This window comes from Sorex araneus, chromosome X, assembly GCF_027595985.1.
Source record: "Sorex araneus isolate mSorAra2 chromosome X, mSorAra2.pri, whole genome shotgun sequence".
Taxonomy (NCBI): Eukaryota; Metazoa; Chordata; class Mammalia; order Eulipotyphla; family Soricidae; genus Sorex; species Sorex araneus.
The window spans coordinates 213,828,111-213,972,289 of NC_073313.1; the positions used below are offsets into that span (position 1 = coordinate 213,828,111).

A 144,179-nucleotide genomic window follows, 5' to 3' on the forward strand; every position below is an offset into this window, starting at 1 on the left:
CCTGCCCCAATACGGTTACTATAAACCTTGCCCAGTGTCCCTACAAACTAAATTCTGGTGTAAAGGGACCAATCCCACAAGGCACTGTAGGCCTACTCTTAGGGAAAGCAGTTTGACTATTAAGGGAACACTGCGGCTTTAAGCCCACCACCTCTCCATATTCAGTGGATATATGGCATGTTAAACCAAAGACAAAAAAGGAGGTATTCTCCCCACTTGAATGTATTGGGGAAACTCCTTGTAGGAGAAAAGTCTATCCATATATATATGTACATATATGTGTGTATATATATGTGTGTATATATATATATATATATATACATATATACACACATTGCTTTTTGGGTCACATCCTGGCTCTGCACTCAGGAATCACTCCTGGCAGTGCTCAAGGGACTATATGGGATGCTGGGAATTGAACCCGGGTCAGTAGCGTGCAAGGCAAACGCCCTACCCGCTGAGCTATCACTCCAGCCCCTATGCTTATATTTTAACAGGTAGCAGACCCACAACAAAAATTTGGGTTCTGCTACATCTTGTCAGAAGTTGAATTGATTCACCAAATTTAACCCTCAAACCGTCGGAAACTACTTAACCCTCTAAACTCCAGTCAGCCAAACCAATTTCAGCTAGAAGTCACAAGAAATTCTGAGAAGTCAGAATCAGAGAAACTGCAAGTTTTCTAGCTTCTTTACAAGACTGCCTGACAATTTGTTAGACTTCTGATTGAAGTTCTCCAGACTCAATGATGTGACCACTACCGTTGCTGTTGCCAGAACAGCTCTTTCAAACCTCATTGAGATGTATGATGTCAAAACGTCGAAAAGTGACTCTCAGCATCCCTGGACAGTGCAGGATAATGGACGATTTATTACAAGCACTGCTCTGTGTCCAGGGTTGGACTGAATCTTAGTACAACTAATAAGACTGCATTGTGATTTGGAATTGTTCCCCTAATTCAAATGTTTGTGTTTTTATAAAAAAGAAAAGGGGGAGATGTAAGATGACACTAGGTTTGTCCTTTCAGCCTTGCCACAGGGACTTAGCTTTACTGGGTTACACCCACCACAGTGCTCCTGAGTCACTCCCATTCCTTTATCTGTCAACTCTTCTCTGCACCCTCCTTCCCAACCAGTTAATCACCTTTCCCCTAATCAGATTCTGTTAGCTTGTAAGATCAGATCCTTCTAAGGACTCTGTATTGTAAATTAGTGTCTTTTGCATAGTTTACCTTAAAGCAATGTCCTTTCTGTATGGACACAGGAAGACAGTTAATGTTATGCTCTTATAACTTAAAAGTTGATTGATTCCGAATAATATTTATTCCAGGGCATCTGCTTTCTCAACTCAGTTGCCCTTAGTTCCCAGCACTCCAAAAGCAGGGTCCCCGATGAGGGACGGAATGGACCCAAGGCAAGCTGTGAGCTATCCTGGCATCAAGATAGGCCAGGCCAAAGTGCCACAATACTCAACTATAAGTTGAGGGCATGATCATGAACAAATGCTGTCATGATCCAAAAGTAACGATGAGATTAGGACCCTGCTGGGGTTAGGAAGATTAACCTGGCCTGAGGACTGTGGTCTGGAATATATAGCGAGATGTCCTCAGGAAGAACCAAACTTTAAATTTATATCTCTTACTGTGCTCATACAGAATGAGAGTGCTAGAAATATTTGAAGTAGGTTTACTACAACTATTTAAGTGGATTACTAGCTGAGGAAAGAAGAAAGCGACACACCCTTGTTTGGATCCCATCCTTGAGTGGATCTTCTAGTAATCTGGAGTAATCTCCTTAGATGAGATTTTGTTAATCTGGAGGAGTGGTTTTACCCCTTTGTTGATTTGTTAATGTTCAACCCACCTCTGTGTCACCACCCAATGTGATTGATATATAAACTAAGACTGTAGGAGAAGAGAGAAAACACAGAAGCGGGAGAGAAGACACAGAAGCAGAGCACAAGGCGAAAGGGAATCAGGGAGTCATCAGAGCCAGAAGCATAGGAAAGAAAGAGCACAAAGCAAGGCAGAGAGTCAAGAAGTAAGGGTCAAAGTCAGAGAGACAGAATCAGAAGTGAGAACGAGAGAAGCAGAAGGGGAATGGAGATTGGAATAAACTGCAATTGATACCGACCATCCTTCACTTGCCTATCGACATCAACCTCCCTGGGGTGGGAGAAGTGGCATGAGACTACGGAACACAGGTGGTAGGAGAGATAGAGTGCTGCTGCCCTTTTGTGAAAAACACACCGTTCATTGTACTATTGGCCTTCAACGCTTTAATAGTGTAAATACTGTCATAGATGGGATGAAACAAAACAATCATGAGTCAATGGGCCTCAATTTTCTTTCAAGTTTTTGCTACACATTGGGGAAAAAATAAAGCTAATATTTACTTAGTGACTGCTTTGTGGTAACTCATTACTTCAGACCTTTGACCACATTATTTCAAATTCATTACTATAACTTTGTAGTTGCACATAATAAATATTTTAACTGGTACTCAAACATTTCCCTCAAATCCTAAATATGCTACAGTTGCACTATAAGTTAACAGGTTTGTGACCTAAAACTACTTATTTTTTCTGGACTTTATTCCCCTTTTCCATAAATTGAGAAGACATCACCAACTTTCTTACAGCATTGTTCTGTAAAAAATTATTATTCATTCATTCACATGAGAGCAGAGAACGAAGTCAAGAAATGGGGTAGGGGATAACTAATTACAACAAAGTCAAAAGGTACAAAGTCTAAGAGAAGTGAAAAAGTTCCTAGCAGTACTAAAACAGATGAACTGGATGGTTAGAAATCCGAGTGCGATGCTTAAGGGGATGGTTTCAGAAGTGGTGTAGATTTTGAAATAAAAAAAAGAAAAAGGAAATGACTGTGGGAGTAGGTAGCAAGAGAAGAACCAAATTGGAAGTAAGGAGAGATCTTCAAAGGAGTTGAGAAACTCAGAAACAGTACAATCAATGGACAACAATTAATTTGTGTACACAAGACAATTCTTACAAAATATTCTGAAAAAGGCAAGAAATCAGAAACATCAAATACAGGCAACATGTAAACTGTAAAAAGCAAAAAATCTGAGTGGTAGGCACTGCACATGAACATATATTTGATGTCAGAGCTGAGAGGCAGACAGTGCATGTGAATACATATTGATGTCACAGAAACGCAGTGGGAGCAGAAGGCTCCAGCTCCACCCCAAGCTCCTATTCAGCATGCCCTGATATGACTCAATCAAAATGTCTCTGCTACCAGGTAGTTAGAAGTTCTGTAAGTGCTTTTGTTGCACTGTAGCACTGTCATCCTGTTGTTCATCGATTTGCTCTAGCGGGCACCAGTAACATTTCCATTGTGAGACTTGTTACTGTTTTTGGCATATCAAATGCTCCACGAGTAGCTTGCCATGTTCTGCTGTGCAGGTGGGATACTCTTGGTAGCTTGCCGGGCTCTCCGAGAGGGACGGAGGAATCGAACCTGGGTCGGCTGCGTGCAAGGCAAATGCCCTACCCACTTTTGTAGAAATAAAAATTTAAAAAACAAAAAAATCTAAACTAAATAATACATGAAAGGTTAACAAAACTTTCTAGGCGATATTTACTACACATAGACATTCAGGTCTTAGCAGGTTCTTCCACAGCAGTCCACAAGGATCAAGTCCTTATTTCTACAAATACTGCGGCAAATGCTGTGGTGTCCGAGATCTTACCTGGCATCCCAATAAAAAACACAAAACAGGTTTTCTTCCCTTCTATTAAGTGCTGTTTCTTATATCTTTCTATTCTTCATACATTTATCACTACAGAATGTATTATATACCTAATGATTTATTATGTTTCAGTGCTCTCCCTTCCAACCTTAAATTGAGGTTAAAATGTCTTCAATGGTTTATCTCTAGTTCCTACTCAGACCTGGGAATATAGAAGCTTAATAGGTACTCACACTTAATAAAAGTCTTTACATTTTCTTTTCTATTTAAGAACTATATAAATATAGCTCTTAATTATTAACTATGTAAACAATTCAATAGCTACACTTTAAAAACATACATCTTTCAATACAATGGGTAGGACATTTGCCTTGCATGAAGGCAGCTGGGTTCAATCCCTGGCCCCCATATGGTTCCCAAGTCTATCAGGAGTGATCCCTGAGCACAGAGCCAGTACTAAGACCTTGCATTGCTAGGTGTGGCCCAATACCAAAACCAACAAACATATAACAACAACAACAACAAAAAAAAAAAAAACAAAGAAGGAAATCCTAAAATAAGTTTAGGATTTAAATTGTTCCCTTTTCTTACATTCAGAAAATAAATTAAAGATTATAACCTGTCTGGAGCGATAGCACAGCAGTAGCGCGTTTGCCTTGCATGCGGCTGACCCGTGTTCTATTCCTCCGCTCCTCTTGAAGAGCCTGGCAAGCTACCGAGAGTATCGTGCCCACATGGCAGAGCCTGGCAAGCTAGTGGTGTACCTGTGGTGTATTCGACATGCCAAAAACAGTAACAATAAGTCTCACAATGAAACGTTACTGGTGCCCGTTTGAGCATATCGATGAGCAATGATATGACTGTGACTGTGAAAACCTGTCTAGTCTACAAAATGTCAAAGGAAGTTCTTATAACACTTATCTCCTTGTAACCATCACATTAGAAAACTACACATTTTTCTAATATTGAATTAAGTTTTTAGGGTGGCAGTTGGATTGCAGAAGAGGAAAAGAGGTTAATAATATATGGGTTTTCTAGTTACTTCAAGATTCCAAATAAAAATAGGAAAAAAAAAGTGAGTAAGCAAATACCTAAAAGACAACCCTTGACAGGAGCAGTCCTGATATTCTTGAATCCAAACATCAGCTACCATCTACTTTATGTAACATTAAAATAAGCAAGCACAAATAGTCTTAGATAGGTTTAAATAATCTGTCAGCACATAATATTTCACATAAGATGCTAAGGACACCACTAAAAAACTTTTAGAAACAATGAATCAATAAAGTAGCAGGATTGTGTTATAAAAGTAACACAAAAAAATCTGTTGCACTAATGATATATTTTTTAAAACCCTAAAACATAGTGTCTAAAACCATAAATTACCATAAGGAATTTACAACAGAGGTATAAGACATACATTAAAAACTCTAAGTCACTATTAAAATATACAAAAAATGAAAAAAAAAATCACGTTCACAGATTGGAAGAATTAACATAGCCAGTATTACCATACAACCCAAATAATTGTACAAATTCAATGCAATTTCTATCCAAATTCGAATGGCATTCATTGAGGACTTATAACAAACACTACTACAATGGAATCATTAAATTTTTTTGCTTTTTGGGTCACACCCAGCGATGCACAGGCAGGGGTTACTCCTGGCTCTGCACTCAGGAATTACCCCTGGTGGTGCTCAGGGGACCATATGGGATGCTGGGAATCGAACCCGGGTCGGCTACATGCAAGGCAAATGCCCTACCCGCTGTCCTATCGCTCCAGCCCTCTAAATTTCTTGATAGCCAAAGCAACGCTAAGAAAAAATATTAAATATAAAATATTTCCTGATGTAAAACTATAGTAATAAAAAAAAGAGTGCTGAAGTAGAATAAGAACAGATTTAAAAAAAATAGGACATTATTAGGAGCTTGTAAGTAAACCTCAGGCATGTGGACATCAATCTATAACACAAAAGGTCCATTAAGTGGAGGAGGGAAGCCTTTCCAACAAATAGTTTGGTAAAACTGGATAGTCACATGCAACCACCCCCCCCCCAATTGGATTCCTAACACCATAAAAGTTTGATTCAAAATGAATCAACATCCTTGATATTTGGCCAGAATCTATAAAACACATTGATAGAAACAGATTAATCCGAATATTGACCTAAGAGGTGTCTTCAATAATCTGACACAACTGGAAAAAAAACTTAAAGAAAGAAAAAATATAAACAGTGTACATCAAACCAGTTTGCCTGATGCAAGAATCTAAGACTAAAATAAAAACGATACTCTACTGAAATGGGAGAAAACAGTTACATACCATACAGATGGTAAGTGGCTAACTCCAAGAAACATAAAGCACACACAAAGCTCTACAATTAAAAAAAAAATGAGGAGGTGAAGAGACACATCCTCAGTACTTGTGGATTGCCAACAGGCAGTGTTCAACCTCACCAGTTAATAGGGAAATGCAAATCAAGATGACAATGATCTCACATGCTGAGAATGACCTGGAGATAGACAAAGACCAGAAACAGACCAGGGAGATACTACAGAGCTGACCCTAGGTGGATGTCAGGCACCGCACAGGATCCCCCAAGCCCACCAGGGTGAACCTTGAGCACAGAGCCAGGAGTAAATCCTGAGTACCACTGGATGTGGCCCCAACCTCTCCTCCCTACACCAGCCAAAAAAAAGGGGAATAGAAATAACCAGTATTGTTAGGAAAGAAATGTAAAAAAAGAAAACTGCCTCATTTACTGTTGGTGAAAATGCTATATGATTTGGCCTCGTGGGAAATAGCAGAAACTTCCCAAAGAAATAAAAATAAAACTCCCTAATGACCAGTGATTGGGCTGGAGCGATAGCACAGCGGTAGGGCGTTTGCCTTTCACGCAGCCGACCCGTGTTCGATTTCCTCCACCCTTCTCGGAGTGCCTGGCAAGCTACCCGTGGCGTACTGGATGTACCAAAAACAGTAACAAATAAATCTCACAATCCAGAGACGTTACTGGTGCCTGCTCGAACAAATTGATGAGCAACGGGATGACAGTTGACAGTGATGACCAGTGATTACATGTCTTGACATCCATCTGTGAACACAAAGTATCAACTTGAAAAGACACCGGTTTTGTATTTACTGCAGCACTAAATGACAACACCCGAATGCCATTGGTAGATAAGTGGATAAAGGAGTTGCAGTATATATACAATGGAATAGTGCTTAGCTCTACGATGATTCTTGTTCTTCGCTACAAAGTGGAAGAAGGTACAGAGGGTATTGTGCTAAGCAAAGTAAGTAGAGAGAGGACAAATACCCCATGTTATCTCACTCATGTATGGTATATAAAGAAACAAAGCAATCGAATGACAGTATTCAATGATTTTAACAAATCCTTGGATTTTGACTGAGGAAATGAGGTTAGTCCTTGTGGGGGATGGAGCAAGAAGCAATGAAGTAGAAGGGACATAAAATAGTGATATAGGATCTTCAGCACTACAGTGGTAACTGAGGTACAATAACTTTGTTCACCAAAAGAAGCATTTACCATCATCAAGACCATTTTACCTCAACTGCAATAAAAATTGTCAGTCTATGGGGGACAAAATCTGTCAGAAACCTAAAATTTCAAAGACATATTTTATTCCCAAAGTAATAAATAATATGGTCACATATTACAATTGGAAACCCTTAAAATTATTTCAAAATTGGAATTATTTCACAGGCTTTTTACATTTTCTATGACCATTTGTTTTCCAATGGCCTATTAATTCAAATGAAAAATTAAATACACATTAACTAGCCAACAGTAATAGAACTTTAAGGCTGAATAAAAAAATAAGGGAAAGAATTCCAATTAAATGTTATCTACCATGCCAGAGAGAAGAAATGTCATGAATGAGAGATGTACTAGTTATAAATCAAATAGCTGTGAAGCTGTCTGAAAACTAACAAACACCTACCCATCTTCACCAACACCACATTAGAAAAAAGTTACTTATTTTATTAAATATATGATATGAAACTTGAAATAATTTGTCTACTTTAAAAAAGGGTGACTAGAAAATGAATCATAGCATACAAATAACAAAGCAGAAATGTTACACTTGAAATGGTCTCTCTATTTTGGTCTCCAGTTATAAATAAAATGGTACTAGTAATTCAATCTAATAAACTATTCAACACATTATCATCAGAAAAAATCACTTCGTCAATGAAAAAAATCACTGATTCAATGAGCATTTGATATTTTATTATCAAAATATAAGCAAGAATTACATCCCTCTCTGGTGAAAACTTTTCAAATAAGTTGAAGCGGAGGGCCTTGAGATGTATCGGTTATAAAAGGTGTTGAAACAAAAACAGTTTTTAAATGTACAAATACAAACCAGTACTTTATACAACAATTCTCTATAAAGTTCATCAATGTGAAAAATAATTTGTTTCAACTACATATAAGGCATGGTCAATTTCTGTCATTTTGTACAACTATTTTTTCTGCTTTGTTGGAGACTTTTCTCTTCCTCGGTCCTGATTTTTCTTTGATTCTCTAGAATGTTCAAAATATCTGCTAGATTTTTCCCACCGCTTCTCAGCACCATTCTGATACCGATCTTCATCACTTCTGGAATCTGAATGTTTTCTATTCTTTTCTTTTGACTTTGACCTCTCTCTTCTTCTAAAATTTTCACTGTCCTTATTTCGGTGTCTGTGCTCATTTTCAGAAAAGGAATTTCTTCTTTCTCCTCTCTTCCTTCTGGAGTCACCATGCTTACGTTCCAAATCTGTATACATTTCTTGGTCTCCATCATTCATAACTCTACTATAACTATTTCGTTCAGAAGGTACACCTCTGCTCTCTGAAGTGTATGTGGATATGGAATCTCTTGAGTGTGGATCTCTTGAATTTTTATCTCTATGCTTTTCTGATCTTCTTTCCCGCTCAGTCCTGGTTTCTTGGTGCCTGTGGTCTGGTCTTCTGTCATCATATTTCCTATCATTGGCCTGTTGTCTCCGCATCAATTTATCTACTTCTTTCTTTCTGGTTTTCCCTTGTGCCTTCTTTCTTTTATCTTTATCTGGTATGTGTAAGAAGAAATAAAGTTAGTTTTAATTCTAATATTAATTTTATAATTAATATTGATACTTTGTAGTTCAAACCACATACACTGAAAGTAAAGTCATCAAATAAATGGAAAGTGATGACAAAATGCTTAATTTTACAGAATACACAGTATAGTAAACATTAGCTATCTAAGTTCTGTTTTATTTATTTATTTATTTTATTTATTTATGCATGCTTTTGGGGGTCACATCTGGCAATGCTCAGGGGTTACTCCTGGCTCTGCACTCAGGAATTATTCCTGGCGGTGCTTGGGGAACCATATGAGATGCTTGGGGATTGAACTCAGGTTGGCTGAGTGCACGGCAAACACCCTGCCTGCTGTGCTATCTCTCCAGCCCCCTAAATTCTGTGTTAAAATAAACTTCAGCAAACATTGTGAGGACTGGTGCTGGGGGGTGGGGGGCGCTTCTCAGGCAGTGCTCAGGGTACTCCCAAAGCTAGCACAGCAATTTTTGGGCAACTGGGTTAAGGCCAAAAGATGCAGTGCTGCTAGGCCCTGTGGTGACGGGGATTACGGGTACTAGGGGCACTCCAACGCTATACCCAGGGCTGCTCAGGGGCATATGCGATGCCATTCATAGAACAGGGGTCAGCTGCATACAAAGCCCTGTGTCATCTTTCTTGCCCATTTTTTTTTTTTTGATCAAGTGTCTAAGATGGTCTATTTCACTTATAAATTTTATTCAGCTCCAAAAGTTTTAGCGTTTGGGCACTATGTCACATGAAATACATCCTATGTGACATGTAAGCAAAATATAAGGACCATCTTTGCCAGCAATATTGCTACTAAACGTGGGGGATGACTGGGTTACCTCATATCAACATGAAATAAAAGTTTTTTTGTGTGTGTGCTACCAGAGAACCACTCTGCACCAACTAGTGAGGGAAACTGTTTTGTTTCTTTCCCAGAGACACTGCTCTATCCAGTGTCCCTTTCGTTGAGAAAGAGGTCAGACAGACACTGGATGGGGCAGTGGACCAAGGCTTATTCTCCAGCACCACATGTGGCTCCCTGAGCCCCCAAGAGTGATCCCTGAGTTCAGAAGAGGAGTAAGCCCTGAGCACGGCCAGGTGTGCCCCCAAAGCAAAAACCAAAAACTAAACAAAAATTCTGGTGTAAATGTTTGTGATGAAAACCTTCACTCTAGGGAGGAAATAATTTACTTTTTTCTTTTGATAGAAATAGATGTTTTTCGAAGTGGATATGGTCTGGAAGATTGTTCTGGTCAAAAGATGAGAGGAGAGTGTGGGCTAGATAAGTTAGAGTACACACAGAGGTCCTTCATAGTTACTGAACACACAGGCAGACATCTAGAAGTAGTCAAGTAGATGTGAAAGCCAGAGAGAAGTTTGCTTCTGATCAAACTAGGACATTTTTGGTTTGTTTGTTTCAAGAATCAACCAAAATTAAACTCATTCCTACTTCTTTTCTTTCAGAAATTAAACAGGTCAGTGGTCAGTGTGACTCAACAACAAAATGTAAAAATTAGTAGATAATTCTAAAGATTTACCCCAAAAATGAAATATTCTGAAATATTTCTTTAGGTTTTTTTTACTTTTTGGGTCACACCCGGCAATGCACAGGGGTTAACTCCTAGCTCATGCATTCAGGAATTACTCCTGGCGGTGCTCCAGGGCCATATGGGATGCTGGGATTCGAACCCGGGTCAGCCGAGTGCAAGGCAAACGCCCTACCTGCTGTGCTATTGCTCTAGCACCATCCTGAAATATTTTTTTACATTTTTTAGCTCCATTGGTTTTTCTGTTTTGATCACTCTGGTCTTGCCAGAATTAGTACTAAGTGGGGTAAAGCCTGGAGTATCCTTACTGACACCAGGGCAAATTCTAAAAGATCCCAGAGGGTCTGCTGTGGGTGCAGTTTCACTTCTAGGCATCAACCCCAATGGCCAAAACACTATTCAGAAAAGACACTTGCTGTCTAATATTCATTGCAGCACTATTCACAACAACCAAAATCTGTAAACAACACAAGTATCCAAGAACAGATGATTAGATGAAGAAACTCTGGTTTCTTTACACAGAGACACAATGCAAATCTAAGAAAAGATGAAATAATGCAATTTACTGCTACACGTATCTGGAGAGTATCACACTGAGTGTAGTTAGAAAAAAGAGGAACAAAGACAGAATGATCTCTCTCTTATGTGGGATATGAAGAATCACAGTAAGGGATTAATAAACACCCAAAGGCAATAGAAACCAAGAACTGAGTGTCAGTAAGAAGCTTCCCATGTGGTAGGCTGGGGGGACACCAGGATAAAAGTGTAGGAAAGCAACACTCTGGAGGAGGGTATGGTGCTGAAATGTTTTATGTATGAAACTCTACCATTAACAGCTAGGAGGGAAGGAGAGAAGGAGGGAGGGAGGGAGGGAGGGAGGAAGGAAGGAAGGAAGGAAGGAAGGAAGGAAGGAAGGAAGGAAGGAAGGAAGGAAGGAAGGAAGGAAGGAAGGAAGGATTGCTCTGCAGAGTGGGGCAAAGTGGAGTTTCTTGTAGGGTATGTTCACACTGCTGTGATAAAAGAGGTAAATTCCAAACTCAGGCTAATTGACAGTTCTGAAAAACTCAAAGAAAAATGGTATACACAAGGAATTTGGAGAGGAAACAGTAAAAAGCTCTTTGTGTTCGAGTGCAGCCTATGGAAAACCTATGAGGAGGCATTTAGAAAGGGGAGTTTGTGAACATATATTCCTAACCAACTCTGTTACACAGCAAGTACCTTTGCACAATATCAATTGAGAGCTTTAAATATACCCACTGACAGGTTTCCTTGAGTGCATTATTCACCATCACCACAGAAAATGATAGAGATCAATTCCCCAGTGAGGTGACAAATCAATCACACTAACAGTAGACAGATGACCCCTACAGAATTTTAAGAGAAGCCTGCTCTTCCCTAGAGCAGCTTGCCCTGGGAAGACAAGACCGAGGCCCTAGAGTGAGAGTTTTGAATCCAGTGGTTCAGTATCTCATCAGGACCAGGGATGATTAACTGACTGGGTTCCAACATAGGTAATTACTACAGATCACATCCTGATTCAGAATTCCTGGTAAGAGAGAGCTGGGAGGAAAAGGCCTGAGATGCACGGGGCTATGAGAGAACAGAACTACATGGGGTGATGGTGACTTCATAATCACAGGCTTGATGAGTGCCAAGAGGCTTGGTTTCTGAGAAATGCTTGTAAAAAACTCTCCAACAATTTAATTTCACCACTGTAATGACAAATATTCAGTAAACTAATAAAATTAAGTAACATATTTTAAGCAAAAAAAAAAAACCCAAAACCAAATAGTGACTGTATTTGTACTGTTTAAAAGTTGGGGCAAATAAATATGATAATACAGGTGACTAAAAAGTCAGTCAAATTCTTTTGCACACAGAAAAAAATGTGGTACAGATCTACCCGCACTCATCCTACCTCAACACAGATTTCACTATATCAACCATTATTTCTTCTGCCAAATGTCTGCCCCTCTCAGTTAGTTGGTTTTCCATTAAAGACTTATTTCTCTGATTCCTATCAAGCAGCTCAACTGAACTGTAGCTACCCAAATAGAAACCATCTGGTTTTGTGCTACATCAACATTTCTTGGACCCAAATCTATACTACTTAGTGCTTCCGTGAGATTAAAACTTGAGACTTATTATGAAATCTCCTATCTTTGGTGCTTTCTTTGAAATTTTCTAATGGTGGGAAGTTCATACTGTTTCTATGCTATTAATACTTTATTAATAAGATTTTAAGTTCTGTATTAAAATCGTATGACGAGGAAAATTAATTTTGAATCAGCAAGCTTCCTTATTACAGCAATTCATGCTGTGTGATCATCTGTTCTCAAAACAGACACCGTGAAAAAACAAATTCTTCAGAATTGAAAGTAAAAGTGTACAATCTGAGTATATTTCAATTCAAGGATAAGACATCCTATGAGCAAATAGAATTGAACTCTAATAATATAAAACATTGAGAGATCCATAGTTCTTGGTGTGGGGGGACAAGTTTGGGGGTTGGGGCTGTACCTGGCATACTTAAGGCATAATCCTGGCTCTGCACTAAGGGATAACTCCTGGAGGGGCTTAGGGGACTATAAAGGGTGCTGGGCATCGAACCTGGGTCAGCTGAGTGCAAGGCAAGCACCTTAACCCCTCTCTGGCTCAAAATCATAATTCTTTTTTTTTTTCTTTTTGGGTCACACCTGGCGATGCACAGGGGTCACTCCTGGCTCATGCACTCAGGAATCACCCCTGGCGGTGCTCAGGGGACCATATGGGATGCTGGGATTCGAACCCGGGTCGGCCGTGTGCAAGGCAAACGCCCTACCCGCTGTGCCCCTCAAAATCATAATTCTTGGTGCCACATAAAAATATAACAAGCCAGTGACAAAATAATATCAAGACTAGCCTTCTGACCTAAGGCTGTGCAAGAAATGATATGCATTTTGGATAATAGGACTACTTCTCATCCAGAGTAAGATATTCTGATGGAAGAAAAGCATAGCTGAACTTGGGGGTCACTAAAATACCTTTTCAGATTAAAAAAAAAAAAACTGTATTATAGAGTATAGCACCTCTATTTGTAAGACAAGGACCACAGAAAATTAATGCTTCCAATGAAAGCAACTGGAAAAGCTAAATAAAATTTTAATAAGGAACAAGGGAGTCACCTTGGAAGAACTGTCAAAGTTTTGAATGATGAATTAGTGACAGTTTGGACCTTAAGCAAACCAGTAAGATAAGCATCCAGTCCACATTTATACAAAATTAAGTGTTTGAATAAAATAAGTATGTTTTGTAAGATATAATTCAGTCATAAAAATGTAGAGGACAATCACCATTTGGCAGATACCACAGTAATAAAATTCAGACAAATTCCAAAGATTTTAAAACTTGCGAATGAAATAGGAGAACGAAATTTGCAAAGTATCAAATTATTTCTCTACTTAGTATTAACTTACCAAAAAAAAAACCTCCAAATAACAAGAATAACTAGTTACCATGAAAGAATTCAGTAGCACCATAATTTTCAAAAATCAGTATTAAGATCTCTTACTATTACCCAAGTCGAAACAAAGAGCCACAAGGCATGGCCAATAGTTGGAAGCTTGCCACAAGTTGTGGGCAGAGGGCAGTTAGGAAAGAGAAGGGACTACTGTAACAATAATAGTTGGAAATGATCATTCTAGACAGGAACTGAGTGCTTCAAGTAGGTAAAAGGATACACACACACACACACACACACACACACACACACACACACACACACAACCTTTCAGCACCTTCATGACAAAACTTAAGACCCGAAAGGGAAGAGAGGGAGAGAGAGAGCATGAGACAGAGAGAAGAAAAGTGCCGCCATAGAGGCAGACTGGGGTTGGGGAATGGAAGGAGGGAAACTGGGGTCATTGGTGGTGGGAAATGTACACTGGTGAAGGTACGGATTTTGGAACATTGTATGAACAAACCCAATCATCAACAAGCTTGTAGATGTGTATCTCATGGTGATTTAATAAAAAGCACAATAAAATAAATTAAATCTCTCCTACAAAAAATTCATCTTAATGTGTTCTCCTTAAATCATGTGTTCTAGTCATGGCACACTAACAGAACACAAATATTCTACTATATTCTTGAAAAAAACAATTCTAATCATGAGGGAAAAAAAAAATCACATGGGGTGGGAGCAATAATGGGATCATTGGTGGTGGAAAATGGGCACTGGTGGAGGGAAGGGTACTCGATCATTGTACACTGAAACACAGGCATGCAAGTCTGTAAGTCTCCAACTGTACCTCATGGTGTTTCACTAATAAAAAATTTTTTAAAAAAAATCACACTAATCTGCAAATTGACGTATATTCTAAAAAATGAGTGATGAAACTACTTTAAAATTGTCACTGAAAACAAGGATCTCTTGAAAGGAGTAACTATCACAGGTTCTAGAAAACCAGGGAGACATACAGCTATATGAAAACAAAATATTGGAATAAGAGAAAAAAAATTGAGTGGAGAAACTGAATTTAAGATAGAACCTGTTGTTTGGCCAGTAATAGTGCTCAAGTGTTAAATTTCTGGTTTGGTTAGTCAACTATGATTGTAATTTGCTAACATGCTAACATTAGGGGGGAGGTGGGTGAGGGTTATATGGGAATTTCTCTGTACTATTTGAAGTTTTTTATAAGTAAAAACTTAAAAATAAAAAGCCCTCTCCCTCAAAAAAAATAGAGACATCAGAGAGCTGGCAAAAATTAAAAAAAAAATAAAAGGGTCTAAGTATTAGTACAGTAGACAGAGCACTTGCCTTTCACACAGCCAACCTAGATTAGATCCCTGGAACCCCATATGGTCTACCAAGGCCACTAGGAGTGATCTCTGAGTCTAGAACCAGGAATAACCCCTGAATACCTCCAGGTGTGCCCCCCTCCCCAAAAAACAAAACAAAACAAAACAAACCATAAAAAAAGAGGATGAGATAGGCTGAAATTAAAGAGAAGCTGAAATGGTAGCAGTAAGCAGTCCACAGTGGCACTACATGATGCTTTCTCAGAGCACACGCGGAGTCAGGGCTGCCGCTGGGGACAGAGAGCAGGCAATTCCTGAAGCCTCACGGGGGATAGAGACACAGAATAGGATTAGTTACTTGCAATACACCGATGGAATATATAAGGAACTCATACAAATTAGACAACTTAAAAAAGTCCATTGATAACTGAGTAATCTTTAAAAAAAGAAATTCTTCAAACTGCCTATATCATGTTGCTCAACTTTCATCAGTGATAAAGGAAATGCAAATTAACACTGGAATGCAATGCTACTACACAACCACCAGAGTGTTCAACAGATGGTCAAGCTGAAGTGCAAGGATGGGATTTACTAAGCTGTCCAATATGGCTGATAGTGGCATAAACTGGGCAAATTACTTCTTTGGCAGGGAGTGTGCACATCCAGCTGTGCTAAGGGCTTACTCCTAACCTGAATTCAGGGATCACTCATGATGATACTAATGGGACATATGTGGTGCCAAGGAAGTCAGTGGCAAGTGCCTTAACTTGTTTTCTCTGGCCAATGGAAAAGCTATTTGCAGTATCTAATATGTATACCCTAAAATTCAAGTATTTCACCTCTAGGTACTAGAAATGCACACACTGCCCCCCACCCCTTTTATATTTACTAGAGTATTTATGGAAACACTATATTCTGAATTTCCAATGAATGGAAAGGATCTTAACTATATTATAGTATAATCATATGATAGAAAACTATACAGTAATGAGAATGAGTTATAAATTCAACAATATGAATGAAATCTTGGAAACACAATGTTAAAAGAAGCCAGACATAAAAAAGTTCACACTACATAAATCTAGATTTAAAACGTCCCTGAAAGGTCAACATAGCGCTCTGAATATAGTTAACACAGTAATAAATCACTGAACTCTGAAACAAGTGATTCAAATGATTGTCTTGCTGGTTAGAATAGCACACAGTTAACTTTGAATGAGTTCCATACCTGAGGCTGAGCTCTGACTGCTGCTGGACGAAGACTCGCTGTCCTCGCTGGACGACTCTGAGCTGCTGTCGCTGCTGTCCGAGTCGGAGGCAGACGAGTCAGACTCAGAAGAGGAGGATGCAGAAGAGGATGATGAGGAGGACTGACTTGGTTCAACATCCACTTTCTGGGCCACGATGACCTTGGGTGTATTTTTGAGGTGCTCACGCAATTCGTCCCTGATTACAAAGACAGTGTTAGACTGCACTCTGAAAGGACTGCACTTTGAAAGCAACTAAGATAAAAATCCACAAGGTCAAAAGTAAAATTCTGAGACTAATTCTTACGTTAATCCTCCAAGACCTATAGACGTGAAGAAATTGATGGCAAATCGAGTATTCCTTGGATTATCTCGGGGTAATAATCCTTCAAAGAAAGGCTGCAGGGTCCTAAAAATGAACAAAAATGGAACAAAAGAACAAAGACTGACTAAAGACAAAACTCAAAGTCCCAGTTCTCTTTTCAGTTTTACTATGTGTTGGGTTAGTAAGTGAAATATAACCAAGTAAGCCATTTACTGTTACGCTACACACTGTCTAAATAAAACAATTAAGGTAAAGTCATAATTTACCAAATCTTATTTTCACAATTAATAAAGTACGTTTGTTTTTTTAAAAGTGGGGCACACCCAGTGGTGCTCAGGGCTTACTCTTGGTGAGAATCAAGGGACCATAAGCTATGTCAGAGATACAACTAGGGTAGGTTGTGTTCAGACAAGTACCCAACCAATGGTGCTTTTCCAAGAGAAAGGATTGGAGAGAAATGATCATATATACAGAATAATTAGACAGAACATACATGAATATTATACACGTTATAAAAAACACATGGGGCACAAAGAGGAAAAAAGTAAAAACACTTTTATTGTGTATAAACCAAAATATGTATGCAATGCCTTATGTCAGGCACTAAGGGAGGCGTAGAGAAGAATAAATTCAAGAGAGATCAAGGCTAAAGACTGCATAAAAAGATCCTTTCTCTGGAGGGGCACAAACAGCTCATTAACATTTGGACATATGGTTTTCAGTGTCAGACTTGAAGAATTTTTTTTTTTTAAAAAAACCCTTTTGTTAAAAAGGGGAGGAATAAAAAGAGATGATTAAGAATTGGTTTGCTAGCAAGAGTACAGTGGGTAGATGTTTGTCTTGCTGACCTGGGTCTGATCCCAGGCAATCAAGATGGTCCCCTGAACCCACCAGCTGTGATCCCTGAGTGCAAAGCCAGGAGTAAGTCCTGCGTACCGTCAGGTGTGGACCAAAACCCAAAAACTAAAACAAACCAACAAACAAAATAAGTTCACTTGAACTAAGAGTGGGGTGGGACTCTCGGCATTGCTAACAGGTGAAGAAGCAAGAGCAAGCTGGGCAATGCTGGTGTGACAACAGCGCAACTTGCTGGAGAGGAAGAAAATGAGCTCTGTGAAGACAAATGAAGTAGGACAGGAAGTCAAGGGAAGTGGATAAAGAACCAGAGAGAGTAAGGATCCCAGGACTCTGACACTGGAGAGGCAGGCTGAGGAAAAGACCACGGTAAGAGAAGAAACTGAACAAGCGGGCAAGTGTATGAGTGAGGTGGGTAAGGGTGGGGCATGCAGACTGAGAAGTATTACTAGATTTAGCAGGGTGGTCACAAAGAACACTGAAATGAGTTTAATAGCGTGAATGTAGGGAGTGCAAGTGGCAATGAGCAATCTAAACAAGTAGGAAATAAAGAAAGCTGTGATAGGGAGAATATTGGAATCTGGAAAACTCTAGCAGGTATGCAAAAATAATTTTGTGGATCCCAACTGCTTTTAAAAAGATAAAAATTACGCATTTTTTTTCTGCTTCAACTAAACTTAAAAAATTATATGTTGCCCTGTGACACAGAATATGAAATTCAGAGTAGAAACTAATGGTTACTTTAGGTGTAACTAAAATCCTTGGAGATTATTATTCTTGTTTTTATAATCAAGAGTGAACATTTTACTATTAAAGTGGGGGAAAACCTGAGGATACTGTGAATAAAGTATGCTTAATGATACACTTACTCATCCTTTAATCTTGCATTAAGTTTAGGAAGACCCATATATTCACATAGTTCCTGGAAAAATATTTTAACAAAAATTCTACTAGATGATGTAGTGGTTTCTTCACTGAGCTTTATACATTCAAGAACCTAAAAATTAAAATAAAAAAATTATTTTGGTGCTCATAAGGATAAAGTGACTAATATTTATAACTAAATTTATATTTATAATATTTATAACTAAATTTATAAATATTTATAATATTTATATTTATTACTTTTAAGTTTCTGCTAGAATTATTTATCCTTAGCTTTAATTATAATCATCTCTATATCCCTTGTGTTAATTTTCAAAATGTTAAGATTCTACAGAAATAGATCCCATTCTCTTTTTTTGAGTATGGCTTTTGTAGTAGGGGGAATATACTATATTGATCAAATCTTCACTGACGATTACTGGCTCACAAACCACACTCACCAAAAAATGGGTATATGAAGATCTGTGGCAAATGTTATTTATATCAGGCTATGATTTGTGTAACACATACATGATAAGGATAACTGAAAGAGTGATGATGACTTATTCGAACACTAAAACTGAAGCTCATGGAAAGATATTTTAGCACAAATAAAAGTAGGCCCGGAGAGACAGGACAGCAGGTAGGGTATTTGCTTTGCATACAGCCGACCCGAGTTCAATCCCTAGCATCCCATATGGTCCCACGAAACAAGGATATGGTGCTGCTCAGCACCCAAAGTTTTGCTTGGATCCTGTGGTACCAAGGACCACCAAGGCCATTCCTCTAGCTTGGAGGCTTCCATTGTCACACCCAGCAATACTCAGGAGCCTGCAGGACAACACCCAGCCTTGCGCTGGAGGCCATGTGGTATTTGGGATCAAAACCAGGTCTGGTAAATGCTAGGTTGTGTGATAACCATGGGACCATCTCCCAGGCCAGGGATCATACATTATTGGATGCTTTATATCTCTCAGTTAATATACACATAGTTGACTAAACAAATGAGTGTTAAATGAGCAGTAGTTATAGAACTAAGAGCCAGCACAAAGAATCATTTCATACTCCAATCCTGACTATATTCCTTCATCAAGAATATCTTCTATTAATCTAACGATTAATCTCCTGCCGCATGCCAGGCTGTCTTCACTGGGGCGCCCCCGGGGGGTGGTGTTGAGTCTCCCTCCCCACCCTAAGCAGAGCCCCGGCAGCTGTAAACCTCCAGAACCCAGCCACAGCCATGCTCAAGGCCACACTCCACACACTCGGATGAGCCTCATCCATGAAGGAACAGACGGAGAAACCCAAGTATGCGGGACTATGGCTGAGATCTCCAAGCTGCTTGCATCTCACCCAGATGCCCAGTTTTCCAGTAGTTTGGCAGTCACACCCACAAACTGTGTCTGCCCCCCACCCCCTCCATGTAATCTCATCAATGGCCAAGATCCAGAGACTATAAAACAAAGCTCCTGGAAGAGAGTGACGCAATTTTTCCTGGAGCATGAGGTCGTACCTCTTTATTTTAATTTATTCATTTACTTATTTTTTCCCCTGCATGGCAGAGCCTGGCAAGCCACCTGTGATGTATCTGACATGCCAACAACAGTAACAACAATGCGCTCTTAGTGTTCCTGGAGCAAGCAGACACCATTGGGCTTCGCTAGCACGCCACAGGGACAAATGAGGATGTTAGTGGTGCCCGTTTGAGCAAATTGATGAACAATGGGATGACAAAGATACAGTGATACAGTGAATATAACGATGGTTTGAAGTTCTTCCCTACTATTTACCCAACTTCAGTATTTGCTAAAAAGAGTATTCTTGCTAAGATACGGAATTCTCTCATGGTCTAACTGGTGTTATTTCCTCAGAAAGTGGACAAACCTCAAAAACTTACGTGCTATCAAAATATTGGAGTCTGGGGATATGAATGTGCACATATCTATGTACGTATGTGGAGAAGATGAAAATCCACAATATTTCTCAGCAAACAATCCTAGATATCACTACCGAAAACAGTGTGAAGTTAGGTATTTTATCATCCAGGGTATTTCTAATTCCAGTATTGACTTAGCTTTTAAATCTCATGGTATGAAACACAAAGATAGTTGTAAAAATTTGCTACACAACTCATTTATATTTATGTTTCCTACACAGGAAAAGTCTATGCTTTGTTGAATACCTCCTTGAAAATAATAAAAATTAAAAAGCATATATAAATAATAATCCATCTACTTACACTCCATGGAAGTGAATCAGTGTATAAAAGGTGAGCAAACATCTTAGCAACATTTCTCAATTTGTTTGTTTCCAAGCGATGGATAGTATCATATTGTTCTTTGAATATACCTTCGAAGGATTCCATGTATTCCTTTTTTAGCATGCAAAATCGCTAATAAAAAAATATTAATGTCAATACTATTAAAATTAAATGTTAATATTACAAGATTATTAATTCCTCCCAAGTTTATTGTATCAAAAGTAAAAATTTGTATGTTACTTTATCTTTTTGTGCAGTATGATTTATAGTTCAGTAAAGTTACTACCCCTATCAGAGATCTATATACTAAAACATGACATGTAGTTGGAAATAGACACATGCATTTATATATATATATATGCACACACACATATATAGTTATAACTACTTTGTGAGCAGTTTGAATTTTAAAAAGTATTCTAGCAGCTGATAAATGTACATGACTTCTGAAACTATAATTTTCTTAAGACAGCAACTCACTGTATTCATTAGGAAATTGTTTTGAAGATGTGGAATTCCTAAAGTACTGGAATAAGATTTAAATTTAAAAAATGGTACTACAAAAATAAGGCAAAGGAGAAAAAACCAGACTGTGAGAAATCCATGACAGAAAACAATAATTTGCTCTTAGCAAAGTATATTGGAATGCACCACAAAATAGAAACATTAATTCATATTATTAATGCTAAGAACTTTTCAGTAATTCTATTAAATTCCAGCAGTAAAAATAAAACTGGAACTCACCCCAGCTAATAAGCCAAAAAACTTCTCATATGTTCTTTGTTGAGCACAACAATCAAGTATCATGTTGCAGAGTTCTTTCTAGTTGGGGGGAAAAAAATCACATTAGTGATTCACAACAATAAATCCATACAGTATATTTTACCAGAATAACAGACTGTGTGCATCCACAAGAGTTTAAAAAGGCAAGACTTCTAAATTTTATAAAGTTTAGTTATTAAGACAAAATCTAAAGTTCAATGCATGTTAAGCCCACAGATTTTTAAAAGCATCTGATATGACTTCCAGCTTCCATGGTAATTTATACTATTTAGCTTAGCTTTATAAACGTCTTAATTCTTCTTTTTCTTTCTTTAGTTTTTTTGGGTCATACCTGGCAATGCTCAGGGGTTACTTCTGTCTCTGTACTTAGGAATAACTCCTGGTGGTGCTCGGGGAAACAGATGGGATGCTGGGGATCGAGCCTGGGTTGGCTGTGTGCAAGGCAACCTGGGTTGGCTGTATGTGTGCCCACTATAACTATTGCTCTGGCCCTCAAGTTCTAATTCTTAAAAATATGAAGAACTTCAAGAAAGCCTACGACATGGGGAAAAAAGCATGCTGAGATGCTAAGAAGTGAGTGTAAGTGTATTGTGATGGCATTATACAAATACTTCTAAATATAGACTCACCAACACAGTATCTAACAATTCAGTTGGTAGTCTCCCAACTGTGAAGCTTAACTACACAGTTGAGTTGGTATAGAGAAGGCATACGCAGTAAGTGTTCACGGAGGCACAAGTAGGCACAGAATCATTACAAGTTACACAATCCTCTGGTTGGTACAGAATAAAACTCAAATACCTCTGCAGCTAAATTTTCTATCACTAAAATAATATAGATCCATCTTGGATGGATTTGTAGCTATTGATGAAATCATTCCATAGCTGCTGAAATAATATATGGTCTAGTAAGTTATTTACATGCATGCCTTGAAAAAAATCTCTGCAGAATTAACACAAGTTTGAATAAATTTAGTATCAGGAAATGCTATTTGTCACAGACAATTCATAATTAACAAATATTATTGAATTCTGAAATTATCCTAATGAAGCCAACAGTGATTACAGAAGTCACATAGATTAAACTTGTAAAACATGGAGAAATCAAGAGACAAAATGAAAAAAAAGTAGAAATTCATTTATAGATCACTGCTAAGGAGTTGGTTAAAAGTATTTCTCTACACAGTATCTCTACTGAAAAGTTTAAAATTAAGTGAATCCAACTACAGTAACTGTATAATTTGCTCTCTACAAACAGGAAACAAACCTATAAAAGTAATAGCCCCTTCATTAATTTTTATTTTTTATACTTTCACTTAGCAATTCTGAAACTTTTTCACACAGAAAAACTCTAGATTCAAGTGATGTGTACATTGTCAATATTTTAGAAAACTGGTACAATATATAATTTGCACACACATCTATGTATAAGGGTGAGAAATGGATCAGAGAAGCACGGAACTGTGCTATCCAACATAGTAACCATAGTCACTAGAGGTTGCTGAAATTTAAATTATTTTAAACCACAAAGTTTTAGTTCTGAAGTTGCACTCTAGATTTAAAGCATTTAAAAATTATATAACTAGGGCCTACTTTACTGATTATTATAGAAAATATTTCTCTCATAAAGAGCTCTATCAGTGTACTTCTGAATGAAGGCAGATAATCCTAATCCACTAATAAAACAATCTATTCAAAGGCTTCATTTTACAATAAAGTGTTTACTTATTTTTTTTGGTGGGGGAGGCACACTTGGCTGTGCTCAGAGTGTACTTCTGGCTCTGTGCTCAGGTGTTGCTCCTTGCATTGTCTGGGACCATACTTGGAACCAGGAGCTGAAAACCTAGGTCAACTGCATGCAAGGCAATTGCCCGGCCTGCTGTTCTGTATTTCCAGCCCCCAAAAGTTTATTTTTAAGTCACTATACTGCTAGATTATTATTATTTTTAAATGTTTTTAAATTGGGTACAAATTACTTCAATTAAATATTTATATATACATAAGTTCTGTAAAGATGGATTCTTCAAAATTTAATACAGTACTAAAAATAAATGAAGATTTTGAGTTCTTCCATGTTAATCTGGTACATTTAAATACATTTCAACTTTTTCTACCAACATTGTATTTTGCAGTAACATAAGATTTAACCGGGTTTTAAACACTATGGCATGGTAATATGTTGATAGCATTGCTAATAAAGTCAGAACTACTTTCATCCACTGATGAAATGCAATTACAAAAGTTCTTCCCTGTGGCTTATAATAATTAAATATTTTAACAGTTTAATTAAATATTATGGATACTTTAGGAGAATCTTTTGAGTGCATGAAAATAAATGTACAAAGACATTCTTCCAATGTTATCAAAATATATTGAGGTTAGTTCCAGAACAACTACCTTCTGGTTAATAGTAATAAAATTTATAGTAATTATATTCCTCAAATAACAGCTTATCATACAGCAATTACAGTGTCAGAATTTTAAAGTTTAATTTGCTAATTTATTTTCTTCCAGTGATGCCACATCATGTGCACCAAGAGTACAAGCTGGTACATTACTATTACCAATAAACTGACTTTATTAAGACTGGAAAAACAATGTTTTTAAAATTTGAAAAGAACAATTTCTTTGCAAAATTCCATAACATAGTATTGCAATAATATATCTGTGTTCTAAAACAAAAGCTGGAACGTTTTGTTAAAAGGCAGAATAAATAATTAAGGTTTAGAGGTGATATAATTTGCTGCAACAGTTACCTAGAATGAACAAGCAACTATACACACAGCAGTGAATGAGCATGGCTATAATGCAATAAAATTTTATTTACAAAAGAGAGCTGTTAAGACTATGCCACAGCTTGCTGATTGTTGTAACAGATGGTATTTCAAGTCTTGAGACAGGACTTACTCTACTGAAGACTTTCTTAGTGGCTAGAAATTCAGCAGATATTAGAGCTGATAAATTTATTATTTTTTTTTAAATTGAATCACTGTTACTTATGATTTTGTTTCAGGAGTTCAATGTTCCAACACCAATCCCTTTCCCATTTTCGTTGGCATGGCAGTTTACCATACTGTCACTGACATGCAACCACGCATGTTACTTTACCTCCTATCAGCTCCCGGTCCTCACCCAGAGTTCCCACTTCCCTCGAACACTGTCAGAGTAGCCCCTTATCCCCCTCACCCTGCAAGGCAAACTTTCCCCTGAGAACCAGTTCTCCTGCTCTTTGTTTCTATTGCTTTGGGGCATAGCTATTCCTCTACTATTTCTTTATACTCCACATATGAGTGAAATCATTCTGTATTCCCTGATTCATTTCAGGAGCTGATGAATTTAAATTCAAGTATCTGCTTTATACTATTACAAATAAAACACTGTGTGAGGAAAAAGGAAAAACACCACCAAATCATAGGTTCCTGGTCCAAGGATATCTATATAGGCAAGACAGTTTTATATATAGGCTGGAGCGATAGCACAGCGGTAAGGTGTTCACCTTTAACAAGGCTGACTCGCGTTTGATTCCTCTGCCCCTCTCGGAGAGCCTGGCAAGCTATCGAGAGTATCGCGCCCACACGGCAGAGCCTGGCAAGCTATCCGTGACATATCGGATATGCCAAAAACAGTAACAATCGATGAGCAATGGGATGACAGTGACAGTGATATATACACATATAACACACACACATATGTACGTATATATGTATGTGTGTGAAGACACATATATTATGTATATACACACACATATATATGCCTGAAGACATATAGAAAAAAACTCTCAATATATTTAGCTGCATTATATTTCGAAAAGTGCACTGAGTTTTAAGACTGAGTCCCACTAGTGGGTACAAACACACACACACACACACACACACACACACACACACTTTAAGAAGAAAAAATAGTATAATATATCTATATTACAGATATGTACTATAATATAAAAAAATAAAGTATATATATATATATATAGACACACTTTATATGCACTACTGTCATCACTGTCATCCTGCTGCTCATCGAATTGCTCGAGTGGGCACCAGTAACATCTCCATTGTGAGACTTGTTGTTACTGTTTTTGGTAACTTGCCAGGCTCTGCCGTGCAGGTGAGATACTCTAGGTAGCTTGTCAGGCTCTCGGAGAGGGGTGGAGGAATCGAACCTGGGTCAGTCACATGCAAGGTAAACGCCCTACCCGCTGTACTATATGAAGTATAAAGTTTATGTATTTTATAGATACTTGAACCCCTGATACTTCACGATCATGGTTCTTGACATACAGTTTCTAACAAACACATTTTTAGTCAATGAACTAACTAATGGGAAAAAAAGATTGTTTTTTTCAGCCAACAAAAGCAACAGGTACGATGGTCCTTATAGTTTTTACCAACAGAAGTGTTTTAATCATAAAGTAGATGAGTTAAGTAATTTAAAAATAACTCTAGGTGTTTAATCCACAATTTGATCTATAGGTAACCAGTCTGAAATTTATGTAAAGTGCACAAGCATCTCATGAGAACTTTTTTCCCTTCCCAAATTCCATTCAAATAACCAATTTAATTTACTGGAATAAATGGAATGAGTTTTGAGTTATTTAAAAATGGGTCTTCAGAATAATTTTAACTACTGCTTCAACTTACAAAACCTACCAAAAACATTTTTATTATCATAATACAGATTTCATGAAAGAAAGAAATGTATTAGCTTACTGTCTGGCTTTCAGGAAACTCCATTTTCAGTAATTTGTGAGCGCATTCTTCAAAATCTAAACTGCGGAGATAAAATGGTCACAATAGTTATATTACAATCTTGCTACATGGTTAAAACTGTAGAACTTTTATAATTCAACAAAGAAATACTGGTATTTAAACACATGAAACCTTGAACTAGGCTAAATGAAAAAAGGCAGACACGAAAGACCCACATAGTATTTCATTTATATAGAATATATTAGATGAAACAAACCATTAGCACAGAAAATGCACTATAATATTTGTTATTCTGCCACATATTTCTACTTTGCTCTGATCTAAGGAATGAGGAAGAGGCAGGAATACTCCAGAACCCCAGAATGTCGCTAGTGTTTATTCATCACTTTGAATAGTTATTTAGGTTCATGCCCAGAATTTGCAAAGAGAATAGCTAAACACTGCCTAGAAATCTGGGAGGAAATATTTTCTTTGCCTTTCACATGAAGGCAAAATATAATTTTCATGCAAACTTTGGTAGAAAGAAAATTGTATTATAGTTTCATCTTTTATTTCTTTCTTTGTAATCAGTTGTGAATATCAGGTTGACTCTTTTACATACTGCTATTAGTATGAATTTGGAACAATTAGAGGAAGCTTTAAAATAATTAGTCTAATGAATTCTTAGTTTTTATTTGTCCTGTGGTAATCTTGGAATCACACAGAAGATTTTAAAAATTAAAATACTGATGCAAGTGACAGCCACTATTATATAACTGCTGCTATGTGTTGATATTTTCAGTTCCTAAATGCCTTGTAAAAATATGTATGGAAAACTTTACTATGCTTTAAAGTTTATTCACCAATATTGAAATAACATAAAAATAGTGATAAAAGTTTATGGAACTTGATTTGGAGGTCCATAAACTAGAATTATGAAATCCAAAAAAGGTTAATAACAAAGATCACTGTAAATAAATACCTTCTATTTTTATTAAAATAGCTAATGAACAGTACTTGGTATTAGATAATTTTAGTGAGATACGCATAAACACTGGTGGCAGTTTAAACTGATAGACTTTGATAAGCCTTTTGATAAACATGAGTCAAGAACTTAATACTTATTTCACTTGATCTATTTCCATTATTTCTTCTTAAAAAATTCATATTGCAGGGCTGAGGAGATATAGCATAGAGGGCACTTGCCTTGCATACAGCCAACCCAGATTTAATCCTGTTACCCCATCTGGTCCCCCAAATCAGTCGCGGTGATCTCTGAACACAGAGCCTTGGGTAAGCTTGAGCATAGCTGGATGTGGCCCCAAAACAACAAAAAACCCAAAGGAATGAAAAGGAGAAGGAAGGAAGGAAGGAAGGAAGGAAGGAAGGAAGGAAGGAAGGAAGGAAGGAAGGAAGGAAGGAAGGAAGGAAGGAAGGAAGGAAGGAGGAAGGAAGGAGGAAGGAAGGAAGGAAGGAGGAAGGAAGGAGGAAGGAAGGAAGGAAGGAGGAAGGAAGGAAGGAAGGAAGGAAGGAGATGAAAAAGGAAGGAAGGAGGGAAGAAGGGAAAAGGAAGGAGGGAGTGAGGGAAGGAGGGAAGTAAGAAAGGAGGAAAGGGAGTGACAAGGGAAGGAGAGAAAGGAAAATGGATATCAGGTATGGGGGGCTGCAAAGGTAGTACAGTAGGTAGGGAGCCTGTCTTGCATGTGGCTGACTAGGGTTCAATCCCTGGCAAGGCACATGGTCCTTGAGCCCAGCAGGAGTGACCCGAGTCAGGAGTTAAGCCATGAGTACAACTGGGTATGATTCTGTCACCCACTCCTACCCTACCCCCCAACAAAAAAAAAAGGGGGGGGGGAACTGCATATTGACAGAAAATTACATATAAAAAAGTTCAGTTTTTAAAAGAGGGCAGCTGGTGCCAGGAGCATTACTCAAAGTCCTGCAGCACATGCTGTGCACGCTTGAGACCCTGGTTCAGTTACTAACACCACATGGTTCCCTGAGCACAGAGCCAGGAGTTGAATCAAGGCTCTGTGACATGTGGCCCCCAATTAAAAAGGGAAGTCTTACTGGCCATGCAATTAAAATGTTCAGTTTATACCACTGTTGAAATTAGGTTGACTAGGGAAAGTATCATGTGTTATCAATGTGGGCAGGTTACTTGACATTATGTTCAGTGGAAAATAGAAGGTACAGTACTGTACCAGTATTATTAACTGTTTAAAATAGTTAGGCAGACTCTGAAAACAATACATTAACAGCATCAGAGGTTTCCTGGAAACTTAAGAGATTTTTTGGTGGACTGGAGCGACAGCACAGCAGGCAGGGCGTTTGCCTTGCATGTGACCAACCAACCCAGGTTCGATTCCTCCGTCCTTCTCAGAGAGCCTAGCAAGCCACTGAGAGCATCCCAGCCACACAGCAGAGCCTGGCAAGCTACCCATGGTATATTCGATATGCCAAAAACATAACAAGTCTCACAATGGAGACATTACTGGTGCCCCCTGGAGCAAATCAATGAACAACGGGACGACAGTGCCACAGGTTTTAAAATGTTCCCCATGGTCTTATTTTTATAGTACACTGTGCCAGAAATCAAGAATATAAAAGGGGCAGGATGTAGTTTAGCAGTAGAACACTTGCTTGTGTCCACAAGTTTCTGGGTAAAATCCTTGGCACAGAAAAATAAACATAATAATAATAATAATAAAGTCACATAGTATATAAGAGGAATATATAAAAACAGTTCTATCATCTTTGCAACTTCCTTTGGTTTCTTAATTTAACTTAATCTAGGAAGTTTTTTTCAAAAAACAACTTAAGATAACTAAAATGTCAAGTTATCAGGTGAATTTAATTCATTTCAGTAAAACTTCAAACAATCTTAGTGCAGAGTTATCACAAATTTTGCTGGAGCCACAGCACAGCGGGTAGGGCGTTTGCCTTGCACGCGGCCGACCCGGGTTCGAAACCCAGCATCCCATATGGTCCCCTGAGCACCGCCAGGGGTGATTCCTGAGTGCAGAGCCAGGAGTGACCCCTGTGCATCGCCGGGTGTGACCCAAAAAGCAAAAAAAAAAAAAATAAATAAAAAAAAAATAAAACAAGGAAAAGAGACAAGTAACTTCTACCACTAGATATTTCACATAATTGATAAAAGGAAAGCTCACATTTTTCATAATTACTTGGTATTTTTTTCTTTCTATTTCTGGTTTGTTCGGGGCCACACTTGGCTGTTCTCTAGGCTAACTCCTGCTCTGTGCTCAGGGATTACGACTGGCAGGGCTCAGGGGGCCTGCTGGGATGCTGGGGACCCAGGCTGGCTGCTTGCAAGGCAAATGTCCCACCTGCTGTACTAGCTCTCCAGCCCTGTACTTTTTTGTTTGCTTTTTCACTGATTACTAATTCTGTTTTAAAATTATGGAGACCAAGAAAAGCCAAAAAGTATAGTCGAAAGGACATCTGCACTTATATGTTCATCGCAGCACTGTTTACAATAGCCAGAATCTGGAAAAAACCCGAGTGTCCTAGTACAGATAACTGGTTGAAGAAACTCTGGTACATCTATACAATGGAATACTATGCAGCTGTTAGAAAAAATGAGGTCATGACGTTTGCATATAAGTGGATCAGCATGGAAAGTATCATGCTAAGTGAAATGAGTCAGAAAGAGAGAGACAGACATAGAAAGATTGCACTCATCTGTGGAATATAGAATAATAGACTATAAGACTAATGCCCAAGAATAGTAGAAATAAGTACCAGGAGATTGTTTCCATGGCTTAGAGGCTGGTCTCTCATTCTGGGTAACTCAGGGAAGGGACCACCAAGTAAAATGTGGTCGGAGGTCATGTGGGGGAAGGGTGACGCGGGCCGAATACAGATTAGAGACTGAACACAATGGCCACTGAACACCGTTATTGCAAACCACAACACCTAATCAGAGAGAGAGAACGAAAGGGAAGACCCTGCCATAGTGGCAGTGTGGGGTGGGGGGAGACGGGACTGGGGAGGGTGGGAGGGATGTTGGGTTTACTGGTGGTGGAGAATGGGCACTGGTGAAGGGATGGGTTATCGAACTTTGTATGAGGGAAACATGAGCACAAAAACGTATAAATCTGTAACTGTACCCTCACGTTGACTCACTAATTAAAAATAAACTAATAAAAAAAAATAAAATAAAATAAAATTATGGAGACCAGAACAGACAGTCAAGTGGTTTGATAGGACCTAGGTTTGATTCCTCAGCATCACATGATCTTCTGAACATCCTGGAGTTCCCTAAGTGCCTCCCCCGACTCCCCCCAAAAAACAATAAAATGTCAAAGAGAGGAAAATACTAATGTCATATCTTTCTAAAACTATTTTGTACTTTTCTTATATTTTTGAAATTGACCAACTGCCATTTACTTTTTGATCTTAAATACTGTGTAATATTACCCGTTATAAAAAGCTCTTCTAATTTCTTTTTTCATTCTTTTTTTTTTCCAATTTCATTATGTCTATTTTAATTAATGAATTACTCTGCTATGCTTACAAAATCCACTAAGAATCTCAGGAATACAAATGAACTATAAATGCTAAATTCATAATAGTATTTCAATATGTGGTGGTTTTATCCTGTTATTGAAAGAATAAGGATTTGAATATTCTAGAGGGGAGTAGATATACTGAACGAACATTATTCCTGAATTAAGTTCACAGTAAAATTGGTATTTTTTTAGTTGATATTTAAAGTACACTTTTTTCTTAGAAGTAATTTTGGTTGTTTACTATTTTTATGCTTAGTTTTTATGAAATGTGTAAGCCTCAATTTTGAATAAGAGCCTAGATAACTTCTAAAAGTTTAAGCCAAAAAAGTTTTCAGACAGACCGAAAACAAGATGACTCATACTTATGAATCATTATTGCTATTACCTCATAGTAAATGGAAATACACAAAACCTAATAACAAAATTGAAAAAACACTTCCTCTCCAATGTAAAATTAAGTATGGTCACTAGTAAATCAATAGGCTGATCTGTATACAAAACAATAGATGCACGAATCATTTTAACATATTAATAAATCTTCAAAGTCAAACTCATAGTCTTCAATAGAAAGAGATTTTGCTTCTTCAACATCATTGTAGTTCTTACTTAACATTATATAAAATGGCCTTCAAAACGTTTCTAAATCTGGGGCTGGAGCGATAGCATAGCGGGTAGGGCATTTGCCGCACTTGGCCAACCCGGGTTTGATTCCCAGCATCCCATATGGTCCCCTGAGCACTGTCAGGAGTAATTCCTGATTGCAGAGCCAGGTGTAACCCCTGTGCATTGCCAGGTATGACCCAAAAAGGAAAAAAAAAAAAAAAAGCTTCTAAAACTAACTTCTATTTCCATTTCCATTCATCTCTATCTGTAGAACAAATCAGTACCCAAAAGTTGTACTATCAAGTATATCTCTGTTCGGAATCAGTTAAGTTAAATTAGGGGAAAAAAACCAGATAAAATACTATGATAAATTTATAACATAGTTGTTTTCAGGTTTTTGTTAGTAGTATTTAACTTTAAGAAAGATAGTTTCTGGGAGGGGAATAAGGGGGAACTTCAGATAATAGTGGAGAGAAAAAGACACTGGTAAGGGGTGTGGGGCTTGAATGTGTATTCATGAAATCATGTCATTGGCAGTACTGTAAAATTGTAAATCATGGAGACTAAAAAAAATAAAAGAAAAAGAAAAAGGAAAGGACATAACAAAATAAAACATTTATGCAAAATGAACAGACCTACCAAAAGTTATGATTTGTTTTTGAAGAAAAGAACAAATAATGGGGATCTAGGCGCTTAATCTTGAAATAGGTATAAAGGTAGATTTCACAAAGACTTGCTGAAATAGTATTTAGTTTTCTGTCATTTGATTCAAAGAATATCATCTTTTGTCCATAGTTTAGCAAAAAATAAGTTAATTTAGGTCACTTACCTTGACTGAATTGCCAGATAAATTGTACGACGAAATGAGACTAGGTTAATTTCTGTTTTGTCATGAATAGTTACTTTTTGTCCTGAAAATAATTAAACACACAAAATTATAAAATTACAAAATTAGCGTAAAATCCTAAAAATGCATTTTTGTATGTTTTTCAGAAATCTATTTAGAACTACATTTAATAATATTTTCCGCACTATAAATTCCCTCTCAGAGAACCTGGCAAGCTACCAAGAGTATCCTGCCCGCATGAGAGAACCTGGCAAGCTAACCGTGGTGTATTTGATATGCCCAAAACAGTAACAAGTCTCACAACGGAAACGTTACTGGTGCCCACTTGAGCAAATCAATGAACAACGGGATGACAGTGCTATAGTGCTACACTATAAATTATTATTTGTGAATTCAAAGTAACTATTTCAAGTCCCTTGTCATATTTTAAGAGAATTTTAAAAAGTTCCGTTCACTCAAAAAAGTCCAGAAGTTGGGGGCTGAAGTGATAGTACAGCGGGTAGGGCGTTTGCCTTGCACGCGGCTGACCTGGGTTCGAGTCCCAGCATCCCATATAGTCCCCTGAGCACCACCAGGAGTAATTCTGAGTGTATGAGCCAGGAGTAACCTCTGTGTATCACTGGGAGTGACCCAAAAAGCAAAAAAGTCCAGAAGCCGGTCAAGAAAAATATTTTTGTTTCTGTATCATTCGGAATCACAGAAAGATACAGTCACATTTTTGAATGGTAAAACAGTACTTCTAGAGTTATAAATACTATTTTTATAACATGAAAAACTAAGTCTTAAAGGTAGATATTATTTCAGAGAAAATGAACACTTATGAGAGGCAATATGGATCCTGTATAAATGTATTTGTCAGAAGTTTCCTTATCCATGAAAATGCTCCTTACATATATTTAATAATTTTTTAAACAATATTTTCACATAAAACGAAGAAATTCTATTTTTTTTATTTTTTATTTATTTTGCTTTTTGGGTCACACCTGGCGATGCACAGGGGTTACTCCTGGCTCTGCACTCAGGAATTACCCCTGGCCGTGCTCAGGGGACCATATGGGATGCTGGGATTCGAACCCGGGTCGGCCGCATGCAAGGCAAATGCCCTACCCGCTGTGTTATCGCTCCAGCCCCCAAAACAAAGAAATTCTAAAGTAAAAATATTACACATAGAAGGCTGGAGCGATAGAACAGCAGGTAGGGTGTTTGCCTTGCACGTGGCCAACCCGGGTTCGATTCCTCTGCCCCTCTCAGAGAGCCTGGCAAGCTACAAAAGTATCTCGCCCGCACAGCAGAGCTTGGCAAGCCTCTCTTGGCCTATTCAATATGCCAAAAAACAGTAACAACAAGTCTCACAATGGAGACATTACTGGTGCCCACTCGAGCAAATCAATGAGCAACGGACAGTGACAGTGATACAGACTAAAATTTATTTTTACAAGATTTATTACAGAAGGGGAAACATACGTTAAGACAGTTCTAGACTACACTATGTCCTAAAAGAGATATACTCAGATATCAGTTTTCTGGTAATATATAATACATGGTAAGTAAAGATTAGTCAATATGTGTTGATGTCTTAATTGGATCTTTACTTAAAAAAGTTCTAAGTTTATTTTCCTGTGAAATAACAAATCAAAGGCGAAAGAGGAAGAACATCATGCCTTCTTTTGTACAAATATAGCTTTTGGCTTCCCTACTCTATTTTGCCAAAGTGAATAGCAAATATCTAGTCATTCTCATCTGTCACATTCATGCCAGGGTTACATAAATCACAGCTCTCAACATGAATGTACCTTTTTAATAGTTTATAATCAAAGGCATAAAACATCAAATTAAAATATGCTAAAGCAAATATGCTTCTGCTTAATATTTTAACAGCAAAGTTGCCAAGGGTGGCAATACTGACATTTTGGGCTAAATACTATTTTGTTGTGTGGGGCAATCCTGTGATTTGTAGGATGTTGAACAGTATTCAGCTTTCACATACGAACAACCATTTCAACAAGCCACAGAATCAGGGGTTGAGAAGACAGGTTCAATGCTAGGCACTACATAAGGTCCTGAGTATCACCAGGTGTGGTCCTGAAGACCCCAAAGCACCGTGCGGGTGGCCCAGGTGGTTCCTGGCATCACAGAGCCCGAGTGGCACCACGTGCACTGGTCCAAGAACTGAACTGCCAGTCTGGCTTACCATGCCCCCTGCCTAAAACACAACAAACCACAGACTGAGAACCACTGTTTAAAAGGATTGCTATAGGGCTGGGGCGACAGTACAGCAAGTAGGGTGCTTGCCTTTCATGCTGCCAACCCAGGTGATTTCGCCCTGCACACCATATGGTCCCCTGAGCATGCCAGGAGCGATCCCTTGGTGAAGAGCCAGGATTAAGTCCTGAGCACCCCTGGGCGCTGCCCCCCTCAAAAAAAGAAAAACCACTTAAAAAAGGAAAGAAAGAAAGGAGGAGGGGAGGGAGGAGGGAAGAGGAGGTGAGGGAAAGGAAAGGAAAAAAATCACAACGGGCTGGAGTACAGTGGGTGGGGCACCTGCCTCGTATGTGGCCGACCTGGGTTCGACAGCTGGCACCACAAATGGTGTGGTGTGACCCCTCAATGCAGAGCCAGGAATAAGCCCTTAACACTGACAGTGGGCCCCCATACCAAAAACAAACAAAAGATCATAATAAATTTTAATTTTAGACTAGGTCACGGTGTTATCTGAATAATCTGCATCATTACCTTCTTCGTCTTCACCCTCTTCCTCCTCCTCTTCCTCTTCCTCCTCTTCACTACTTTCAGCATCTTGGTCTGTGTTTGAGTCACTATCTCCTTCATCAAGAATTTCTGCAAGGACACATTATAGTTTAGATAAAATAATGAGCAACTGATACTTATAAGATAATTTTTAGTTTGCTTATATACATAGCTGCATGACAGTCTAAGAGTCAGTAAAGATTAATATATTATTGAGTTACTGTCTAGGTGGTCAGATAACAATATAAGTGATTCACTCACAGTAATACGTTACCATTTCTCTGCCAAAAATAAGAATAAGAAGAACAGAAAAAAAGTTGACCATGATTTTCCAAAAGAGCAAGAATACTGAAAATCAAATTAAGAATGGTAACTAGATTACTCATAAAGGATTTATCAGGAAGAAGACAGTTAATTTAAAAAAAAGGTGGGGAGCAAGAGAAAATAACTTAAACTAAAAATGTTTTCAGAAAAACAGAGAAGGAAAAAAATGACATAATTTAATGCTGACTTTAATGAGATTTTTATGGAAAAAAAATGACTGCTAAATAATATACAAAGATTTCCATTCATACAACAGAAACAGAAATTTAAATCTTCACGAAAATAAGACTAACACTTCACTGGATAATCACTTAAAATAAAACTCACATTTAGAACTGGATAAAAAAATATAAATATGAAACCACTTAAGACCAATCACCATGTTAACAGTAAACCAATGAAAAAAATGTTAAAATTGTATCATGCTTAAAGTTTGCTTGATGCCTGATAAAACCTGGTGAATAACTATTTATTTATTATAATATTCATTTTTGCATTTAAATTATAATCATAATACAAAATTTTCATTTTGAGAAAAATTTTATTTTATATATATTTACCTAAGCAGTAAAAAGAACTTTTTATTATGAGAATCAATTTTACAAAATGGAAACCTATCCTTTAGCAATTATCTAACATAGAAGTCTCAAGAATTTTATTTGTGGGAGATTGTGTCCCTAACAAAAACGCAACCCCAAGGTTAGGATAGTCCGCAGGGCAAAACAGCATAGGTCTCAGAATATGACCAGGCAGTAATAGTGCCCTTGAAAGAAAAGAATTAAACCTTTCAGGATCTTCTAGATAAAAGGGAACATAGACAAAAACAGAACAGGAAACTGTTAGACTTTACACTTCAAGGGTGCCTGCTGATTGGCTATGTGAAATATTCCAGCCTCCTCTCTTAAAAGTACCAATTGATTTTGATATGGACTGGAGCAATAGCACAGTGGGTAGGGCATTTGCCTTTCACGCGGCCGACCGAGGTTCAATTCCTCCGTCCCTCTCGGAGAGCCCAGAAAGCTACTGAGAGTATCCTGCCTGCATGGCAGAGCCTGGCAAGCTACCAGTAGTGTATTCGATATGCCAAAAACAGTTAACAAGTCTCACAATGGAGATGTTACTGGTGCCCACTTGAGCAAATAGATGAACACTGGGAGGACAGTGCTACAGTGCTACTGCTGTTAAAGTCTCTGTCAACGTAAACAAATATTCATGTTGGGCCCCGGGGCAGGGGAGCAATGCTATAAAGAATAATGGCCAGCTGTGAGCTCACTTAGGACTGCCCAGGTACACTAAGGCTTGGACAGTCTGTGTATATTTGTCACCTTATGTATTTGTCTCATTCTTCTGACACCGATGTTGCTGATGGTGCCAATTCAATTGGTTTTAGATAATTACTAACAAATGTGACTTCAAAATACAATCTTAAAAGTGTCTAAGGTTTACTACCACATAACATGAGGAGAACTGAGTATTCAATAGTAGGAAGAGAGACTTGCTGGCATTTTTCCAAGTACCCTACGGCCCAAACACAAATACAACTGGGTTACTCTAAGGTGTTAATTACTAAACCAGTGTCCACATCCTGCTGTGGCCATCTTATTAAACGCCAACTCTACAAAAACAAACATTTTTTATGTAAGAATGAAGGTCAAATGAAGTCGTTAATCATTTGCATCATCCTCTACTCACCTTTTCACTTCAGTATCTATTTATTAAGATAGGCAATGACAAGTGGATTCCTTCAATAAAGCAGTAGTTTCTACAAATTCCCTGGGAGATCACTGAGACCCATCAGGTGATCCCCTAAAATTAAAACTATTTTCACAATAGTACCAGGATCTCATCTGCCTTTTCTAAAAGGTTTAAAAGTTGTTTACTAAAGATGGTTTAAAAGTTGTATGTATAAAAAGTGTTGCATTTTGAGCACAAGTCAAAGTATCAAACTACATTAGCAGCATGGAGGTATTCTTTATTGCCACTTATCTGGCATAAAATATACCATTTCAACTTCTGAATGCCCTTGATACAGAAGAAATAAATGATCTAACTTTATTAAATCTCAGCTCTGTCAAAAACTGTCAAATTATTTTTCTTGAAGTGACAAACTTTGTTTATATTTGAGAAAATTTCTGCAAAATGTTTCATGCCTTTTGTTTATCAGCTATTTATCCAAATAAAAACAGCTAATTCATACTACAAAACAACCACACACATACTTTTCTTGAAATAATCATCAGCACGTATACCTCTTTCACAGAAGCGTTTTATATAAAATTTGCATTTTGGACTCATTATTAAAGGCTCAGATTTAATAAAGTTACTAATTTTTTTCTTTCTGACATTTCTGATACAATGTAAAATTAGAATTTTCAACAGGAAATTAGAATTTGGAAAAAATGTATGTATTTTTCCAAATACTGCTGGAGCAATAACAGCGAGTAGGGCGTTTGCTTTGCACAGGGCCAACCCAGGTTCAATTCCTCTGCCCCTCTTGGAGAGCCCAGCAAGCTACCAAGAGTATCCCGCCTGCAAGGCAGAGCCTGGCAAGCTACCTGGGGCATATTCGATATGCCAAAAACAGTAATAAGTCTCGAAATGGAGACCTTACTGGTGCCTGTGCGAGCAAATCGATGAACATCAGGACAACAACAACAATAACTGTATATATCCTAGCTTTGAACAGTTTTCCAATACAGAAATTTTTCTGACAAGTGATAATAATATGATTTCTTGTATTATATAAGTGGTACTATATACATGTCCCTGATACTATATAAATTAGCAGAACATCAATTTTGCTAACATTAATGTGCTAATACATAGAAAACATATAAAACTAGGTGAATTAGTATTTTTTGAGTGATCAATTTGCCACTACAAAATCACACATGGGTAAATAATTCATACAAAGTGATAGGTCAACTGATTTTAATGTAATAAATCATGAAAATTCACAGCTATTACTTTAGATTGCTCACTGTAATTTTTTTTAGGAATTACAATGATACATCGCCATAATTTTGAGGTGTATGTATATATATATATGTACATATATACATATATACACACACAATAATTATAAGATTACTGACAAAATTCTCTCTTCCAGCTAAGGGCAAAATTTCATTCATGTATTTAAATAAAAGCAGCCTGCTACAACAGATTGATACCAGAAATAAATAAAAATTCAACCCTTCCTTTTAAAGCTTGATTAAGTAGTATAAAACATAAAAATGCCATTTATACAAAAAGTCACCTTTAATAGTTATTTTAAAAACTGTGTATATATTAACATATACTAGATTTGTTTTTACTCTGGAATTATTTAATATATTTATATTCTTGGCTTTAATAAAGAAAATGTTAACAGAAATTATCCATATGGATAAAAATTCCTTGGAGTGCTCTATAAAAGAGTTGTGTGACTAAATAAAGAGTTTAAGCAGATATTGAATAAAACAGTTACTTTCCTGGCACTGACATCTGCCAACACTCAAAAGAAACGGATGGGAAATTTCAGTTTAAATTTAAAAAGTCATACCAGGTATTGTAATAATTCCACAAAACCATTTGGATCTCTTATTTTTTTTTACCTTTTTGAGTCTTGGGTTACACCCAGTGATGCTCAGGGGTTACTCCTTGCTCTGCACTCAGGAATTACTCCTGGCGTTGCATGGGGGACCATATGGAATGCCGGGGAATTGAACCCGTGTGAGGCACGCCCTAACCGCTGTACTACTGCTCCGGCCCCACCATTTGGATCTTTTATAAAAACTACAAAGAAGCTCATTACAAATGGAAATGGATCTTCATGTTTGAAAACTAGTAATTCTGGTTATTGCACTGAAACACCCTTAGGAACTACAGAGGGAAACATACTTATTGTACCAGATTTTAAGGTAAACAAATAGGAATAAAAAGTTTATGATATATTATTTTCTACTTCACCATTCTGCAACTCTGAATGATTAAAGTATAGGATTTAGAAAATGACTGATTTCTAGTTCTCTGTTCTCTCTTTTGAATATGTTGGTACTCCTAAGTAGTAGTCTTTAGGCAAAATCAAAACAAAAGAAAACTAAGTTATAATTGTACAAGTAAAAAAATTTAGAAAATGATAAACACATAAAAAATAAATTATGATTGTAGAAATATTTTTTAAATTTTATCTGTATACAAAAAAGTACCTACAATCCTTACAGCAAACAAATAACTTGTTCGAGGTCACTTAGTAAGAAATGGAAAGGACAAAATACTAAAATCTGTTCAAAGTTAGTGTATATAATACATTAGTGATACGTGAAAGATAATCAATTTATCAATTTATTAAGCACAGCATACGGTATTCAGAAGGGCATCAAAACCTGCCTTCAAGAAAATATAGCATTTAAATTAATATTAAATTGGGTGGCAACTTAAATAGCAATTTTTAGCAGCAGTGAAGCTAAATAAAAGCCACTAGAAATAAATGATCACTTCTTAACAGGACGAGACTTAAAGGTTGCATAATTTAAGCAGAAGAAAGGAATAATTAAATCATAATTTATAATGAAGTAGTACCATGAGTAAACACTAGATACAAAAAAGATAATTCACAAAGCAACAGTGAAGAGGATGGCTCCATAAGAACAGAGATCTCATTAGGTATGACTCAGTGATCTATACATCTCTATTAGTGAAATACAAATATATAAATTGTTCTACTTATTCAAGATAAATTTCTTTTAAAAATTCCACATACCCTTCTTAATGGCTTTGTATTTTTCTTCATTCTCCATAAAACTGGGATCCATCTTGAAAACATCTGTAAAAAAGAAAAATTAAAGTTCGCAATTAGGGGCTGGTTAAGGCCTTAGCCTTGTATATAGACAATCTGGACTTGTTCATCAGCAGCCTATATGATCCCCTTAGCCCACCAGGAGTGATCCCTGTGTGCAAAGCCAGGAATAAGCCCGTGTGCACTTACAGGTGTGGCCCAAAACCAAAAAAAATTGTTTTTTAAAAAAATCTTTTTCCAAACAGAGCACCAACAGCTGCTAACTTCAACATTCCAAAATTGCCACCATGCCCCTGGCCAGACTCCACTTTCTCAGGACTAGACCTAAAGCAGAAATTGAGCTGTTGTAAATTTCAGGTATGCAGGTTTTGTGACTGAAATCTCCAGGATTTCTTGGGAGTCAGGATGGGCTATCTCCCCTAACTTCCCTGTACTTCTAAAAGTCCCAGCAGTCACAGTCACACCCTAAAGCTACCAGCACATTAAAATTTTAACTCTAGCTATGCCATTCCCTTAGAAATTCTGGACTCCATGGGACAAAAGTGCCATATGACATCTCAATCTCTAGAACACTGATAATCCAGTAGTAGCATAGCAGATTGGATGGGATGTAACATAAAAGGCAACCAATCTCAATTAACAAAACATAAACATATAAGGCTTAATCTCTCATACAAGGACTTAATGATTTCATGGTGAGACACAACAGTTTACACTAATTTTCTTCTAAGGAAACAGTTTTTGATCATTCTGTTAGCAAATTATTGATAACAAGCAACGTAAAATAAACTACTGAGGGCCTGTTATGGGAGACTTGTTAAGGAGTGGTTGGGAAAATTGGACACAATGGTGGAGAAAGGTATAATGGTGTTGGGATTGGAATTGGATTATAACTTTGTAAACCACAACATTTATATAAAGTGTAAGGGAAAAATTTACATATGCAGGCCTTACTATTCCATGTAAACTCTAAAATATATGAACAGAACTACTTTAAAAGTTTTATTAATGACAGGTGAGACAGGATTATTACAATAATGAGACCCGAGTATAAAATACAATTCAATATAATATATTTTAGATTCCAGAGTTGAAAACATATATGTAAATGAGAATATGCATTTTATATTATATTAAATGGTTTTAATTTTCTTATTTACATAGGCCAATCATATACAATCACAAATTGGTTCTTACTGATTTATTTTCCAATCATAAATCAGTAAGAATTTATGATTTATGATAATCATACATTATGAATATGATTTATGACTTATGATCATTCTACTAGCTGTGTCTAAAGTTTTGTTGGAATAAGCAATATAAAGTGAATTTATTATGAGCCTAAGAGGGGGAGGTTGGGACTGGGAGGGAAACTGGGGATACTGGTGGAGGGAAGGTCACCCTGGGGGTGTTGGAACTCTAAATGCTTGAAGCAACGGTATGATTAAAAAAAAAAAACTCTGTAAATCATGATGTCTTTAATTAAACTTGATAAAAAAAATCTGTTTTAATTTTCTGTATTTACATTTGATCGTATCCTATTTCCCACCCCTATCCTCTGACTTACTAAGAACATCCTCTGGATTATAGTCATCCTCCAGAGGGAGCATGTGGGTGAACTGATCATCCTCTTCTACTAAATCAAGTCCTTCGAGGATAACTGGATGGTCCTTGAATCCATCCTTCCGTACAGCAAACATCACTTCAATCATATATTGAACTCTCTTGTCAATTTCAGATTCATGGAGAATATTTCGAAGGCGTTCAAATATAGCTTTAAGTTAAACAGAAAAAAGACAATAAGCAATAATACCAGAACACAGCAATGAGAGCTCAACATCAAACCGATGATGCTTGTTGATGAATCAACTTACCATTGATTCCCCTTGGTGACACCTGTGTTAATTTGAGGCCACATTCTTTGAGAAAACCAATAGCTACTTCAACACTATCATCTGTTGGTCTTTCCAAGAGCAAAGTGAGCATCTCTAAGCATAAAACTTCATGTGCCTTAAACAGAAAGAAGGCATAAAGAGACAATATTTTATCTAATAGAGTTAATTTTTAAATTTTAGTCATATTGTACATGTCTTTACACACAGAGAAACAGTACAAATGACATGTGACTTTTCTTCTACTTTCAGTATATATCTGTTAAGGATTTCCAGATGATCATACAAAAAATTTTAATTATATTAAATAGAACGACCAAAGTTATTATCAAAAAAATATTCTTCCTATTCATTACAGATGAGAAAGATACTTTATTTGTAGGAAATGCCAACTTAGTGTCAAAATACAAATTAAAAACTATACTAATTTGTGTTCTGAGGTACTTTTATAATCACTATATGAATAGCGATGGCTCCTTCTTTGCTGGTTTGGGCCATATCCAGTGGTATTCAGGGGCTAATTCTGAGAACGCTCTGCTGAGGGGAACAGGCAGTGCCAGGGATCAAATTTTAGACCCCTGTATGCAAAGAATGTGCTCAATCCACTAAGCTATCTTTCTGGTTTGTTGACAGGATTCTTTATATAGCATCTTCTCATCATCACAACTTGATAACCATTTTCCAATAAATTTATCAGAAACTATTAAATAAGTCTCCAATCAAATAAAAAATATTTTCAGGAAGTTCCTGATGCATAATGACAGTTTAAAAATTTCTATTTTTCATCATTAAATTATACTAACCATGGTCAAAAATAAACAATACCAGGTTTATTAATTAACTCTAACCAGGTAGAGTTAATTTCTGAGAAGCTTTATTTTGAAAAAATTAATGGATTGAGAAATATGTACAAAACACTATACGCCTACCTTTACCGAGATGGACAGATGGAAAGTGTCTAATTCTCAACTCAGAATAATATTCTTTTACACTGAACACATCAAACATCCACTTACTTTTTATTTTGGATGGAAGATCAGCCTTTGATTAGTGAGAAGAAAATATCGCCCTTTGTCATAGTTGAGATGATCTTACTATTTACCTTTTTTATTATTTTGCAACAATGCCAAAAATTTCCAATGTAAGTATAATATATATACAAAAACCACTGACGCATCTGTGCTGTTTACAGAAATGTAAAACTACATTTTCATGGACCTGGCAAGTCCATAATATGCAATATTACTCAGTTAAAATTAAAAATTTTTAAGGGTAAGCATTAGAATGAATTCCATGTAGAAAAGAATAAATCATTTAATGTTAAAGTAATGAATTCAAAATTCTTCTTCATATATCTGTTACTGTCACTGTCATCCCAGTGTTCATTGAGTTGCGCTAGTGGGAGCCAGTAACGTCTCCATTCTTTCTAGCCCTGAGATCTTAGCAGCCTCTCTTTACTTCTTCATACATAACTATAGTCATGATAGTGTGTATGTAAAGGAAAACTTTGTTAAAAAGAAACTCACCATCTTAGTTTAAGCAGGAGTTAAATCTAAAATGCAAATACAGGGGCTGGAGAGATAGCACAGCGGGTAGGGCGTTTGCCTTGCACGCGGCCGACCCGGGTTCAAATCCCAGCATCCCATATGGTCCCCTGAGCACGGCCAGGGGTAATTCCTGAGTGCAGAGCCAGGAGTAACCCCTGTGCATCGCCAGGTGTGACCCAAAAAGCAAAAAAAAAAAAAAAAAAAAAAAAATGCAAATACATTAACACAAAATAAACACCACAGGGGGCCAGAGCAATAGCACAGCAGGTAGGGCGTTTGCCTTATATGTGGCCAACTTGGGTTCGATCCCGGCATCCCATATGGTCCCCTGAGCACTGCCAGGAGAAATTCCTGAGTACAGAGCCAGGAGTAAGCCCTGAGCATCGCCGGGTATGACCCAAAAAGAAAACAAACAAATAAACAAACAAACAAACAAACAAACACCAAAAAAAGAATGAAAAATACATTTGCATCTGAAGCTCAGTGACTTAATACTTTATATTTTATAAACTGATTCAACAGATATGATTCTAAATCATTTTTTAGATGTGGGAAAGAAATTTTTCAAAACTTATGTAATTTTTAAATTTTGATCAAAATTCTATGATTTACGGTACTACTAATAGTTTACCAAACATATTTTGAACACCACACCCATCACCAGCGTAACTACCTGTAACTACCTCTCTCCTCCAAGGTACACCCCTCTCACTGAGTTGATGCATCAACTCAATCGTTTGCATCAGTTCTATTGTGTTGCCTTTGACCTGTTGTTGCTACCTTACTGTGTATCTTTAAGACTATGAGAAACAGATTTTAGCTGAATATCATATATTATTAGATTCTTGTGAACAAATGATATACAGAAAAACAGTGAAAGATATAAAAACTATTGTTTTATAAAAACAATTACATTCCTTGGGCTTAGACCTCGACCTGACACCATGCACAAAAGTCAGATCAAAATGGAATAAAGACCTCAATATCAGACCACAAACCATAAGGCACATTGAAGACAAGGTTGGCAAAACCCTCCACGATATTGAAGATAAAGGTATCTTCAAAGATGACATGCAACTGGCCAACCAAGTGAAAACAGAGATCAACAAATGGGACTACATTAAACTAAAAAGCTTCTGCACCTCAAAAGATACAATGACCAGAATACAAAGACAATCTACAGAATGGGAAAGGATATTTACACAATACTCATCAGATAAGGGGTTGATATCAATGGTATATAAAGCACTGGTTGAACTCTACAAGAAGAAAACATCCAACCCCATCAGAAAATCGGGTGAAGAAATGAATAGAAACTTTCCCAAGAAAGAGATACCAATGGCCAAAAGGCACATGAAAAAGTGTTCTACATCACTAATCATCAGGGAGATGCAGATCAAAACAACCATGAGATACCACCTCACACCACAGAGACTAGCACACATCCAAAAGAACAAAAGCAACCACTGCTGGAGAGGATGTGGGGAGTAAGGGACCCTTCTACACTGCTGGTGGGAATGCCAACTGGTTCAGCCCTTTTGGAAAACAATATGGACGATTCTCAAAAAATTAGAAATTGAGCTCCCATTTGATCCAGCAATACCACTGCTGGGAATATATCCCAGAGAAGCAAAAAAGTATAGTTGAAATGACATCTGCACTTATATGTTCATCGCAGCACTGTTTACAATAGCCAGAATCTGGAAAAAACCTGAATGCCCTAGAACAGACGACTGGTTGAAGAAACTTTGGTACATCTATACAATGGAATAGTACGTAGCTGTTAGAAAAAATGAGGTCATGAACTTTGCATATAAGTGGATCAGCATGGAGAGTATCATGCTAAGTGAAATGAGTCAGAAAGAGAGAGACAGACATAGAAAGATTGCACTCATCTGTGGAATATAGAATAACAGAGCAGGAGACTAACACCCAAGAATAGTAGAAATAAGTACCAGGAGGCTGATTCCATGGCTTGGAAGCTGGCCTCACATTCTGGGGAGAAGGCAACTCAGATAGAGAAGGGAACACCAAGTAAAATGTGGTTGGAAGCCATACGAGGGAAGGGTGATGCGTGCTGAATGTAAACTAGAGATTGAACACAATGGCCACTCAACATCTTTACTGCAAACCACAACACCTAATTAGAGAGAGAGAACAAAAGGGAATACCCTGCCACAGTGACAGGGTGGGGTGGGGGAGAGATGGGATTGGGGAGGGTTGGAGGGATACAAATAAAATAAAATAAGAAAATTTTTTTTATTTAAAAAATAAACTAAAAAAATTAAAAAAAATAATTACATTCTTTGTAGGAATAATTTGCTGTTAAGTAATCACGTACAGTCAGATCAATAAGATTAAAAAAAAATCTTGTTCTGGTTTCACTTTAATATTCAAAACTGTACTCTATTGCTTAAAAGTGCTAAATATTATTCAGGACTCTCCTAAAGGATAATAAATAAAAACAGGCATATCACTGAAATAGCATCAAGATATCAAATCACTTCATTTTGAAGATAATTACTTACCACATTCTGGTTAATAAGATGTGCCACAAATTTTGAAGCAGTCAGACAAAGTTGCTGAAAAATTATGGTAGGAAAAAAGTTTAATTTTTAACAAAAGAAAAAAACAATTTTCATTTATCTACAGAATAGGTTACTTACAAAATATTTTAAAATATGCAACAAGGAAAATTTTTACAGTCTAAGTTACAAAATAAAGGACATGTCATTGTTAGCTAGTTTTAATTCTACACCTTACACACGTAACTTTTGTGGTTCATATTATTTAACTGCACAAAATATTCTTATGATATAGTTTTTAAAATATATCCTATGGGTATAGCAACAATCCTCTTCATTTATTATTGACACAGATTCTTAGCCTATCCCTATGTGACAGTCTACTCAAGGTCATCCGGTGTACCTTATCATTTCTTCGATAGCCTTTTCGAAAGTTAAGAATTAATCTCTTGAGGATTAATTCTCCGATTTGTGGAAATTTGGAATTTATAATTGCAACCAATGCTGCATAAACATGGGTGAAGATTGGAGAAGCACTCTGGGCTTGCAAAACAGATCTGGACAGAAGGCCCCTGTTGAAAAAGGAAAAATAAAAAACCAAGCAGAAACATTTAAAATCTGTTTTTGGATACTATAAAATCCAGCAATATTTGTCCTCTGTAATAATCACAAAAGCTAAATTAAGATTAACTTTATACCACATAATCTAGGGTATAGCCTCTTAAAACTACAGGTCACAACTTGACATAGGATTATATAACTGAAAGTTGGGGTCACTAAAAATGTTCAAAAATATTGCTTTAGGCACATATGCTGCCCGAGCCCATGTGCTGCTTGCACTCACGTGGCCGAGTACATGTGGTGCCCGAGCACATGTGACGCCCGCATCTCCCCTCTTTTTTTTTAATTTAACAAATTTAATATATTTTTGTTTATATTATATTTATTTATCTATTTATTTATTTATTTTTTAATTAGTGAATCACCGTGAGGGAACAGTTACAGATTTATAAATTTTCGTGCTCGTGTTTCCCTCATACAATGTTCTCGAACCCATCCCTTCACCAGTGCCCATTCTCCACCACCAATAAACCCAGCATTCCTCCCACCCCCCAATCACATCTCCCCCCACCCCACCCTGCCTCTGTGGCAGGGTATTCCCTTTTGTTCTCTCTCTCCAATTGGGTGTTGTGGTTTGCAATAGGGGTGTTGAGTCGCCATCCTGTTAAGTCTCTAGTCTACATTCAGCACGCATCACCCTTCCCCCGAGTGGCCTCCAACCACATTTTACTTGGTGTTCCCTTCTCTATCTGAGCTGCCTTTTCCCCAGAATGTGAGGCCAGCTTCCAAGCCATGGAATCAACCATCTGGTACTTATTTCTACTACTCTTGGGTGTTAGTCTCCTACTCTGTTATTTTATATTCCATAGATGAGTGCAAGCTTTCTATGTCTGTCTCTCTCTTTCTGACTCATTTCATTTAGCATGATACTTTCCATGTTGATCCACTTATATGCAAAGTTCATGACTTTATTTTTTCTAACAGCTGCATAGTATTCCATTGTATAGATGTATCAAAGTTTCTTTAACCAGTCATCTGTTTTAGGGCACTCGGGTATTTTCCAGATTCTGGCCATTGTAAACAGCCGCATCTTTCCTTTTGAGATGTGTACTTTCATGCTTCCTGTGTTTAATGCTGGTGTTGTGTGCAGGGGGTCTCTCTGCCCTTGGAGAAGCCCATGTTCTCTCTTGAGCGCGTTACTCTCCACTCTCTCCCACTTTCCCTCCCTCTTTCCCTTCAAAACTTCCAATAAAATCTCTTTTACTTCAAAAATATATATATATTGCTTTAAAATAGATTTATGAGTTGTTAGTAAATGATTCATGCATCTCATTTATATAACAATATCCAAGACCACATGAAAATTTCTTGGGTATAAAGAGAAAAAAAGCTTAAAAATCCCTAATAAAGTGGAATTAGTTCTTTTACTAATAAAACTGTTGGGTGGCGGAAGGAACTTTTGATTTGTACTTTCATAAGACAGATAAAATTCTATTATAATTTTTGTTCAAAACCTTTTTACATATAATCTTATTTTTCCTGTTGTTTGTTGTATCTAATAATGACTAAGTTCTTTAAACTTCTTAGAAAGATTCTATTTAATATTATAAAAGTGTGAATGAAAGACTCCTGCTTCAGAAATACTAAATTTGATAGGTTCATAATTTACATAAAATTTATATAAAATTACTTCTGTGATTAAAGACAAAGTTGAATAGCTCCCACTTTTAAGCCTTGCTTTACTGAAATGAGTATTTTTAATATCCCTGTGAAAGATACAATTGAACACTGAAGAATAACACTAAAACAATGCAGGAAAATAAAAGAATCTACTTTTACCTCATTTCTATATACATTTGGTTAGAGGAAAAATTCGAAGTGAACTGAGGAGTTATTTTTAGTAATGTAATAACAAGTAATTATTGGATTATCAAAAGGCAAAAGAACAATTAGGCAACTGAATCACTAGGATAGAAAATGAGCAAAAGAGAACCCAATGTAAGGCCTTAAAACAACTGATATGACTTGTGAGCCTTCTTTCATGTAAGAGATGAGGTCACCCTTATACCTCAATGGCTACCAATTCATCGATTTTCTACTCTTAATATTCTTTTTATTTAACTGAATCACAGTGAGATATAGTTACAAAGCTTTCATGATTGAATTTCAGTCATTCAATGTTTCTTGAGTTGAAGAATCAGGGTCATCCAAAACATCAACCATTAGATCTTAAAATAGTTAACAGAATAGACAATATTTTCCATGTAACACCAATGGCATCACAAAAAATGCTGTCTTTTTCTACTGCATTTCTAATATTTAATGTTGATCTTGCTCATTTCTTTCACAGTCTCACTTTTCTTTCATTAGTAATTAAAGTGGTAGGAGGTAACTTACATAATAATTATTCACCATGAGTTTAATTTTTTTGGAAAGTTAATTTCCTTTTTGTTTGTTTATTTTTTTTTAATTAGTGAATAACCGTGATGGTACAGTTACAGATTTACATTATTTTCGTGCTTGTGTTTCTGTCATACAATGTTTCAGAACCCATCCACCATTGCCCATTCTCCATTACTGATGAACCCATTATCCCTCACTGTGAGTTGAATTACTGAAAATAATTAACAACTGCTCACTGTGAGTTTTAGTATTGAAACTATTCAGTCAACATACATCTTTAAAAATCATTTTGGGACATTAAGTTCTCTAAAAGGGAAAAATGCTATAACATTTCGAATAGTAAAGTGTAAGTTATTTACTGGTAGTTTGCAATTTTTTTTGTTTTTGTTTTCAGACCACTTGGTAGTGCTCAGAATTTACTCCCGGCTTTATATTCAAGCATTACTCCCAACAAGGTGTGGCGCTCCATAAGTGGTGATAGGAATCTACCAGCATGGCAAGTGAAGTGATGTATCCCATACACTATCTCTCTGGCCCTAATTTACATTTTTATGAGAACTGAACTTTAAATAAATTTTCTTAACTATCTTTAAAATGGAGTACAGGGGGCTGGAGCAATAGCACAGCGGGTAGGGCTTGCATGCCTTGCACGCAAGGCCGACCCGGGTTTGATTCCCAGCATCCCATATGGTCCCCCAAGCACCGCCAGGAGTAATTCCTGAGTACATGAGCCAGGAATAACCCCTGTGCCCCTGTGCATCACCAGGTGTGACCCAAAAAGCAAAAAAAAAAAAAAAAAAAAAAAAAGGAGTACAATAAAGGATTAATATTCACGAAGATGTTTCTTTGAAAAACTACTCTGAAGTGCTACTTATGAAAAAACAATTGATGCTTACCTTCCTCTAACTATATTTTCTTGCAGTAGTTCTTGAATAATAATACCTATATTAGAAATGTTGACTTTGTTGATAAGACCATTGATTGACTTCTTTAAGGCCTCCCAGCTCATCCTCTGGTATGCCAAGCTAAAAAAAAAAAATTTAAAAGAGATTGAAATCTACTCAACAATTACAATAGGTTAAAATAAGAAAATTAAAAATTAGTTTATTTTCAAGATATTTATAAGATGACCCCAAAGTGCAGTAAAATATTTACTGGGTACAAATGATATCTGAAATATAGTTAATTTGTATACATGAGCTGTTTATGTAGAAATTGCATCCCTCGTAGTTTAATATTTCTGAAAGGAAATACTGCAAAGCACATTTGTTATTCAGATTTCACATCTATTATCTTAAAATGGTTTGTTTACTCAAATTTGTCTTAAAATAACCAAATATAAACCATAAAAAGGAAAATTTCATTGTGTTCCCTTCCTATAAAAGCATGATAGAGGAAAAATTAAACAGAAATGGCAGTAATGACAGGAAAAGAAAGATTTATACTAAGTAATGGGGCTATTACACCATTCTATTTTTCTCTTTTGGTGGTTTACCTGGTACTACTCAGGAGACCATATGCTGTGCCAGGATCCAACCTGGGTGAGACAAGCACCCTACCCACTATACTACTCTCTGGTCCAGTCTGCTAAAATCACAGTGCCTAAGAAAATAAAAACTCTGTTGTATCAGCTAAATGTTTTTTTACCAGGTTGCTTTATTTTAAAAAGGTCTCATATTAAATTAAAAAGTTTAATTGTATTTCTTGAGTTAAACACAATGTTTATTTTATTTTTTATTTATTTATTTATTTTTTTGCTTTTTGGGTCACACCTGGCGATGCACAGGGGTTACTCCTGGCTCTGCACTCAGGAATTACCCCTGGCCATGCTCAGGGGACCATATGGGATGCTGGGATTTGAACTCGGGTCGGCCGCGTGCAAGGCAAACGCCCTACCCGCTGTGCTATCTCTCCAGCCCAAACACAATGTTTAAAGCTACAAAATTCTATGGTTTTTAAAATTATTTCTCTCTGGAATATGTTCTCAGCTGTGGGAAATCTAAACTTCTTTTCTTTCACATATTCTTGTGGAAGTCTGATGAAACGCAGTATTTTGTAATAATACATGCAAATATATAGGATTATAGCAATCATACCAAAATATTGTTATTTTCAAAACAAAGAAGTTTGATAATGTATTCAATGTACTTCTTAAAACATTAAAAGACAGAAGTGGCAGTTCATGTAATAGCATCTGTCACTTCCAAGTAACATAGCATAAAGTGTATTTCCAACAATAGTCTGTTTAACTATTATCTGCTGCCTACATTTCCAGTAAAAAGAAATGCTAAACTTCAGATTAGTAACAGTAAATATGTATCTGCCCCCCCCCCGCCCCCAACACACACAGGTTAGTAGAATGCCTGAAGTCTTTTTATGACTCTGTTAAAGGTCTGTAGATTAAAGATCCCTATTCTGCATGGTATTCTAAGGAAAGTGCTAAGAAAAGTATGCCCTGCACCCTGAGGGGTAGGACAGTGGATAAGGCACTTGCCTTGCAGTTAACCCAATAGATTCCCAGAAACCCATATGGTCTGCAGAACTGCCCGGAGTGGTCCTTGAGTGCAGAGCCAGGAGCAAGCCCTGAGCACGGCTGGGCGAATGGTGTGGCTCAAAAACAACAAAAAACAATGCCCTGGTGGGGAATTATGCTATGACTGACGCTGTCTTCCAGAGACACAACAGAACAAGCCGACTGACTTACAGTTAATTTTTTTAGTGTTTCTAAATTTGAGGTAGACCATGTACTCCTTCTTACTACCTGAACCCGAAGCAGACCCCTCCTTCTGCCCCTCCAATCTAATCCTTTGGTATGCCATCAAAGCTAGAGAAGTAAGACCTAAGCTTTCTTCTTGTTTGGGGCAGGAGGACCCTGGTTTACAAACTGTCAATCGGATTTCATACACAAACTATGCCACATGCTCCACAAAGGTGTCACTTCTCTTAGCACTTTCCTTAGAATACCTACAGATCTGTAACAGGGCCATGAAAAGACTTCCTTCTACCATCACAGTAGTATTGTCATCTCCTCTACCCCATTCTGCCGCCACAAGCTTCTGACTGAAGACAATTCATCATTTTCTGTCACATTTGGGCATGTTACTCCCCATTCATAACTTGAAAACAAGAGATCATTCTGTGTCTGTCCCTCTTCTGATTTCACTCAGCATGATACTCTCCAGATCCATTCATATGGAGGCAAATTTCATGATTTCATTTTTTCTTTTGAACAGCCAAATATTCAGTAAGATACTACTGATTAAAAAAAATTACAACCCTCAACCTGTCCTATTAAACTTTTATCAAAGTTATTAAGCACTGCAGTGTAGCATACTGTCATCCTGCTGTTCATCAATTTGCTTGAGCGGGCACCAGTAACGTCTCCATTGTGAGACTTGTTGTTACTGGTTTTGGCATATCAAGTACGCCACGGGTAGCTTGCCAGGCTCTGCCATGTGGGCAGAATACTCTCAGTAGCTTTCCAGGAGGAATCGAACCCGGGTCAGCCGAGTGCAAGGCAAACGCCCTACCCGCTGTGCTAGCTCTCCAGTCCGAAGTTATTAAAGGACTGATATACTTAAGTCATGGACATTTTACTTTCTAAGTTACATGCTTACAATTCACCTGATTAAGTCTCTACTGAACAGAGACTATGTAGACTTCTAGAGACTTCCACTTTTCCTTGTGTCCTTTACTGTCTATGAATAGATGTCAATTATTAATAAAACCATATTCCAAAAATTTATTTACTACTGCATATACCATGGGCTCTCCTCTGCATGTCCTATTTATTAGAAAGCAAGACTCCCATCAATAATGTTTTATTTTCCTTTATAATTCGGATGGCTTCGGGCTTTACTTGAAAGTGTTTACATCTCATTAATGCTGATCCTATTACTTCCAAGAGCAGAATGTCCATGTTCTCATAAAGTTCCTACTAACACCAGAATCCATCTGCAAGTCCATTCTCACCTAACACTCTAAGTATTGCCCTAAGAACTGGAATATGATACAGAAAGATATTTAGAAATTTTAAATTAAATTTTGTATTCCATTCCAGCTCATAAATTTTTCATTTTACTTCACATCTTTGTATTTTGTTTTATGTAAGTGATATTTCTACTTCAAGCTAATTCTTGGGACAAATTTTGATTTCCCTTATATAAGGTTCTCAAATATTTATTTCAAAGTTGTAATTAAAATATTAAAGCAAGCTATAAGAATACTTTTTCTTGGCTAACCTGAAATCTTTTTTTTTACTTAAACTACCCTCTATGCCAAACTTTACACTACTAGCAATTTAATGACTATTTCACTCTTAAACCATACTTTTCCCAGTTATCTCATTTTACTAGAAAAGGTCTTAAAAATTTAGTTGTACTTTTCTACACAGCTTCTCACTATTGCACTTATTCTGAGAAAAGAAGGAAACGCGAGCATGAATGTTCATATATTGAAAACTGTGTGAATGCAGCAAAAACATTACTGTCTAAGATGTTCTGGTCTATAAAGAGAATAGAAAACAGTCAATTTAATTCTACATAACGACAGCTAGATGAAGCCCATAACCTGTTTTCATAAGTAAAGCTTTATATTCTCTAAAGGATAGGAAAAACACCCCAACATGCGGCATTGAGCATGGCAGTAATAGTAAATATGGTTGCCCCCTACTAGATTAAAAAGGGTATGTTTACTCCTCTCTTGCTAAGAGATTTTCTACATTTCCTATAATAAAGTAATGTCTTATTTATATTGGCTAAAATCATTTAGCAATCAATTATCACAAACTGCTTCTACTGATTTATTTTCTGATAATTTAATTCCATTTGCCAATCCTTTACATTTTGTTGGACCATGATTTAAATAAAAAATTTTTATATGCCTACCAAGAGGGCAAGCTGTGGGGTGGGGAGGAACCTGGGACATTGGTGGGGTAGAAGAACACTGATGGTGGGATTGATACTGGGACACTATATGCCTGGAGAAACTCTATTATGAACAACTTTGTAAATCATGACATCTTAATGAAAACAAAAAAAAAAGAAAGCTTTATAAGAATATAGCTGCACTCATTGTTTACATCATATTTATGACTATATTTGTAATACCAAGTGAAGTTCAGATACAAAATGCAACAGATACAAAAATGCACAAGGTTTAAAATACCATCTGATCTTCTGTTTAAAAAAATTTTCTTTTGCTAGGGACCGGAGAATACCACAGCAGCTAGGGCATTTGGCTTGCATGTGACTGACCTAGTCCAATCTTCAGCACTCCATATGATCCACCAGGCACCCCCAGGAGTGATTCCTGAATGCAGTGACAGAATAACCCCTGAGTGACATGTGGCTCCACTCCCCACCTCCCAATCCCCTACAAAAAATATTTGCTAATTCTTGGTTTGTTATACTTGGAAAGTTCTATTTTGGGTCTTAAATAGCAAATTAGTACTCTTGATAATCCATGAAAAATAGCAACTACTAATACCTATGCATACAACTATGGAAAGATAATTTGCTTGTGCATATATATATATGTAAATACACATGTGCATATATTTATATACACACACTATATATGCATATAGTCAAGGAAACAGTATGTAGAACTCGAGTTTATGAAACAAAGAACAAAAGAGGTACAAAGTGAGGTCTCTTATGTATTCATGTAAATTCTCAACAACTGAAGTTAATTATATCATAAGTGACTGCTTATACACATTGTATTGACATGCCTGTTCTTATCTGTAATCTGCTCCTGCATCATCCTGAGCTTTGCAGGAGGAATATACGCTCCGCCTGTGCGAGTAAGGAGAGGATCCAGTTCATCTTTCTTCTTCTTCGAACTAGGCTCATCCTGAGCAGAGGATGATTCTGGGCTTCTTCGTGAAGGAGATGGGGTTCTCCGGGACCGTTTCCGATCAGCATCTCTTTCTCTTTCTCTGCGTTTTTCGCGGTCCCTACTTCTGTAATTTAATTATTCTTGATTAAATGGATAATATGAACTCATTCTTAAATGAACTTTATACTAAATATATGAGAAAATAATCAGCTCCACAAATTCAGACATGATTTGGAATCGTGAGAAAATGTCACACAGAGAAAATGGAACAAACCAGACCCACAAGCCTTGATAGAATTTATGTAAAGGAGAGATGGGTGACCAGGAAAGAAACAGAGAGATACAAAGAAAAAGGGAAGTAAAATTTTGCAATTAGGAGAAGAGAATAACTATAAAAAAGCTGAGGAAGAGTATTGGGACCACATGAGTAGAAGAATAAGGAAATAGTAAAGAATCACATAGAGCAGTAGTTGTAAAAAACAGTATGAGTTAGTCTGTGAGATGCAAAATCATTAATAATAATTTAAGTAAATAGTACCATCAAAATAGTTTTCTAAGACAAAGTGGTCTGTGATATATGTCATAAGTTATACAAAGGAAAAATCATTTTATTGCCAATAAACTTGATTTAGGAGTAAGCATTCATGCGTGAGGCTCGGCTAGAGTGTCCAGAAAGTGGTCTGGAGCATGGAGGTGGTGGTGTAGTGGAAGTCAGCTGCCAGGGCTGGGTCCCTTAGGGCAGGGAGGGTCCTTACCCGCCCCCTTCAGGGGCGCCCCGAGTGAAAACAGCCTGGCTCTGAGTCTGGAGGGTGGCCAATGAGGAGGCAGGGTGTGGCAGGGTAAGGCTTATGGGTGTGATCCCTGGGTTGCTAGAGATTGGGGTATAGCAGGCAGAGGATCTCTGCTTCTTGGTCCCTTTGAGTCCAGAGTCCAAGGTCACAAAGTTCTGCAGCATTTGGGTTCCATGGGACTTCATTCATGCTTTAGGCTCAGTGACCCAGGGATCATACACTAAGCCTCACCCTGCCACACCCTGCTTCCTCACTGGCCACCCTCCAGATCTCAATGGCTGCTCCTTCCAGACGGAAGTATAAAATGAGGCCCTCATAGCCATGCCACTGGACTCTGCACCAGGCTGTTTACACTCAGGGCACCCCAGAGGCCCCCCTGGCATGGATGAGAGCCCTCCCTGCCCAAAGGGACCCAGCTCCGGCAGCTGACCTCCACTAACCAACCGCCCCCACCCTCCAGACTAATCTCCAGACACATTATAAGACACTTCCTCCCCATTTTCCATAATTACCACTCCATCACAACATATTTGATGGAGTTCAGACAGTAGACAACAAATCTACACACACACACATATCTCTCGGAGAGCCTAGTAAGCTACTGAGAGTATCCCACCCGCACAGGCAGAGCCTGGCAAGCTACCCGTGGCATATTCGATATGCCAAAAACAGTAACAATGATGGGTCTCATTCCCCTGACCCTGAAAAAGCCTCCAATTGTTGGGAAAGACGAGTAAGGAGAGGCTGCTAAAATCTCGGGTCTGGGAGGAATAGAAACGTTACTGGTGCCCGCTCGAGTAAATGGACGAGCAAGGGGATGACAGTGATATGGTAACAAAGATAGGAATAAGACCAAAAAATGTAATTGGAACTATCTGAAGATTCTGGTTGAGACAATGCATACAATTTTTTTAAAAAGTTAAAAAAAAACAACCATTTTCAAGTCCTAATCTTCCCTAATCATGTAAAAATAACCTTTCTTACACTTTCAATAATCAAGACATTTTTCTTTGAAAGTAGCAAGAATAAACAGGAAACATTTTATCTTTGCTTTTTGCTCTTTTTTCCCCAAAGATAGACTGTTCACTAAGTGTTTTTGATACATACTTTGTGAACAAGATTATTCAGCTCATGCTTTATGAGACCTTAAGTTATATGCACACAACAACTATTAAAGCCAATGGTATTTTACCACTATTACCAGAAAACAACTGGGTGAATTCTGGCTAAATTTAAAAGGTTTGTCTGAGAGAATGTGTATTAATATACAGTAATACAATCTACATATACAAAGAAAACTTCTCAAACATGGAGTGGAGGAACAGTTTAGGAAAGAAATTTGAGTGGCTGACAAAGTAGACAGTTTGTGTATACTCAGCAGATGAACAGACAGGGGGGAAAAGCTTTTACAAACAGAAACCACAGCCACAGAGGCAGGGACTTGCGATTTAAGGCAGTGATTTACAACTGAGTTGCTTCTTACTATGAATGCAACATGTTCCAAGAGAGTAATCTCAGCAGGGATTTATTGACTTTGGTTATGATTCCTCTGAGAATCACCAGGTAAGACAACTTGGTAGCTGATAAAATGTTGTCCTTACAATTACAGTGTTTGATCCCTCAGAGTGCAGAAGTAACAGAGTTTTCTTTGAAATGGAATAGACATATTTATCTGCAGATGCTTTTGGACTGTTAGTCTTTATATTCTGCATACCATACAGGATACTTAACTTCTCAGTGTGGCTGTGCAAATTAAATGAGACATACACTGGATCAAACAGAATTACACAGAAGAACACTGCTAGAAATTATGGGAAAAGAATGAGACTTGGAGTCAAAATTGAATTCATATACTAGTTGTTTTTTTCTTTTCATCTCTGCAATAGGGATAGAAACCTATATTCTGAGAAACATTATTTAGTAATTTCAAACACATTTTCTTATTCTTAAACTGGGAGAAACTATCAATTTTCATGGATTCTCACAGTATTAGGGAACATATGTAATATGTGTAGCTCACCAATTATGGTGGAAATAATTCTTTTCATGAAGGTGTACTAAAGTGAAAGCAGATGAGACTGGCACTTGGAGATTAATTAAATCTGACATTTTATGTATTTAGAAGGTATGGAGTGACAAGGAATTTTGGCTATAGGTATCAAGTAATGTTCTTAATGCCAAACTGCCAAGGAATTTAATAAAAATTTCCAGTGAGGGAGTTAGTTTTGGTAGTTACAGATGGATAATGGGAGCAAGACCAAAAAATATATATAAAACTTGGAGAACAAAAACACAGGATAGGTTAAGTTTTTGATACTATATAATGAGTCAAGCAAGAATTGCATTTAGATAAAAATTAGAGATCAGTAATTCACTCTTAATGTCTCTCTACGTGCTACTATGCAAGAAAATATGACTTTCATTCAGGAATGGTTCTAAAACTGTCACTTAAGCTAACTTCTCAACAGTACAGTATGAAGAATAAGATGTTGGGCTATAGCATAGATAGACCAAGTCTTGGAAGTATATTCAAATGTTTTTACAATTCCAATGTAAAAACAATGACACAGTATGCAACAATTAAGTCAAATAAATTCTTGATTAGAAAATCTGACACCTAAGAACATCCCATAACTGCTAGCTGCTTTTATTGCTGGTTTTATTACCAAAGAAAAATGAAACCTACAAAACCTTCATTTTTCTATTGTTAGAATTTCAAATACTAACCGTGATTCCATGCTGCCATCATAAGAACGTCCTCTTCTTGAACGTTCATAATCTGATCTATAATCAAAGTAATCTCTATCCCGAGGGGACCGTTCTTGATCTGCATATCTAACACATAAGAAAACTCAGTTATAAGCTAAAAACAACCATGTTATAGTCATGTATTGGTAATGCTAACTATCTATCCAGTAATGACTATACAAAAGTTCATTTTCATCTTGTACAAACACATATACCCCCTAAGATTCACTTAATCAAACTTACACTGATTAACTGATCAGCTCTTGATAAAAAAATTTATCTCTGAATGTTAGTCAAAATAAAAAAGGCAATCCTGCATACGGCACTTTTACTTAATGGGCTCAATTTATCAAAGCACTGAACAAATAAGACAAGAATCACTGGTTGACCTCAATAAAGATGAGCATAATTCCATTCCAAAGGCTATATTCATCAGTTTTTATTCTTCAAAGTGATTACTGAATAGCAGGGATAATGATTAAGATTATTAGCAATACAGAGCATAAGATTACTCTTGAAATCTTCTTAAAAGTCAGAAAATTATAGAATCTTAGGTTAAATATATATACACATACACAAATAAAATTATGTAATTCCTATTTATACATATTACATAAGCTTTTATACTTCACTATTAAAATTACTCTTTCACCAAAAAAACACATAAAATCTGGAATTATTACATTTAATGCCTAAAATACAAACATTTACAGTATTGTAAGTCATTGTTACCTCCATTATAAACATCTAGGTTTATTATAAACTCCTAGACAAAGAAATTTCGAAGATGATTTGTCCTTCTAGATAACACTATCATCTAGAAGAAGTTAAATTGTTCAGTCTAAAGTTAGAAATCTAGAGCTAAATTATTTCTTAAATTTAATTGAAAACCTTAAAATTGCATTTGGAATACAAAAAACTATTTACCTGTCTTCAGGAGATGAAGTTCTCTGGTATGAATGATAGTTCTCCCTTCTCTCAGAATAATGCTTCAAAGGAGAAAAAAGGGAGAACGAGGTATTTCAAAATTATGTTATAAGGCATAAGTGATGCCCCTTTGCTGGCCTCACTCCCTCCTCCCCCATATGTAACATCTACGGCTCCAGGCTCCTCCTAAATACCTCTCCAGATAGGACTCTCAGTCCAGTTGCATTCTGCTGTGTCCCACTGTCAGGTAACCAAGGGTCTTCCTTGGGTTTCCTGTTACGTCCTACATGTACACTCTGCCCCCCACACAGAGGAAAAAAAGGAAAACATCGGCATTATTGTTGCACTTTTGATGTCTGCCATTTGTCCTTATCCTAAGCCTGCTGGAGTTTGGGACCTAGCTCCACCCCTACAGATCCTGCCAAGAAATCTACAAAAAGCAGTGGTGGCTCCCAGAATGTAAGAGAGCCCCAAGTTCTATTACTGGACTTTACAGTGAAGAGAAGGCACCAGATCACTGGCTTAAGACCACTTGGAAGTCAGTCTTCATCCCTCACATCCAGAGCACCAGAAATAATGAAAAAATGAAAAAATTCCCTGACAAGGCTTCAACAGCCAGGATCATAAGTCTTCTAAGAACATGAGAACTCTCAACTCTGTCCAAAGACAACCGAAAAGCAACAGTTTTAACTCCAAGTTAGGAAGCAATAGCAATTTCCCTAGTCTAGAAAGGAAGATTAGTGCACTGATCCGGGGAAAGATGGCAAAACAAACTTAAAACAAATCACCAAGACATGGTTCAATTGGAATAGCAAGAACCAAAGAGAGAGACTATGAAAAGTGCCAAAAGATAAAACAAAGCCTCAAATACAAGGGAACCAACAAGAAATTCACAATAAATCTTTTAAATGAAACTCTACTGCCAAAAGAATGATATATTTAAAGTATTAAGTGAAAAGAAGCTTCAACCAAGAATAAGCCTTCTAAGGTTACTACTCGTATTTGAAGGACTAATAAGAACATTCTCTGGTACGGTGTTTGAATTATGTGCTGAGAAACCATTATGAATAGCATTGTAAACCACTGAATCTCAATTTTTTTTTTTACAAAACAAAACATTACTCCACAAAAAAAAAAAAAAAACCAGCTAAAGATATGTTTAGCTCTCCAAGCCAACTCTGCAAAGAAGACTGAAAGGCTTCCTTTAAAAAACAAATATTAAACAGCAAAAACAACCTGAATTCTCAGAAAATACATGCCAACAAAGGGGTCAGAGTGATAGTATAGCTAGTAGGGTGCTTGCCTTGCACATGGCCAACACAGGTTTGATCCCTAGCATCCCATGTGTTATCTCAAGCTTACCAGGAATGAATCCTGAATGCAGAGCTAGAAGTAAACCCTCAATGTCTCTGGGTGTGAACCATAAAACCAAAACCAAAACCAAATAAAAAATAAAGGGTACAGAGTTACTAGATATAGCAGGAAGCACTGCATTTCCTGACTGTAACACTACAATGATCAAAACTGTAGTAGTGAGTAAGGACAGACTCTCTCTCAATAGAACAGAGTAGAGAGCTCAGAGGAAAAACTCAGATTTATGGACCACTAATCTATGCTAATCTCTGACAAAAGGACCTAGATGTATGAAAGCCTCTTCAACAAATTATACTGGAAAAACTGGCTGGATAGTCACATGCAAAAATACTGTACCCATATTTCATATCATCTACAAATGTTAAGTCAGAATGGACTGAAGACCTCAAGATTCATTGAGAGTCCATAAACTATAGGCAGAATGCTCCAAGATCTGCTCAGAGATGCCTTCAATAATTTGACTCCATTGGCGATTTCACACAGCAAAAGAAATCTGGGTTAAAAAAAAAGACATACTACTGAACGAAAGAAAAAGTTTGCACAAAATACATCAAATAAAGGGATAATACTCAAGATATATAAAGAGCTCACAAAGCTCAGCAACAAAAACAAAAAACAAATACCTTCAGGGAGTCAAATATTTATCTCTATAAAAAAATATTTTTCTAACCACTCGTCTTTCATACTGACAAGCTCTAAGACTGAAAATTACTCTAATAAACTGCACTATATAAAAAGAAAACAGATGTTTTTAAAAGTAATTTAATCAAGATCTAAGCAAAACAAATGAGTAATTTGTTCTGTATGCTTATACGCTTGCCTTCTTAATGAGAAAATGATATATTTAAGAATAGAAAATGATACTGTGTGGAAATATAAACAAGAACTGACTCTTATTTTATGACTAATTAGCAACAGTTTGAGTTCTAACATCGCCATTGCCAAAACAGTCTCATTACCTATAAAATTTTTGGCAGTATACGTTAACTAATCTATGTAGGTGAATCAAAATGTGATCAACATTTATAATTTACAGAGTAATAATAATGGATGCTATTTTATATTTATACTATTTAAACTCTGTTTAATGAATACATGTAAGTTTTAAAAATCATTTAACTCGGGGCCGGAGCGATAGCACAGCGGGTAGGGCGTTTGCCTTGCACGCGGCCGACCCGGGTTCAATCCCCGGCATCCCATATGGTCCCCTGAGCACCACCAGGAGCAATTCCTGAGTGCAAAGCCAGGAGTAACCCCTGAGCATCGCTGGGTGTGATCCAAAAAGGAAAAAAAAAATCATTTAGCTTAGTAACACCATGAAGAGGGAATGCTCAAATATGTATGACATGTTCCTACAGAACAACATTACAGGGGCACTGTAGAGATAGTACAGGGGGTAGGGCTCTTGCCTTGCCAGTGGCCAGCCAGGGTTCTGATTAGTCCCCTGAGCACTCCCAGAGCAGAGTCAGCAGTATGTCCTGAATACAGCCAGGTGTGGCCCAAGAACAAAAACAAAAACAAAAAGACAAAATAACCTCAAGACTTTACCTAACACCCTAATGCACACATGGAACAGATTCATTTAACTCATGGTAAAAATCAAATACTATATTTACATATCATTCATCAGAAGATACTAAAAGTGTGTGTATAGACACTGTAATATAAAAAGCAAAGGAAATCTCAAGGAACTTATAATCTTATTGGAGAGAGATATTCCTGTGAAAGAGAGAGAATAAAAACTCTACTGCTTTTCTTTTACAAGGCACAACAATTATTTTGATTACATTAGGAAGAAGCCCTCAATTCTGTGCTAATGATTTTTAACACATCTCCGCAACAGCTGTTGTGAGAGAGAGGGAGAAACCAAAAATATTGAAGTCGTGAATCAGGATTTTGTAAATATAATCAAGCTAACAAATGACTGGCACACATAACAAGGGGTGACAGCATCCTGAATAGACAACAGTTACCATGAACAGAGTACTCAGAGATGGCTGTGGGAAAGAGGTATGGAATAGGGGTATGAAAGATGAACAGAAATTTACTAAGTGAAAAAATTCATCTTGAAGTAAAATCCAAGCAATGTGAATTCTCTTCTTTCCTTTTCACAGTTTAAATTTTAAATCAAGGCAGCAGTCAAAAATAACATGTCAAATACCATTTATAAATTTTTAAGATTTTAACTCAACAGATACGACACTGTAGCGTTACCTGTAGTGTCTGACGGAATAAAGAGAGCTGTACGGAAAACAAGAGGGGCAGAGTCTCAGTGCAAAGGCTTGGAACACCCAAATTTTCAAGTTTTAGAACAAAACTTCAAGTGAAAGGGAAAGGAGGCAGAGAACTAACTTTCTTCTAGCTAGGGAAAAGAAGCTACAGTAAGGCTCAAACAAAACAAACAAAACCCTCAAAACAAAAAACCAAGGGATGATCTCCTGAAGCCTCATGAACATGAGATGAGATGCCATCTCCAAGCTCCACCTGAGGTAAGTCCACTAACCAAGCTAGTGGCCTTGCTTATGGCTAATGGGATAGACAGAGGCAGCTAGACTATGCTACAAACTGACTGGGAGGGTGAAGCCACCTAGTGTCAATGGCATTTTGACTGAAGCACCCATATTTAGTCTGGAGGTTACCACAGAAGTCCATGAGGACTACAAGTGGAAAACACGACAAAGTATAGTGTAAGAGGAAAAAGATGAGACAAACTAAATACTCTCCCTCTGTGTAAAAGAAACCAGTCTAAATCTGAGAGTTTTGATATAACATGGATCAGTGGAGAGTAAGTCCTATACAGGGTCTCCTTTCTCTTTGTCCTGCTTCTACCAGAATCTGTCACCTACTGGGCCCACGATTGAGTGGCAGTGGATTAATGACAAGTTCCAATGAAACAGAATTCAGAACATACGGAAGTATCCACTGACAGATTGGGCTGGGTTTTTGAACAGTGGAGTCCCCTGCCAAAAATAGGGAAGTAGATAGGCTGCTTATCTACCTAGAGGGGATGATGGAGATTGTCTTTCCATATTCAGTGAAGTTAGAAAAGATGGCAGCAATGCCTGTTGAGTGTAAACTGATTCTTTCGGTTTATTAAGCACTTAACACACAGCAGGCTTTGTAGGTTTAGTGGTCAAAGCTGATAGGAGTGAGGAGTAATGAGTCTGCTTATAGATCTAAGGACCACTGTACTGACTTGTAAAGCTATGCAGCTGGAAATAAAAGAAAACTGAATGATTTGTTTTACTGTTAAATACAGGCAGAGTAAGCTTTGAAAGCATATGAAGATTCTAGATGCTTTTACTCTACTGACCTCTATAGCTCATAACTTGCTCCAGCAATATTAAACTCTCTTTCTTCGCACATATGTATTCCCTTTGCTCTTCCCACAGGTATCTGCATGGTTTAACTCCCTTGTTTCTTACATCTGTCTGTTCAAATCACTTCCTTCATAGTGAGAATCTAAGAAAAACTGAAGCCTCCCAAGGCTACTGATCTGCCTCACCTTATCTCCTTTCTTCAAACAGCACAAATCAAGCAATTAACACTTAATGCTGACTCCCCTACTAAAATGCAAAATCCATTAAGGAATTTAAGCACTTGCCTTGCATACAGCCGACCTGCATTTGATCCCAAGTGCCCCATACAGTCTTCTGGGACCCACCAGGAGCAATCCCTGAGCTCAGAGCCAGGAGTAAGTGTGGAGCACTGCCAGGTATGACACCTCCAGATCCCAAAATCAAACAAACAAAACTTTCTACTTTATTCATTACATTGATTAAAGTACTTAGAAGAATTACTAGACCATAGCAAGAATTAAGGGAGCACTTGTTGAATAAGCAAATATATATATATGGATATTTATGTATATGTGTGTGTATTATCTAAAATACAGTAAAGAATAAAAATCTTGGTTATACATAAGAAATATGCAGGAATAGTGAGCTGACAGGGAAGAAGATAACCTGCCTTCCATTTACTGTTCTCTGATGAGATCAGTACAACTTCCTGCCCTGTTTATTAGTTTTCCTTTGATTGTGCATACAAAAATGCACCTCAATTCTTCATTTAACTGCTTACTTACATAATATTCTTTCCATCTGGTAAAGAGTTTATATCACAAATTGTGTAAGTTAGATGCATGTGGCGTGTCTACTGTTTGGTTCTACCACCCTAATTATATAATGACTTTGTGTTCACTATGTTGTATTTTACATAATAAGTAAAACTGTATTTTTGCCTAAAGAACTAATCACTGAAGGCAGGTTTATTGCTTATTTTCCTCATTTTAAGTTTCACTTACTTTTATCTGTCCCACACTACTTTTCATTTTGGCAGCTGGTCTGATAAATCCTTAAGCTAGTTCAAGTAACAAAGAAAAACTGGAATGAACTCCTGGATACTTTACTTCTTCTGTCTGCAAACGTCACCTATAAAAAACACCAATGAAAATTTTGTTAAAATTGATAAAATGTGTTTGAAATTATAATACCTTATTTTCATAAAGCAGACATTTAATATTTTTCATACTATAACAGACTCAAAGATAACCAACAAGTAAGCAAAAACTCCTTAAGGGGCCAGAGAAAGTATAGGAGATAAGGTATGAGATGGAGGTTCACCTCCCCTGAACATAGAACCCAGAACAGACCCCCAGGGAACAGGTGGGTGTGACCCAATCTCTCACCCTGCCCCAATTAAGAATCCTTAAGTAGTTTCACAATGTACAAAGAACACAGATTAGTAAAGATGCAGCAAGTAATACAAGGGCTTAATAAGCACCACAAAGCACTTTATTCTATGACTGAAAGGATTTAAAGCTAATAACCTACCACAGATAACTTTATTGGAAATAGAGAAGACCTAAACCTACATCACAAAACAGCACTATGAAATTATTTTTTAAAAAATATAATTCAAGGAAAGAATTATATAAAAGAAATTTGACATAAATTTGCATTAAGTATTAAATGATTCTATAAACTAATAATGAGTCAATGTTCTTATAATAATGACCTTTCCGAATAAATGTACTCCACATGGAAATTTAAAGAACTAAACTAAAATACGTCTTAATTTTATCTATCAAATGCTTAAAACTTTAGCTATATGTACAAATGAGACCTAAGTATTTGATTTAGAATAAAAGTAGTTATCGAAAAAACTAGTCATTTAGCATGTTAAATGCTGAAATGTATTTCAGTGTTCACCTTTAATGTAAATTTAACAAATTTAAAAGTATTAAATTGAGTTAAAGATAATTGCTATTACCTAATTTTTTTTTTCTTGTTTTGGGCAGCCACATCCAGCAGTACCTTGGGCTTACTCCTGGCTCTGCACTCAGGGATCATTCCTGGTGGGGCTTAGGAAACCGTATGGGATGATGGGGGTCAAACTTGGTTCAGCCATGTATAAGGTAAGTGCACTATCTCTCCAGTGCCCTGTTCTGCTTTCTTTGGGGAGCCTCCCAAGGGTGCTTAGGAGGTTCAGGAGGCCCCACCAGTAATTCTCAGCCAACCAGGCCAGTACTTCACTGCTAGGGTCCAAGAATGCCATGCTCTTAGGGTCCCAGAGTGCAGGGGAATTTAGGTCACCCCAGCATTGCTGGGGGCCTGAGACTACACCTGGTGATGCATCTATGCTGAAAGCAAGAGGCCCTGGTGCTGCCCACATGCCTAAGCTGGGCCCCAGCGAGCGGAGCAGTCCAATATACATGAGCACGCCAAACCAAGCATGCAAGCATTGGGAGCATAAATGTGAGCATACATGTGAAAAATGGGATCCCCAGCAAGACCACCCACCAGATGAGCAGGAGCGCAGAAACCAGAGAAAGAGTCCAAACAAGCACGGGGCCAAGTATGCAAACACCACAACCAAGCATGTACATAAGCTCCAGATAGCAACACACAGAAAAGAGCAGGAAAGAGAAAAGTAGTTTAAAACAAAAAAAGACAAGATCAATACTTAATGATGAAATGAATGAAAGCAACTTAGAGAAACTTAAGAATTATTCACTTACAGGCCTGACTGACAGAGCAAAGGAAATCTTAACAGACAAAATCTCAGGAATGTGTCAGAGTGGGAAAGGTCTGGGCATTTCATTTCTCAGAGCATTCACAAGGTTAATTCCAATAGGTAACTCTTTCTCAAGTTTTCTCTGCTTTCCAATTCTGGGTGAGATATCATACTCTCAACTTTCTTGGACCATGAGTCACTTAGACAAAATATATAGACCCCATGGTCTACCAACTTCATCACATAAATGATACCTTCAAACAAATTTCATACCTCAAACTAATTTATCATTTTGAAAGAGACAGAGTAGTTCTAAATGTATTATTCCTTCATAACTCACGAATAAAAAGCCCAGATAGGCATTAGAAGAAAAAAACCAGTATCACACTATTTGAAATCTAAAAAATGGTTTCAGTTTTACAGGGGGGAAATTCTCACTTTTGTATTGACTTCCACAAGTTCTTTGAGAACTAAGATAAAAAATCATGATAAAATAGACTATTAATTGCAACATAATCACAGTACTGAGACGCATTATTACAAATAAGAAATATTTATTAAAATTTATTATCCATTAGATGAATATACCGCATGAAAAAACATAAAATTCAGCTGTAAGTACATGACATATATGTGTTCGCAATAAGTTTCAATATGTATGAACTTTTAAAGTTTAGAAACACTTTCATGTACTAAGACCTTTATAAAATTTTATTAGCAGATTTAAATACATTTATTAATTGCTAAGACCCAAGATATGCTTTATGGAGAAATTAAAAGCTCAGAAGGCTGTCAATGTTTGTATGATATATAGTTTCTTCTGACTCACAGGATAATCAGCAATTAAGCCCTTACAAAACTGATGCTGCAGGACCTTCTGCTTGCTTCTCCAGCATTCCAGGTGAGGCCTGGCTCCAGCAGACATCACTGGACCTACTCCTGAGGGGGAGACAGAAATGCTCCCCACTGGTGAGACCCTGCACCCAACACTACAGCTCCTGCCTGACCCTATTGCTTGCTGCCCCACCATCCCAGGATGGGCAGAGAAGACAGAGCAATCTTCAGCTTAAGTCCTCATTATCTTCCTGGTTGGGCTGGGGGTTGTAACTACAAAGAGTCCCCACCGCTCCTTCGCCCCAAACAAGAACATTAGTTATCTAATGACCAATGAGAAAAACACACTGAAGCTCACCAAGATCAACGAACGAAAACAGTATCACTGAAGACATAAACACCACCAGTAAATCCTCAGACAGTGTCTTTAGTGACACTATGATGAGGATGTTCTGAGTTCAAAGAAAGAACAGCAGAGGCAGTCAGCAAAGCACAAGAAAGTATGAGTGTCAAAAAAAGACTATGGACAGAAACAACAGAAATGAGTAACATGGTAGGTGACACAAAATTATACTATGTTACACTTCAAGAGAGTCTACATTTTTCTTGTTCTAATAATGTGAAAACAGAAATTAACTAGACAGTTTTTACTTCTTGCTGTTATACATCTAAAGACCTAAGACCCTTTTATGAACTAATAGGAAATGAATCATCAACATCAAATATATCTGAGTAGACGCTTCCAAATGTTCTTTGTTATGTACAGAGAATAAAATGAACCTTACTGCTATCATCACCACCAGGTAAAGCCTGAAAATAAGTAAGAGAACTTCTGGCCAAGACATAAAAACTAGCTACAAGCTACTAATTGTCACGTGGGTTTTTTGTTTTGTTTTGTTTTTTCTTTTGAGCTGTGGGTGCATAATTTGGTCCTTTATCTTCTAGATTATCCTCTAGCTTATATCTTTCTCTACTTGTTGATATTTCTAACCTAGTGTGCAACAGAACCTTTTTTGCACTGATGGGAAGATTTGTTTTTTGCATTGTCAATAACAACTACACCAGTTCAAATGTGTACAAATGTAAAATCTAAAAAACAAATTTCTAATTTCATTTTTAAGTTTACATTTAATTATGAATACCCACATGATGTTAGTGGTTACCATAGTGGACAAAACAACAATCTTAAATAATTCAAAGACATTCAAGCTTCTCAGGCATTCCCAAGATTCTTGTTCTAGACAATCTCTAGATGTGGTATTATTACTTCTTCAGATGCTGGCAAAGTAAAATACCTCACATCCAAATTCCAGGGAAAAGTTATTTGGTTATTTTCCAAAAAAAACGTACATGCTATGGGAAATGAAAGAGATTCCACTAACTTGCAAAGCAGATAAAGCATATCAAAGTCCCAATATACATCATGTATTGTAAATCAAATTCTTATTTCTAGTTTGTTTAGACCCTCTTTTTCCAAATGAGATCATAAAGCGACCTGTATGTGTAACCGACCATCTACTGTTCCAGCAACTAGTTTACAAATTCTGCCTAATCCCTACTAAAACCACCTCTTGCCTCACAAACCACAACAAATTTAAATCCGCCCTCTTCCCATTCTAAAAAAAAATCTTTATTGAGTTAGGGCGTGCAGAGATAATATAGCATGTAGGCCCTTACCTTGCATGCAGCCAACCTGTGTTGGATCACTGCCAGGTGTGATCCTTGAGCAGAGTGGAGTTAAGCCTAAACAAAACAGGGAACTTAGGGCTTACAAAAACAAAATCCTTCTTGAGGTACTCTGAATGACAATACAAATTTCATCCATACATCATTCCAATGGACTGGAGCGATAGCACAGCGGTAGGGCCTTCGCCTTTCACGCAGCCGACCCCTGTTCAATTCCTCCGCCCCACTCAGAGAGCCCAGCAAACTACCGAGAGTATCACGCCCACACGGCAGAGCCTGGCAAGTTACCCGTGGCATATTGGATATGCCAAAAACAGTAACAAGTCTCACAATGAGACGTTACTGGTGCCCGCTCGAACAAATCGATGAGCAATGGGATGACAGTGACAGTGACATCATTCCAACACCAAGCTTGCCACCAGAGTACTCACTTCTTTCCACCATGGTCCCAAAGGCCCCTCCTGTTCAACCCCTCCTCCAGTAAGCTCAGATCTGTTGCCTTTAGACATGTTGGTCCTTACTGTGTCTCTTCACATATCACATGAGAGATCATTCTTTATTCTTCCCTTTTGACTCACTTTACTCACCATAATACCCTCTAGTTCCATCACATAGCAATATGTGGCAAAATCTTTTTCTTTCTTATAGCTGCACTGTATTCTGTGTATATACACCAAAATTTCTTGATACATTCATCCATAAATAGACATTTGGGTTATTTTCATATCTCAGCTATTGAACCAAGTGCCGCAATGAACACAGATGTGCATATTTATTTCAAATTAATATTTTTAACTCCTCCAAGAAGCTCCACAATCTTTACACCTTACTGAAGCAAATTAATAAACTTAACTTTGACTTCAGTATAAGTAAAAGTATATAATAAGCTATTTTCTGTTGGTATGATTTCACTTAATATAAATGACTGCCAACAATCCAATAGCATGGAAGATAGTGTTGAGAGAACAGGAGCAAGGAAGAACAGGACAACTGGTATAGAATAAAAATGACAGACTTACAAGTATAATGTATAGACCCTGTTTATAGATCCTGAGTTGAGTAATTTGTCCTATTCTAAAATGGAATGTTTATGTAATAAAGCCCACGCTAAATTGAATTTAATACTAATCTACCTAATAAGCTACACCTTCCTTTCTTTTGAAAGAAGGGAACTTGTCTATACATATGGAACAATACAATAACAGAGTCAGTAAGACTGTAAATTTGTAGACAATTATCACATATATTCACATCACGGTTTTCTAGGTCAAGGAATAAAAATATATGGGTTCTTAGAATTATTTAAATCCTTATGGCTCTGCATATTTCTAAGAGAACTTAGCATTTTCATGTTACCTGAATACTATGCTCAAGCTGATAATAAAGGAAATATGCTAATATCAATAATATGCAGTTAAAATATATAAAAGAAAACAATTTCCTCCACTATGGGATGTTGTAATCTATTAAAACAAGTTATTTTAAAGTGTTTTGATGAATGTTCCCCCAGTGTGAAACGATGAAGGTGTGTTAACTGTAACTGCTTAAAAATCAGTCAAGGCAGGGGGCCTGGATATGGCTCAAGACAAATGCACCTACCTTATCAGGAAGAAGCTGCAAGGTCAATCCCCGGAGCTGCCCACATGCACCAAGTGTAGTCTCACTTTGCTCTAATGGGACCCATAGAGCATAGCACTGGTCTGGTATACCAACCTGTTATGTACCCCCCCATGAGCACATGTGGGGGTACTTGACCAGATGTGTGAGCATTATCAAATGTGTGAGTACTACAGCCTAGAGTATGTGATTCATGATTACTGAAATAACCAAGGGGTGGGGAAATAAATAACTGAAGAAAATAAGATATTGCAATAACAAATGTACCAATACCTCTATAGCATACAAACTGATATATGCTAACAGAATTTATAGTACATTATAATGTTCCTAAAATAACAGATTAACAAATTAATCCATTTCAAAGTTAGACGTATACCTTAAAGTAACGACAAGACTGAAAACCAGTACAAATTGCTATCAACTTTTTGCAACTTATTATAGTAGCCAATTTATTTATAGTGTCATGTTCAATTTTCATAATTGCCTTTGTTGGTTTTTTAAAGAGACATTTGTCACATTGGTGATGGAGAATGTGCACTGGTGGAGGATGGGTGTTCGATCATTGTATGACTGAAACTCAAACATGAAAGTTTTGTAACTGTATCTCACGGTGATTCAATAAAAAAAAAAAAAGAGAGACATTTGTCAGTGGAACTGACACACAAAGAACTAAAGCAATGTGTTCAAGAACATTACAGCAAGTAAATGGCAGATTTTAAATCCAAAATGATTTATCTAATGCTCAAACCATTTGATGTTGCACCTCAATAAAAATGCCAACATAATATATTGATGCCAATTTGATAAATTGGGAAATGTAAATAGGTACAGTTTACTATCCAGAAGATTTTCATATTCTAAACTGACCCATTCCTCTAAAGTTCCAGATAGCAAAGGTTTGGATGCTTTATACTATAAAAACATGCATAATAGTAAGAATTTTAAGTATTTATTTTATTAGCATACTTAGAATTCATTATGAACAGGTACAGTAGGTGTAAATCACTAAAATCTATGATGCAAGATCTGCCTTTTTTTTTTTTTTAAATTAATACTGCTCATGGCTCACGGCTGCTTTTCCAGGAGGGAGCATAAAAATGAAGCCCCCATAATCATGCCACCGGACACCATTAGCGCCAGGCTGTTTTCACTTGGGGAGCCCCAGAGGCCCCCTGGGGCGGGTGAGAGCCCTCCCCGCCCCAAGGGACCCAACCCTGGCAGCTGACCTCCACTACCCAACCGCCACCATGCTCCAGGCTGCTTTCCACACGCTGGGGCCGAGCCTCACGCATGAGTGAACACATTCCTGTACTGCGCAGCCTCAAAGCGCCTAGCGACAGAGCATCATAAAGGGAAATATACGTATATGCCTCTCAAGGAGCCCGGCAAGCTACTGAGAGTATCCCACCCACACATAAGAGCCTGGCAAGCTCCCCGTGGAGTATTAGATATGCCAAATATAGTAACAATAACAGATCTCATTCTCCTAACTCTGAAAGAGCCTCCAATCCCTGGGAAAGACGTTACTGGAGCAAGCTCGAGTAAATCAATGAACAATAGGATGACAGTGATACAGCAATACAGTGAATTAATACTGCTCAATCCCACATTGAGTCTTAAGACTGTTTCTCTTCTAAATGTACCAGATTTTTAAAATGAATTAAAACTCAGTTTTTCAAATGACTTTACTTAATGTCTTCTTTCTCATCTTTTCCTGTTCTACCCTTAAACAATTTTCTGGCAATCAAGAATATAACGTTACATCTCCATGCTCCAAAATGTATGAAATTGGTAACATTGTAAAGAAGACTGCTCCTGCAGTTCTAACAACAACAAAATCTATGATATCCATCATCTACTGATTGATACAGAATATACCTGTTAGCTGTAGGGAAATTCTGAGAGTTCAACATGAACATACTTGATACTTAGACTAACTGGAAATTCCTACCAATTCCTCTTAGAGAGGAATGTATCTAAGAGTTTGTAGCTCTCCCACTCTCTTAATATTATGGTGCCAATTTTATAATGAAATCATAAATTTCTTTCTCCTTGTCACGAGTAGCATAGTCAGCAAAATCATACCTGGTCTTCTGGGAAAGAAAGATACTTTACAATATGTGTATGTAGTTTAAAAATAACCAAGTTAGAGGTTGGAGATATAGTAGTACAACAGGTAAACTGTGTTGCATAAAGCTGACCCCCTGGGTGTAGCCTTCAAAACAAATAATAACAAAATCTTTTAAAAAATGAAAATGTTTTGTATTAGTTTTAGCAACTATTAAAAAGCATAGGGCTGGAGCGATAGCACAGCGGTTGGGCTTTCGCCTTTTACACGGCCAACCCATGTTCGATTCCTCCGCCCCTCTCCGAGAGCCCGGCAAGCTACCGAGAGTATCGAGCCCGCACGGCAGAGCCTGGCAAGCTACCCGTGCATATTGGATATGCCAAAAACAGTAACAATAAGTCTCTCAATGAGAGACGTTACTGGTGCCCGCTCGAACAAATCGATGAGCAACGGGATGACAGTGACAGTGATTAAAAAGCAAAGTAATACATGTAATTAAGCTTTTAAACTGTTAACTGGAGAGCCAGAGAGCCAGTACAGCAGGAAAAGAGCTTGTCTTGAATATCCAAGTACTAGGTTTGATACCTTGGACCACATACGGTCCAGAGTCCCACCAGGAATGATTCCCTGACCATAGAGCCAGGAGTAAGCCCTGAGCACCACTAGGCGTGGCTCAAAAAGAAAAAGAAAATAACTAGAAACAATGACCATTCTGTATTTACCTTGAAATACTTAAAATGAGAAAATATACTTTAAGTGGCTAAAATGCACTTATTTCAATTATTTCAGCAGGACTAGTGTTCTAAATTCATACTAGAAGAAGTCATCTAAACATACTATTATGAAACTTTTACACAGAACCAACCACTTGGATACCCCTTTTTTCAGTTCGCATTTGTTTTTCTAAATATTAACAGCAGGCTTAGAAAATTTCAAGCATTACAGCATAAATAATATGCAAACAGATGTTCAAAGATAATATTATTGTTGGTAATATTAAGTGATACTTAAAACACACAAAAAAGTTTAAATTTGTTTTAAAGGCAAAAATCAATTAGGAATGGGTGATGGGAATCCAAGAAAATCCCCAAGCTTCTGAACCAAATACAGTCCTACTTCTAAATACTAATTTTCTTCTCTAGAAACTAACAGGAATAACAGATTGACTATAGCTGCTAAGTATTAATGACAAGCTTGGTATGGCCTTTCTGTAGCTATACTGTTGAAAAAAATACTGCTTTGTTATCAGTGTTTCTTGCAATTTTTAGATATATACCTACTAGTGAAAAATTTCCCCCATAATATGCCACATAAAGGAAAACAACGTAGTTACTGGATTTCAACAGAGGTTCACAATTTCAAGAAAATTAAAACGCTGACACATTCCTTCCCTTCCTGGAAAAGCTAATCCCTTATCTACAATTGTGAAATGTGAAAAATTCTGAAAATTCAACAGTATTTTTCTGAAGTTTATGGAAAACAGTTGATGTAGAACTGGGTATATGCCAATTTAAGATTTAGTACGATTCTCCACTTGATGCATTGCAGAAATACCTCAGTTGATTAAAGGATGCTCTTCTGGGCCCCCAGAGCAGGTGGCTCAATGTTTTATTTACAGTACGTGTCTTATGGCGGGGAGGGGCGTCACATCAGTCAATGCCCAGGGGTTACTCCTGGCTTTGCACTCAGGAATTACTCCTGGTGGTGCTCAGGGGACCATATGGGATGCTGGAAATTGAACCCGGATCGGCCGCATGCAGGGCCAACGCCATACCTTGTACTATCACTCCAGCCCCTATAGTACATGTTTTAACATATAAATAGGCATTGTACATATCTGTAACTATATATCTGTATCTATATTCACACACAAATGTAGACTTGTACTCTCCCTGTTTTCTGCTATCTAGCCCACCAGGATTTCTCTTAGGTTCTAATCCACTCAAGTGACTGACACTAGCAAGTGCTGGCTGGAAGCTGTCTGGAGAGAATTTGGACTCTTTGGGTTTTGTCCTTTTTGAGGAATAAACCATATAAAAGCTGCCCACTGGTCCCTCAAAGGTGAAGGGGAGAGTGCACCATCCGGAAACATCTTCAGACAATAAGATTCAGGTGTGGGTTGTTTTGTTTTGTTTTTTAAAACAAAATTTTAAAAGTCTAATTTTCAACAAATGGCCTCAAACCAATAAAGAGGACAGTCAGTGTACAGGACCAAGCTTAGGGAGTGGAGCAGAGGGACTGATTCCAGATGGGCTTGTCCTTGGAACATTGGTGGAGGGAAGCTGGTCAAAGCTGCCAATCTGTGGTGGTGTGGTGTTGACAATGTACGCCTGAAAATACCGACAGCACTGTAAATCATAATACCTCAATAAAAATTGGGAGAAGGTGGAATAAAACTCTCATTTTAGTGAACTCAGCGATATCCATACCAAAAATTACTTTTAAATTTGGGGGAGCTATTATCTTCATTCATTTTTCTGTATCAGGAAGTTAGTCCATATTGGTCTGTCTTTAAGCAACTAAAGAAATTAAAGAATAGAGCAAGTGCTATAATTAGGATATGCAACTTAAAAAGTTGTTTTCTCTTTCAATATCGAAAGATCCTCAAATGTGCTCCTTTTTCACCAGAATATAGGCTCCTGAAGAATCTGAATGAATCAGAATTTGTTGTTCTCCCTCCCTCCCTCCCTCCCTCCCTCCCTCCCCCCCTCCCTTCCTCCCTCCTCTCTCTCCCTCTCTCTCTCCCTCCCTCTCCCTCTTCCTTCCTTCTGAGTGGGGGTGGGCGCACACCTTGCATGCTCAGAGCTCACTCCTGGGATCACTCCTGGGACTCAGGGGGAGGTGCAGCAAGCCATATGGGTTGCTGGGAATTGAACCTGGGTCAGAGGTGTGCAAGGCAAGCACCCTACCTGCTGTACTGTTGCCCCAGCACAGAATTATTTGGTGATCTTTAAAATCTGTTAGCTATTGTATGTGTGTGTGTGTGTGTGTCTGTCTGTCTGTCTGTGTCTGTGTGTCTGTGTGTTAGAGCTGGAGGGGGGGTGCACGAATGATGAATATTCCCAAGTGGTGCTCCAGAGTTCTGGGGTCACTGCTAGTGATAATCGGCCAACTGGGACACAGCGTCACTTTGGTGCAAAGGCCCAAGGATGCCGTGCTGCTCAGGTGCTGAGGTGCGGTGGATATTCAGGCCACCCTGGCAGTACTGGAGTCCTCAGGGCCACACCTGTTGATGCCTGGGGGACCACGTGGTGCCAGGAATGGAACCCAGCTTGGGCGCCTGACTCCTATCCTACCTCCTGACCAGTTAATTAGCTATTATTTGATGTACGCTACTACTTTCCAATTAGCTTTAAAGAAAAAGATATTTTTAAATAATTTTTAAAAATTAAAGAAAAGGTTGAACTTCTTTACAGATTTATTTTAAAAGGAACCATGGGCGCCAGGGAGCCAGCTTGGCGGTCAGGAGTACGTCTCGCAAGGGAGAAGACCTGAGTCCAATCTCTGGACTGCCTGGCCCCTGAGACCGCCGGGGTAACAGTGGTCCCAGCACCAGTACTGACCCAGCACGAACTGTCCAGCCCAACTGGCAAAGAATGGGGCAAGCTGTCAGGACTCCTTGTCTTCCCCTTAAAAAATAATAAAAATAAATGGATTATATTTAGGGGCATGCTTCCTTTATCCTCTCACTCAACACAGCCAAAATGTTTCACAAATAAATTTACACTAGATGCTTCTAATTCCATTAACCACTCTTCCAACTACAATTCTGCTTTCCACATTACCACAATACTGGCCAATGTTACACAGTAACTACAGGAACCCCTTGGTGCTAACACAGGTACACTTTCTTTTTTTTTAGCGGACACTGAAGCATTCAGTCCTTTCATCATGTTCTCACTCCATCAATTAATTCATCAACAGAATCACCGGATTCACTGAATTTCTTCCTGATTTTATTTCTCTGTCCACCATTCTAACACTTATTGTCTATGGTTTATCCTTCCTTGATTTTTGTCTTCTTTTTTTCATTGCTATTTTTCCAAAACAGAAGGTTCTCATTTCATTATCTGTTAAATGAAGGAATGAACATTCCTATCTTTTCTCTCTTCATATCCTCTCATCTCAACCTCTCCACATATTCAACTAACCCATGTGGGAATGCCTTCTACTACAGTCCGATTATCCCTACAGGTTTAAGAGCATACAGAAGACCTCTATGTATGGATGTCCCAAAGTACCCCCAAACTACCCAGTCTAAATCAGAACTCATTTCTTCACTTCAGTTTTCCCCACTACATGAGTCAAAGGGCAAATTTTCCTATTTCTGAATGCCAGTCTACAAATTCTATTGCTTCTGCCTTCTGAGTTAAAAGTAAATTAACCAAATCTACCCCTTTTCATTCCTCCACCCCATTCTATCTGCTATTGCATGTGGGAGGCTGGGAGAAGTCTCCATACAGGAAAGATCCCACGATGAGATTATCTTTCTCTCATTTTAGGAAGGAAATTAGGTTTAGTTTAACATCTTGTTTAACAACTTGCCTTTAAAGGGGTTGGAGAGATAGTACAAAAGGAAGAGCACTTGGCTTTACATACGGCAGACATAGGTTCAATCCCCAGCATCCCATAGGGTCCCCCAAGCAACACCAGGAGTGATTCCTGGGCACAGAGCCAGGAATAAAACAGGAGCATCTCCGGGTGTGGCCACCCCCAAAAAAAATCAAGACAAGAAACAAAAACTTCCCTTAAAAATCAATACTGAAGTGTGTGTGTATACGCAAGTTTGTGTATCACTAACTAGTAGGGTTTCACTGTATTCCACCCATCCTTGATTTGTTCGAGCGGGCACCAATAACGTCTCTCATTAAGAGACTTATTGTTACTGTTTTTGGCATATCCAATACACACGGGTAGCTTGCCAGGCTCTGCCGCTCGGAGTCCACCCATCCTAGCTAAAGAAATCCATTTAATACCTGTAAAGCCACCAGTAGGGAAACCCAGGTCTTCATATTCTACATTGCACATAATAAATTCATCACTATTCTTCTCAATTTCTTCCTTAAAATAAAAATTTTGCATCTATGCATCCTGTATCAAAAATCTATTTCCTAATACTATTAGTCTTTAAATGAATAGTTCATAGACATTCCTTTAGTTAGTAAATAAAACCAAACCCTAAAGAACATCTCTGTTGCTACTTCAAAATCCAAATTCACTCTTGCCTTAGTTCTTCCACATAGCACTAGTACATATCTCAGCTTCCCGGACACAAGAGTTAGCCTTGCTCTTTAACCAAAGCCATCTCACTCAATGAACAGATATTACCATTATAAGTGTTCCTGATTTAGCAATTAACTGAATTAATTCCCATTTTCATATAACAATGCAAAACCAAATGCAAAACTAAAACTGTAGGCTTGTAGTAAAGAAATGGTTTTGTAGTTTTCTACTAAATAGGTACTTTATTTTGTGTTAAAGTTTGCATTTGTGCAGAAAAATCTCCATGAGGTCATAAAAATTGAAACATTTTTTATAGACATCATCTCTGGCAGGAAGGACAGCACAGAGGATAGGGTGCTTGCCTTGCACGCGGCGGATCCAGGTTCGATTCCTCCGTCGCTCTTGGAGAGCCTGGCAAGCTAGAGTATTCCGCCCGCATGGCAGAGCCTGGCAAACTACCCATGGTGTATTTGATATGCCAAAAACAGTAACAAGTCTCACAATGGAGATGTTACTGGTGCCCACTCGAGCAAATCGATGAGCAACGGGATGACAGTGCTATAGTGCTACAGAAATAATCTGTTCACAAAATCAGGAGTAAGTCCTGCGTACAGTCAGGTGCAGCCTCAATGCCCCCCACACCCCCCAAATAAGACAGCTAAAGATGTCACAGTGCTTTGCATGCACAATGTCTGGGTTTGATCCCCAGCACCTCATGGTCCCCAAAGCATAAAGCCAGGATTGCCCATAAACAGGATGTGAACCAAAGTCTCTTCTAGTATCTACAGAAAATCTATAGATTGAGATAAAATACTTGCGTTATAGGCTTAAACAGTTTAGAAGTCTGCCAAAACAAAAACACCAAGGCCATTTTGTTTCATTAACCAACCATGCTAGGAGTCCCAGACTTAAACAGAAAACTAGAGAAATGTAACAAAGGAGTTCTCAAAGTCATTAGTATCATCAGCTTTATGGACTATAACTACTACTTTCTCAGGCTAGCTCTACCCCAGCCATGACTTATACCAAAACAGGAATACATAAGGTAGTACAAAATTCAGTATAAATATAAGTGGCAATAAATATATAATAATGGTCAAGGCTTGGGCATTAGAAATACATGGTGTGTCACTGTGTGCTCAGTTACAATAACCCACCAAAGATCATTAGGCAATACACTATTATCAGGGAGGGGAGTTAACCTCCAACAATTCAATAGTGGAAATACTGTGAGGGCTATATAAATGGGTCTAAGAAAGACAGTTAAGTAACCTAAAAGTGTCTGAATTCCAGAAGGGCCTGGAATTAACCTATTTGAAGCCAAGAATGGTGTGGCAGTTTTATAACTGAAATACTGACTGAGCACGAATCCAATACTTTAGAGGAAGGAATGAAGCAAACTACAGGTTGGAGATGCAGGTAGCGTGAGCCATAGAACAGAATCCCATATGGGCTAAGAGCAAGTGGTTTTCTAACTGGCATGAGAAATACATGGATGAGTTGGTGGGCCCCATTCCTATTTCTGACGCAACAAAACCAGAGATATTAGAATGGATGTTGCTAACCACTCCCATGGGGATACTGATGCAGGAACCCAGATGTTCAGCACTACAGATTAGTATTTTTTGCCTCTGAAGTCTGACAGCCCAGTCAAATGGGATGAAAGAAGACTATAAGAAAGTGGCATGGAGAGAAAGGGCAACATTCAGAGCAAGAAACAAGCAGAATTCATAAACTACCAACTCTAAAAACACATCCAATGATACCGTATTCCAGGCACTGTGTGCAGTGACATACATACATTCTTTTTCTTCATCCTCACACTCTGGAAATAGGCCTTATTATTCTCCACATTTCCAGGTGGGAAAGCTGAGAGTAGAGATGTTAGGCAAATGCTTACACACTGAGACAGTGAGAGAATTTGGCTTACTAGGAACCAACAAAAGTAGTTCTCCATTTTCTGGTTGGGTTTTACAATCAAAATCACACTTCACCCCAATTGTGAATTCATTTGTCCACAGTGGGTTGATAAATGAACTTTATTTCTATCTATAGGCAATATTAAAATATCAGGAACTGAAGAAATAGCACAGCAGGTAGGGCATTTGCCGTGCACGCGGCCGACCCGGGTTCGATTCCTCCAACCCTCTCAAAGAGCCCGGAAAGTTACCAAGAGTATCCCACTCACACAGCAGAGCCTGGCAAGCTATCCATGCCATATTCAATATACCAAAAATAATAACAAGTCTCACAATGGAGATGTTACTGGTGCCCGCTCAAGCAAATTGATGAACAATAGGACAATAGTGCTACAGTGCATTAAAATATCAAATACCACAGAGATAAGATATGTTGTATTTTTAAAAAAATGTTAAGCAAGGGACCAGAGCTATAGTACAGCAGAGAGTGTGTTTGCCTTGCACTAGGCCCAACCCAATTCAATCCTCAGCATCCCATATGGTCCCCTGAGCACTGTAAAGAGTAATATCTCAGGACAGAGCCAAGAGTAACCCCTGATCATCACTGGGTGTGACCAAAAACAAAGACAAAAACACACACAAACCGTTAAGCAATCCACAGAAACTTGGATGGAACTAGAGACTATCATTTTAAACAAGTAAATTGAATGAGAAGGACAAACACTGGCTGACCTCACTAGTATGCGGTATTGTAGCACTGTCATCCCCGTTGTTCATTGATTTGATCGAGCAGGTACCAGTAATGTCTCCATTGTGAGACTTGTTGTGGAGTGACAGCACAGCGGGTAGGGTGTTTGCCTTGCACACAGCCGACCCAGGTTCGATTCCTCCTTCCCTCTCGGCGAGTCCAGCAAGCTACCGAGAGTATCCCAACCACACAGCAGAGCCTAGCAAGCTACCCCTGGGGTATTCGATATGCCAAAATCAGAAACAACAAGTATGTGGTATACGGAGAAGCAACTCAAAAGCACAGACGGTATCAACTAGACCTTGGCCACTGGATTACAGACCTGAAAATATCACACACCCACACTCACACCCACACCCACCCCACACACACATACTCCATGAGGTGAACCGGAAGTAACAGAGTAGCATAGGTGGAATTAGTCTAGGACACATTAATTGTAGTAAAGAAACAGCAACTGTCAATCAACAAGATGGGGGTTGGGGGAGGATGATTGGACCAGAGGTGACATAGGGACAGCAGTGCAGGGTCATGGATGTCCAGTGACTGTATACATCAAAACTTATAAACACTATCATAACATTATCACCACATGGCTATCGTATCCATATCACCAATTATAGCAAACGATGAAATTAAAAAATATAATAAGGCATACTAGCCGCCCTCTGAAACCCAGGTGCTCTTACGTATAATACTGCCTTTTTCTAGTCTTCGGGTAACGGAAAATGCCAAGGGAACCAACTGCTCACTTTCAATCCCCTAATTTTGCAAGAGACTGTAATGTCGGTTCCTGAGCCCCATAGACTCAGACAGAGAAGAGGCCTCAGTTTGGGAGTCAGCAGCGTACTGGGGGGGTAGCTGACAGGAGAAATGTAGACACATCAAAAGGGATCTATCTGCAGACCACAAAAACATTCAAGTATCCAAACACTCCATGCACCACAGAGCTCTCTGCATCGGCAGTCCCGAAGCAGAAACACCGAAGCAACCTAAGTGTCCTCGATGAATGGGTGACAGATGTAGTGGCACAGAGACATGCTGGACTCAAGACTCAGCTGTCAGAGCGATGGGTCATCAGCAACGAAAAGCACAGAGTTGGGGGGCCAGTCTGTGTGTACCAAGGACTTAAAACCTGATGAACTGACCATAAAGGGGTGGGGGGTGGCGCACAAGACACCCCGGTGGGCACTGATCACAAAAGGAACTAGCGGAATTCTCAAGCAGCTGTCAGAGGGCGATGAGACGACAGGCACAAGAGCGCAATTCCCACTTTTTTTCTTTTCCATTCACCGGCTGGTGCTACTCCAGCGAGTACTCTGCCTACAGCGGGGGCGTCGAGGGCGCCCCCACGAGTCGATTCCCCGGGCGCCGAGAGAGAGACCCGCGCGGGGCTGGGCTCGGGGACCACACGCCGCGGAGACCCCGTGCCCAGAAACTCCCGGGCGGCCGGGCCTAAGGAGCAGGCGCGGAGAGACGCCGCCAGCGCCACTTCCCCACCAGCGGGGGCTCCTCGGCCTGACCCGCGGCGCGGCGCGCGAGCGGGCACCTGCCTCCCGGCGCCCCCCCACAGCCCTGCCAGCCCGCTCGCACCCGTTCTTTGGTCGCCCCCACGCCCCAGTGCAGCCCGGCAGCTAGCGATTCCCCCACTCCGGCTCGCTACCTACGACGAGCCGGCCGAGTTCAGGAATTACCTGCAGCTCCACCGCGCCGCCATCACACCGGAAACACGTCACTTCCCCCTTCCCGGGCCCGGGCAGTAAGAGGAAGACGAAACGTAAACGCTAGAATTCTGCCCCTAGATTAGCTTGGATTACGTAATCTTATCGGCTGCATTGTGAAAGAAGATTTTTTTTTAGGACAATATTTACAGCAGTCGATCCGGCTGCACTTTCCTCTCACTAAGAGGACGAGAAAAGTGAAATAGGCATAAACTACAAAGTCCAGCATGCACCAGCTGCGCGGGAGGAAGTGGAGCGGCCTTTAAGGGTTAGCACGAACGAGCCGCAGGGCAGGACGGGAATTGTAGTTCTGTGTCTGCACCAGCGCATGCATGCGTGCGGGTGACTCACTGGGTTTAGGGTTTGGCAAAATTTAATCTACCACTATTTTTCGGCAGTTGGAAATTAATTTTAATAGTAACTTTTGTGGCACATAAATTCAGTATAGTAGTTTTGTTATCTACAAAACAAAAAAAATTGACTATAGACCTAGATGAGCAAAAACTAATGATATGATGTTATGTGTGTAATTCAAGCCCTAATGCAGAAGAGAATATTGGACTGTTAGGCAATGAGAAAAAACTTATTCTGTGGAAAAGATGATGACAATATTTTAGGTTAAGGAACCACCTGGCTCTACATTATGAGAATAAAAGATTGTTTGAACCACTTGGAAATAGTCTTTACTGAAATAAAAGGTGAGAAATAGAAACGTTTATTTAAAATTTGCTTCCCAGAGTAACAAAAACCTATGAATTCAGTTTGCTGTGGGGGAAGGAGGTATTTTATTTCCCTAAGACAACAGTACCTTTATGTTTCCCTATCTTGTATAACCAGTATGGTTTCCCAAGCACTAGCCCATTATAGTTCGGGGTTGATCCCTTCCGAGGGCCAAAAGAGTATAATCATTAGGGGATAGAGAAACAATATAGAGGGCAGGACGCATTTCTTGCACATGTCTGACCTGGATTCAATGCCCAGCACCGGTTTGGGTCCCTGGAACTCCACCAGGAGTGGTCCTTGAACATAGTCAGTAATAAGACCTGAGAATCCCTGGGTGTGCACCCGCCACCTCAAAAAAGAGTATCTATATTACACAAAATATTGAATTCCTCTACTTTGGTTTAGATTGTGAACTTACTGGGACCAGAGAGATAGAACAGTAGGTAGGGCCTTGCCTTGCACACAGCTGACATGGGTTCAAAACCCTTTACCCCATACTGTCCCCAGAGCATCAGAAGGAGTATCCCTGAGCATTGCCAGTGTGGCCCATAAACAAACAAACAAAAAAAACCTCATGAGCCTATTGATATCATCATTCACAACTGATCTTGGACAAATATTTCACAACTGGGTTTCGTGTTAGATAAACATAATTTTTAAAAAATGGAATAATCAGTATATTTTATGCATTTTAGATGATTTCTATATATTTATCTGTATTTGTTCTTATTTAAGTTATTTGGCCTTAGTTAAAGGTGTGAGGGTTGGAGTGACAGAACAGCATGTAAGATGGTTGCTTTGCTCACAGATGACCGGGGTTCTAAACTAAGCACTCCATAAGGTCCCGGGAGCATCACAAGGAATGATTCCTGTGGACAGAACCAGTTGTAATCCTGAGCTCCAACGAGGGCGAACTAAAAAATAATAAAAAGTATTTGTTTGGTTTGCTTGCATGGGGATTAAAGGGGATGGGTCTGGCTTTGTTCTCAGTAGCAACCTCTGGTGTTCAAGGGACCAACCAGTTTGCAGCAGCCACATTATAGACAAGCACAATAATCTTTGTACTATCTTGCATTATCTGTCTGGTCATAAAGGTCTGTTTTGTCTTTAAAAATGTAAGGGAAGGGGCCATGGTACAGAGAGTAGGGCACTTGCCTTGCATGCAGCCTACTGGAACCTAGTAGAGTCCCCTGAACACCAACAGGAGTGATCTCTGAGCACAGAACCAGGAGTAGTCCCTGAGTACAGAGTCGGGAGTAGTCCCTGAGCATCGCCTGGTGAATATATTTTAGTGGTAGTAATGCAGGGCACAGAAGATGAATCTAGTTAATAGATATATCTGTTTTTTTCAATAAAGCACCAGCTTCTCCCAGGAACAGGGGAGTTATCAAGAGATAACTATCTAGATATCTAGTTATCAAGAGAAATGACAATAAAGCTGAATCTAGGATAATTAAAGGAATCTTGAAAACAGATATTCATGAGTCATTTGAGATGCAGTTAGATAGAGTAAAGAAAGTAAAAAGTGAGAATGGAGGAGACTGGTTGGGGCCTAGGTAGCTCAAGATGGAGATATTTAGACTGAGATAAAATGAATAGGCTTTTGTATTCAGGTCTTCCTCAGTGATGGCTTGAACCAACCCAAGCAAAATATGCCATCCCTTGAAATGAAAGGTGGGCTTCAAAGAATTTACAATTGAACTATGTCCCCTCACCTAACTGCACTCTTACCAAGTAAACAAAAAGCCTTTCTTGAAGAGGTCTATGAGAAGCATATTTTTGTGTCTGAACAGAAGACTTTTTGTATCATATAAATTCCACATATAGGGAATTGTATATAGGCCCACCAGCACCTGTAAATTCCACATATAGGTGCTGGTGGGCCTCTCATTCTGAAGAGACATTTAGAAGAGAGTCATTTGAATAAACTATAATGTCACCATCTTTATAGTTGGTCTTAAGTCACAACTGAATTTCTTCACCCTCTTCACTATGCATTGCACATTACCCTCCATTAGTCTTAGTTTTTAAACCTTGCATGAAATTGAAAACTCTGGTAATAATTTCCCTTTCCACTCAGTGTTTTTTCTTTTGCCCATATGGAGTCCATTGGACAAGAAAGTACTGAAGTACACAAATGGATCAGCTGAGCACTACAAATAATCTTATTTGACCACTTTGTGTAGCTTCAAACCCTCTCTTTTTAAAAAAAAATTAGTTTAATTTTTGGACTGGAGCAATAGCACAGTGGGAAGAGCATTTGCCTTGCACGTGGCTGATCTAGATTCTATTCCTCCATCCCTCTCGGAGATCCCAGCAAGCTACCGAGAGTATCCCGCCTGCAAGGCAGAACCTGGCAAGATACCCATTCTGTATTTGATATGCCAAAAACAATAACAAGTCTCACAATGGAAATGTTACTGTTACCCGCTCAAGCAAATTGATGAGCAACTGGACGACAGTGCGACAGTGTGAATGAATCACCATGAGATACAGTTATAGACTTACAAACTTTTGTGATTACATTTTAATCATACAATGATTGAGTACCCATGCCTTTACCAGTGCCCATTCTCCACCACCAATGTTCCCAGTATCCCTTCCGCCACCCCTTTCCCATCTTCCCCTGCCTCTGTGGCAGGCACATTCCCTTTTACTTTCTCTCTCCTTTTGGGTGTTATGATTTGCAATACAGCTACTAAATCACCATCATGTTTGATCCATAGTCTACTTTCAACACTCATCTCTCATCATTTACTTCGTGGTACCTTCTCTTTCCCAGCTGCTTTTTCTCCCAGCATGTAAGGCTAGCTTCCAAGCTGTGGAGCAATCCACCTCACCCTTAGCTCTATTATCCTTGAGTGTTAGTCTCCAATTATGTTACTTTATATTCCACAAATGAGTGAAGTCATTCTATGTCTGTCCCTCTCTCTCTGACTCATTTCACTTAGCATGATACTCTCTATATCGATCCACTTATATGCAAATTTCATGATATCAACTTTTCTAACATCTGCATAGTATTCCATTGTGTAGATGTACCAAAATTTCTTTAACCAATAATCTGTTCTCAGGCACTCAGATTTTTTCCAGATTCTAGCTATTGTAAATAGTCCTGTAATAAACATACAAGTGCAGATGTTATTTCTACTGTATTTTTTTTTGCATCTCCAGGATATATTCCCAGAAGTCTTATTGCTGGGTCAAGTGGGAGCTCAATTTCTAGTTTTTTGATAAACGTCCATATTGTTTTCCAAAAAGGTTGAACCAGTCGACATTCCCACCACAAATTTTCTTAAAGAAGAAATCTGAATGGCCAAAAGGCACATGAAAAAATGCTCTTAATCACTAATCATCAGGGAGATGCAGATCAAAACAACTATGAGATATAATCTCACACCACAAACACTGGCACACATCCAAAAGAACAAAAGCAACCAGTGTTGGTGTGAATGTGGCCAGAAGAGACTCTCCTTTACTGCTGGTGGGAATACCAACTGGTTCAACCTTTTTGTAAAACAAACCCTCTCTTTTTTGCTGATCAGTTAACTCCTCCTGCTAAAGTATTGACTTCTCTTCATTGCCTATGTCTCCCTGAACTCAAAAACTTAGGCTATATCCAGACAACAGGTGCCTCCATTTTTGTTCTTCTACTCAGGAGGTATTTTTGTTTGTTTTGGTCTCTTTTTTGTAACCTCAAATAATTTATGATTTTTTTCTATTTCTATTTTCATTTCTATTTCTGCATGCCATTTCTATTTATATGACTAATGCGAATGGAATTTCGAGATATTGTGGTGAACTCCTATATATAGTATAGAAGAATGCTTTATGTAATATAGCCATGTCAACAATGTACATTATTCTATATGAGAGCACAAAATACCTATTCGTCTTTGTGTCTTCTGTTTTTATTGTTATTATTATTCAGTAATTTTGTAGTTTTTCAAGTACAAGTACATAGTTCTTCAAGACAAAGTCTTTCCTTTCTTTGGCTGAATTTAACCAAGATATTTAAATTTTTTTGACGCAATTACAAATGAGATTTTTTTTGTCATTTCTCTTTCTGACAGTTCATTATTTTGCATATGGAAATCCAATACGTTTTGTTTATTAATACTGGAGTTTTCGGAGCTGGAGCAATAGTATAGCAGGGAGGGTGTTTGCTTTGAGATGGGACAATTCAACCCCTATCACCACGTGTGCCTCCCAAACATCACCCTGGCACCTCCAGATCACAGAGCCAGGAATAAGCGCTGAGCACCACTGGCTATTGACTAAAAACCCAAGCCAAATCAAACCAAACAAATCATTTGTATCACTTGTCATCCCGTTGATCTTTGATTTGTTTGAGCAGGTGCCAGTAACACCTCCATTTGTCCCTTTCACGTGCGAGTGTAGCCCAATGATATCTGCTCATTCCAGGAACATGAAGAGGCTCAAATCATTCATCCTAGCGTTTTGACGAAGAAGTCTGACCATTTCATTGGTGGGCAGCCAAGCGGTCTTTTGACGTCCTGTGGAATCCAGTCAGTAACAACTCTAGTCCAGCAGTCGTCTCTGAATCGCATTACGTGTCTGACCCATCTGATGTTTGATGCCTTGGCAAATGAGACAGCATCCATGATTCTTGATCGTTGACGGAGGTCGGAATTCCGAATTCCTTCTCTTAACGTGAGTGAAACGTGATACTCCTAGCATGACTCTTTCAATTTCTCTTTGGGATACAGAATAGCGTTCTCATCCTGTTTGTGTAGGGCCCAGGTCTCTGAAGCATATGTTAGTGCAGGAAGAACAGATGTGCCTGGAGCCAGAGGTTCTTCGTCCTCTTAACCACTTCTTCGACGCTCTTGAAGGTGTTCCACACTGTCACTTCCTCCTGTGCAGTTCTGGCGCCAAGTCATTCCTCATGTTGAGTTCTCGACCCAGGTACACATAGCTGCTGCATTCAGAGATATTCATTTCATTGAGAGCAAATGGAACATCAGAGACTAGTTCGTTTTTTATAAACATAAACCAAACAAAAATAAAACAAATATCCTTTTAATGAGTCATTTGCATTAAGGGCCTTCCTTCGTTCCTTCGTTCCTTCCTTCCTTCCTTCCTTCCTTCCTTCCTTCCTTCCTTCCTTCCTTCCTTCCTTCCTTCCTTCCTTCCTTCCTTCCTTCCTCCCTCCCTTCCTTCCTTCCTCCCTTCCTTCCTTCCTTCCTTCCTTCCTTCCTTCCTTCCTTCCTTCCTTCCTTCCTTCCTTCCTCTTTCAGGATTTCTGGTAGAAGATATCTAGCATTGGTTAAAGTGAGTTTCTTATGATATGTTGTTATTTGCTGGAAGTTTATCTTTTAGTATTTTAAGTATGGTATTGCGTCCTGTCCTACTCAATGAGAAATCTTATAAGAAGTCTGCTTAATGCTTGATGGGAAACCTTTATGTTTTCTGCCTTTTACAACTTATTGTTTTCTTCTTTCAGTATTATTTTTGTATTTTGAATTTTTGGGGGGTTGGATGGGTTTTGGGCCACACCCAGCAGTATTCTGGGATACTCCTGACTCTTGCTGGGGCTCAAGGACCATATGTGGTGATTGGGACTATTTCTCTTTAACTCCTAATAGTTCCACTACTGTATGTCTTGGTATATGTTTATTTATGTTCGAACAATTAGGTATCTGTCAGCTTCATAGACTTTTTTTGTATATTTAGTTCTTTTTGCAGGTCTGGAAAATTATTGCTATTATTTCTTTGAATAAACATGTTCCCTTATATTTATCTTCTACTTCTGGGATTATTTGACCTTTTCTAAATTTGTTGTTCTTCTGTGTTCCAAATATATATTCTTTTTCTTTCTTCTTGACCTGAATCATTCGCACATGTTATCAAACTCAGTGAATTTTTTCTCTATTTGAAATGATGGAATAACATTTTTTTAGAACTCTTTCCTTTATGTTGTTGTCCACATACTGGATTCTCTATTTTTTCATATTTAAATATAAATTTTTATCTTCTGTTTATGGAGTATGTCTTAGCTTATTAGTTTTTTTAGTATTTTGTTGCATATCTTTATTACTACTCTGAGTTCTCTTTTAATATTTTTATTGTTTTATTTTTATTATCATTATTATTTCTATTATTATTGATTGTTCTGCCCTTATAAGTTTCTTTTGGAGGTTCTACCAGGGGAGCGAAGCTACTCGCATACCCTCGACCGAAAAAGACTGGTCCATCCCTATTCGGGGAAGGCCATCCTGTTCTGATGGGGAAAGCGCACAGCTTCAGGAGGGATGCGCATGGAGCCCTGAGGGAGGAAGGAGACACCCGCCTAGCCAGCCAGATCAGCTGAGTCAACCCTGGAGATCAATGGGGTGACAGATGTCGCAGTCAGATCGCCCTCACATCTGGGCTTGAGCGATAGCACAGCGGGTAGGGTGTTTGCCTTGCACACAGCCGACCCGGATTCGATCCCTCCGTCTCCTCTCGGAGAGCCTGGCAAGCTACCCGTGGTATATTCAATATGCCAAAAACAGTAACAAGAAGTCTCACAATGAAGACATTACTGGTGCCCACTCGAGCAAATTGATGAGCTAAGGGATGACAGTGACAGTGATATGTTTCCTTATTGTGGCAATTCTGAACTCTTACATAATAGGTATATTTAATTCTAATGTGTTTGAGAGTGGGTGTGAACAGTCATTCTCGTCATGTTCTCTTCTATGATGTCATATTCTCTTGGGTCTCAGATTACCATGTGTTATATAATTTTGTCTGCCCACGTTTCTACTTTAAATTTATATGTTTTCTTTTTTCTTTGCTTTTTAAAATTCTGTACTAGCAATTTAGAGAGTTTTACTATTTTTAATTTTCCAACAGGTGGTACTGTCATTTCATTTATTTAACTTTATCCTTTGCTCTCATTATACTGAGGCCTGTACTTTCAGTTGCTGTATCAGTAGGGTTAGGTTCGGAAGGTCTTGGTAAGTTTTCCACCATGTGAGGTGAAGAAGAGGAGAAAATAAGTTACTCTTGGCATTTTGTAGAAGTTGGGATGAGGAGAGGACAAGCAGTGCTTCAGAGCTCTAGGGAGGCATATGTAACCTTTGCCCTTTGAATTTTCATGAGAAAACTGGAAAGGACAATTGTTATAAAAATCATACTGTGATGAGAGGAGTGGCCTAATGGTTTGTTTTTGCTTTTCTCCACTCAGCCTAGTGGTAGTGGTTAGATTTGCTATTAGTCTAAATCTAATAAAAAATTATCTTTGCTTCCCATATCCAATTTGTAATTTTATTGGTGCTGTTACAATTACACTTAAAAGCATTTGTTAACTTAAGTATAAAGTAATTTTAGCCACTTTTTGAAAGCTAAAAGTATAGATTCCTGGAAGGACACAAGATATCCTTTAATTGATTCTTATGACAAATTTTGTTCAGGGTGCCTAAAACTTAGATGACTGTGTTAATCACACTAAAAGCTAAAATTTTGGCCCACTATTCTGTGACTCAATTTGTATTGTATTTTGAATATTTTAATGAACCTTCAGTGCTTATGTAACGCACATGTAATAACTTAAATGTGCTCTTGGAAACATTTCTGACAGTTTCTATGAAAACACTTTAATTGTGGTGACCAACAGATTTTAACTGCCAGGGGGAATGTTTTGATATATTGGAGGTGAGTGGGAACAAAACCCAAATAAAACTGTACTGAAGAGGATTCTCTTGTGCCACCTCCCAAGCTCCCCTGATACCTGTGTTTTTCTTTCTAATGGTGTTTCCAGAAAGCTGTTCTTTTTAGATAAATGTTAAGGTTTTCAGAAGGCAAATAGAGTCTTTTTCTGCAAGTAGAATCAGAAGCAGTGCAAAAACAGTTTATAGGACAGAAAAATTAGAGATGAGAAAGAGAGGGGGAATCTAAGAATAGGGAAGAGAAAACACAGGAACATGAAAGTGAAAAAAAAGCAGAGAAATAAATGAAATGCTAAGAAGAATGGGTATTTCTGAGTCATAATTCAACAGGAATGTTCATGACGATCTTGTGGTATGGCAAGAGGACAAATGATCTTTTTTTAGGGCAAGAGTAATCTTTGATTATGGTTTGTGCTGTGTGCTAGACTCTCAGCACTCTTTGGGGTCATGGGAAAGTAGGAGGGATCAAACTAAACCCGACAGCAAATGCTGGCCTGTTAAGAAAGGGTCAGAGTCCCATTCCAAGTAAAGGAGCAAAAGAATTTAGTATAATACCCAATGCCAGGTAATGTTAGTTTACTGGTTATATTAACTTTTTTCATGTAACAAATTGCTCTAAAGTTCAGTGCTTAAAGCAAGTAATTACTATCTCGATTTTCTGCAAGTTGGTAATTCTGATGCTTCTTTATCTAGTCCTTTGGTTTTGTTTTTCTCTAGACTGAGATCAAGAAGGTAGCTAGGAATTTAGTTGTGTCATGGCCCAATTGGGAGAAAAGATATGTCTTGGCTCATTCATATGGTTGGTGATCAGTCGCAGGTCCTTTCTGGATATTCATTGTTGATATTTGCTCCTTACCACTGATGTGGACTTCTCCCAAAGGCAGCTCACAAAATGCCACTGATTTCCATTTTAAAAAAATAGGAAAGGGTAAGGAAACCTAGTCTAATCTCCAAAACTCGGAATTTTTGCCATATTTCTCTTGTTGTAATTAAATTTCTAGTCTCTTCTTTAGACACAGAAGGGGAGGGGGGATAATTTTAATGGGTGACTGACTGCCAGGAGTCATCTAGAGACTGCTCCATCATACCAGCTAAATAACCCAACCAGCCAAGCCTCAGTTACCAGCTAAGTAACCCAACCAAACAAGCCTCAGTTAGCTTCACTTAAAAATGAAGGTAAATAATAGCATTTGTTTTCTTTCTCCCCATTTCTTTGCTTATTCCTCAGGAGAAAGACAGCACAAGGGAAGATGTAGGTCTGCTTTACTTTCCTGTTTGCTTTCCTAAAGCCTCCATCCTGTTCACAATAGGGATTCTTGCATACAGCTTCCAACCCACACCCTCCACCAGTGTCATCTTCCCTCCAGCATTGTTTCCGGGCCCTTCCATGAATTCCCAACTCTGTACTTGCCCTTGGTAAACCCAGTTTTTTATCAAAACAAAAACTGGAAGCAGAGACTAAATATAAAGGAAAGATTGTAAGGGAGAAATAGGTACCAAGGAGGAGGAGCTTTTCCTTGCCTAAATTAGACATAACATACTTTGTTGAAATTATGGACATTTCAACCAGTCACAGAAAATAGTTGACTATTTTATGACATGCCTTTCCAAACTTATTCAATCCTGCAGCATGTATTCTATAATTTTTGGATTAAGTAGAATGAAAGTTTCCTGAAAAGGCAATAATAGGGATTTCACTGCCTGGAGTTTAAGTATTGATGGAGTTAAAATTTAATACTACATCAGAGCATTTCAAAAGTTATATATCAACTCAGAAAATGAGTTAACATTAGCATTCTAGACATATTCTATCAAACAGTCCAAGCTGTACTAAGAAAAATGCTTACCAAATGACTTAAAACCCAGTGCCAGTATATTAAGAGACTGAATATAAATGGTCCGAAAGGGTTCCGTTTTCTTCCTCTCTTCTTCAATTCAAAGAAGATTGAAAACTAGCAGTATCCAGTACAGACAAGTTGCAGATATCCCCAGGCTACAGCTTGCACAGGAATTTTGCCATTTCTGTTTTCGCTCTTGTTACTCTTTTTGGGGTTCCACAGGGTGGTTTAAATTTGGGGTGCCTCAGACTGGCTTTAGCTCAGCAGTTACTTCGTTGGACCATGGAGCTTTGCTTTGTAAACTTGTGATGCCAGTGAGTGATTTAAACTTGGGACTCTGCACTCAGGACCTACATCTGACAAGTTCAGGGGACCATATGAGATGCTGGCTATCAAATCTGGGTTGGCCACTTGCGGGACAAGCGTCCCTACCCATTGTACTATTGATCTGGCCCCTTGGGACAGCCATTTCTAAGAAAGTAACTAGGCTCTGATCCCCTAGAGGCTGCAACAGGTAGCAGACACCCTGCAGGTGAACCTTATCCATCAAGCCATGATTCAGAATAGCCAGCCCCAAACTTTATCCATCCATCCATCCATCCATCCATCCATCCATCCATCCCTATCTATCTATCTATCTATCTATCTATCTATCTATCTATCTATCTATCTATCTATCTATCTAATCTGGAAAACAACCAGAGTTAGTGGGAATGTGATGAAAACAGGAACTATGATGGAAATGTTCAGTCTTGCTTGATCTCCATGGAAAAGTGTGACGATTTCCCAGAAAAAAAGTAAAAGCTTTTACTTTTACTGGTCTAAAAATAGACCAGAGCTTCCCTATGACCCAGAAATTCCAATTCTTGGCATCTATCACTAAAACACAAAATCATTTTAATTTGAAAAGATAAGTGTCCACCTGGGGCTGGAGCAATAGAACAGCGGTTGGGCGTTTGCCTTTCACGCAGCTGACCCGAGTTCGATTCCTCCGCCCCTCTTAGAGAGCCTGGCAAGCTACCCCGTGCGTATTGGATATGCCAAAAAACAGTAACAATAAGTCTCTCAATGAGAGACGTTACTGGTGCCCACTCGAACAAATCGATGAGCAATGGGAAGTGCCCACCTATGTTCACTGTGGTGCTTAGTACAATAGCAAGGATATGGGAAAAATCCGAATGTCCAAGACCGTTGAATGGCCTAAGTAGTTGTGGTATATGTAACTCTGGAAGAAAATATGAAACTAGGGCCAGAGCAATAGTACAGTGGGTAGGACATTTGCCTTGCACACGGCCGATCTGAATTCGAGTTCCTGCATCCCATATGGTTCTCTGAGCACCGCCAGGAGTAATACTGAGCGCAGAGCCAGGAGAAACCCCGGGGCATCACTAAGTGTGACCCAAAAAGATAGAAAAAAAATGAAACCTTGTAGCTGACTGCAACTTACCTAGAACTGGAGAGTATCACGTTAACAAAATAGGTGAGAGAGAGAAGAAAAAATATCCTGTGATCTCATTTATTTGTGGTATATATATATATATATATATATATATAGAGAGAGAGAGAGAGAGAGAGAGAGAGAGAGAGAGAGAGATGAAATGATGAGATAGAAAGTATCAGATGATAACAAATCTTTGGCCCTGAATTATAGAACAAGATACCCAAGCAGTAGGTTGAGCAGGATCTGGGTGGATAAAGTGGTGAACTGAAAGTAACCTGAGGACTGTGGTGGAAGGTTTAGGGCAATTTGGTAGTGATAGGTACAGTAACTGTGTATACTAACACCGTAAACAACAGTATTGTAATCATGATAATGAAACTAATGATATGTTTTTATAAGAATAATTTAGTGAATTATTTTGTATCCTCAAGCAAGATTTCTCATAGCATTTTACATTTGCTTTATCATTCTTTCTTACTCTCTATACATACATACATTTTATATATTTATATATATGCCTATATATGTAAATGATATCTAAGATGATATATACTTATTTTTGGGAACTTCCTCTCAGATTTTCAAAGTACAATATGTTATATTTATATATAAAATTTATAATATGGTTTTCAGAATCATCTGTGAGGAAGTTGTAAAAATCTTCTCTTTTCCTTTAAATTATTTAATCTTTATTTCTAAAAACAAAAGATATTTTCTTAACCACAGAATGGTTAAAATACACTTAAAATTGACAAAATTATCTTTGCTCTACAGGCTTTTTCACATTTTATTTATACTGCGTTACTGACAAAAAATATCCTGGCTCACATGCTGTTTTCAATTGCTATTTCTCTTTAGTCTCTTTTAATATTAAGGAGTTGTTTGTTTCTATCTTCCTAATAATGTCAGTTTTGTAGAAGATTTGACCAATTATTTTGTCCTGGTTAGATTGATATGCAGTGTAAGTTTTTTGGAGTAATGCTATAGAATTATAATATGCAATTTTTCTCAGTGCATTGTATCAGGAGGCATGTGATATCAATTTCATTGAGAAAAATCTATGGAATAAATTAACAGTTCAGCCAAGTATACATATTGATACTGATTTATATGATGGTGCAATTTGCTTTCAAAAGTATTTTTATTGGTTGATAAATAATGAGTACATTTCCTCTTTCAGTAGCACTCTGATAGTGTGCATTTGTTATATTCCAAGACTCTGTCAACTTGTTCCTTTCACAATATCCTTCAAGTTTGCACCTCAGCCTGAGAAAATATATTTCTTTCCTTAGTCTACTAGAGGAGCATTTGAAAACACTTTGTTCAGCAAAAGCATTGCATCCCTCTGGATCTAAATGCCTCTTACTTTCTCAAGACAAGGAAAGTTTTCAGTCATGCTTTCTGATTTTTCCTTTATACCTCCACCTTCTGGGATTTGTATAATGCAAAAATACTCAGCTTGATGGTCTCCTGTAAGTCTGTTAAACTATGTGCAATCTAAGGAGTAATGATCCAAATGATCCTATTGTGAGCACAGTCCAAGGGCTATTGCATATTTATTATCATGTGTACTACAATGATTGCCCTACTTTGGAATTTATTCTCTATTTTCACAGAGATAAATTTAGAACTCCTTCATTGCTATCATAAAGTAGTAGAGAAAGGGAGGTGTATAGGTATATAAATGAGTCTACCAGTAATGCTTAATCTAACACTAGTATTTTTGAAGAAAAAAATAAATCTTAGAAGGGATCAAGCGACACATTGAATGACCCAATGAGGTTCCAGAAAGATAGTGAAGTGGGAAGGGGGTTCACATTTCATGTGCCTATCCAAGTTCAATCCCTGGCACCCCATCTGATCTTCCAATTCTAGCAAGAGTGATCCCTGAGCGCAATCAGAGGTAAACTCTGAGCACTGCTGGGTGTGGACTCCAAAAAAAAAAAACAAATATATACACCCCACAAATAAAAAAACAAAAATCAACCCTCCCAAACAAACTAAAAAACAATGATCCAATGATGCCATTTTATATATATGATACGCTTTTTAAAAGATAAATCATCATGAAATACAGTTACAAAGTTGTTCCTGATTGAGTTTCAGTTATAAATTATTCCAACACCTGTTCCTTAATCAGTGTACATTTACCACCACCAATGTCCCCAGGTTTCCTCCCTCCAACCGCCCCACCCCACCCTTCCACCCACCCTGTTTCTTTTTTTTATTATTTTTTAAAAATATTTTTATTAGTGAATCACTGAGATAAAGTTACAGTCTTACAAATTTTCATGCTTGCATTTCAGTCATACAATGATTGCGTTCCCATTCCTTTACCAGTGCCCATTTTCCACCAATGGTCCCAGCATCTCTCTCACCACCCCCATTCTGTCCCCTTCACCCCACCTCACCTCTGTGGCATGGCATTCCTTTTGTGCTCTCTCTCTCTCTCTCTTTGGGTGTTGTGGTTTGCTACAGAGGTATTAAGTAGGCATCATGTTCAATCCATAGTCTTTTTTCAGCCTGCATCTCCCATCTCTAATGAGCCCACCTAGCACCCTTTGCTTGGTGGTGCCTTCTCTATCAGAGCTGCTTCTTCACCTAGCAAGTGAGGCCAGCTTCCAAGCTGTGGAGTAATCCTCTTGCTACTTATCTCTAGTACTCTTGGGTGTTAGTCTCCCATTCTATTATTTTATATTCAACAAATGAGTGCAATCTTTCTATGTCTGTTCCTCTCTTTCTGACTCATTTCACTTAACAAGATACTTTCCATGTTGATCCACCTATATGCAAATTTCATGACTTCATCTTTTCTAACAGCTGCATAATATTCCATCGTGTAGATGTACCAAAATTTCTTTAACCAGTCGTCTGTTCTCGGGCACTTGGGTTTTTAATTCAGATTCTGGCTACTGTAAACAATGCTGCAATGAATATGTAGGTGCAAATATCATTTTTACTATACTTTTTTGCGTCTCCGGGATATATTCCCAAAAGTGGTATTGCTGGGTCAAATGGGAGATCAATTTCTAATTTTTTGAGAAGCGTCCATACTGTTTTCCAAAAGGACTGAACCAGTCGGCATTCCCACCGGCAGTGAAGGAGAGTCCCTTTCTCCCGATATCGGAGCCAATACCAGTCGCTTTTGTTCTTTTGGATGTGGGCCAGTCTCTGTGGTGTGAGATGGTATCTCATTGTTGTTTTGATCTGCATCTCCCTGATGATTAGTGATGAGGAGTATTTTATCATGTGTCTTTTAGTTATTTGGATTTCTTCCTTGAGAAAGTTTCTGTTCATTTCATCGCCCCATTTTCTGATAGGGTTGGATGTTTTCTTCTTGTGGAGTTCAACCATTGACTTGTAAATTCTTGATATCAACCCCTTATCAGATGGGTGTTGGGTGAATATCCTTTCCCATTCAGTAGACTGTCTTTGTATTCTGGTCACTATCTTTTGATGTACAGAAGCTTCTCAGTTTAAGGTAGACATTGAAGCTACAGGTATCTTCAAAGAGGACTCACCACTGACCAGGCAAGTAGAAACAGAGATAAAGAAATGGGACCACCCTGTTTCCATGGCAGAGACTTCTATTCTCTTATTCTCTCTCTCTCTCTCTCTCTCTCTCTATATATATATATATGTATATATGTATATATATATACATATCTTCTCCTTCTGAGCATTATGATTTGAAATACAGGTTACAGGTTCTGAAAGGTTGTCCATGATACACTTAGATTCTAAATTAAGGTGGAAAACTTTCTGAGTGTCTTCCATTGCTAAGCATGGATCTTTCATCTATATTTTCCCACTTTTACAGATAAGAGAATTGAAGTTTAAAGACTTGGGAAACTGTCCAAAATTATACAATGAAAGATAACAGATCCAAAGATAGGAAATTGTGTATTCAAAGCTAATTTTAGCATTCTTTTTTGATAATTGTTTGAATTAAAAAGACTAAAATAGCAAAAGTCTTATTTTAACAAAGAGAAATATTTATACTTTACCAGTTTCTCCTCATTTTTTGTTAATAGTTATAACCTTAAGCTATTCATCCTTTTTTTTGTTTGTTTTTGTGTGACACCCAGACAGTGCTCAGGTGTTACTCTGAGCACTGTGTTCAGTAATTACACCTGAGGAGGCTCTGGGGACCATATGGTGTGCCAGGGGATTGAATACGGGTCAGCAGTGTGCTAATCAAGTACTCTGCCAGTTGTTTTATCCCTCCAACCGCGATCTAAGAATTTTGTAATTTTAATTTTCTCCTTCCTTCCTTCCTTCCTTCCTTCCTTCCTTCCTTCCTTCCTTCCTTCCTTCCTTCCTTCCTTCCTTCCTTCCTTCCTTCCTTCCTCCCTTCCTCCCTTCCTTCCTTCCTCCTTTCCTCCTCCCTCCCTCTCTCCTTCCCTCCTTCCCTCCCTCCTTCCCTCCTTCCTTCCTTACCTACTTCCTTCCTTCCTTCCTTCCTTCCTTCCTTCCTTCCTTCCTTCCTTCCTTCCTTCCTTCCTTCCTTCCTTCCTTCCTTCCTCTCTCTTACTTTTATCTCCCTTCCTTTTCATCTCTCCCTCCCTCTATTCCCCCTTCCTCCTTCCTTCCTTTCTTCCTTTTTTTTTCCTCCCTTCTGTTTTAGAGCCATTCCCAGACATGCTCAGGCAGGGTTGTGTGCTTAGGGATGAAACTCGGTCAGCCATTTGCAAGACAAGAACCTTACACACTCTAATACTTTGTGATCCAGATTTAATTTTTCTTTTCTTACACAAAAACAGTTTCTCTTAAGAAGGCTATTTGATGAAAATAAACTAATTTCTTAGTGGTTTATCTATTGTCATTTCCCCCAGTTTGATTTTATTTTTTGCTTATTTATTTTACCAAGAGTTAATAATCAAAGTCTGTAGGAGAAAGTTGGACCTGTCTCTGGAAACCAAAATGTGCTAGTGTGTCAAGGGAATTGATAGTGAAATCAGTAGACTTCTTTATTGGCAAAGTGTTTGAGCATGTGCTTACTGGGGAAGACTTGATAAAATGGAATTTCTGACTTGTTAGCTACCAGAACTTTTGAAAATTTAGTCTTAAATTATAAAATCTACTTAAACGTACCACATTACACTTTAAATCTAATGTCTACCCATTGAACAGAATGTAAATTTTTTTATAGTTTTTTTGAATAGTTTAATTTGCGGTTAGCTCTGATTTCTAAACAATTGTCTTACCATAGACTTATTTTGAAATGAGACATTCTAACCTATAAATTGTTTTGCAGAGTAATGTAATTATTATTTAATGCTTCATTAAATAAATAAATGCCTTTCTGGTAGACATTTAATTATTTTGTCTTATGTTTGGAGCAATATTTTTTACTTTTTGAATTAGAGCAATGTTTTTCAGAATGCAATTTTATTGAGATATTTACATACCATGTAATTTATCTGTGTAATTAAAAATAGGGGTGGAAAGAAGTAAATAAATTAATAAAATGTATAATTTATATTGGGTTTCAGTGTGTTCACAATACATACTACTGCTGCTATCATTCACTGCAGTCAATTTGAGAACATTTTCATCACTTCAATAAAGAAACTGTATGTACTTTAGTTATTACCTTCTCTTTTTTTCTTTATTCCCTTTAGGGCCCTAGGCAACACTAATATACTTTTTTATTGATTTTCTCAATTTTGGGCATATTATGTGGATAGAATAATATAATTTGTAATTTTTTTCGTTATTCAATCTTCAGTTGATAGATGTTTGAATTTTTTTTTCTTTTTGGGTCACACCCGGCAATGCTCAGGGGTTACTCCTGGCTCTGCACTCAGGAATTTCTCCTGGCAGTGCTTGGGGGGGACCATATGGGATGCTGGGAATGGAACCAGGGTCAGCCACGTGCAAAGCATATGCCCTACCCGCTGTGCTGTCGCTCCAGCCCCGATGTGTTAATTTTGTCTGTCTTTTTGTCTTTCTGAAGTTGTATGAAGAATGTTGACTAAACATTTTAGTGCAGTTATTTATTTGTATTATCTATGTTCATTATTTTGGCCATATATAAGAAGTACAATTGCTTGCTCATATGCTAACCCTATATTTAAGAGTTTGAGAAACTGGGCTTGGATCAATTATGCAGCAGTCAGGGTTCTATCCTTGCAAGTGAGTGTCCAGGGTTCAATCTTTGGCATCCCACAGGCCCCCCAATCACTACCAGGAGTGATCCCTGAGTGCAAAGCCAGGGTAAGCCCTGAGCACTGCCAGGTGTGCCCACCTAAAAAAGAGTATGAAAAATAATGTATTTTGCATTCTTTTTTGGGGGGAGTACACCCAGTGGTGCTCAGGAATTACTCCTTTCTCTGTGCTCAGGAATTACTCCTGACAGTTTTCAAGAGACCAAATGGGATGTCGGGGACTAAACCTGAGTTGGCTGCATGCAAAGCAAATGCCCCATCTGCTCTACTATCTCTCCAGCCCTCTACATTACATTCTTACGTTTACTTTTTACAGCAGCGCATAGAATTCATATTTCTCTAACTTTTGGCAACAGTTATTATCCGGGCTTAGGTTATAACTTCCTAGTAAGAATGAAGTAGTATCTCATATAGGTTTAATTTACATCCCCTGATGATTGTGGTTTTAAGCATCTTATAATGTGCTTATTTGTAAATATTTCTTGGAGATACGTTTAGCTATTTTGCCCTTTAAATAAATAGGTGGTATTTGATTTTTTTATTATTGAGTTTTCAAAGTTGTTTGTATATTTGTGATCTATTTCCCTTACTAGTTATATTATTTGCAAATTATTTTCCTATTTTCTGATTGTTACCTAATTTTTTTTTGTTCCTATTGCATTTATGACGTATCCATGATTTTTTTGTTGTTGTTGCTAAATACAAGATCTAGTGGACTCTTCAGTTTCTTCTAAAGACTTTGATAGTTTTAGCTCTTATAGTGAAGCCTGTCCAAACAATTTTAAGTTATTTCTTTTTATACATATATACATATATATATATATGTTGTGGAGGAAGTGTCTACCTTAAACCCTTTATATGTGAATATCTAGGAATTCTAGGATCATCCCTTAAAGTACTCCTTCATTAAATGGTCTTATAATCCTTACCAAGCTGGAGTGTTAGTGCAGCAGGTAGGGCATTCACCTTGCACAAGGCCGACCCGGGTTCAATTCCTCCACCCCTCTCGGAGAGCCCAGCAAGCTCCCGAGTATATCCTGCCCGCACAGCAGAGCCTGGCAAGCTATCCGTGGCATATTTGATATGCCAAAAACAGTAGCAAGTCTCACAATGGAGACTTTACTGGTGCCCGCTCAAGCAAATCGATGAGCAATGAAATGACAGTGACAATGATAATCCTTACTGAAAATTATATGGCCAAGTAGACATGATTTTTATCTCTGGCCAACCAATCTTGGTCCTGCATTATATTTCATCCATTTATGTCTATTTTAACAGTAATATGCCTCTCATCTGTGATCATGATTCATCCCCATTTACTTATGTATTTAATTTTTCTACTGTTGGTTTAAAGGTGTGCTTGTCATTTCTTTTATATTTATTTTAGATGGACTTGTTTTCTTCTTTTTGTTCCAGATTGTTAATTACTAGTATATGTAAATCCAATTCATTTTTATATTTGAACTTGCATCTTGCAGCCTTGAGTTTCTGGTTAGAGGCTGCATATCTGGTGGTGCTCAGTAGGCCACCCATGGTACTGGGATTTGATAAGTTTTACTGCCACAGCCACATGCTGCTTAAGTGCTTTCACTTTTTTTGGATCTCTCCGGCTCTTTGCTGAACTTTAAAAAATGGGGTAGTGGAGGGTGTTTAGGTAGCTTGTATTCTTCCAAAATTGGTTCATATAAGTTGTCTAATTTATTATAATATTCCTTTGCATGAATTTGTATTCATGAACCAGAGAGATAGTTCAACAGATTGTGTGCAGTGCATGTTTTGCATGAAGAGGCTTTGGTTTGATCCCAACACCTATGGTTCCCAGAGGACAACTAGAAGCAAACCCCAAATATAGAACTAGGACCAGCTGGGAGCTAGGACCTAGGACCCCCAGGAGCACTTCAGGGTGTGACACAAGTCCTGTCCCCTACCCAACTTTTTTATTTCTAATTCTAAAGCTTTGCATTTCTCTCATTTTTTTATTGCTTGATATTGTCAGTGTTGTTGATTATTTTATAAACTAGGTTTGGGTTTCCTTGATGTTTTTGCATTGATTTTTTTCTTGATTTCTTTAATTTCTGCTCTATTCTTTTTTATTTCCCTCATTAAGAATTTTATTGGCGGGGCTGGAGCAATAGCACAGCAGGTAGGGCGTTTGCCTTGCACTCGGCCAATCCAGGTTTGATTCCCAGCATTCCATATGGCCCCTGAGCACCATCAGCAGTAATTCCTAAATGCAGAGCCAGGAGTAACCGCTGTGCATCGCCAGGTGTGACCCAAAAAGCAAATAATTAAAAAAAATGATTTTATTTGCTTTCCTCCTATTGTTTTAAGATTTAAGTTTTTTTTTAAGATTTTCTTTTCTGCATCTATTCGTTTATTTATTATTTGATTTTTCTTTGGTGGGACCTAACCCAGAACTTAGGGGTTATTCCCAGCTCTATGCTCAGGGATCAATCCTGGTTGTGCTTAGGGTTCTTTGTGGGAGGGTATTATTAAGCATGAGTCAGCTGCATGCAAGGCAGGCGCCTTATCTGCTTTACTATTTTGCCAGCCTTCATAGAGTTATTTTAATTGTAGTATTCTGTCTAAAATTTGCTTTACTTCATCCATAAATTCCGTTGTCTTTATCTTCATTTATCTCAAAATATGGTTTTTCCTTTTAGTTTTAATTTCATTTACCCAATAGTTATTTATGAATGTGTTGTTTAATATCCAAATATATAAGCTATCCCATTTTTTCCCTAACATTGATTTCTCCTTTCATCTTTTTTTTGGGGGGGTGGTCACAGCTGGTAATGCTCAGCAGCACTCTCACCTCTGTGCTTGTGTCATTTCTGGGGGGGCTGAAGGTAAATGTGTGGTGCTGAAAAACAATGTGGTGCCAAGACTTAGCTTCATTCAAGGCAAGCACCTTAACCACTGACCTATCATTCTGTCCCTATTTTTATTCCATTTTGATCGATAACATTATTTTGTATTATTTGTACTCTTTTAAATTTCTAAGATTTGTTATATGGATTAGTATATGACTTATCCAGGAGCATCTTTCATATACACACTGAAAACTGATATATTCTCTTATTGTTTAATATAATCACTGTCACTGTCATCCCGTTGCTCATTGATTTTTTTTTTTAATTTTTTTTATTTTTTATTTTTTTTTTTATAGTTTATTTTTAATTAGTGAGTCAACGTGAGGGTACAGTTACAGATTTATACATTTTTGTGCTCATGTTTCTCCCTTACAAAGTTTGATAACCCATCCCTTCACCAGTGCCCATTCTCCACCACCAGTAAACCCAACATCCCACCCCCCCTTCCCAGTCCCGTCTCCCCCCACCCCACCCTGCCACTATGGCAGGGAATTCCCTTTTGTTCTCTCTCTCTGGTTAGGTGTTGTGGTTTGCAATAACGGTGTTGAGTGGCCATTGCGTTCAGTCTCTAGTCTATATTTGGCCCGCATCATCTTTCCCCCACATGACCAACAACCACATTTTACTTGCTGTTCCCTTCTCTGACGTTGCTCATTGATTTGCTTGAGCGGGCACCAGTAATGTCTCCATTGTGAGTCTTGCTGTTACTGTTTTTGGCATATAGAGTACACCACGGAGAGCTTGCCAGACTCTGCCATGTGGGTGAGATACTCTCGGTAGCTGAGTGGGTTCTCCGAGAGAGGTGGAGGAATCGAACCCGGGTCGGCTTCGGGCAAGGCAAACACCCTACTGCTTTATCTGATAAATATAGTTAGTTAGTTGTAAGTGTTATTCAAGTCTTTGGTTTTGGTGCTTAATATTTTTTTGTCCTTGATTTGGGGTCATGCGTGGTAATATTCAGAGGCTTCTCCTGGTTCTGTGCTTAGGGCTTGTGCCTTAGTACTTAGGGGATATTATCAAGGTGCTAAGGATCAATTTTGGGCCTCTTTCTTGCAAAATACGTACTCAACCTGTTGAGCCAGCTCTCTATTCTTCACAGTTTATTAATCTAGTTTTGAAAGTTGAGTATTAATATCTTCAAATATTGCTATTGAGATACCTGGTCTTTCTCTTGTATCTTTCAGGTAATAGTTCTGTTATGATATTGCTTTTCTAAGGTCCTTCCACAAGACAAGACCACTGTGCAAGTTGTGTTCATTGGGAAAATAGCATGAGCTCTATTGATAGGTTTAAATGTCTCATGAGTATGGCTTTTATTTATTTGCTATTAAAATCTCTAGATTTTAAACAGTTATAAAACATAAGAATTTATTGTTGAGGAAAAAAGACTGAGTGATTCACTTAGAGGGCCTATTTTCTTGTGTTAAGCCAGTCTCAGTCTCTGTCGCTATTCCTAAATTCTCAAGAGATATAATAATGAAAAAACTCCTGGTTTAATGCAAACTTGACTTCTAAACAGGACTTTCATACTGAATATTCTCTGAATTTTCTTTCATAAAAGTCCCCTTAAAATTATCAAAAGACCATGTGTAGGCATTTAGAATAGTTTTCTCTTTATTGGAGGTAGAACCCTGGTCCTGTTGCCTTGTCAAAGGTATCCTAAGTTGAAAGACTGGATCTTCAGGGTTTACCGAAAATGAAGAAAAAATGCAGGATGTGAAGTCACATCTCTCTGAATTTTTAATTACATTTATAAATGATTCTGTCTGCTTATACTGGTGAAAAGGGTGCGTTCAAGGCATATTTCAGGGCTACCTTAATCTGTACCCTTCAGGATACTGTGCCTTGAGACATATCACAATTTTTGCTGGAGGCATTTGAAAAGAGAGATACTTCTGAAAATTTCTTAGTCACCAACACTGGAAAAGTATCTTGTGGAAAAATCCAGTGTAATTAATTAAATTTGTTTTTTAATATACTAGTGTTAAATAAGACAAATAAAACTAATGAGTAATAAAGTTTAATAGATTGACTTCTTACTAATAAATTTTTCAGACCCCAAACAGAGGAAGGTATGAGCAGAATATATGACCAGTCAGGTTTTGATTAGCATTGAGTGTGAGGCCAGAGAGACAGCTCAAAGGGCTGTGCATGTGTTTTGAATGCAAAGAGGCTGGGATCCATCTCCTGCATTGCATGGTGCTCCAGGCACCACCAGGAGCAAACCACAGCACAGACCTAAGAGTAATCCCCGAACACTACCTGTTGTGACATCTCCACTACCCCCAAACAAAACAAAACAAGAGCCAGTAAAACTAAAAGCCAGAAATGAATATGAAATAAGGTTCCTAGGCAGTGATTCCCTGCTTGGAGTGAGTGAGCCAACAGAGGACCCTACCTGGAAGTTTCGTGTCTACTGGGAGATATGAGGAGGGATGCAGAGTTTGGGTACTGAGGGGTCTTCTCAGAGAGAAAAAGTGCAGCATAAATGATATTTGGAGGGAGCCAAAGGAAAAAAATAAATAAATTTTGCTGATTCTGTCCTGTTGACAGCAATTGGACATCACCCGTTTTTGGATCTTAAGACATATAAAAGTCAAAATGTTCTGTATTAGCTAATTAATTTTAAAATAACCCCATTTATTTTTTTAGGACACATTCTCAGATTGCATCAACCATGACAGCAAGTTAATGGCGGATAATTAACAATTTTAATGATTCAAATGAGTACTCCTTGTACTTCTCATGCCATTCCCTGGGGTTATTGAGAATAAATCTTTGGGAATGTAGGCACTCAGTGTAACACTCCCAGTTTTTATTAAGACTTCTTGATGAGAAAAAAATATCCTTTAAAGACTTAAAAGGGTGTTTTTTGCCATTTTAAAATTCCCTAGCCATTATGGACAGTAATTCTAGGAGAGAGTATCTTTTGGGGGATTCTGATTGTACATAGTCATCACTTGTGAGGTAATATTGATTGTATAAGAAAAAAATAATGCCCAAAGCTCTGTTCTCAAATCCCCAAATGCTTTGAGATTAGAATAGATTATTCCACATACAGAGTTCCCAAGGAATAAAAGACCAGACTTCTAGATATTGTTCTAGAACCCTAACTGTCACTAAAGTTTAAGGACATGAAGCTTATCACAGGGACTGTATGTGGAAATGTTTCTCTCTCTCTCTCCCTCTGACTCCCCTCTGTGTGTGTGTGTGTGTGTGTGTGTGTGTGTGTAAAGAAAGGATAACAACAGGGAGTTCCAAGTCAAGATCTCATGTGACTTCAAAGCTAGAACCTTTGTATTACTCAAGTTGAAACTAAATTCTCAATCTCAAAAATCTCAAATACTCTTTGAGTGCCTTGTGGCTATGCTTAGAACATCATGAATTCTTGCTCCCCCTTCATTTCTATTTTATCATCTCAGGGATCTGATGGATTATTTTATTTTAGATTGAGATCAAAGGGTGGATTTAGTCTTGTGCTTCCTTCCATCTTCCACTGCCAAACTGATTTTACTTCATCTTTCATGCTTGTCTCTTTTGATTTTATTCTTCAGAGCAAGTAAAGAGAAAGTTGACCCCTCTGGTTTAATTTATCGTCCTTTTGTTCCTCACCATAAGAACTTTGATCCTATTTTAAAATCAAATCAAACTTCACTTCTCTAAACCATCCTTTCTTTGTAACCCTCCTCCACATGAAGGTAATGTTGAATCCAAGGATCGTGTTTCAGTGTTGATCCAGAGAAAGTCTTGCCTTTCTTAGATTTGGATGAGGCAAAGGAAGGTCTCTGCAAGGTCAGGAACTATTGTAATAGAAGCTGAGAGGGGAAAGTTGTTTCAAAAATTAACAAAACAGGAATTTGGAAGTGATATATTTTTCCTATATTACGATTTCAATATTCTTATGCTTTGCAGATGACAAAGTTGATTTGCAGCCAGGTCTCAATATGGCACAACTCAGCCTTCTTGACTGGACTAGTTTTCTTTCCACAGCTCCATGGCTACTCTTTAACAGTTAATTATTTTGTTTTATTTTATTTTTTTAAAAGACTGTGACCATGGGAAATTCCCCATCATAATGGATAAAGTGAGTTTGAGGAATGAAATCTTGGGAAAGATTCTGAATGGAAAAAAGTAGAGAGACAGAGAGAGGAAAATTTTAAGTGCAATCAATATTACAGAGCAAATACAATGTAAAATAGCATAGAGACAATAGAGATCACATGATTGTTTTATTATACATAGATTCAATTAGAATACCTAAAGAAACTTACTAATATTCTATTACTGAAAATATACACAAACACGAGGTGTCTTTATTTATTTTGTTATTTTATCTTCCCTAATTTGTCAAATGAACAATTTCCTTTATATAGTAGCAAGGAGAAGTGTAACAATGATAATGATTAATATATTAATATATTATTTATATTAATTAATATATTACTGATTAATATATTACTGATATATCTCAATATCCAACTGCAGGTGAATGGATCAAGAAGTTGTGACACAATGAAAATGCAACTGTAAGAAAATACTACACAGCTGTAAGAACTCATTTGCTTTTATGAAACTTCAGTAATACTAGAGGATATTATTTTAAATGATATATGTCAGAGGGAGAAGGATAAATACAAAATCATCTCATTCATCTATGGAGTACAGAGTCAAAAGAAAGATACACAGTAGTGAACAATGACAAACTCTTGACATTAAAATATAGAACCAATTACCAAGCAAGTGGGGGAGGTAAAATAAGACCAGATTATAAGAGATATAAAGACCAGACAGAAGAGATATAAAGAGATATAAAAGAAGACCAGACTAGAAAAGATATAAAGACAGTGGTGGAGAATCATTGACAATTTGGGATGGTGGATCGTAGTAAATTTGTATGTCAATACCATAAATTTCAACACATTGTAACATCTAAATCTATGATATTTAAAAAAAATATGGCTTTATTTTCTCTTGCCAATAGTCATTATAAAAAGCATCACCTTATCATCCATTCTTTGTAAGATGTTGCTACTTATTACAGATTACTGCCAAATTTGAGTCTATTTTCTGAAAATAGCACAGTGGGTAGGGCGTTTACCTTGCACACAACTGACTTGGGTTCGATTCCTCCGTCCTTCTCAGAGAGCATGGCAAGCTACTGCGAGTATTGTGCCCGCATGGCAGAGCCTGGCAAGGAACCCGTGGCGTATTTGATATGCCAAAAACAGTAATAACAAGTCTCGCAATGGAGACATTACTGGTGCCCACTCAAGCAAATCCATGAACAACGGGATGACAGTGATACAGACAGTGCATTTTCTGAAAATAGTAAAAACAGCAAAACTTACTGTCTGAATAAATTATGGAAGTTGTTTGCTAATTCACTTGTAGTTATTGTTTCTTTCTCTATGATATTATTCTTATCAATTAGAATATTTGACCATCTAGTTATACGTGCAGATGAAACTAAGACTTGGAGATCGGTAACTTATCCAAGACCATATACCTAGACTTGTAACTAACTTGTCTGAGTCTAGAATCTCTGGCTTTTAAGAAATATGAATCATGAGACCAGAGATACTACAGGGGGATAGTAAGGCATTTGCCTTGCATATGTCTAGTTCTTATTCAATCTCTGGCATTGCGATCGTCCCCGGACTACCACCATGAATGAGACCTTGAGTAATGCTGGGTATGGTCCCCAAGGAAATATAAATCATAATTGTGTTTATCATCTATTTGGATTTCTTCTCGTATGAATGCTCTTTTTCTCATATCCCTTGTTCTTTGTTTTGTTTACCTAGCCAATTGATGATAACAATATTGTTACCTATACCAGGATAATGCTTCTTGATTTTGTTTCTAATGCCTTGAACTTACGAAGCAGATAGAAAGATTAAATTTTAGATTAATGGGATATGGCTTTAATATTTTTTAGACTTCTTAGACTTCTTAGACTTGTAAACATTTTTTGTTTCAAGGTATTGGGAACTATTAACTTGTCAAATATATATTTGATAATGAATTTCTGCCTCTTTACCCTCAATGACCCTGAATGGTAACTTAGAAAATGTGTCTGACAGTTTTTTAAACAAGTATTTAGTCACTAAATCTACTTAAGACATTCTTAAATACTTCGGAACACCAGCTATTAAGTTTATTTTTTCAAAGAAAATGTAGTTGCAGAGAATATTTTAATCTGCAAGAATTATTGCATAATTTCCATTGGCAGAAAATGTTTGTACCAACCAAGTTCAAAGTTTCTGAGAGACTTCCAAGCAAAATTGTCAACTGAGATGTTGACTTCCTTTTTTTTCCTTTTGAAATAGTTCCAGTTAATATATCTTCTTTAGTTTTGCAATAATTAATGCTGCAAACATGTTTTCCTCTCCTAAATTTTGGATTATTTCATTTAATATTTAACAAATTTTACCTTTCAATAAGTTTTATTACATATTTCCTCTTACTATTTTACCATAGAAATTTTCTGTGGTTTGATATGGTATATTATGTTTTGGGGTCAGGGAAGCAGCTACCAAATAATTTAATTGGAAAACTTTTTGACATTCCAGACCTAAAAAATAACTTACCAAATGGCACAAATTGAAAAAAATTCTACTTTAAGATAGCAAGGGAAGCTTGTTCTTTTTAAAGGAATATGGTAAAAGTTCTCTGCTTGACTTCAGTAACATAAACCAGGTGTAACAAATACACAGACACAGACACAGACACAGACACAGACACACACACACACACACACACACACCTTTGTTTCACAATCAAGTAAATATTTTCAAATGTTCTTTAATTTATAATTGAAAAAAGTGAATCAATAATTGACTTTTATGTCAAGAAGTAGCATGAAACTATTTCTAAAAAGTAACTAATCATGAACATTTTTAAGTGGGGGGGGGTCTTGAAGTGCTTAATTTCCATCACTGATAGAATCTTTACAGAGTGCAGATCATGTGTAAAGATGAAAGGCTGTGAAAGATTTTTTTTTGCTAACATTCCAGTCCTAAACTTTGGCTCAAATAGATAATGGATTTTCCTCTTACCAAATGGTCAAAAAACCAACCAACCAACCAACCAACCAACCAACCAAACAAACAAACAAACAAACAAACCAGTTCCCAGGACTCTGCATCTCCTTCCTTTCTACCACAGTCTAGGGCCTTCTCTATTGTGTCTTCCCTTTTCTCTTTTGGAAAATTGTCTCATTTCTCATTTTTTGCTTGTTCTCTCACTATCTTTCAATTTATAAAAATAGGAGGCAGAAGATTGGTGGGAAGACAAGGAGAGAAGACAAGGTGGGAAGAAAAGAAGAGTAAGCCTCTATGTTATTGAGGCAGCTGCTGGTGGTATTTCTTTTCTACTCTTGTCCTTTCAGTCCCAGGACTAGTCACAGATTGTAATTTTATTCCTATATCCCTATAATGTTCCCCTTTATATAATGTTCCTCTTATAGCCTAGTTCTCCCTCTTGGAGAACCTGGCAAGGTACCAAGAGCATCCTGCCTGCCTGGCAGAGCCTGGCAAGCTCTCCATGAAAACTGTACCAGAAAATTGAATTTGGGACATGAGGAGATCTTATGGAGGACATGGATAGTAGAACCATAGCAAAATTTACCCCACTGATGTATTTTCTTTGTCTAGCATTTTTTTTTATTGGTAGGAACCAGCACAATGGGTGTACTCAGTGGTTATATCCAGTTTGATGCTTGGGGCACCAAGTGGTGTTGAGGATCAATCCTGACACTCTTTCATGCAAAACATGTGCTCTGACCCTTTGGGCCATTTCCCTGACCTATGTTTCATTTTTCCTCTTAAAATTTGAAGGCTTTTGGTGTGGAGTCTTTAGTATTTCATTGAGCCTACCACTCCATTGCTAAATACACCATCATTTCAGCAATTTGTATTGACTACCCAATCTTGAGACAATTTATAATCCTGTTTATAATTAAACAGCTAGAAATGGAGTGTGAAGAGACGTGTGTTTATATCTTCTTAGATTTTATGAAGAGGTGAGGTCACTTGTGGCTTGATCTTGAGGAGAAGAAAGAAGGAATATTGGGAATGGAATGTACATCAGCTGCTCTGATGCCCTATTATTGTTTTTTTTTTTTTTGGTTTTTTGGTCACATCTGGCGATGCACAGGGGTTACTCCTGGCTTTGTACTCAGGAATTGCTCCTGGTGGTGCTCAGGGGACCATATAGGATGCTGGGAATCGAACCCGGGTTGGCCGCGTGCAAGGCAAATGCCGACCTGCTGTACTATCACTCTGTCCTTAAAATTGTTTCATGTTACCTTGTATTGAAATAAAATTTACACAATTGTGTAATTATAGGGGTGCAGTTTCATGTCTTTTAACAGTACATGTTACCACATCACAATCACCAGCAAAGTTCCAAGAGTCCTTCACCACTGACCCCTCCTTTTATACCTCTTCCTCCCACCTCCCTCAGGGACTCTCAGTTCTGTGATTGGTGTCAATGGTTTTTCATTTGTTCCTTTCGTTTATTAATTGTATTCCACATAAAAGAGAACTGATATATTTGTTTTTCTCCTGACTTATTTTACTTGGAATAGTCTCTTCCAGTTCCATCCACATTGTTGCAAAAGGCAAAAGTTGTTTTTTTTTTTCTTACAGTATGTATATATGCTACATCTTTTACTCAGTCGTTAGAATCTGGGTTCTTTCCATATCCTGGGTATATTGCAAATGGTGCTGCCATAAACAGAGTTATGCATACATATATCTTTTTATAGAGGATATTTTTGAGAATTAGTGTTTCCGTGTACTTTGGATAGATATGTAGGAGTGGAATTGCCAGCTCAGGGGGTTGATTCATTTTTAGTGTTTTCAGAAATATCCTTGCTATTTTCATAGCAGCAGGGTGAATTTACATTTCCACAGTAGTGTCAGGGTTAGTTTTACTTCACAGCCTCTTCACACTTGTTTCTAGCCTTTTTGATGCAGATATTTTTCCCAGGTGTGTGGTGCTATTTTACTGTTATTTCGATGTGCTTTTCACTAATAAGACTGAGAATTTTATTATGTGCCATTGGTCCTCTGTATATCCTCTTAGGTAAAGTATCAATTCAACTTTTCCCCCCAATATTTTTGTGAGCTTGTTTTTTTTTGTTAAGTTTTGTGAGTTTCATATGTATTTTGAATATAAACCCCTTTGTCACTTGACATTGAGCAAGTATTTTCTTTCATTCAGAAGGATGACATTTAGAAAAAAAAATTATTAAAGAACTATGATTTGCAAAGTTGTTGATAATTGGATTTTAGGCATATAGTATTTCAACACCAATCCCACCACCAATGTCAACTTCCCTCCATTAGTATTCCATATTTTATCCCCACCCCCAGGATATCTTTTTGTTTTAATGACCTTTCTCTTAATTTTAAATACAACTTCTAAAGTTATCAGTAGAGGCTGCATATTTTTCATAATTATATACCTTTTATTACATGCAAGCCCCCATTTTTCTGTGTACTGACCGTTCATGCTGAAAAGCTGAATGCAATTTCCTAAATAAATTTATGTTTATTGTTACATGAAAAATCAATAACACCCCTCAATACACACAGGTCTCAATTTATTTTGTTTTTATGTTGGCTCTTACTGAAAAATTGTGTGTATAGTGTCACTGTCAATGAAAAGGAAAAAAAATAAGTGAAAAGGTCTAAGAAAAATAAAATTTTTCTTTGTTCTTGTTAATTTCCGTGTAGAATCTACAAAGTAGTGAGATATTTAAGCTTCATTTCCATGGAAAGTGGATAACTCTATCACACAGATAGAAGAAACTATATGATAAAAATAAGGTAATAAGCTTCTCATTTAGGTACAGTGAAATTTAATAAGCCTACTTTTATTTTATTTCTGAGTTATGTATTATAGAAATTATTAAGACTAAAAAGGGGAAGATAAGATGAAAAGTTTCATGTTGAATGAATTATACCCATAATTACAAAAATTGAAAAGAAAAAAAAAAGCAAGAAATCAGAAGTCGTGTTTTGAAAGGAGAAACTTCGTTTCTAATGATCACAAATTCAGCATTAGGATAGTTATTCAAGTAAAGAAACTAATAATTATGCACTTAAGTTTTTTGTATCAAACTCTTTTGTTTGGATATTTTTTCTTCTTAAACTAAAATACTCTAATCAAAACAACACAAAGAGCAAAGGAAAAGAAATGTGTAAAACTTGTGGGAGTGAACTTTTTTTGGATAATTGATAATCCCTCAATATTATTCCATGCAAATATTTTAATTTAATAAATATTAATTAACCACCTATCAAAGGATTTTCTCTGAATATTGCATCACAAAGAAATAGTGTTGATGATTTTTCTTCTTCTTCTTCCTCTTCCTCTTCTTCTTCTTCCTCTTCTTTCTCTTCCTCTTCTTCCTCTTCCTCTTCCTCTTCCTCTTCTTTCTTGTCTTCTTCTTCCTCTTCTTTCTTCTTCTTCTTCTTCTTCTTCTTCTTCTTCTTCTTCTTCTTCTTCTTCTTCTTCTTCTTCTTCTTCTTCTTCTTCTTCTTCTTCTTCTTCTTCTTCTTCTTCTTCTTCTTCTTCTTCTTCTTCTTCTTCTTCTTCTTCTTCTTCTTCTTCTTCTTCTTCTTCTTCTTCTTCTTCTTCTTCTTCTTCTTCTTCTTCTTCTTCTTCTTCTTCTTCTTCTTCTTCTTCTTCTTCCTTTTTGGTTTTAGGCCATACCTATCTGGTGGTCCTCAGGACTCTGTGCCCAGAGACCATTTCTGGCTTGAGGAATCATATGGAGTGCTGGAAATCAAACTCAGGTCTGCCGAGTGCAAGGCAAGTGCCCCACCTGCTGTACTATTTCTCCAGCCTTGATTTTTTTTCTTAATGCAGGTGGAAATATGAATGAGGTTGGAGTAAACAAGACATTTTCCAATGATATGATGAATATGTAAAGCTTGCTTTGAAGTTGTTATATATTTTTTCTGAATCATTTATAATAATTCTGAGATGTTGAATAATTCTGAGATGTTGCTAGTGCTTCTCAAACGGAAAGTGGAAGGGACTAGAACAGGAAAAACAAATATTTTTTTTGAATAATGAATTTTAAGCTTCTTTTGGATATCTATCCTCTGAAGCCTTGAGAAATATCACTTCTAATACCCAGAACACTCTATATGCAATATATCTAGTGAGGGTTCTTGAAATTTTTGTACTTGTTCATGCATCATTCAGAGTTCTGTACCTTAGAAATAGAACTTTTGTTCTGAAATTTTCCTTCAAGTTGTAGCTATACCACTCAGATAGCCAGAGTAAGTTTTGTATCAATAACAGACTCATCTAGAAGACAGTCAACAGAATGAGAATTAAAAAAAAAACACAAAAATGGTTCACTGCTATTAGAGCTGCAGTGGGAAGGGTGACTATAACTGATCGTGTTAGAGTTAGGACCTTGTATTCCTGAGGATCAAACCAAGAGCCACATACATATGAAAACCCTCTCACTTGAACCCCATGCCTGAGCCCGACAGCGATAGAATTTAAGCAATTCTAACATTTAGAGCTAGGGAAGTATCTTACACATTCTTTATAGCACTGTACACTGTCATCCCCTTGTTCAGCGATTTGCTGGAGCGGGCACCAGTAATGTCTCCATTGTGAGACCTGTTGTTACTGTTTTTGGCATATAGAATATGCCATGGGTAGCTTGCCAGATTCTGCTGTGTGGGCGGGATACTCTCTGTAACTTGCCCGGCTCTTGGAGAGGGACTCCAGAGGAATTGAACCTGGGTTGGCTGCGTGCAAGGCAAACGCCCTACCCACTGTGCTATCGATCCAGACACATTCTTTATATCATTATATTATTCTAAACAAGACACAAAGTGTAGTGGATAGGACAAATTCAAATTGCTAACCAGTTTCAAAATTTCCTTCAACAGGGAAACCCTATGGTTAGATGAAAGCACTCAATAAGAATTAGGAAAATGTCTAGTCTGAGCTAAAAGAGTAGAGATTCAGGTAGTATGTGCTACTTGGGAAGGAATGGGGAGGACACTCACTGCTACTAAGATTAACAGCTTGTTGGAGAGCATGCTTTTATCAGCAAGTGAAATCTATAAGCACCATACATTATTTTCTTATTTCCTGCCTTAGTTGTCATTGTCTTAAAAATTTCTGAGCTCATCCCTGGGTAGAGTATCAGACTAAGCTGAATATGGCTGAAATATGAGACAGATTTAATGTTACCTATACATTTTATTTTTGGACATGAACTTGGTCTCAAGTTTATAGAATGTATGGCAGCAGCATTTGTCCTTTACACTGAAGACCACTTAAAGTCACTTTGTATTGAAATGATATCTTAGGCACTGCTATTCACCTTGGGTGAAGGGCAGGTTAGAGCTTGCTATGTATATATTATGCTGTTTCTTAGTAGACTTTATATATCAACCTAGTTCTTAAATGTGACCTTTTCCTCTCTCTCTCTTAAGAAACTGATCGAAGGTGTGCTTTAAGGAGATGTTTATTATTCATTATTTCCCCCCCTTTAAACAGCTTGCACCATCAGAGTCATCCCCCTGAGCACTGACTCAGGTATGTCATTTGCCATATCTGCACCTGCCTCACTTCAGCCTGGCTCTGTCATGCATTAAAGTCCAAGCGGCATGCTGTTAAATGGAGCCACACTGACAGTTTCCTGTTCACTCAGATAACATCTGTGAGATTTGCATGTATTAACATACAGATGACAAAAGTATTTTTTTAACTCATAAATCCTCTAGCATTGGTTCCTTTTAACCACATCAGTTACTGAAGAAGACTCATCTCATCTGAACAAATCAATGACTTATTTTACAAAATGGTTTCTATCAATCCTACCAGTGTATTTAGGCTAGAGTCATGATACCTCTATAAAGTAACAGTACTGAACATAAGAAATAATACTTATGATGTCTTATTGGGAATTTGTACTCAACTTATTCAAAACCTCATTAAGTATCCATTCTGTTAATCATGTGTTAGAATATACTTTAGAAATGGTAAGGGGTTTCCCAAATTATCCACATACTTACTTTATTCTTCAAGAGAAGGGCATGTAAAAGCCTGCGTAGATTAGAGTATCCTTCACCTTAGTCTTTGTGCTTGCACTTTGTCTGATAAATACCACATGTTTCGGGACTCTGAGGGAAGCTAAGAAGGATGATGGGGAGAGATAGAAGCTTCAAAATGCAGAACTCAATAGAACCTATAGATCCAGGGTGTTCGAGAGGCTGGTGGCCTAATCGTCTTTGAGTTGGAATCTGAATACTCTGCACAGAGCTGTACAAGCAGGCATAGATCTAGGGACAGTTCACAAAACACCAGCTATAGAGATCCTATTATGTATCCTATTTGTGTAGCATACATCATCAGGTAGTCTTAGAGAGTGAGAGGTTGCTTTTTAGTTGTTGAAAATGCAGAACCATAAGTATGAGCTTGGATACAGAACGAAATAGAAGAGCTTTAAGGACCCTCCTACACTGCTGGTGGGAATGCCGACTGGTTCAGCACTTCTGGAAAACAATATGGATGCTTCTCAAAAAATTAGAAATTGAGCTCCCATTTGACCCAGCAATACCACTACTGGGAATATACCCCGGACAAGCAAAAAAGTACAGTCGAAATGACATTTGCACTTATATGTTCATCACAGCACTGTTTATAATAGCCAGAATCAGGAAAAAACCCAAGTGTCCGAAAACAGACGACTGGTTAAAGAAACTCTGGTACATCTATACAATGGAATACTATGCAGTTGTTAGAAAAAAATGAAGTCATGAACGTTGCATATAAGTGGATCAACATGGAAAGTATCATGCTAAGTGAAATGAGTCAGAAAGAGAGAGACAGACATAGAAATATTGCACTCATCTATGGAATATAAAATAACAAAGTAGGAGACTAATATCCAAGAATAGTAGAAATAAGTACCAGTAGGTTGGCTTCATGGCTTGGAAGCTGGTCTCACATGCTGGGGTAAAAGCAGCTCAGATAGAGAAAGGAAGACCAAGTAAAATGTGGTTGGAGATCCCACATGGGAATGGAGATGCTTGCTGAAAGTAGACTAGAGACTGAACACAATGGCCACTCAATACCCCTATTGCAAGCCACAACACCCAATTGGAGATAGAGAGATCAAAAGGGAATACCCTGCCACAGAGGCAGGGTGGGGTGGAGGGGAGATGGGATTGGGGGGGTGGGAGGGATACTGGGTTTATTGGTGGTGGAGGATGGGCACTGGTGGAGGGATGTGTTTGCAAACATTGTATGACAGAAAAACAAGCTCGAAAATGTGTGAATCTGTATCTGTACCCTCATGGTGATTCACTAATTAAAGAATAAAATAAATTTAAAAAATAATCCTCTAAAGCCAGAAAATAAAGTCCTCTTTCCCAGATTATTCCTAGAAAGAAAATGGGAATTGAAAAAGATTAGTGTGGTGCCTTCATGGTGTTTGTTTCTACGCTTCCACCTCAAATACCCATTTGTGAGAATAACTCCTGTGCCTCAGATATTATTCTTTTTTTCTTAATCAAAACTTATATCTTGTTTAATGAGAAATAACCAGACCCATGTCCACATTAAGCTTAAAATGTAACTGATATATGACTTTTATTTATCCAGACAAACAAGGGAACAAAAAACATAAAGCACTTGCTTTCAAGTCCTCAGACAATGAGATACAGTGATATCTAAGAGACAGGGAGCAGATGAGGTGAATATCTGCCAAGAATGCTAATATCCAAGAATCTACACTGTAACGATGAAAAGATAGAAACATTTATAAATGCATGAGCAGCAAATTGATTCTTTAGTTTAAAAATTGTTTGAGGAATAAAATATTATGACTTGGATGTATTTGGACCAGTTGGAAGTCTTCAAGGAGAATTTCTTTGTTTAGCATTCTAGGAAAACTCATGGTCCTGAAGCACCCTTTTATTAGTAATCAATTCTGTTTCTATTTTAATCTTACCGTGACATTTTCTTTTGTGAACAGGTGTCTTTAAATAAAGAACATAAGGTTCTAATGTGACTTCATGAACTGAGAGTTGCATTCCTGCAGATGAAATGACACTTCAGGCAAAGTGCAAGCTGGCCACCTCAAGAGTATTCTAATTCTTAATTATAAATAAACATCTTGGCTTCTTGGCAAAAAATGGAAAGAAGAATTCTTCTGTTTACTGACTATATTAGCTATATTTTTAAAAGTCCTGCTTCAAAAACAATAATTTTTTTCAAAGAGTAGAATTATTTTATCTTGTACTCTTATATATGTAAATATATATAGAAATCAATACTCGTATGTTAATAGACGATGGACAGTGTCAATAAAATGATTTGCCCTTACTGAGTAGAGCTGACAGCAACTTAAAGAAGGTAGAAAGCAAAGGCATCAAGGGTAAATACTGTCTTCTCTACATTTGTCTTAGCATCCAGCTCCACTTTTTTTCAGTAATTACGGGAAAGATATTAAATGTGTATTAGCCAACTATTATCTTCAGCTCTACTCAGTAAGGGCAATATTTATTTGATTCTTTATGATTTTGTAGTCCATCCATCCAAATTTTAAGTGTGTTTGTTCTATTTTTGTGAAAAATTCTAGCTTTTCATTTAGAAGTCGTAACCTGATGGCAGAGTAGTATCTTATTATCTCTTTCTAGGGATGATGTCCTTTTAAAGTTTATTTGTGAGAGTATAAACTAACTCTTTTATAGAGAATATTCACTATTGTTTCTCATTCAGTGGGCAAATAAATATCAACTTCTTGTTACGTGGTACTATTTTAAGTACTTGGGACATATCAAAGAGCTAAAAGTTTTTTTGATGAGTCCATGATATATTTGTGAATTAAAGGGACTTTTATGTTCCTATTCCTAGGGCGGAGCTTGGTTTCCCAATAATGAAATTACACCATCAGCGATCAGTGTAATTTTTTGAAGTCACATCATGATTCACACACTTGATGCTTGCTGTAAAAAGAGATATGTCACAGAGATAGTCATGCTGACCACCTTGGATACATAGTATGATCTACAGGGGGAACACATTAGGGATAGTCTGGAACTATCTAGACTATTAGAACAATAGTCCAAAGCTTTTTTCCTCATAGATGTTATAGTTGCACGTGAGCATGAACTTGCATCATTCTTTAACAAAATCCTGCATTATGTGCAATGATATTGTTTTTAATCTGGGAAACCAGCTTGAGACCAGAGGCTTGAGCTTTTTATTGGGAACCACTGGATTTAGGTACTCTGTGAGCAGCTAGCCAGAGTGACTGAAATGACACATTTCCAGAAATACAGCATCCATTCGCTGTAAATCAGCTGATGGGAAAACCTAGTGTCCAAGTATCTAACCCAACCATCTCAGGGATGTCAGGAAAGGTTCCAAAATCCAGTTTCCTTCTCACACTTAGATTCTCACAATGCCACCTTCCCAAGAAGACTTTTAAAGAATGTCAGGCCTTCTCTGTGATCAGTTCCCCATATAACAAACATGTTATTTTTATATTTCATTGTAGCATGATAATTCCTTAAAAAAAAGAACATGGTAAAGAGGATTATAGATGCCAAGGAAGAAAAAATATGATTTTAAATTAAACTATAAGGGCTGGATTAATAGGACCAGAGTGGGAGGGCACTTGCCTTGTACTCAGTTGACCCTGGCTCGACCCCTGCTATCCCATATTTTCTCCTGGGACCACCAGGAGTGATCCCTGAACCTTCAGCTAGGCATAAGCCCTGAGTATCCCTTCCCCAAATAAATTATAAGAGTACTTCATTTAGGTAGCATGATTTTAAATAGTTTGTAGGCTTCTTTGAAAAGATGAGCAAATGCATGAATGAGGAGGGCAGTAAGCCATGTGGATAGCTGAATGAGGAACAACTAGGGCAAGGGCCCCATGGCCAGAGAGAATCTTTTGCATCAACAGATTAGCAGAAACAGTGTTGCTGAAGCAGTGAGCATGCAAGAGATTTAGAGGTGATGAAAAAGGCAGTATCTGGATTTTTACCTCTTAAAACTTTTGTACTATTTTTGTTTGCATAGCCTTCTGTAGAGATTCCTATTAGGGGGGATTGGAATTGGTTCCACTAAAATTTCATGACTTTCTAGTAGTTTCAAACAAACAAAAAAAATTACATTTAAAACAGTTATATTTTGATCAAAGAATTTCTTGCTTAGAGATCAGGTTAGAAGGGGAATGGGTACTGGCACAGTCACAGGTAATGTATAGTGAATCTCCTCATTTATGTGGCAAATAAGACCTCTTTCTGGGCTTTTGACAAGAGAGAGTTGCTGCTTCTGTGTTCATTCCTAGGGCTCTTTCTGGCATTTGTTCTAGCATTGACCTATGCTGGCCCAGCTCTTTCTAGAACCAGTTTCTACATTAACTGCCTAATGGGAATGTTTCAGATTGGAATTCCAATTGAGTGCAGAAAACTTAGGACCTGGTCGGGGAATGTCTGTTAGATCTCTGCATATTGCTTCTGTCTGGGGTTAACTGGAGCAGTGTCCTCTTTCTCTAACTGGCAGTACTGAGAATCTATTCTAGCAATTCCCCTTTGGGTTTGCATATTTGCATTTTAAGAGGACATCCTTCACTCAGGAATGTAAGTAGGCGGCACCTAAAAGCAGTCTTAATACAGGATGAACTTTAGAGCCTCTTCAATAGGACTTATAATGCTATTTGTGGGAGCACTGTAAATAGGTTGTTCTTACCTGGAGAGAGTGTTATGAATAATATCCAATGCCTGCTGAGGTACAGGGAGCAAGAGTAAGCACAGCTTCTTATGCATTCGTATTCACTTCTCTAAATCTAGGGAAAGGATGACTGTGACTGACATTGCGGGCATTGTAAGAAAAGAAATACAGTTGTTGGGGAACTAATACACATCTAGTCTAGCATCTCTCAAAGTAGTACTATAGAGTTGCCATTATATATAACCTGCAAATTCTGTAAGGTGCCAACTGTAATGGAAGCTTTCTTGCAGTTACTCCACAAAGTTTAGATTTTATGTTACTGTGGTTATATAGAACACACACACATATATACGTATACATATGTGTGTGTGTGAGAGAGAGAGAGAGAGAGAGCTGTCCTGTATCTGCAGAAGAAATTCATTAGCCACTATAGCCATTGAAGAATGGCACTGGGCTCAGTGAGGCCATTTATATTGCCAAGTGAGAGCTCTAGAAGAACATTCCATCATAGATGAGGCATGTGGATCGGATTTGTTCTAGTTGTCTCTGGTAGGAATGTACTTGAAGGAAAAATTGAGCTAGAAAGAGAACATATTTTGGAACAAATTTTGAAAACCTGAGTTTCACTTGTAAGTAACATTATGTCCTAAATTTTAAGGGGAAAAGGCCTGTGTCATCTTTAGTTCCAGAGTTCCCAGCTAATAGCACTGGGGGCCTCAGTAATCATTTGTTGAAAGTCAAGCTCTTCAAGGCCAGTCCTATGGCCTAAAATCAAAATCAATCACTTGACTTGGGTATTTTCCCCCATATAAAGAGTTTAGAAAGATAAAGAGCTGTGAAAACTTTCTCCAATATAAAATTGTAGATATATAAAGAGCTGTGAAAAGATTTCTCATCCCAGATCAGACTTTTTAGACACATCAATAAATAGCACATCACAATTATTTTCAAGTCTGAAAGCCCTCATGTGGAATACCTCAAAAGTAATGTATTCCTCCCAAAGGAAGCAGTAGTAGGTTAAAAAAAAACTCAGTTTCCAAAGGAACTTTAGAAAATAATAAATGTTTTACTTTTCTCCTTTTATACATGATAGCTCAAAAATATAGCACAATCTATAATATGAGAAGAAGGTAATACAATCCAAAATGGCTTTTTAAAATTTGCTAAATTTGCTTGGATATAGTTTTGCTGTTTTTATGGAAATGTAGTTTAAATAAGTATGAATCCATTCAAGTAAATTTTCAATTAATTTTGGCAAAAATAGAGCTAGTTTGCTCATTATGTTATTACTGTCTGGAATCATGCTTTCTAGTTCAGTTTATGATTCTGAAAAAAATTTTGGTCTGAGCTAATATGTCTTTTGAGAACTGTTAGAGTTGAATGGATTTCAGAGGAGAATTCTGTGAAAGTTTATTATTTTAGGTCGACATTACTCTGGAAATAAAGACTTGATAATCATATGTAAATGTTTTAAGGTAATTTAAATTATGTTGAATATTCTTTAACATTTGTAGAATTAATTTATTGAAATTATAATAAAATTGGAGTTCTTAAATTTTTGTGCATTAAGTTCTAATGTGCTTTTTTTATGTTTTTCGGTATTTACATTATTAACATAAATATGTTATAGGTCTCTGCCCATTTCTTTGGTTCCATTAAGAAAATGCAGCAGAAGCTGAGTAGCACAGTTTGTATCGCATCACATAACCACTGATATAATTTTTTTAGTACTTAGAACTTTCATATAGGGCAAACTTTTACTTTCTGATTTGTATATGAACCAGTTAATAAGTAAATTACTAATTGTGTCATCATCATGATTGTATAGCAAGGACTAATTGTATAGAAAACAACAATTATTTAACTTTAATGAAAACAAATATTTTACCCAACATTTATTGTTATTTCAGAAGACATTATGGGCAGGAAAGGCTGAAATTTATTATTTTATTTATTTATTTATTTGCTTTTCGGGTCACACCCAGCAATGCACATGGGTTATCCCTGGATCTGCACTCAAGAATTACTCCTGGTAGAGCTTAGAGGACCATATGGGATGCTGGGAATCAAACCTAGTCGGCTGCATGCAAGGCAAATGCCCTACTGGCTCTGCTATCGCTCCAGCCCCTGAAATTAATTCTCATGTCATAAAGTTGTAATATCTGCCAAAGTGGTATTGCTATTTTATAAATAAATAGAAAACTAAATACTAAATATCTCCATCCGCCTTTCTGCTTTTGAAAGAGGTGTTTTAGGTTATACCTAGCAATGCTTAGGGGCTGCTTTTGGCTCTGTGCTTGAGGTACCTCAGGAGTCACTCCCTGCAGTTCTGTGGTGTCAGGAATTGTACTGGGGTCAGCTGCTTTGCAAAGCTAATGCCTTAAACACCTGTACTGTGTCTTTGATATTTTACCTTTCATTTAGAAAAATTATTTTGTGCACCTCTGCTTGCTGCTTGCCTCCAGCTGACATCACTGGGTTTACACCAGAAGAGTGTATAATCACAAAAAGTCTCTCTCACACACCAGGTGCATTCCTTGCCATGAGCCACATCCCCTCCTCCCCCACCTACAGCCACCGCCAATCGAGGCAGGAAGGAGGGAACAGGGCCTCCAGGCTGGTTGGTGATTAGTTGCAATTTATTCCAATCTCCCTTCCGCTGTTTCTTCCATTCTTCCCCGAGTGCCTGTTCCAGTTTCACTCTGCCCTTCATTCCCCTCTCTTCCTGTCTCTCATGCTACTCTGCCCACACTCCACATTCCATCTAGCAGCCTTAGCCCAAATTCCAAGCATAGTGGGTAGCAACTACACCTAGGTCAGGTAGCACAATCAACATATGAAAGCCCTTCCCACCAGAGGGAAGCTTTTCTAAGATAAAGATCTCCTGAAGCCAGGAGATCTGCTCAAGGGGGACATACAATTTCAGGGGATGTTTTTCCTTTCCTTAGTCCAACAACCATCTTCTATTTACTTACTTCTGAATAATCTTTTTAGTCATTTTTTTTTGACACAGTAAGAGATTATTAAGCTTGTACAGTAAGAGATATATTAAGCTTGTAGGGTGTCTCTCCTGGGGACATCTTGCCATAGATCCTAGACTACAGTGCTCAGACCAGATAGTTCTTTACTAACCCTAGCGGGGTCCTAATCCAGTTGTTACTCTTTGGATCATGATAGAATTTGTCCATGACCTTGCTCTTAACTTATCACTTGTATCACTTGTCGTCCCGTTGATCTTCGATTTGCTCGAGTGGGCGCCAGTAACGTCTCCATTTGTCCCTGTCGTGTGCTAGTGCAGCCCAATGATATCTGCTCGCTCCAGGAACAGGAAGAGCCTCAAATACTTATAGTTAAGTATTATCGTGCTTGGCCTGGCCTGTTTCGCTGCCAGGGAACCCACAGCTTGTCCTGGGTTCATCCAGTCCCTTTGTCAAGACCCTACTTTGGGGTGCTAGGAACTAAGGGTAATTGAGGCTTAAATGGGATAAACAGATGCCCAGGAGTGAATATTATTCAGTGTCAATTAACTCTCAAGTTACAAAAGCATAGTTTCAACTGTCTTCCTGGGTCTATACAAAAAGGACATTGCTCTAAAGTAAACTATGCAAAAAGAACATAAGGGAAGGAGAAAAGCAATATTTCACTTACAAAAACAAAATCAGAGATTTCTGAGGAATTTGACTTTATAAGTGACAAGTACTGCTTAGGGGAAATAGGTGATTAACCATTTGGGGGAGAGATCATAGAAAAGTTAAAGATAAATGCAGAGGAAGGGAAGTGCCTCAGGAGCACTGTGAAAGCTATAACCCAATAAACCTAAGCTCCTGTGGCTAGGGAGAAAGAACAAACTAATGTTATCCTATAGAAGAAGAGGCAGAACCTCTCCTTACTAGGAGGATCCCAGAAGCTTCCACATTGAACCTGTGCCATATTAAGGACCCACACCACAGCTCCATCCCAATCCTCTTTTAATTGCTCCACCACTCCAGGCGAGGATTGCTGATATTATTGGACCTACCTCAGAATGGAATGGAAGACAGTGCTTCCTTTTCCGCTAGGGCCTAACAACCTCCACACCTGACCTACTTATGTTAAGGGTCTGTACCACATCTGAAGTGCGTGGTCACTTATGCGGCCTCATGACATATCTACTCAGCTAATTACATGTTGCTTACAGTTATGCTTCCTGTCATTGGGTGAGGATGGGCAGAGAAGAAAGAGACTAGCCTTCAGCCTAACCCCTCAGTATCTTTCAGGGGGTTTAACTACAACACACCTCAGCACAGGAAATAAACTAGAAAACCACCAAGCTCAATGAGTGAGAACAATCATAATTTCACCAGAGACACAATAACACCAACCAACCAGATCAGTAATTTTCAGACAGTGTCTTTAGTGACATTATGATGTGGATGTTTAACAAACTCAAATAAGTGATGGCACAGGTAGTGAGCAAAGCACAAGAAAGTATGAGAGTCAGAACAGAAAAATATGCAAAAAACTACTACAGCTAGAAATGACAGAAATAAAGAGCACAATAGGTGATTTAAAAAACTCAATAGAACCTCTGAACAGCAGAATAACAGCAGTTGAGCTAAAGATCAGGGAGATCCAAGGTGAGAAGGAGGAAATTGCTATGAAACAACAGAAGGTGGAAAATATTTTTTTAAAAAATGAACAGCATACTAGAGAACTATAGAATGAGTTCAACTGGAACAGGATAAGAAGCATGGGAGTCCCTAAAGTACAGGAAGATAAGTGTGATAAAGAAAGAATAGTTTAAAACATCGATTAAAATTTCCCAGATTTGAATAATATAGGTACTGAGACTCAGGAAGCCTGAAGGGTCCCGATGAAAATGGACCCATTAGGAAAACTCCAAGACACATTATACTCAAAATGATAAAATCCAAAAATAGAAACAGAAAGCTGCAGAAATAGAAAGCTGCAAAATAAAGAGGAAATAAAAAGGAAAAAACTCACATACAAAGGAAAATCCATAAAATATACAACAGATATTTCAAATGAGACCCTATGAATCAGAAGAGTGTAGAAGGATATATTACAAAAAAAAATCAATGAAATGAACATCTCACCAAGAGTACTCTGCCAAGCTACATTATCATTCAGATTTCAAGAAACATTCAAAGCCGGGGCTGGAGAGATAGCACAGCGGGTAGGGCGTTTGCCTTGCACGCGGCCGACCTGAGTTCAAATCCCAGCATCCCATATGGTCCCCTGAGCACGGCCAGGGGTAATTCCTGAGTGCAGAGCCAGGAGTAACCCCTGTGCATCGCCAGGTATGACCCAAAAAGAAAAAAAAAAAAGAAACATTCAAAGCCTCATGAACAATCAACAGCAAAGAAATTCATAGCCTTGAAACTAGTTTTGCAAGAAGCATTGAAAGATCTCCTTTAAAGGATAGGAGAAATTTTCCAACATGTGGCATTGAGTGTGGAACTAACTAATGGTGTATATGGTTGCTCTCTACTATATTAAGAAAGGTTAAAAACAGCAACCACCACCAATGAACTTTTATTGACTTTCAGATTATTCCATTTGCCATTGCTTTAATTTGTTGAAGCATGTAATAAAAAATAAATTTGCAATATGCCAGTCAAGGGATATTAGTTGGGGGGGTGGTGGTGGAAGGGAATTTAGGATCATTGGAGGATGGAAAGGGATGTTGGTGGTGGGATTAGTGTCAGCCTGAACTAGTTCTATTGTGAATAACTTTGAAAACCATGGTGTCTTAGTAAACTTTTTTTATTTTGAAAACTACTTTTAGATTTTGTTTGTCTTTGGTTTGAGGGCCACCCTGGGAAGTACTTGGGGCTTACTCCAGGCTCTGTGTTCAGGGATCACTCCAGACAGAAATCAGGGTATCTTATGTGGTGCAAAGCTCAAACCTGCATCAGGTGCATGCAAGCAAGCCAGTGTTTTACCCCCTGTACTCTCCCCGTGGCCATTAACTTTTTAAAAATATCTCTAGCATTTGGGGCCGGAGCGATAGCACAGCGGGTAGGGCGTTTGCCTTGCACGCAGCCGACCCGGGTTCGATCCCCGGCATCCCATATGGTCCCCCAAGCACCGCCAGGAGTAATTCCTGAGTGCAAAGCCAGGAGTAACCCCTGAGCATCGCTGGGTGTGACCCCCCCCAAAAATATCTCTAGCATTTATCTAAATCATGAAACATCAGCTTAAGCTATTTAATTTAACTCTAGTTGGGTTTTGTTTTATATATATATCCATAGGTATGTACATATATATATGCATAACGTTCTCTCTTTAAGTAAGCTTTGATAACATCAGTGAATAGGGGGATACGGCAAAAAATAAATAGATTTTATGTTTAAAATCTCAAAGAACTTAAGATACTCAACATTGAAAAGTGTACTGAAAAGAAGTATTTCTTTCAATTTACGAAAACGACATTTGAAGTTATGCTTTTAAAATATACTTAATACTTATGATGAATGTAAAACAGTATAACTAAACTCTAAACTTATATTCTATTATAAAATATAGAGACCTACTATAATGATTGTATGATTACTTAATAGGTTCTTGACTTTTTGCATTATGTTTCTGGAAATTTCAATAAAAAGTGAGGAATAGCATTCAGAAAATCTTTAAAGTACATGCAGTTTCTGTTATGGCATAAAGCTTCTTGGAACATGAATTGTTTAAATTCCAATGAAAGGATTGGAACTGGCTAACGTCAGAGTTATGAAGTATATATGGTAGGAGCAGTTTGTTTTAATTGCCTAGAACTTCCATATTAGTGCACTCTTTTTGCTTTCCTGAGCGGGTACCTCCCAATTCCCACTTAATTTTAAACATGCAGGGCTCCCATTATTTATTTATTTAGTGAAGCAAGCTAGTTCTTTTTAAATTTTTTATTTTTTATTAATTCACCATGAGGTACAGTAACAAAAATTTCATGTTTGAGCTTTGGTCATACAGGCATCAATCACCCATCCCTTCACCAGTGCACGTTTTCCACCACCAAAATCCCCAGTATCCCCGCCCCCCCATTCAATACCTCCCCCTGCCTATGTGACAGGCAATTTGAAGAATATTCTTTCTCTACTTTAGTTACCTTTGATATTTCAGACCAGTCCTATCACCCCTCATACCTGCTAAAAATAAAATTGCTAGACAGTTTGTTTTGTATTGCGTGTTATGGATATAATATAATGTCACACGGCCAGTCTAGGAATTCTAAGATTTTAATAATTAGGGTCTGAAGTTATCGCTGCTGTAAGTTTCTCGGGTCCGAGACTCATTTGTGTGTCTCTGGATCGTGGCCATGTGGAAGTTTAAGTCGAGGGTGGGTGAATGTGGCATCACCTCAGTGTCCCATCCGGGTGGGGAGAAGGATGGCCCACTCCTCCGCTGTACGGCGAGACTTGGGATTTACCATCACCGAGACTTGTACCTGGTGCTACTTGCTGGCTTCTAGAAAATGGAGATTGCTGGAGCTTTTAGAGGGCAGGCAGAGGGACAACATCTGCCCCCACCTGGACTTTTGCAAAGTTTCGGGCCATCTCTGCCGCAAGTTGCTCGGGTCGGAGATTCCTTCGTGCGTCCAAGCAAGCTAGTTTTTATTGAACAACACTTGCTTAGAAAAACATGTGAGGGAAGAAAGAGAGGAAATACGTGTTTAAGAGAGAATAGAGACTTCCTCAGGTGGAAAAAAGCAAGCAAAAGGAGAGACAAGCAAGCTAGATGCACGTTAAAGGGAGAACACAACTTCTGCACCTGGTTTGCAGATACCACTCCCAAGAGATAGCTATACACTGACTTAAACAAGTGTTCTAAGACCACGAAAATTTTCTTACAGTTCTCAGTATCACAGAAGGCAAGTGTCTCTCTGGAATTCCATGATCCTTCACCACTTGGTATCAACTTGAGAAAAGACTTTTCATATTATCATGAATTGGTGAGCCAGAAGCACCGTTGTATATTGCTTAGTCTAAGTCCTTAATTTCAAGCACAATGATGGTGGTTTGTGGTGCTGCAAGGTGGAGTACCAGAGTGATGCTGTTCTTGAGGTCTCACCAGTGCACTGTGGGTGAAGGAGTGATCTTCTGAAAGCCAGCACAGAATTTAGTCTTGTGATCTAATGAAATTAGTACTGGGGTCTAATGAAATATATAAATGCTAGACTTAGGTCTTCTGGGTTCAATTTTGACTCCAACCTTGCTCTTGTTATTTACTTAAATTGTTCTTAAGTACCAGTGCCTACCTCACAGTTTTGATATGCTCAGAGAGTCTATAACTGCAAGCGCTCAATACCTGTTAATACCATGTCACCTTAAGGCAGCTGGTATGCTGTGCCCTTGGGCCTATATTTAGAATCATCTCAGCTATGAGTCCTTTCATCCCAGCTTTAGGATTATGTGTTTGACCTTTTAAGTCTAGTACAGCGGTTATTCCTTTGACCTGTGCTTTAACTCATGAGTCACATGTCATTAGAGCCACTATAAAGATAAACATGAAACTATACACCTCAGGACCTTATGTGTGTGTACACTTATATATGTTAAATTGGAATTTAACATATATTATGTAGAAGAGAATATATTCATTATTTTAATAATCGAGTGAAGAGTTCTTAGGAAAGATTCTGCTGCCTTATTTTCTGGGAAACAGACACTTAGTTTATTTTTGCTCTTTGCCAAAGACACCCCATTAGGGTGGTGAAATAGTACTTGGTTTTGTATCTTCTGAACCTAGTAATTGCTGATGCTGTTGAAACAGCAACGTACTCCCTACTCTGCTTCTGAAAAGAAGACTGCATGGCTCTCTGGGACTGTAACTGCTTTATGTGTTCTGTTCTGTTTGGCAGATATTTCATCTATACATCTCAGTTAACCGGCAACCTTCTTGTTTTAGAAATTATTCAAGTGTTTTGAAAATGTAGTATTATATTTTTTCCATGGCTAAGAATTATAGCTGATATGGTGCTAAATTGTTTTAATTTTGATGTATCATTGAAAGATGTTCCATTGCACAGCCTCAAAGAATTAATGTTACTCATCTGGCCAAGGGATATTATAAAGAAATACTGCCCCCTTGTGTTTTAAAATAGTACTTGCTTGATAGAGGATAATTTAATTCTTTTCGTTGTTTTTAAAACGTTTAAAAGTATTTTAATTTTTATTAAGGTCCTGCGACTTGCAAAGTTGTTCATAATAGGTTTAAGGCATATAATGTTCCCAAATAATATCCAGTTATTCTCTTTATTCTTAAGAATTTCATAGCTCACTGAGTGATAAATGTTGAATATAGTCTTTAAAGCATTGCAAATATTAAGAAAAAAAAAACAAGTATAAGATTCCTATTTTATTTAGTCTTACATGAAGAAGCATTTTATAAGGGTCATGATCCATAATCTTTGAGTCATTTTTTTAGTACTTTGCACAACATTTTACATGAACAAAACATTATTATCTATATTAAGTGATTTGTCACAGTGACTCACATATGACAAAAAAATAGCACATATTACGTCATTTCATCATAAGATCTAATTGTGTGAGAAGAGGTACTCATAACACTTTTAGAATGATAAACTGAACTAGAAAATTTAAATGACTTTCATAAAATTAGAAAGTATAATTGACAAGAACGTAGAATGGTTAAATAATATATCCAGGGACTTCTAACCTTAAATGCTGTGCTCTTTGTACTGGATGGTACCAACTATAAAATATTCTAATACCAGGTAGCAGTCATGCTTCTTAAGCTGTAGAAGTGGACTTTTCAAGGCATCCGCCTAACTGAGGTTCCGTTGTGATTTCATAGCCGCACAGTCTGTACTCACTGTGTGTTGCTTTACCGTGTCCACTGTGACCTAGAAGCTTTACACAACCGCTTTTCTCTGCACATTTTTCTTTGACATTCATTTTTTTCTTCTTGAAGTAAAGGGCTTATATTCCTTTAGGAAGGTATGCTTAATTTCTCAATCACTTTAGAACTATATAACGTCAGGCTAAATGTTTTCTTCTCTTTCTTTCTTTTTTCATGTCAACACTGAAATGCTTTCATCATTACCTTCTGTCTACTACTGATATGGTTTCAAAGCTGCCTGCCAGTTTCATTCCTTTTTATGTCATCTATCTTCTTTCTGACAGCTTTTAAGATATTTTTGCCTTTGGTATTCTGCTGTTGCTCTCTGCTGTGTTAAGTTGATTTCTTTTTTATTTATCCTGTTTCTGATGTCCTCCTGCACCTGCATCTTCTACGTTGAAAACAATCTAAATTTATGCTATTTTTTTCATTCTATCATCTGTGATCTCTCTTTGTTTCCATTCTTTCTGTCTTGTGTTTATCAGCCTCATCCTCTTTGTCCGGGTAACTTAAAATTTTGATTATCATCATCATCCCATTGATCATTGAATTTCTCGAGCGGTCTCAGTAATGTCTCCATTCATCCTAGCCCTGAGATTTTAGAAGTCTTTCTTTACTCGTCCTTCCCAACGATGCCGTATTGGAGGCTCTTTCAGGGTCAGGGGAATGAGACCCATCATTGTTACTGGTTTTGGCATATGAATACACCACAGGGAGTTTGCCAGGCTCTCCCATGCAGGCAGGAAACTTGCCAAGTTCTCTGAGAGGGAGAAATAGGCTATAAGATGTTGCACTTCCCGGAGTTTGGTTTTATAGTCTCTGGATGTTGGCCGTTGATGGGATTGATTACATGGCACCAGGGGCAGTCCCTGGATGTGACTGCCTAGCTACTGGAAAATGGGGTTTCTGGGCGGAAGAGGCCCAGTTCCAATCCGAGCAGGCTTGGAGATCTCAGCCCTGGGTCCCGCACACTTGGGTTCCTCTGCCGGTTCCTTCATGTGTGAGGCTCATCTGAATGTGTGAAGAGGGGCCTTGAGCATGGCTGTGATTGGGTTCTAGAGGTCTTCGGCTTCCAGGGCTCTGCTCAGGGAGGGGAGGGAAACTCAACCCACCCCCTCTGAGGGGCCCTGATGAAGACAGCTAGGCATAGGGGCAAGATATTTTGATATATTTGACATATTTGACATGTTTATTTTGATATAAACTCTAATCTCTAGTAAGTTGCAAAGAATTGTAGAAAACACTCAAGATTCCTTCCTGTGGTTTATTTTATTTTATTTTTTTGCGTCACACCTGGAGATGCACAGGGGTGACTCCTGGCTCTGCACTCAGGAATTACACCTGTTGGTGCTCAGGGGACCATATGGGATGCTGGGAATTGAACCCAGGTTGGCCACGTGCAAGGCAAACGCCCTACCCTCTGTGCTATTGCTCCAGCCTCTGGTATATGTTTTGACACATTTTATGCTTTAGTATTAGTACTCTGTCTCTGTATTTCTGTGTTTTTATGTGCTTTCCATGCATATAATTACATAACACATTTACCCAAAACATAGTGGCATAAAATATTTAAGACACAAATGGATTCTGTGGGTCCGGAGTTTGGATGGGTATAGAATGCATGACTTCTGTCTGCTCAGAATGTGTGGGGTCCCCAAGGACTATAAACTGGAAGTCTGCAGCCTTATTCCCTCCTGATGTTGATGTTGATTAAAGGTTGGTGGGTCTTCAGTCTTGTCCATGTGGATCCTCCCAGGTAGTCTATCTAAGGAATTGAGTTCAAGGCTTTATTAATGTCATTTTACTTTATGATGCTTTATTTTATCCACCCCCCAATTTTTAATTATTTATTTGCATGACTTGCAGATTAATTATACCTTTTACAAAAAGTGTAATCTCTGGCTATTTTAATGCTACGCAGTTTATCTACGTTGGAGGTTACTTTAAGTGTTTAAGCACACATAGACTAGTGTGAAAGCTTTTGATTTCAATTAAGGTATAAAACTAAGCTAAGGAAAAAAACTGGGCACTTTCACTGTCACTTTTTCTCCCACTGTCTGTTACTAATGTTAAAATCATCTGGTATTTTCCTTTCTGGTACTATAGACCGGAATATCAATCATTCTATTGCGTTATGCTTTAAAAATTGTGTTGGCTAGTTGTAAGTACATGTGATCCAGGACTTTTAAAAGGAGAGATAAAAATTGACTAGCAGCCTGAAACCCAAACAAGGTTCCCAGGAGTTGTTTCTGAGCCGGGGTGCAGTATTGAATGGAAAAGGAAAGAACTTTTACTTCACCAGTTACTTAATGCCTCTGCTTTTCTTTTCCTTTTCAATTGCATTCTTTTCTTTTTTTTTTTTCAATTGCAAATATACCTGGGAACAGTATTCTCTAAAGGATGAAATCTTCCAATCACATTTGTAAATGGGATCCCACTTTTCAGGTCTTCATAACCTCTGCTAGTGTTGCATTATTTTATAGACAAACAGTAGAAGGTCATGTTCTTCATAAGCATTTGACTTGAATTACAAATCTATACAAACAGAAACAAATTAATTTTAGTAATAATGAGATAGAAGCGCTATTTATTTCCTTAACTTAAAGTCTCTCAGTATCAGGGCTTCTGCAGAAAATTGGGGAAAAAACATATCCACAGATTGTTATAAATATGAGAAAGTGTAAGCACAAATATGGTGACTACAGATATTGAATAAATGGTAGCTTTTAAAATTATATATCTTATTCTAGTTCACATTTCGATAACCCTATTAGAATCTTCTCAGAGAATGTCACATATGGTATGTATTTATACATATAGAGGTGATCTCTTAGACTTTAGATGAGCTGGTTTCTCTAGTCTAAGAATTTTAAATGAGAAACTTATAGGTTACACAGTAAATTCAAGAGTGATAGTAGACTATCATGAATTTATCTTCTCATTTTATATTTTCTAGTGCCATTTTTATGATTTTTCTTCTTACAGTTGAAAGTATATTAGCACTGTCAGCACTGTCAGTCCCCATTGTTCATCGATTTGCTTGAATGGGCACCAGTAACGTCTCCATTGTGAGACTTGTTGTTACTGACTTGGCATACCGAATATGCCACGGGTAGCTTTCCAGGCTCTGTCATGCAGGCTGGATACTCTCAGTAGCTTACCAGGCTCTCCGAGACAGTATATTATTAATATTATTTTATATACTATTTCTCTAAATTGCTCTTGATTCAACTCATACTTTATTATAATCAATAACCTTCTAAAATGATAGCTATATGTAAATATATACTTAGAATTATGTTGTTATTTCATACATACACAAAAGATGTGTCATTAGTATGTAAAATAACCACTGAAATAATCACTACTCTGTATATTATAGAAATTAATATTTTATCATATCTTCTATTTCTAATCTACAACTTAGTTCCTGTCTTATGCTTGAAAATGGTAGCACTTACTAAAAAATTGCTGATTGTAGAGTTTAATAGTTGTCAGAAATTATTTGATGCATTGTTTCTTTAATTTGTCTTTTCTATTTCTGTTTAACCGTACTTAAAATCATTGTAAGTACACATGATTCTACTATGTACACAGAATGAAGGGCATGATGTCATTGACTAGAAGTCACTAAGGAAATTAGCTTAAAGCTGGTTCTGTAACTATACTACTTGACTGCCAAATAAGTACGGGATTTTTGGGGACATTTTCAAACCAGATTGGACATTATGCAAGAAATCTATTGGCTACTGCTTATTGTCCATTTCCTCTTCCTCTGTCTACTAAACATAATTTCCTCTCCATCTATATTTGTAACTAAATAATATCTGGAAATGTTTTTTAGAAGTGTATCAAAGATTTTCCAATATATTTGAATATTTTGTACTTTAGTAAAAGGGTAATATCATTTGAGTTTGTATCATTTATATTACAGAAGCCTCCGTGCCTCCCGGAGAGACTGGCAAGCTACCTGTGGCGTACTCGATATGCCAAAAACAGCAACAATGATGGTCCTCATTCCCCTGATCCTGAAAGAGCCCCCAGTATGCCATTGGGCTACACTAGCATGTGACAGGAACAAATGGAGACGTTACTGGCACCCACTCGAGCAAATTCATGAACAATGGGATGACAGTGATACAGTAATATTACAGAAACAGCACAGTAGACTGCAATGAGCAATTTTGCGTTTCTTAAGAAAGTAAGGATTGCTTTATAAAGTTCAGAAAAAAAGAAAAAAAAGTTTTTATTGACTGCATATACTCAAAATCTCTTATATAAGATGATTTGTATCTGGCAAAGGCACGAGATTCTGATTAAAAACCAATCTGATGGGAGCAGTATGCATTTAGAATACACTGTAATCTGATAAGCTGCTCCCAGTTTACCCCAACTAAGCCCCGTGGACAAACATAGTTTTACTATGACAAGTTGAGCTGTAATTTATCCTACTGTCAAGGACAAATCCACACTGTAATTGTTCTAATGAAGAGGGCAAATTGTAAACTCTGAGTGTAGAGAATTTAACAGAGGAAAAATCTTTTTCAGTAGTGCAATATTACTTTATTTTTATTGATTAGCTTGGTGCTTTTAGTTTTCACAAAACTGTTGCAATATTACCCAGTGGAAATTGAGACTTAACTATTCACTAGAATATTTGTGCCAGATGAGCACAAGTATCTCTAAAGGACTCAGGGCTATTCCTTGTAACTGCAAGAGTATTACAGTGACTACACTTAAAATACCCCTTAATTAGGACAGATTATTATATCATTGACAGGGCAAGCTTCCACTCCTTATTCTTTTATTTCCCATTCCTTCTTCTTGCCTGCAGGCCTCATTTTTTATTTCACAATTGTACACTACCCACACTTTTATTTCTTCATTTCAGCAATGAACTAGGCCCTTGAAATCCTAAACATTTTTCCAACTTTATTTTCTCGATTTCCTCTAATTATCTAATATTTATTCCATTTAAAGACATCACTTAAAAAAGTCAAATTATTTACAATTGGTATAGCGCTTGTGAATAGTAGGTAAAACTCTTGCATTGAATGCAGCTGACCTTCAGTCTGATCCCAGGGACCACAAGCAATGACAGGAGTGAGGCCTGAACACATAACCAGGAATGAACCCCAAGTGTAGCCATGTACAGTCTCCAAACCAAATAAACAAAAACTAAAAAATGCACAAAAATAAATAAATCAGATGGTCACGTTAAATCAGCTTTAATTGGAATTGATAAAGTTAACAAATGTGGTTAATTACATTAAAGTGCTTTCAATCACTGCCCCTCCCCTCGAATTTAGATCATTTTCTTAATGTTTCCTTTCATTTCTGTAAGTAAAGCCAAGATCCAATATAAAATCTGAGTATTTGAGAGGTGATATGTGCACTAACATGCCAAATCTCTCCAACAGATCAACTTCAGGCTCACTGAAGTAATTAATTTTCAAATTAGCAGGTAGAACTACTGTCATCAAATTTATACTTCTAAGGTGTTGATCATAATATTATTTAAATATATTTTAAATTATAAATTAGAAAACAAGGGCCAGGAGATAGCTCAAGGGCCGAAGTGCATGATTTGCATGTAGGAGCCATGAGTTTGATCACATACACTCACAACTCCCACCAAGCTTGGGGTCAAGACTAAGAAGATATCACAGCTTCTTAGAGCAAATGACCTCTCAATTGAAGCACTGATAATTACATTTTGGAAATAATGTATTAGCCTTTGATTTTTATCCTTAAATGCATAATATGACGTACACATATTAGGTAAAATATTTCATGAGTGTTGACAGACTCAATCGCCCATATAGTCTAACCATGTCACTCTTTTAGAAACTTTCTTCATATCTTTCTCAGTAAATATTTATACAACTGAAGCAATGGCTGCTCTGAATTTTTCCACTAAAAATAACTTTTGCCTATTCCAGAAAATTATATAAGTACAATGGTAAAGCATATGCTATTTTTTTGTTTAGTATCTTTTTCACTTACAATGCTTTTGAGATTCATGAATGCTTTTTTGTTTTTGTTTTTTTGCTGAGTAACATTTAATTCTATGGATATTATATGAATATTCTATACATTTCCTTATCCAGTTATGTATCGTGTTCAGGTTTGTGTGTTTTGGGGATCTGTCTCATGGCATTACACGGGTGAGACATGAGTAGCAACCCCAGTCCTTCAGTTGCCTTTTGATGGAAATTTAGGTTGGGTTTAATCTCATTAAAGGCTTCATTGAAGATACATATTTTTCTTGGATATATATTTAGAAGTATGATTTATAGATAGTATAGTAAGAGTTTGCTCAACATTTGGAAAAATTTTGACAAATTTGTTTTCCTTTCTGTTTTTGTTTTTTGAGCCATACCTAGTGCTTCTCAAGGTAATTCTCAAACAGTAATTCCCAGTTTGTTGTTCATGGGTCACTCTTGGTTGTACTTAAGGGAACCATATGTGCTATAGGAAAGTGAATCAAAGACCTCTGTATCCTAAACGTGTGCTCCAGCTTATTGATCTATTTCTATGACTCCACCAACTCATTTAAAAAATAATTGTACAGATTTATATGCTCATCAGCAACATACAATAAATCTGAATATAGCACAGTGGGTAGTGCTTTTGCCTTGCACGCTGGCGGACCAGGTTTGATTCCTCTGCCCCTCTCAGAGAGCCTGGCAAGCTACCGAGAGTTATCTCGCCCACAAGGCAGAGCCTGGCAAGCTATCCATGGTGTATTTGATATGCCAAAAACAGTAATAACAAGTCTCACAATGGAGACATTACTGATGCCTGCTCGAGCAAATCAATGAGCAACGGGATGACAGTGATACAGTGACAGTGACATTTTCATTAATATTTGTAAGACTTTCAAATTGCAGGCCTTCAACTGATCATGTAACAATATTTTATAATGATTTAATTTGTCATTCTCTATTGCCTATGAGTATTATTACTTATTTAAAATATCTCAATGAACTGTGAGCAATAACACAGCGGGTAGGGTGTTTGCCTTATATGTGGCCAACTTGGTTTGATTTCTCTGTTCCTCTCGGAGAGCCCAGCAAGCTACTGAGAGTATCCCACTCTCGGGGCAGAGACCGGCAAGCTGCCGAGAGTATCTTGCCTGCACGGCAGAGCCTGGCAAGCTACCCATAGCCTATTTGAACAGTAACAAGTCTCACAATGGAGATGTTACTGGTGCCCGCTTGAGCAAATTGATGAACAATGGGACAACAGTGCTACAGTGCTATATTTTTATGTTAAAAGATTTCCAATTAAAACATATTTTACTTTACTTTATTTATTTATTTGTTTATTTTTAAATTTTTAAAATTTTATTGAATCATAATGAGATAGTTACAAGCTTTCATGTTTGGGTTACAATCTCACAGTGATCAAACACCCATCCTTCCACCAGTGCACATTTTCCACCACCAATATCCCGGGTATACCCCCCCTTTCCCACCCTCCCCCTGCCTCCATGGCAGACAATATTCCCCATACTCTCTCTCTACTTTTGGGCATTATAGCTTGCAACACAGACACTGAGAGGTCATCATGTTTGGTCATTATCTACTTTCGGCATGCATCTCCCATCCCAATTGGTTCCTCCAGCTATCATTTTCTTAGTGATCCCTTCTCTATTCCATCTGCCTTCTCCGCTCTGCTCATGAAGCAGTCTTCCAGCTATGGGGCAGTCTCCCTGGCACTTGTATTTACTGTCCTTGGGTGTCAGTCTCATGTGATCCTACCCTACACTCCACAAATAAGTGCAGTCTCTCTATGTCTGTCCCTCTCTTTCTGACTCATTTCACTTAGCACGATACTCTCCATGCTTATCCATTTATAAGCAAATTTCATGACTTCATCTCTCCTAACAGCTGCATAGTATTCCATTGTGTAGATGTACCAAAGTTTCTTTAACCAGTCATCTGTTTTAGGGCACTCGGGTTGTTTCCATATTTTGGCTATTGTGAACAGTGCTGCAATGAATATATAGGTACAGATGTCATTTCTACTGTGCTCTTTTGCATCCTCGGGATATATTCCCAGAAGTGGTATTGCTGGGTCATATGGAAGCTCAATTTCTAGTTTTTGAAGGGCTGTCCATATTTTTTTCCAGAAAGGCTGGACATGTCATCATTCCCACCAACAGTGAAGGAGTGTCCCTTTTTCCCCACATCCATGCCAGCACTGGTTGCTTTTGTTCTTTTGAATGTGTGCGAGTCTCTGTGGTGTGAGATGATATCTCATTGTTGTTTTGATTTGCATCTCCCTGATGACTAGGGATATGGAGCATTTTTCCATGTGCCTTTGGTGCATTTATATTTCTTTTTTGAGGAAACTTCTGCTAATTTCTTCTCCCCAGTTTTGATGGGGTTGGAGGTTTTTCTCTTATACAATTCTACAAGTGTCTTGTATATCCTGGATATTAATCCCTTATCAGATGGGTATTGGGTAAATATTCTTTCCCATTCTGTGGGTTCTTTCTGTATTTTGGTCACTGTTTCTTTTGAAGTGCAGAAGCTTCTTTGTTTGATGTAGTCCTATTTATTTATGTTTGCTTCCACTTACATGGTCAGTGCTGTTTTGTCCTTAAATATGCTTTTAGCTTCAATGTCATCGGGAGTTCTGCCTACACTTTCTTCTTCAAAGTCAAATGCTGGAAAACAATCCTACAGGCGAACAATCCGCATAAAAATGCTGTTGTAGTCATCTTAGTATCAGACCACATTGATTTCAGACTGAAGAAGGTCACAAGATACAGTGAAGGGCATTTCCTATTGATAAAGGGATCTGTACAACAGGAAGAACTAACAATACTAAATATGCATGCACCTCATGAAGGACCAGCAAAGTACTTAAAACAACTACTCATAGACTTGAAGAAAGACATTGCTAGCAACACAATACTTGTGGGAGACTTCAACACCGCTTTATCACCTCTTGATAGATCAACCAGACTCAAGCTTAGCAAGGACATACAGCATCTGAGGGAAGAAATAGAAGAAAGGGATTTAGTAGATACATACAGGATGGTTCATCCTCAAAAAGCTGAATATACATTCTTCTCAAGTGTGCATGGTACGTTCTCCAAGATAGACCACGTGCTGAGCCACAAAACATAACTCCATAAAATTAAGAAGATAGAGATTGTATCAACGATCTTCTCAGACCACAATGCGCTGAAATTAGAAATTAATCACACACACAAACAGAAAATGGAATCAAACACCTGAAAATTAAACAGCTCACTATTGGACAACGAGTAGCTTAGAATGGAAATCAAAAGATTCCTGGAATGAACGAAAATAAGGACATGAGTTACCAAAACCTATGGGTCACAGCAAAAGCTGTGTTAAGAGGAAAGTTCATAGCTCTACAAGCATTCTTCAGGAAGGTGGAGCGAGCCTACATAAGTAACCTATCCTCACAGCTTAAGAGCTTGGAGAATGACCAACAAAAGGAGCCCAATCCGAATAGGAGGAATAAATAATAAAACTCAGAGCAGAAATGAGATGGAAACCAAAAAAACAATCTGAAAGATCAATGAAACAAAGAGCTGGTTCTTTGAGAAAATAAACAAGATTGATAAACCTCTAGCGAGACTCACAAAAAAAGGGAGAGAAAAAAACCCTAAGAAACTGAATTAGAAATGAAAAGGGGGACATTACAACAGAAATTACAGAAATTCAAAGGATCCTCAGAGATTACTTTGAGAATCTTTATGCCACTAACTATGAAAACCTTGAGGAAATGGATAAATTCCTAGACTCCTATAGCCCCCAAGGCTGAACATATTTTACTTTTTAGAGGTAATATTATTACAATCACATTAGTGTTTATGGTATATAAAGTTACTGAGCCACCACAAAAGTGAGTTCTAAAGGACAAAACACCCTCCCTTCCTCCTGCTTGTCTACTTTAATTCTGTAGTAAAAGTTTAATGATTTATCACTGGATACTGCCAATTCCTTTACTTTTTTTGCAATGTACCATAACTGAGAGAGATTTTTTGGTATTTGTCACTCTCCCCTTAACTTATTCCACTAAATAACAAAGGACAATTTACTTTTTCCTTATAGCTGATTGCCTGCCAGTGTGTATATAAACCAAAGTTTCCTTATTTGTTCATCATCAGACATTGGTTTGCTTCCACATCTTGGCTAGTACAAATAAAAACGTGATAAAAATAGGTGTGTATACCATTATTAACCTTTTTGCATTAGTAACAGTGGTGTTGGGATGGATGCTAAGTAGTATAATAACTGTGTTGTGGTTTTATTTTTAATTTTTTGAGATGTCTCCATGCAGGATGTTTCTATTATTTTTGATATAGACCATTTATATCTAGTGTGAAGTGATATCTCTTTGACACTTTGATTTGAATTTCCTGATAATGAGTAATGAATAACACTTTTTAATGTGTGTATTATCCCTCTCTGCATCTTCTTTAAGGAAGTATTTACTCATTACCCCTTCCCATTTTGGGATGGAGTTGTTATTTTTGTTTTGGTTATTGAGCTTCGTGAATGTTTAATATATTATATATATATATATTTCTATCTATATTAGCACTTTGTTAGCTGTATAGTGTACAAACATTTGCTCTCAGTCCTGATGGATCTATCACATTTTCCAGAAGGGCAATGGAGAGGATTATTCAAGACTTCTACTCGGATCTCTTCGACAGCCACGTCCACCTGCCCACATACCACATTCCTCAGGATGGATATGTCATTCCTAATGTCTTCCCTTCCAAAATCTGACACACCATTTCGTTGGTAAAGATGCGTACAGCACCTGGTCCAGACAAAGTCAGAACTGAATATCTGAAGAATCTGTCACCAGTACTCGTCAATATACTGGCTCGGCTCTTCACATGCTACCTGTCTGAATGCAAGCTTCCTTCCCAATGGAAAACCAGCAGGATCGTTCTGTTGTACAAGAAGGGAGATATCCACGACATAGGCAGCTATCTCCCAATCTGCCTATTGTCTGTCATCTACAAGTTTTTCACTCGAGTGATCCTGAATAAAATAGGCAAAACACTGGACGAAGGACAACCATGCAATCAAGCTGGGTTCTGAAAAGGATTCAGTATGATAGACTATATCCACAGTGACCAAGCTCATTGAAGTTTCGTGAGAGTTCAAGATGCTGCTCTGTCTAATGTTCGATTTAAAGAAGGCCTTCGATTCTGTTGAGACTGAAGCGGTCATCAAAGCCCTAGCCAAACAGGGTGTTCAAACTCAGTACATCTGGATCTTCCTCAAGCTTTATTACAGATTCACCACCAGGATCTCACCATTCAACAAGGAAGTGATCATTGATGTAAAGAGAGGGGTTTGGCAGGGTGATACCATTTCACCGAAACCCTTCAGTGCCATCCTCGAGAACATCATGCGATGACTGGAATGGGAAGGAATGGGAGTGAAGATAGATAGTTGGCAACAACACCACCTCTGCTTTGCTGATGATATCATTCTCATAATGACAAACATTAGCCAAGGGCACAAATGCTGTCCGACTTCGACTGCGAGTGTGAAAAGGTCGGATTGCAGCTGAATATCAGCAAAACAATGTTCATGAAAAATGAACTAGTCCCTGAAATTCCATTTACTCTCAACGGGACAAACATTTCTGAATGCAACAACTATGTGTACCTGGGTCGAGAAATCAACATGGGGAATGACTTCTGAGCCAAAACTGGGCAGGAGAAAGAGCAGCGTGGAATGCCTTCAAAAGCGTCGAAGAAGTGGTTAAGAGGACAAAGAACCTCCGGCTCTAGGCACATATTTTCTACTACACCATTCTCCTGCACTAACATACGTCTCAGAGACCTGGGCCCTACAAAAACAGGATGAGAACGCTATTCTGTATCCCAAACAGGAATTGAAAGAGCCATGCTAGGAGTATCACGTTTCACTCAAGTGAGAGAAGGAATCTGGAGTTCCGACCTCCGTCCGAAGGTCAAGAATCAGGGACGTTGTCTCCTTGCCAAGGCGTCAAAAATCAGATGGGCCAGACACGTAATGCGATTCAGAGATGACCGCTGGACTAGAGCTGTTACCGACCGGATTCCACGGGAGTCAAAAGACCGCATGGCTGCCCACCAACGAAATGGTCAGACTTCTTCATCAAAACCCTGAATGAACGATTTGAGGCTCTTCCTGTTTCTGAAGAAAGCAGATATCATTGGGCTACACTAGCACCTGACAGGGACAAATGGAACTGTTATTGGCGCCTGCTTGAGTTAATCGACCATCAATGGGATGACAGGTGATACAAGTGACAAGTCAGAATTTAATGAAAGTGTAGTTTTATTTTAGTAATATTTTATTTCATTGAGTAGATAATGGACAAACATGATGAACTCTCAGTGTCTGTGTTGCAAGCCATAATGCCCAAAAGTAGATAGAGAGTATGGGGAATATTGTCTGCCATGGAGGTAGGGGGAGGGTGGGAAAGGGGAAGTGTATTTTGATATTGGTGGTGGGGAAGTGGGGAATGTCCACTGGTGGATGGATGGGTGTTTGATCATTGTGTCATTGTAACCCAAACATGAAAGCTTATAACTATATCACATTGATTCAATAAAATTTATAAAAAATAGGAAGAAAAAATAAAAGGGCATTAAAAATAAATATTTTCTTTTATTGTACAAAGCCTTTTTTAGTTTAGTTCCATTCATTAATTTTTTTCTTTGCTTCTCTCCCAATGGAGTAATTCATGAGTAGATCGCTAAAGTTGATTTCATGGAGAATTTTTCTTATGTTTTTCTTGAGGTATTTATTTAGATTTAATATCAAGATCTTTAATTCATTTGAATTGATATTTGAGTATGACATGAGATAGGAGTTCGTTTCTGTTTCTAATTACCTCTTACGCCTTGTACTTTATCTTTGAGGCTACTGAATCTATTTTCAACTTCTTCCATTCTACTCTCATATCTTTTAGCTTCTTCATTTCATCTTGAGTTTTTCAATTTTTTTTCCATGAAGCTTTCTTCAAGCCTCCAAATATTTTCGCATATGTTAAACGTCAAGATGATTGTTGCATTAAAATCTACCTCAGGTTTCCTTCTCACCACAGAACTGCCAACACTGGCTGCTTTGATAATTTTTGCCATGTGCCATTCTTACTAGTGCAAGATGATACCTCAATATTGTTTTGATTTTCATTTCTATAATCATGAGTGATCAACACTTTTTCACTCATCTTTAAGAAGTCATTCAGAAAGAAAGGAATAAATACAGAATGATCTCTCTCATATATGGGACTTAAAGACACATAGCAAGCCAAAGGTAACACAGTGAGACAACTGATCTACACAACAACTGAGTTTGTTGGGGTGGGAGTTGAAAAGGGAAGCATTAAAAATGATAGAATTAATCAAATTGAACA

The 144,179-nt window shown here is 37.7% G+C and overlaps 1 protein-coding gene across 2 annotated transcripts; it reads right to left on the minus strand.

Moving 5' to 3' along the window:
* Positions 1–7,280: 7,280 nt before the first annotated feature.
* On the minus strand, positions 7,281–82,453 carry CWC22 (CWC22 spliceosome associated protein homolog). Of its 2 annotated transcripts, none has more exons than XM_055123015.1 (20): positions 82,419–82,453; positions 64,915–65,041; positions 59,238–59,299; positions 58,290–58,397; positions 54,665–54,895; positions 49,827–49,955; positions 46,370–46,538; positions 45,970–46,023; positions 41,877–42,012; positions 41,570–41,776; positions 39,964–40,026; positions 34,881–34,985; positions 32,130–32,211; positions 26,187–26,247; positions 21,440–21,517; positions 20,675–20,827; positions 18,441–18,568; positions 16,699–16,800; positions 16,373–16,590; positions 7,281–8,798 (listed from the first exon to the last, which is right to left on the minus strand). In XM_055123015.1, exons 2-20 carry the CDS (start codon positions 64,939–64,941, stop codon positions 8,209–8,211), a joined length of 2,703 nt encoding a protein of 900 aa, XP_054978990.1. In that variant the 5' UTR covers positions 64,942–65,041; positions 82,419–82,453; the 3' UTR covers positions 7,281–8,208. The 2 variants fall into 2 exon arrangements, with proteins under 2 accessions (XP_054978990.1, XP_054978991.1); XM_055123016.1 differs by lacking the exon at positions 82,419–82,453 and adding an exon at positions 65,883–65,986.
* Positions 82,454–144,179: the final 61,726 nt, after the last annotated feature.

Coding starts and splice junctions, on each gene's coding strand:
- CWC22 (XM_055123015.1), bottom strand. CDS start 64,941: ATGAAAAGTAGTGTGGGACAGATAAAA. Junction 59,300..64,914: donor GTAGTGTGGGACAGATAAAA/GTAAGTGAAACT, acceptor TCTCCTTTGAAG/CATTATTCTGAGAGAAGGGA. Junction 58,398..59,237: donor ACTTCATCTCCTGAAGACAG/GTAAATAGTTTT, acceptor CTTATGTGTTAG/ATATGCAGATCAAGAACGGT.